The sequence below is a fragment of the Xenopus tropicalis genome, chromosome 6 (assembly GCF_000004195.4).
Source record: "Xenopus tropicalis strain Nigerian chromosome 6, UCB_Xtro_10.0, whole genome shotgun sequence".
Classification (NCBI taxonomy): Eukaryota; Metazoa; Chordata; class Amphibia; order Anura; family Pipidae; genus Xenopus; species Xenopus tropicalis.
The window spans coordinates 108,166,843-108,311,021 of NC_030682.2; the positions used below are offsets into that span (position 1 = coordinate 108,166,843).

A 144,179-nucleotide genomic window follows, 5' to 3' on the forward strand; every position below is an offset into this window, starting at 1 on the left:
AAAGCACATTCGGGAACAGCGTGTTAGGAGCACTGCTGAACACTGAGATTTCTCGTTCTATCCCCACCATGGTCAGCGAGCCCTACAGGACCTGGTTATATCCCACAGCTGGCTTTAATAAATCATGCTATGGCAATGTACAATACATGCAAAATATATTAGGCTTCTGAGAGCAAAACAGAACCAAGACACAGTGACCAAGGACCTGTAAAGCTGAATTAAAGGTGGTCTGCACGTTAAACACTATGTCAGATTGGTGCCACACAGCACGTTTGTTAAATGCTGGCCATAGTCAGAGGAATGCAACTCAGATGCATGTGGCTTAGATTACAGTTGCATCTAATAACATGCACAGCAGCATACCACAAATATGGTCTCTGTGTGTGTCCAAATCATTTGGAAGGAGGAGAGGGAATGTGCCGCTAATACCAAAGATGCTTAAGTAACACTCTTATCAGGGCCCTTGGTGTCCCTATTTTATTTAATTTTTCATACACTTTAGCCACAATATAGGTAGTTTATAACATAGGTTATTCTGCAAGATGTACCTTAGTTACCTGCATATTTCTGATTATTCATATTTGTGACTGACATGATTGCTCCTACACAGAAAAGCTTGCCTCTGTGTGCATACCACATTTCCTATTGCTCGATAATATTGATGCTGGCAACAAAGTCTTTTAAATGGGTCTACTTGCATTTGGGCCATACCTTTAGCATACTGCACCTCTAAAACAATAAGACACAGGTCAAGGGCTATCCAAATGTCACCATTGTCCTATGGAAAACCTGTAGTGGTTTACTATAGATGACACATTGGTGATCACTTCAGACCCATTTGGCACAATTGGGAAAGCTGTTTGCTCAATGCTTACAGGTGTTCATAGAACAGATCTTTGCATTTTCACCCATAAGCCAAAAGCTTGCCTTTGGAGACAAGAGAAACAGTCCCGTTTGCCATAAGCTTCAGAGGAGATTTGCCATACATTTAGCCTGCCTGGACTTCCAGCCCAATTTACACTACGTGTATAAGAATAGGGCAAAATCAGCACCAGGACCTGGTATTCAAGTTCATTCTGCTGGCACCTTGTCTTGACTGTTATGGGCATAGGCTGTTCTGATATCAGCACATATAAAGATACTAGAATGCACCCCAAGCTAAATGGTGGAGAAATCAGCCATCTGTACATTTGCTACTTTTGTAGAAAAAAGTCTAAAGCTGTGTAGCGAATGAAGCTGCCTGTAAGTAATACAGGTATGTCATATCCCTTATCCAGAAACCCATTATCCCGAAAGCACCGAATAACAGCAAGGCCATCTCTCATGGGGGCCAATTCGCTATAGTCTAAAAAAAAGAGTTATATTTATAGCATGCGTTACAAATATTATCACTTCTTATTTTTTGCGAGTTACCGATCGATTCACTAAAAGGACACTTGTCTGAATTAAGAAGCGTCGTTATTTATCTGGCGATTACATATTTTTAAGCGATATTTTAAACCATGCAATATATTTATGTGTTATTTCGTAGCACGCAATATTATCGCACACTATTACGCACGTAACCATTACTGTCTGAAAACTAGCGTTCTGAAAATTACCATTTCCCTGAAAACTCTAGGATGCATCACTCTAGGACAGGGCCGGAACTAGGGGTAGGCAGAAGAGGCAGCTGCCTAGGGCGCAACGATTGAGGGGCACCGGAGTTGGCCGACCTGGTTGCCTAGGGCGCCCGGTCGGCTTAGCCCGCCCCTGCTCTAGGGCAATCACATACTTGATCCTCTTCTTCACAAGCCAACAAAAATTCGACTGCAAACTCCATCTTGTCTTGCAAAATGCTCACAAACCGCAATGTTTTTTTAAATACCGCCTTCTCCAAGTAGGTGTTAATATTAGCACAGATTACTGCGATATTTTACTCGTTTAATGCTTCATATCTGTTTGTGAATCATGTGTTAGTGTTATTTCTATTCGATAATTACCGCAATGCGTTGGAAATAACGATTTGCGATAATACGGTTTTTGGCGCATGCGATATGAGTAGTAACTCGTGAAATGATGAATCGGTACTTAATTATCACACATTTTTTAATGCAAAAAACTATGCGATAAGCGTTAATGACCTTTAGTGATTTGGCCCCATAGACTCAATTTTAATCAAAAAGTTAAAATTTTCATAAATGAATTCCTTTCTCTCTGTAATAATAAAAGAATGCCTTGCACTCAATCCCAACTAAGATATAATTAATCCTTACTGAAGGCAAAACAATCCTATTGGGTTTTTTTTAATGTTTAAATGAGTTTTCAGTAGACGTAAGGAATGGAGATCCAAATTACTTAATCCTTATCCAAAAAACCTCAGGTCCCAAGCACAGTGTCAGACTGGCCTACCAGGATACCAGGAAAACTCTCAGTGGGCCCAGGTGTCAGTAGGACCCTCTTGCTTCTAACTATTTAGCCTATTTCATGGTTATTCCCTATATGGGAACAAGGAAGTGTGATAGATGGAAGAATAGAGTATAGTATGTAGAGAAAAGAGACTAGGATAATAAAGAGTTTGAGGTAGGAGAGGAGGAATTAAAGTTCTGAGAGCAGGCCCATTGTGCAGGGTTTTCTGGTGGGCCCCTGCCATCTTTGGATAACAGGTCCCATACCAGTAGTAAGAATTGTAATATGTATGCATGTTTGCCTCTGTGGACATGAGCACCATCTTTTATGGTCAACTAAGATATTATCAATGTGACAACTCAGACAATGTAAATGTAAAAATGCAATATAGCCTGACTGAAGAGAGCACAATTTTTCTGTAATATAGCATTTGTTCTTTGTGTAAGGTAGGACTAACTGAGAATGGTAATTCATATTTTTGCTCTTTCCATACAAGAGCCACCCAGTGTGTTAATTTCTATTAAATCTATCAACTGATTATGACAATCAGAATTTGATGAATGTGACCCTTTAAGCCCCTCACTCATTTAGGACCATTTCTAACATGCAGTTGGGGCTAACATAACAGAGTGGAGCAGCAGACTGATGTGAAACATCTGTGAAGCTTACTTTAAAGGCACAATTCCATGAAAGCGAATGTATAATAGGTTGAAATGGTAATACATTTACATGATGGAATTTTGCTGACTTTCTCTTTCTGGAATATTTTGGGGAGGGAAAAAAGAGCAAGTTTCCTTTGAAAGTAAATGGCTTTTTAATATTTATGAAAGTTTGGGAATGTTTTACCGACAGAGGAGGGTCCAGTGAATGGTATTAGAATTTATTTTTCTGCCAAGATTAGTTATGCATATCAGACGAGCATGAAAAAAATTTCTATGGAGCAGATAAAGAGAAGACATTATTATCCCAAAATTGGTAAGAACATAACAAAGTTTAATATTGGGCTGGGGGATTATTTCCCTCAATGAACTCTATAGAGTTTTGGTACAATGGGAATAAAATAACTGCTCCAAGTCCATAAGAAAAGGAAACCAGACTTTCCCTTGATTGTAAATAGGGATGCACTGAATCCCGGATTTGGTTTGGGATTCGGGCCGAATCCAGGCTTTTTTGGAAGGATTTGGTTTCAGCTGAATCCGCGGTCCTGGTTGAACCGAATCCTAATTAGCATTCAGAAAGGGTTAAATGGTCAGGGGAAAAAAAATTTCATTGCGCACTGCACTTTAGCACATGCTAATTAGGATTTGGATTCGGTATGGGATTCAGCAGAATCCGCCAGGGTGGGTTCGGGGGTTCGGCTGAACCCAAAAAAGTGGGTTCAGTGCATCCCTAATTGTAAATAAATCATCATGCTCCAATTTAGTCTTAAATCAAGACATACAACTTCCCAGACAAGAAAGGATGAGGGATGTTTCGGTGCTACTTGCACTGCAATAATGTCCTGTCCTTGTTTTCTTCTTGTCAGCCATATTGTTCTTTAAGCGTCTCTTTTGTTATTTCCTTTTCCTCCATTGTTCCACACTCTAATGGTGTATCTTAAGGCTCTCTACCTAAAGACTTTTCTGTCTTCTTAATGTAATTGCTTGTAATGTCCTCTTCGTGTATAGGAAACCCAACTCAGTTTCTTCACCCTCATTCTAAGGGGGAAAGGCCAATCTCAGCCCAACAAATAGTCTACTAAAACACCTTTCTGCCTAATGTCAGGTATGCCTTGTCCTTACCTTCACCACAGTTAAAAGCTCTCACTCTCTTTTGTCTTGACCACAGTGAGCTACCGTGCCCAGGTCTATTTACAAACCAAATACCCACTTCTTGGTATTTGGATATTCTCTCAATTGCTATAAAGAGTGTCTCGCCCCCAGTTTACATCCTTCTATAAAAAAAATTACTTTTCAGGATCCTCCCACTAAGCTCCTAATGTGCATTATATACAACTGAGGCAGCTTGCTTACCACAGGAAGTAACTTGGGATTCCCAGGTTCCCCTGTGTGGGCTAAGTGTCCCTGTTCCCCAAGTACCAATCATCCCTTTAAATGTGGACGGGGGTCAGTAACAGGGTTTCTCAGGACAAGTGTAGGGGTGTGAGGGAAGGTGAGGCCCCCTCTCTGTGCAGGCCTCCCATGGCTGCAGGGTCTGCCCCACTCCTGTCTTTTGCACAGTCCCATCCCCAGAATGCTTTTTAACCAAATTTTCATACTTTCAAAAAAGCCATACCATGTGATTAATGCTCCCTGACATGCAGCTATTTGCTGAAATGCAATTTTAATTGTACTGCCAGATATTCAGTTGATTTGTAAGCTATTTGGGACACGGGGTTTATCTTCATCTTAAAGTAGTTTAACTCCTAGTGCAAAGATGATTTATGTATTCCCTGCATTTTATACATTTTAAAACAAATTACTGGAAAATACACTGCTTCACAGGCAGACTAAAATTAAGCAAACTATTCCACAAATAAAACCTATCTAAACCAGTTTATTAGCAGATCGCTTTTAGGTCTATACATACCTCTCTTACATGTACATTAGCCTGTATAGAATGTTCACCAAAACAGGCAGCGTCAGAACTGCAAAAGACATTTCCTGCCCAATTGCTGAATACACAGATGCATATTTTCTGAGGCAGGCTCTGTTGCCTGTATAATAGTTCTATAGACTTATTTTGTACTGTATATTGTTTCAGTAACATTCAGCACATGGACAACTGGGTCCTAAAATAGAATGGGTGGTACAGTAATCTCTTACAGAATGCTGATCACTTCATAATATAGGTATTGGGTCTATTATCTAGAATGCTTGGGACCTGGGGTTTCAGGATAAGGGATCTTCATACCTTAAGGGAGCCATTTACCAATGCTCTGTAGAAGTCAATGGTAGATGTCCCTTCCCTTCCCTGGAGGATCCTTATTTGCTCTTGGGATTTTTTACGCTGTTTTTTTGTGTGGCAATACAGAAAGTAAAGGGTTTTGGTGCTACAACTTTTTTTACAAAAGGACTTTTTCAGCTTAGACTTTTTAGTAAATGTCAGACATTTGTGGAAATGAGTTTATTCAAAATTTTTTTTGAAAAAGAGTTAGTATATCTGCCCCTAAGTCTACTTAAAAATCATTTAAACATTAAGATTGTTATGCCACCAATATGGATTCATGCAGCTTAGTAAGGATCTAGTACAAGGTACTGTTTTAGAAGTGCCAGCCTTCACATAATTTGGAGCTTTCTGGATAATGGGTTTCCAGATAAGGAATACCTGTACTATAAATCAGGCGTATTGTCAGTCACTTCACTGATATTTTTTATTCACATGGCTTTGAGGGCCAGGTGAGCAATAACAATGGGTTCAAACATTCAGGCCCGGGCCTAGGGCGGCATAAATTTAGGGATCAGCATGCTGCCCAGCGGCAAGGGAATGTGTAAAAGTCTTTAGCACGTCCTCTCCCCAGTCCTCCATTCCTGACTGAGAAGGATACACAGAAGTGCTTACATTCCACAGCCTGTGATTAGGAAAAGCTATTAATACAGAATGCAGCTGAATGACTTAAGGCAATCAACTCTGTAGTGGGGGGTTCTGCATTTATTTCTATGTTACCCGCTAGTGAACTCGGCTCATTTTAGGTGACAGTGCCACAGTCCCTATTGTCTGGCTGCAAACGTACTTGTCATTGGCTGAAAATGTATGTACAGTGCAGTATAGCTATGCCAGGGCAACCCTAGTAAACCTGGTTTTATACTGGGTCCTGTACAAATGCAAAAATGTTTTGGGTATGCTGAACAACCCTAAATATTGGATCTCTGGGCTCAATTTATAATGGGACATCCTTAAAGAGATACTGACACCAGAAATGAATCCCTTTTTTGTCATAAAATTGTCTTTGTGCACATTTATAATTTTGCCACAGAAATGTTTGCCCAATGCTTTTTAATTACACATTCAATCCTGATGTTCCTCTATGAGGGGGTGCCATATTTGAGCAGCGGGAGCCCGTTAGCATTAGATGCTATGACAGGCTGAGAAGAGACAGCCAGGTCGACAAAACAGTCAGGTTCAGTAACAAAAGCAGCCCTATCAGTGAAAAATGATGATGAACATGACCTTTAGGTAAGTTTTTTTCACATTAACATTTGAAAGAGTAGTTTTTTAGTGTCAGTATCCCTTTAAAACTGTACCACCTGTAACCCCTGATAGCCATGCTGACCCTTCTATATTTAAGGAGAGTCAAAGGTGCTGACAAGACTGCCATGCTCACTTATTAAACAATCTAAAACTAACCAATTCCAGTAGCATCTTCCCATTAAAGAAACATGAAAAGTATTCATGTTGCCTCTAGGTAACTCAGACTTAACATTTATAAGAATGACATCTGCACCCGTTCAGCCACGGAGCAGTTAAACCCAATTCATTGATGCTTTTCATTTACAGGCTAATGAAAGCCAGCATCTGCTATTCCTTATTGCCTGTGAGATACAGTAACCCTATCCATTGCTTTTCCTGATGGTCCTACGTCCCCCTAGGTGCCTGCAAATTAAGGGGAATTTGAGAGGTATGTATGATATCCCCCACTCCCCTAATCTTGCTTTCTTAGCTATGTGGTGAACCTCCTGTAGTGACACCCTGGCTAGACCCCTACAAGGGAGGGGATGGGGCTGGAGGTAGGGGAGTGGCTGGGAGCTGAGACATATGTACAAAAAGCACATGGTTGCAGAATAAACTTGCAGACATCTGACTCCCTTCTCCTTGGCCTCTGATGATTTTCTTTACTGGAAATGTTCTGCTTCTAGGGGAATAGGTGACAGACCTTGCATTGCTTCAGATCTGATTGTCCATCCAAAGCTGCTGCATGAGAGAGTAGGAGGGAACTGGAGCAGAAGCTCAGCACAACTCTGCCTTTCTGTAAACTGTTTGCTAGGAGGCTGCGGGCTGGGCTTCTTTCTGACTTGGTGGCACAGATCACTAGGACGACAGCGGCACAGGGTATTGCCTCATAAGTCAGGCTGCTGGGCCCCCCTTCATCTGCTGGCAGCAACAGACATGGAAACAAAGTAACACAGGACCAGACGTCTGCCTGCACCTCACTAAACATCACTTTGACGTGCCCTGTGTCACCATCTATTGTGCCAACATGAAAGGTAAGACTTCAACACATCTGCTTAACTACAACTCCCAAAAATCTATTTCTCCCCCTTTCATAGCTGGAGATGTTCAGAGTTATAGTCCAGCAACAGCCAGAGAGCCACAGACTGGACATCCCTGTTATACAGTATCACTAATCTAAGTTAATGGGGGCATAGAGCTGGGTTGTCTCCCCAGATGTCTATTAATCTATTGATTTGCTGTTGTTGTCCCCACTTTCATGAGCACCGCTTGGAGCTGAGCTTTCTCTGATGGGCTGTTTGCTTGTGCACATCTGGAAGTGGTTAGATGCCAGGGGAGGCAGGACTGGCTTGTGAAATACATTTGGCATCCTCCTAACTCGGGATCCACTGACTGGAAAATATTTGCCTTTTGCATATGTGAGATCTGAGACTAAATGAGAGGATGCATGTTTGAGCCATGCTGGAGTAATTAAGCCTCAGAGACAGGGAGCTGAGCCCTGAGCTCAAGGAGACAGAACGTTGGGTAACTCAGGCACAAACTGCAGTACATGTAGGGACAGGGGAACTCTGCTGCTTTCTAGGTGGGGGAACACAGTTATACAATAGGAAGCAGTTCATTTTGTATGTAACTGGGTAGATAAAGAAAGGCCTGTATGCCTGAGATCCACATTTCTACATACAGATATGAACATTATGTTACTGCCAACCAGAATTAGTTTTTCTACAAGCTTCCACATATTAATAGTACTGAGTTAGCTCATGCCAATAATGTATTTATTATGTGCCCCCAATTAACATTTAGAAGAATAAAGCAATAAGATGACCTGATTCTGTTAGAGTGCAGCTCCCAGTTTCAGATTAGGGGTGCCCGTATGGAGACCAATCGTTTTTGAGCTGGGGGCCAGTAGATCACCGCAGCCCAGCTTTGTTACAGAGAACTCCTTTGGATCATCCTATGGGTGCATCTTATTATTCAGTGGAACAAACTTTTCAGCATGAACTCACTGGAGTATTCTTTAGAGCTGATATGTGCCAGTACCAGCTGGCTCACACATTTCTCATACAAGTGATGGAAGCTGGTGGGAAATATACCCGGCGTGCCATACCCCATGCAGAGGCTCTTTCTTGAAAATTAAATCCGATTTTTAAATAAATATACCAAGGTTTTATTTACAATTACATGGCCATTCTTCACTGCTACTGGATTTAGGTAGACTATTTTTAGCTGATACATTTCTCAGCAGCATTAGAGGAATGCCAGCAAATAATGTATCATTTTTAATGTATTTTTACATGTATTTATATGAGGGATCGAATCCACTATTCGGCCGAACCCCAAATCCTTCGAGAAAGATTCGGCCGAATAACAAACTGAATCCAAATCCTAAATTGCAAATGTAAAGTAAGTAAGCACGAGACAAGTTTTCAACTTTCATGTTTATGTGACGAAAAGTCACATGATTTTAAGGATTTGGATTCTGTTCGACCAGGACCCTGGATTCTGCTGAGTTTGAAAAAAGGCCAAATCAAGAAGCAAATTTGGATTCGGTGCATCCCTGATTTATATAAACACCAACATATTCTGCAATGTTGTATAATAAATGGGTGTATACATTAAACATACAAGAAAACATACAAAACGAATACAAAGGGCCCTGCCCAAAAGAGCATGCAATTTGTAATGACTATTGTGTGACTATTAATCCACAAAAACATGCACTAAGGGGTGCAAAATCATTCCCCTCATTTATTAATAAGCACATGCATCCTGGGCAACTGCTTATGAATACAGCACTGCTGAATGCAGGAAGCACTGCTTTCACATGGAAAGCACATCTCCTTGGTGGTTTGCACCTGTTTTTTGTGTCTGCTCTATGTCCCTCCAATAATTTATCAACCTTAATGTCCCCTTTAAGGTTATTTTCAAAACACAGGCATACCTTTTTTTTCAAACAACATTGAAAAATTGTCTGTTTTATTTTTCCAGCCCTTAGTAAATCGTAGCCATACTGAGAAATGTATTCAGAACAATTCCTTTATTTTATATCCATCTTCCAGCTTTTCCTGTAGCTTTTCTCTATGAGGGTCCACAGTAGTCTGTCATTCTAATGTCCTTAGAGAGTTGGGTTAGAATTCTCTGCATTACCCAGGACATCAGTTGCTAAGGATGGGATCAGAAGTTTCTAAAGCGTGACCATCCCTTTAATGGCAGGATTCAAGTTTGGCACAGTTACAATTGGAACTTGGGTGAGAGCAAACCTGTCCCAATGCTTTAGTGAGAGTGATGATTCAGCTGGTTTCCATCGTTTGGGCACTTCCTTTGTATTTGCCAATAAGTCTGAGCTGAGCTTTGGCCACCTTTCCCAGAGCTTAACACAAGGGAAATACAGGTGACTAAACAGATTTCTGTTTTGTTTACTTGCAAATCACAGGCTTGAGTCACTTTAGGCAGGGGTTTAGCCATGTGAAACTGTATGTTTTAGAAGAACAACACATTTAAGGTGAAAAGCTTAGAAATACATTTCTCTTTTTATCTGCTTTTCACTGATTGTTTTAGCAAAAGCATTTGGTAGGTCTGCAAAAGCCCTCTGCTACTTTTGTTTTCCCTTGGGGAGACTAAAAACATAGGAGTTTTAGTTTTAATTGTTCTTTAAGGGGAAGTAATTGAGCCAACATTGACTTAAAGTACTCTTAATTCACATACAAATAAAAAGAATACTTTATAAAAGCTTGCATTTCCCATTATTTATAATAAAATCGAGCTCCCCAGGTGGAGATATGCAGGCCAGGTACAGCCTTCTGGGGAATATTTATAGACCCTAGCCTGCCTAATTACACCTTAGACCTGTTTGTGTGACATCATATGTTAATGTAACTTGCCCCCCTCTGCATTTGGCAGCCCCTATATTTATGATGGGCTGAGGTAAGGATATAGGTAGCCCCCTGCTGCCACTTATTTGGCTTCCAAGTTGCGTATCATTCAAACAGGGGCAGATTTATCTATGTCACATTAGAGCTCACCACAAAAAAAATCACCCACTTTCTATTCATTTCTATAGGATTTTTAGAAGTGTATTTATCAAATGGTGAACTCTAAATGTATTCCATTGATAAATACACTTCTAAAAACCCCATAGGAATGAATATAGAGTGGGTTATTTTTTGGGTGGTTAACTCTAATCACATTTTGATTAATCTGTCCCTTAGTTTTTGGACTGTTCCACCTGGTTAAGAGCCTGATATTTTTGGGAGATATCTGTTTGCTTGTGGTACCGCATCCTACCTGTATAGGCAGTAGTGGGACAAGGCCAGTGGTGGAACAAGACAGTAGAGGGCCCCACTCACTTGGGCCACTATCACTCATTTGGGGAAAAGGTGTATTATTTCACTGCCCGTACTTATTTTGCTTGAATAGTAAAACCCTTTAGTAAAGATAAAAATATGAGTGCAGGGTATAATAAGGGTGAAGACACACCGAGCTACTAGTGGCAGCTACTTTTTCACAGCTACTGAACTCCAGAAAATATCTTGCAATAGACAACAATGAGAATTGTCTCTGCTAAAACACACATAGAGACAATTATCGGTAAATAAGCAGCATTGTCTATTTTAGTAGCCACAACAAGTAGCTGCTGCTAGTAGCTCCATGTGTCCATGACCCTAATCCAGAATTGAGACTTTATCTATTGTAAAACATTTACTAACAAATTCCTCACAAAAAGCAACACTTCTTTTTAGATTTTTAAGAAAAGAAAATGTATTACTGTATAACTGAGCCTTATTACTGCAGGGATACATATCTGGTCACATTTTGCACTTTTTCTTGTGCTAATCACCTGCTGCTCCATGCTTTGTATGGGGTCCCTTGCGCTGCCAGAATAACGGCATCCCAGATAAGAACTGGAAGCAAGTAAAATTCTTGAAATGAGTAAACAAGCACATGTGTTTCTCTTTCTCTTCCTCCCCGAGGAGTATCAAAATAGTTACATCATTTGGTTTGTGCAAAAAAACAAATAACTTTTTCCATGGTTGCATTTCCTGAGAGCTGTGTTAGCGGCAATAATGCCATTGCTTTTCTATGGTTATTACTTGGCAAAGAAAATATTCTTATTTAATATTGTTGGCATGTTAGTGGGATGTGTGTTTGCTCTCGGCACAAATCAATTGCAGCACCATTGTTCCCTTCATTTTTCATGTTAAATATTGGTCTGTTGCACACCAAAGGTGGAACCATACATACACACATGAATAAAGCCTCTGTTTAGACATGCAATTCCTGGGCTCACATCCACATTTAAGTCATTGCTGCACCCCAATAGTCTTTCTAATACATTATGTAAAGAAGCCATCTGGATTTTATTACAGGAACTAAAGTTAGTCTCTAGCATTTGTCCTTGGCCTTTTCCTACATGTCTAACTGAACTGTTGGTCCTTACTGTACCCAGACATTTTCTTACTTTGTCTCCTAACAGGCTGTCCCTTGTTACAAATTAGATGACATTATAGGGTCGGTCTGTACACAAACATCCTACACACAGTTCCAATGGTGGGGGGAGAGAACTAATTACACATTTGGGCTACTCAAAACCTATGGGACCCCTGTCAGTCAAGGAAATCAAGCAAAGGACTAGTTTGTACAAGCTGTAATGTGCATAAGTAGCCATGTCCGGTTGAGAAGACTCACTAATAAACCCGGGGTAGTTCCCATTTAAGTTAACTTTTATTATGTTATAGAATGGCTAGTTTTAAGCATCTTTTTGTTTTTTATTTTTAGTTATAGTCTGGTTTATTTTATTTTTTTTTAGTTTATTACATTCTTTTTTAATTATTTTGCCTACTTCTTCTGACTCCAACAATTCCAAATATCTATTGGGAGTCACTAACCTCCTAGCCATTCTATAACATACAAAATGTTATCTTCAATGTGAACCACCCCTTTAAATAGAGCAGAAGTTGAAATTGTTGTGAACCTAGTGGATATTAAATATGTTCCATTTTGATCTATTGTTAGTTTGTGTGAGATTAATATTCAATAGAAGAGATTTTTTGCATATAACATTACCCTAAAGCATGTGGTATGTTTTTTATTAATGGATGAGTTTGACTGCCTGGCCAGACTTCCCTTCATTTCCTCTGTACTAGGAGCTGTTGAGCACGATCCTTATCTTCTTTTGTTTCAGGGTTCTGCACTTCTATTGGTGACACTGTATGCATAGAATAAAGAAGGGGAAAGCTTGTCACAATCTAAATAATAGGAATTGTAAGAGCTGTCTCACAAGTGACATTTTTACATAACATTATTATGAAATTTTAACATGGAATTTGTTGAAAAATCTGATAGTTGTGGCTGCACCTGGAGCCACTGCGTTGGCCTGCGGGCAGCCACACTTAGTGGACTTGATACTGCTCACATATCAGTTTTATGACAGATTCCACTTAATGTGGCTGCCCCCAGGCCTACACAATGGCTCCAGGTGCAGCCACAACTATTTGCACACTGCATTTTTCCATATACAAATGGCCGCAGGTCTATTTTGGAGCGCAGAGATCTGCCACATGGCCTGTGGGTTCATTGCTCACTTCTTAGTCAGTGCAGGATCCAACAGAGGCGGATAGGGGGAGGCACATTGGCGTCCACAGCCTCCCCACTTCCTGCCCTTACATTGTGCACCATTAGCAAGGCAGAGCATGGTAGGAGATGTAGCCCATATTGGGGCCCCTTCCTTAGTGCCTTCCCTAAGGAAGGACAGGGATATCCTTCCTTATGCTGCTCTCTGTTCTGAGAGTCGGATTTGCCAAAGTTTGTGGGAGTACAGAACAAATCATGGGTAATTTAGGAACACGCCTGGCTTATATATGTGGGTAAAATCGCTAGTGTTTTCCACAGGGTTTTTACGCTACATTACAATTTTGTGATAACGTGGTGTATAAACACCATATATGACCTAATCATCGTACTTTACCGATTCTTCTCACACTCAAGCCAAATCCCCCCTGTCTTTTAAAAGGGTTTATTCAGCTTGGAATTTGTGGTGCAAATGCTTTGTGCTCCTGAGCTGAGTGCTAATGTATGGATAACAAAAATGATCTGGGCATCCATACCCTCACTCACATAGATTTTAATGCTTTTTTTGAATCCTGTTTAATTAGTTGCATTAGGGCTCTGGCACACGGGGAGATTGGTCGCCCGCGACAAAACTCCCTGTTCTGAAAATCGCGCCGCCGCGTATGCCATCCCACCGGCGATTTACATTTTCGGCGGTGGGATGGCAATCCGGGGAGATTAGTCGCCTGAGACATGGGAGATTTGTTGCAGGCGACTAATCTCCCCGTGTGCCAGAGCCCTTACTGTTACAAGTTATGAAGGTGGGTATTGGATAGCCAATACATTGGTGGACCTTCATTAAATTAAAAAATATTCCAGACCTGCAACCTAAGAAAAGCTGCCCTTAAATATACATTCCTTTTAGTAGCCAGAATGTGTAATAGAAAAAAATGTCCACTTTCTAACAGGAAAACTCAGTTTGACAATTATAACACTAAAACAAGAAACACCATTTCTTAAACTAAAATGTATTGTCCCCCTGGGCTTTGATTACTGGGAAGGTTATCTGATACCAACAGTTTGTAGAATCATTCCATGTAGATGGGACAGTACCCTTGAGCCTCTGCTCTATCTTTGCAAACCCCAGCCCCCATAGTGTTATGGTCTTTTACCTTAAATCATTTCAGACATTTTCAGTTCAAGGCACTGTTTGTGTAAATAGTAAATTAATAGTTTGCCACTTACTACTACGTTATACTTTGCACTTTTGGTGGCTTGGTGCCCGACTGGAGGGAAAGAGATTTCTGGTAATTACCATCCCATATGTTTAACACTTGTCTGCTGCCAAAACAGCCACATTAAGGGCGATTTGTAAAAAGCACATTGCTAGGCCCTTTTTTGCCTGCAGTGCAAATTTAAACCCAAAAAATGTAGGTTTCGTTGGCAGGCTGTTGATTAGGGCAGGAGGGTGACATTTTTGTGTCAGGAGGCCTAAATACTGTAAGGACACAATCTTTGCCCAGGTGCAGTAACCTATAGCTACCAATAGGATGTTTGCTTTAAAACATGTGATGATTAAATGATACATACTAAGTGGATACCATGGGTATTAGACCTATAGCAAACTTTGCACCTTTTATTACATAAAACCCCTTTAAGAGTTCATCAAAACCAAATTTTTAATGTTCTTAGTTACCTTTGTATTCTTTTCTTGAAGCACATTGTGAGCCAATTGGATGTAATTAGTGATGAGCAAATCAGTCCTGTCTCGCTTCGCTGAAAAATTCTTTTGAAAGATTCGCGAAACGGCGAAAAATTTGCAAAATGGTGAAAAAGTTGTGTGCAAAAAAAAATTTGTTGCGCGACTATTCTTTTGACGCACGCAACTATTTTTTTGACGCGTCACTATTCTTTTTCCACCCACATCTATTCTTATGACGCACGACCATGCTTTCGATGCCCGTAACAATTTTTGGACATGCAGTGAATTTTTCCATGGCAAATTTTTTCATCCATTTTGCAAAACAATCCGCCAATGGCGAAACACGGAAATTCGCCGCAAATCCATGCCTGGCGAAACATTTTGCCCATTACTAGACGTAATACATTTTATTGGTTCTACTTAGATAATGCTAATCAGCATGACCATGATCTGCAATAGATCTCTTAACATTAACATGTGTATGAATGGAAATGTGGCTTCCCATTCTTCTGGGTCACCCTGTGTGGTTTATTATCTCCAGAAAACAAGCAACAATGTGTTTATGAGCAATATATGAGCAATAAACCCCTGTTAAGCTTTCCATTTATTTCTGAATTAAAAAATACAGGATTGTTGGCAGTGTTTTGAATGCCCTTATATCTCTAAAAATGTTACCTGTTGCTAGGGTGCCAGTGACTCAAGCAGCCAGAAAGCTCATTAATTGTAAGACTCTTTTATTAAATTCTATATATCATTTCCTCTATTCAGGTTCTCTCCTTTAGCCATTCAAACTAATACTAAGGTCTGTGGGCCTATTGAGTAGCTGATAGTTGCAGTTCTATGCACATGAAACTTTATTGTGAGGTAACCTTCCCCAGAAAGTGGAATTTTTCTCTCCATGAATGATGGGGCTGGGTGCTGATCAGTAAGTTTATCCTGTGCCGAGGCAGAACAGTGTGGATGTGTGTGGGAGTGAAATCAAATCTTAAATGTGCAAATGGGCCAAGTCATGAGCAGAGGAGAATCTGAAGTTTAATTTGGAAGGAGACTGGGAGCAATTGGAAGGAGTTGTGCAGAGTGTTGGCAGCTCCCAAGACTTGGGTGAGGTCTGTTAGTTGGACACTAGTAGCATTTTACACACAGAATTTAGAAAAGCTATAATTACAGCATCAAGTATCACCCCTGATAAAAGATCTTACTCATGCTTAATATTCCTGATTTAATGCAGGCATCACTTTTTCAAATGACTTTTGGCACTGAGGGTGCAGCTCAAATTTAAGGCACGTAAAATGCCCAGAATGCAATTTGAGCTCTAGGGTGAAACATGTTAGTGTTAAAAGGACACTATACCCTATATACTGTACATTAGTGGGGTTCTGTCTTCCTATTAATGGGCCATTAGATGTGAGGATTAAGACACTGAAGGTAAGCTGGGGCCTCAGTCAGATGGAAAATACAGGTACATTTATGCAATTAAGTATAAGGGAGGTCCAACCTAAGACTCTTCAGTTGTTGAACTACAGCTCCCAGTATCCCCCCGCAGCCACAAGAGTAGAAGTTGTGTACATATATAATATTACTACTATTATTATTCAGTATTTATATGACGTATTCCTCAACACAGACATTATACATCATTCCCTGGTTTCACTTGGACACCAATGACACACACTAGGGTGACTTTTATCATGAGCCAATTAACCTGCCTATATGTATTTTGGAAATGTGCCATATTGCACCCATTTAACAGAAAAATACCCCCATCACTGATAAAAACGTGCATTTAATTATTAGGTTCTGTGTGCATATTCAGATGCAAATTTCCCACGATGCAGAAATTCATCATAGAATTCCAGCATCAGTTGCATGAAGTGCGCCAAAACACATGCTATTGCCTTTGCAAATTTTCTGTAATTCATGAGCAACTGTGGCTAGCATCCTCAGAGTCAGATTATGTCACTTCCGGTGCATGTGTTAATAATGGAATAGTAGTCTGATTCGCTGGGCAGAATCAGAGTACAATTAAGTCCTTAAGTCCTTAACACCTATCACCCAACCTACTGTGAGTACCATGCGTTCCCCAGCATCAGGAGGCTCACTTGCCCATGATTTATCAGAAGAGGCAGCACGGAGGCAATGGTGCTCAGTGCAATTACACAAGGAGTTTGTCGGACTGGGGTGCCAAGTGCCCACTAGAAAACCTTAGACCTTAGGCCCACTCTCCCCTTTTCTGTTCACTCACTTTGTTTAATCTCTTAATTACATACTATTATGTATCCTTGCCTCCATTTCTTCTGTTTCTTCTAATATAGAATTGAGTAATGGCCATGGTATAGACATACAAGGCAAGTGGTTGGGTGAGCAGGAGAGTCCACTCACACAAGGGCCCCCGGGAAGTTTTCCTGGTACCCTTTTTGGACCAGTCCAACACTGACCACAAGTACCTTAAATAAGTAGCATCAATACGTTGACAGCTTTCTATATGATGCGTCCATGCTTGCAGTTGTGACTGCGACTAATAATGGTAAATTGCACTAAGTTACACATCATTTATAACTATGAAACATTAAAACCTGAGAGGACCATTGTTTTACTAAAATAGAACGGCCATATGCAAATGTTTTCAGATCCATAACAGGTCCATATAATGTTCCCTTCAAACAGCAAATCAGCACTATTTCTAAAGAAGTCATTGCCCATCATATGACAACATCACTCAACAGTCACCTGTGCAGCAACTATGATATCATAATGTTACATTCCTGAAATGGCTGTAGCTAATTTCACCTAGTACAGATGGGAAGCTGCCCTATTGCTTGCAGCTATTTAGCAGTTACTATGGCACCACCAAATTAATTCTAAGAGAATTATAATGGATTCTGATTTTAGCATCTAATCAGAGGCACAATAATGACAAAGAATCTGCTTTAAGGCAATCATGGCAAAGAGTTACGCTTTAACTGTTAACATGACATCACTTTGGGAGGAGAGATGTGCTTTAACTGTTACTATGAGATCACCTTGGCCCACGGCAAAATGTAAATTTCTTCCACAACAGTAATTGGTTCCCAGCCTTCGCTTGTTCATAGATGATAAAATTCACTAAGCCAGTCACCCTATGCTACAATGCTGCAGCTTTGCTTACATTACTATAGTGGTGGTATGAAGGTATATATTACTGTAACTGATTATCCTGCTGTTACAGGGAAACCGTCATTACATGCTTGGCATTATGAAAGGCAAAAATGGCCCTTTAGGGCCCTGGCAAACAGCATGATAGCCCACCTGCAAAGCTGGAATTCTCACAGGCAGAAAACATGCCAAGTAGAGTATCGTAGATGTTTTTTCCATGACTTTATGCAATTGCCATATTCATATCACTGTAATTTGTTCCTTTAAAATAAATACCATTTTGAATAAATACCATTTTTATATGCTGAAATCCAGCTTCAAAACAGTTCTTCTCTTTCTGCATCATTTGTAATCCTGACAGGGGAGGAGGGACTAAAACATTGATGTTACAAATTGTAACAACTTCTTCACAGTTTACGGACAGCATGCAGGAACAACATAACCCACAATGCATTGCAGTGCAATGTTCCTTTCCTTATTGACATCACGTGTGCAGGGAATTGTGGGATTTGGAGGATGCAGGCTGAGAACAGTTGACAACTGTTACATTTTATTTGAGTCTCAAAGTAGTCAGCCAAATCAGCAGGAGAACAGGGGACCAGGCTTAGGTAACTGTTCCAAACCTTATTATTACATTTGAAGCCTCAAAAGGGGAAGGGCCTGCCTCCTAATAGCCTATGTACAATGAGTTGTATAGTGTGTTAAAAAACAACTTTTAAGGGCAGGGACCTCCATCCTCTTGTGTCTTTGACTCTTAACTTATTGCAACTGTATCTTGTATTTATTTGTGCTTATTGTAATACTTTGTATTTATCTATTTTAATACCCCTGTTTATATTAATGTTTTCTACTGTACAGCGCTGCGTACATAAGTAGCGCTTTATAAATAAAGTTATACATACATACATACATACATACATGTGTATACCAGACAACATATCCCTCTTTTCACCTGCTGGGCTCACTGGATGTAGGCATGGAGTGGTGAGGGGAGCCAGCTCATAGGCCAGAAGACCTCAGATGCACCCCTACAGGGAGGTGGGATCAACTGAAAAATGAAAATAGTTTCAGACGTACTGCTTTGTACTATTTAGTGCAATAAAGATTACTGCTATGTACTATTTAGTAAAGATTGTTCCTTAAAGCTGTGGTTGTAGCACTGATAATAATAATAATGTACCTGTTTGTTTTGTAGACGACTTTGCTGAAGAAGAGGAGGTACAGTCGTTTGGATACAAGAGGTTTGGTGAGTCTTTGGCCTATTAATGTTAAACTAAAAACTGTGAAAATCTGAAAAGTCTGAAAAAATAAGAATCATTTTGGGTTTAATTGTCTATTAAATGTCTATTAGACCAGACACATTTTATCTTTTCTTATTAAGTGTTATTACTACAGAATATTTCAAATCTCAAGTTCCTCTATTTGATGAATTCAAGATTTTCAAAATGCCTTGAGAACTAAGACAGGTTGGAATCTTATCGTTTCCAAGTTGCCATGGGTTGTGCCTAGATCAGGTGTCTTATGCCTGTCACTCATGCACCGATATTGGCATCGGCATTGGGAGTTGTAGTTCAGCACCAGCTGGAGGCCACAGGTGACAGACTACTATTGTAAACTGACAGATTTTTGGTTCCAATTTCACTTTAGTAAGCATGACTTTTATGAATTTTTCAGCACTGTTAGGCTTTTGGGTTCATTTTCACAAGAAAAACCGTTTGTTTAGTGTTTTTCTTTTTATAATGGATATTGAACAAGCCTGACATAATAGTGTATGTGGTTATTTTGGAAGACACCAGCAGATTGAGTAACCTAAAAGCCCTCATTTCTTTTTTTCCCTGCTAGTTAATAAACCCACTCAGAAAACAGTGAATAAGTCAGAATAATCTATCCGCTGACCCGACGAAAACGCTTTGGCGCATATTTAATCTGGCGCTCATTTATGAGTTACAGGCAGCTGGAAACATTTGTTGGTCACTTTCTGGCAGACGAGTCTGCGACCAAACATCCTCTTCAGGGTTCAGCAAAGGAGTTATTGTTCACTTCACTGTCTGTTTGGATTAATGCAGATTTATGGCAAAGGATCACATGTACGAATGCGAAACGTCAACAAGATACTGAGTTGTTTTCTTTCAAGTCCTGTGCATTTTGCATATATTCTGTCCTTAAGAGAACACATGGCTCCATCGTACTGTTTCATTTGGCCTAGTCCCAAGCTCTTAGGTGGGGTTCTTCATGTTTTCATTTCATTATTTATTTTTCATGAACAGCTTGGAGAGGGTGATCACAGCTGCCCCCTTTCCTACAGTCCTGAACTGAGCCGTGTTGGACATTGACATTAAGAGACCCATTTATCAACATTCTCGTGGTTTTAGAGGTTTTTAAAACCATGAAAAAAATCATTTTCTCTAAAACTATCAATGTCAAGTGTCGCACAAAGAAACCTAAAAAAAATCCCAAAACCTCTAAAACCACGAGGCAAAGACCATCCAGTTGTAAAAAAGGACACCTGCTTCTGACTTTTACATGACCTTGACTGCTTTTAGATTTCAAAAAATCCCATTTTTGTGCAAAAAATTTTTTTTTGAAACGTGAAAACAACATTTCAAACATTAGTAAATGCCCCTAACTATGCAAGCAGCACAGCAGCACCTGGGAAGGGACTGTGGATGTAGGGTTGTAGATTTAGGTTAATAGCAATCTCGCTGATCAAAATGCTAGGAGACCTTCTGTCCATGTGACTATCTATGAGAGTTAATCAAGGGCACATTCTTGGTGCAGATTATGCCTTCTGGCTAACTACACCTTTAAATTTGATATTTACTTGATATTTACCTATTATATTAAACTTAAAGGAGAAAGAAAGGTAAAAACTAAGTAAGCTTTATCAGAAAGGTCTATGTAAATACAGCCATAAGCACTTACAGTTCTCTGTTAAAAAATTTGTTGTGTCTGTAATTCCTGTGCCAGACACGCAGCTATCTCCCCTCTCCTGCTCCCCCCTCCCTCAAGAATGCTAAGAACTCACTCCCCCTTAGGAATGTGAACCTGAGCCAATCAGCAGGAAGCTGACTCTTACTAACTGAGCATGTTCACTTGGTCTGGGTGTCTGTGCAGGAGCTGGGCATTATGGGAACTTTCTTTACACAGCTCAGCGTTTTTTCTTCCTGTTTGGCTTCTGATCATCTGAACAGGAGAAATATGGGGAGACTTAAGGGCACTATTGAGACAACTGAAGGTATGCCTGCAGATTGAGATTAACTCTTTATTAGTCTTTCTTTCTCCTTTAATATTCCATCTAATTTCTAGTCTAGTTTCTAATCTAGTTTCTTCCATCTAAGAAACAAAACATTCATTTTTATGTGCTGCTTTTTTCATTATTTTATTTTATTTCTTACATTTCTATTAATTCCAATTCTATTAATTATTCTTAAGGCAACTAAACTCAAGGTGCTATAGAGTGACTGCAGGTGGCCCAGAAGTTGATGGAGATGAAAATATTGTAAACTGTATATTTTTCAGTGCCAGTACTACGATATTAGGTTAGCGCTACGGAAAATATAATTCTGCCAGTATAAACAATATTGAATACTTTTAGCTGTATAATATGATTATACACAATAAAATGGATAATGGCCTCACATTTGATCCTAGGTGATCTATTCAGTATGCCAGGAGTTAATAAATAGTTAAATACAGTTTACTATATGCTACTGCCACCTCCTAAGTACACTGCCACATGTTTCTCTTGGCTGACTCCTGATCTTGCCCATCTCTAAATTTTGTGTCTCATACCGCCTTCTTTTTTTTTTATATTGCAAGCTCTTAAGTCCTATTTGCCTCCTGTATTGGTCAGTTTTTCTTATGTTCAGTGTAATCATCCTTATGTTCTACAGTGGTGCAAAATAGTTGCTTTATGATTACATGTTAATGATAAAAATGTTGTTATGACAAGCCATGCTTGAATGGATGGTCCATACACAGACCTATACCTGCTTAGAAGTACAGAAGTCCTCCACATCATCCCTCCAAATGTTTGCGCCTCAGTTTCAAATCTTTATGTAGCCTTTTCATGATGGACCCTAGGGAGGTATCACCTGGCAACAAGCAGAGAGTATGGGTCAGTACTAGAACATTCCAAGTTAGCATTTGCAGCAACCTAAAGAACATTGAGCATAAAGGTCTACATGCTAAGATTGCCAAGTGAGCAGATCTTCTCCAGACATTGTCAGACTGTGCCACAGGGATACCAGGAAAATTCCTGGTGGGCCCAGGTGTCAGTGGGCCCTTCTGCTACTAGCCATTTGGCCTAATTCATGGTCATTTCCTATTCTCTATGGGAACAAATTGACTAAATATAAAGAAGAATAGATTATAGTATGTAAAGAAAAAAACTAGGAAAATATAGAGATTGAGTGAGAAGTGGATGAAAAATAGTTTGGAGAGTGGGCCCACGGTCTAAGGTTTTCTGGTGGTCCCTGGGGCCCCAGTCCGACACTGTCTCCCGATATCCCCACCTGCGGGTGGCCAATATCGGACTAATTCGGTCGTTTGGCCCTGGGGCCAAATGGTCAAATTAGAACAACGGGTATAGGCGTCCATTGGTTTGGGGACCGCGTCAACGAGCCGATGCAGTTCCCGATCCGACTAAAAATCAAACCTGCCTGATTTCAGGCCAGATGCCGGTCGGGCAGACCCATCGTTAATACCCATACACGGGCCGATAAGCTGCCAAATTGGTCTAAGGGACTGATATCAGCAGCTAGAATTGGCCCGTGTATGGCCACCTTAAGAACTGCTGCTGACACTAGGGATAAGGATGAACCAAAAGATCAGAAAGTTAAAGTACTAGGGGGACAAATCTGACAAATTTATTTCCACTTTTAAAGGCTGCTGTAATTCTAGGCTTGTACAACAGGTCCTTTATATCAAAATCCATAGCTGTATGCTTTTGTCAGGCTTTACTTGCATTTTAAAGTTCACCGATCAGTCACTACCATTTTACCATTTCCTGTACATTAAGCTGTAAAAGACTCCAGCTGTTGGGTGTCTCAAGCTGAGCCGAGCCACATCTTATACTGCAAATATATGCAAACTAGGAACAATCTCATTTTGCTGAACTGTACTCATATTGAGGGAGTATTTTATACCAGCCAGAAGCACCCTGGTTGCCTTATTTTATTATTAAGAGTTGTTTATTTTTAAGCTGGACATTTATTTTTACTGTACAGAAGGATTGTTTTACATTCCTCTCCCCGCTGCCATGTGGGTCCCCTGATATAAGTAGCATGTGCCATCACACATTCCATATGGACTTGCTTTCTTTAGGGAGGCTGTTGCAGCGTAAGTGGGGAACTGAGACTATTTATATAGCACATTGTTTGTTTGAGTTTTTTGTAATGGCCAAAGCAGATGTTTGGAGTAGTGCTGGTTTCCAGCCTACTTACCACATGACCACCCATTACAATGCCTTTACACATCTGCACATTGTTATAGTGAGATCCCTAGTTCAGTGGTTGAAGCTAGCAATCTGCACCATGCTGTGTAAGCACAGATAACCTCTTCCCCCAAGGAATGTTAGGTATGTCAGGGCAATACATAAATAGTAATTAAAAGACCAGTAGCATCAAAAATAATAAATATGAATTCAGTGTTATGCACTACTTATCTTGCATGCATAAAACTCTGACTTACAAATAAATTAGCTCAATTAGCTTTTTATCCACAATGCAGTGTTTGATCCCACAATTTCAGCATAATATCTGCCACTAGCAGGAGTTGCTTGTGACCCTCAAATTATCATCACCTTTAGGGTGGTTGTAGCTCCAGGGATGCTCTGCGTCAGTAGGTACATTTGCACACGATTCACTGGGACTGACTTGGCAAGTGCAGGGAGCAGGATTGGGTGCAAGTATCTTTCATGAATGGTGTCAATGTGTGCAAGACTGCCACCATTAATTTCAGCGTGTTTTTTATGCTCTGCTGGTTTCAGCCATCTGAATTCAGTACCAGGTACTGGATTTCAGTACCAAAAATCCAGTACCAGCTGCAGAGCAAAGCTGTTCCCCTAGACACAAGAGCTTGATGAATGATCACAGTACCGTTTGCTGCAGTGCAGTAAGGATGGTCAAACACAGGCAGATTTTAGCTGCCGATTCGGCCCCGTCAGTCCAAGTCAGCAGTTTATCTGCTCATGTATAGGGCACTCTGACTGCCTACCCTACTGATTTCTGGCCAAAATAAGCCAGATATCGATTATGATTAATAACATCTCTTTCCAAAGTCATTTTTTTAATAGGGGCTTCAAGAATACAAAATATTTTTTTTGAAACAGTCTTTATTTGGGATTTAAAGTTAAGTTCAAGCTTTACTAAGGAAGTAGGCTAGAAATGTTATATATTATGTTTTGTGCTTCTGTACCAGCCCAAGGCAACCACAGCCCTTTAGCAGGGAAGATCTGTGCCCCCAAAGATGCCCCAGTAGGTCCCCATCTTCTTTTCTGCTGATTCACTGCAAATGCTCTGTGCTGCTGTCACTTACTGAGCTTAGAGACTCACTCACAATATACTGTATATGCACAATATAAATGTCACATTATAAGGCTGATTAGTAAGTAATACAGATTATTAGTACATGGCAGTTGTGAAACCAGTGCAATTATCATCTTTTAATAATCAGCCCCATGGCATCGGCTTCTATGCTGATTTGCAACAACCCCTAAGCTTAGCTCCTTCTTCAGACTGCAATGAGCATGTGAGTGTCATTGACACAGAATCCAAGATGGGCAGCTACTGGGACAAATTTGAAGAAAGAGGAAAAACCTTTAGACTGGTTTAATATGTTCAGTATATAAAATATGGCATTTCTAGCCATATTGATTTTTTAGGGGTTTAGTTCTCTTTAAAGTATGTTATTGATTTTCAATCTTTTTAGCTCTAAAGTAAAATTAATCAAGGTGTAATTAAGGTGCCAAGTTTGAGGCATAAACTGGTTGATGGGGTTAGGATTGACATCACTAGGTGATTAATAGGTACAAAGGTATGTGGGGATGTTGAGCTGAGGCCTTCATTATATTTTGCACCAGTGACCATGGGTTTAAGCTACACCCGTTTTCTCATTTTTTTGCTGCCCTGTATCCACCTTTCTTCCAACCAGGGGCCTCTAAGGTCCATCAGGAACCCTGGCCCCATTAAGAGTTTAGTGGGGACTAGGGTGAAGACCAAGTTAAGAAACAGGCAGGTTATGTTCTTTGAAAACAGACACAGACAGGGTTAACAAGGCAAGACTAAAGGCACTGGTGTAGGTAGGGATAAGAGGCAGCTAAGGCAAGGCCCCCTGGTAGGCAATGCAGATTTGGCAGGAAAAGCCCAAGGCAAGTCTCAGAAGGAGTTGACAGTCAGATGGTCAGGGCAGGCAGCATACCAGCAAGGTCAGACAGACAAGGGTCAATACAGGATCAGATCAGGGTACACACTGACAAGGGCAGGATGACCAAACAAACTGATTGATCTGAACTGGTTGATCTGATAAGAATGCAGCAGAGGATCCAGAATCATATGGAGATACAAGTGAAGAGCCATAGTGAGGTGTGGATGAGTTAAACGCTATGAATGTTACTAGAAAGATCTGAATTTAACCGGTAGAAGGTTCTCACTTAGTTAAGAGCAGAAGAACTCTAAAAGCAGGTAGGCTGGAGGGAATGAGGTGGAATTTTGGGAAGCTGCCAGTTAGGAGCAGGAAGCAGTAATATAGGCAGGGTAGGATGAGGGTGTAAATGTTTTAGTAGCTGTCTGAGAGAGTAAGGAATGGATCTTGGCAATTCTGCTAGAAAAACATGATAAGTTTTGTCACTGATATGAGTATATTATAGGAGAAGGCAAGGGTGCTTCATTTGTACAGTTATCATTTATTCTCTGATGAATTATTTACCAAATTGACAGTTCCAGCACAACAGCTGTTCTTAAGATACTTCTTAATAACTGTTTAATTTGCTCCTGCTTTCACTTTATCACTGTCCTTTCTTTAGGAATGTATTATGGTATATCAGTGCAATATGCAAACAGTATATTCACAGAAGGTTATCATTGCCTAATGCCAAATGTATTTATGGACCTTGTAATGAAAACCATATGGATAAGAGTTTATTTCTGTACTTGCTTTTCATCAAGCAAATAGGCAATTAACTCATTCTGGTTGGATGCTTACAAACCTATTGCCAAAAATATCACCACTTGTACATATAAGGTTCCATCATCGTGCATGTACCCTAATTATAACTGGGAATAAATAATAACTGGGAAACCTATGAGAAAAGACACGCTGGCTATTAGACAGACAGATGGTACGCTTTATTACACAGGCCCAGATGCACTTTGATGTACAAAGACAATTCACAGGGCTTCATTTCATTGCTGGGTGACCCCTGTTATATAAGCTGCCACTTGCTGTGCAATTACCAATTAATATCAGCAAAAAGAAATCAGAAGTGGATCCAATGCGGAGCTATTAAACTGCAGCCCTTTAATTGGCTGAAGCAACATGTGCTTAATTAAAGGGGTCATATTGTGTGAAAAACAATTTTGCACCAATGAATTGTACTCACCTAAAAGTATAACGAATATGCTTTAAAAAGTAGGGTTTCAAGTTGATTTATTGAAACTCTCTCCAAAAACCTTACTAGTCCCGCCCATCTGTTCCACTTCCTGCTGCCTCCTTTGCCAGGCTGTGCAGGCTTGCAGTGGCACTCTGCACACTGCACTGTAGGATAGGAACCAATAAGCAGCTAGGCTGACCTGATAGGGAAATGAAGCCTGTCTTTGCTTGTGTGATTGGCTACTCCCTTTTTACTGTGCTTCTGGCACAAAACATGGTGTTTTTTTCACCGTAGTCATTTAATAGCACTGAATTGGATCTGGTCCTCATTTACAAAGTGTGGGCCAGGGTGCAAAAAACAAGCACAGAGCATTTGAAATGCTAAAACCTGTGCCTTTCCCATGAGTACAGAGTGAACTAGCCATACAGGGACCAAAGGCTCTTTAATAGTCTTCTCATTAACTTGCACTGAATGAATTTTCCATATTTGCAGATATACTATGAGGTCGGGCACGGCAAAGGCCTCTAATGAATGTACTTATTTCTGTCCACTAAGGACAGTATATGTTGAATTCTTAGGGGGGTGTCTTCCTCTAAGTAAGGGTATGTGCCTCTTTTTAATGCTAATACAGCAAAACCTCATAAAGGGCCATTTTGCTCTAAAATGTCACCTCATGTCGGGGGCTTGAGGATTATATTAAATAATATAACTGATTTGGGCACTGGACTGGACTTTCTTTTGTGATCTGGTCTTGCTGTACATTGCAATAGATAGAATGGTGGTTGAAATAAATAAATAGATAACAGGACATTTTGTTGGTAAGAAGAAAAATATTTGAGAAAAAAGACCTTGGCTTAGTTAGAACTCTGTCATCATCATTTGTTTTTATAGCACTAGCTATATTAATTTATAACAGACAGAGGTTTTACAACAATTTAACAAACAAGGGTTACAGTATAAAAATGGGATCAGAGGGCCCTGCACACTAGAGCTAACACTACAAGCTCGAGTGAAAGAATATGGCATAGACACAAAGCAATAATGTGATTACATTTGTTTCATGCTTGGAAATCAGTTTGGCAGATTTGTGTTCAGAGTGTAACAAGGCAGTGTGCATGGAATTATATTTCCCTTCATTCAAACTGGCTGTTTTCCAAAAATCAATTATTAAAGTATGGCTAAAGGATTTTGCATGGAGATTTGCACTTTTTATTGGCAATTTGACATATTAGGTTGGAATTTGACAAAGCGAGATTTGAGTTTTCTGGCTTTGGAGGGAATCAAGGAGATGAACTACAATTGCTGCAAAATCAGGGTCTAAGTACTTTTAATGTAAGAGCATCAAGATGGACTTGGGGACATTTGGCCAGTCCCCAGGGTGCAAGAGCACTAAGGGGTGCAAAAGTGTGTCCCTAAAAAGTGTGTCCCTAAGTGCTAACTTATTGAGCACTTGCACCCTAGGGATTTCTTGTCCTTGCACTGAGCGCTGGATCAAAGAAACTTTAATAGCTGCCTCCAGTTGCTATATTGGCTTTTGCAATGTACATACCTAGACCCTTCCATAAGTGAAAAAATCAAGCTGCATTTGTTTCACTATACACAAACACTTGTATGAACACTCCAGTCTTCTGCCTCAGGCCACTATGGATTATACTTTTTAGGGCAGTGGCAGACGGGGACATTAGTCCCCTGCAACAAATCTTCGTTGCCGCGGGGCGACTAATCTCCCCGCAATGCCATCACACCGGTGAGAATGTAAATCGCCAGTGGTATGGCATACGCGTCGCTGCGATTTGCCGAAGCCGCCCGAACTTGCCCTGAGAGGATTTACGATTTACATTCTTGACAGTGGGATGGCACTGCATGGAGATTAGTCGCCCGCAGTGATAAAGATTTGTTGCGGGGCGACTAATCTCCCGTCTGCCACTGCCCTTAGGCTATTTAGATAAGACCTCCAGATCCCAAGCATTCTGAATAACAGGTCCCATACTTGCATATTGATAGTGACATAACTTCTCTAGGGGCCTCTATGTAGCCCTCTCTTATGTGTTACCGTCATCTAACTTGAGTGGAAACATTTAGAGGCCTCAGTCTGGTCACTAAGACTGATGCTAGTCTTTAACCTAAGACCATTTGTATGTAGCTCGCCTGTCTGGACTCTTGTTTACCATAAGCCTTCAGAGGCAACTTGTCGGTTAAATTTATTTGGGGGTCAAGCCACCGCACATGTCCTTCTGACCACTTAAGAGGATCTTAAAAATAACTTTTGTGGTGAGTGTTTAGGGGCCAGACACAAGCAGCCCGTGTCTATACATTAAGAGAACAGACATGTATTTAGCCAACATAATTAAACATAATAGTTCCCATTTATTACCAATCCCTTTTGAAGCTAATTTTAGAGGATATAAAAGGGTACATGATATATTATAGGTATTGCTTTAAAGTGTTACAGAGTGCATTGAAGAACACACCCCTGAGACCCATTACTGCTCTTATTCTATTGGGTTCTTTGGTTGAAAATATTGAGCCAAGCTTATAGTGCATTGTAAAACATTTTCTTCTTACAATGTTATTCTTTCAGTGGCCTTACTATTCCATCTGTATAAATTATTAGTCAGCAAGATGTATGTTCATGACCTAAATGCTAAACCATCCAGTGATAAAGATCTTGTGGATCTGTAAACAAAACTGCCTTCTTTTGCTTCCAGAAAATGTTTCCTTTGCATCCTGCCTTTGCCCACATATGAGAGGTGCATGTAGTGTATGCAGGCATAGAAAATGCTTTAAGACATCTGTGTTCTGAAACGTAGTGGTATCCCGCGAGTGTATTAAATCTGCAGTGTGCTGATCTGTTTCCTGTCCTTGTTATGATTTCTCCTCTGTAACTGAATATCCCTCCAAAGCACCAGTGGATGGGAGTTATCTTGACTACAGCTGTGTCAGCAGGCCAATGCTTATTGGCTTCCACTTCCTTCTCTTGCCTTCACACAGCAAGACATAGAGAGCCCCACAGAGGGGTTTGTTAATTTGCCAGGTTTGATCTCTTCTGTGTTTGCCTGGGGATCATTCAGCACTCACACACATTGTTTTTTCAAAAACACTTAATTTATTGGTCTAAAACTCTGTAAGAAATAGCAAGGTTACGAAGGGCCAGACACAGCCACAAGCATGGCAACCTGCAAGCTTACTGAGTTCCAAGTAGATTGAATTACCATAATAAATCCCAGCATACTGAATAAAATAATAATGAGATATAAAGACCTAGAACCAGCATATTTTCCCATTCCAGTCAAGATTTCTTCAGAGAAAGGAGCCCCCCTGCAAAAATTTGAGTGGGAACAAATTTTCCATGCAAAATATTATTTTAGGACGTTTGTTTCAAGTATTATGTTCATGTTAAACTGCTTATTTAAAAAATATATTGGTTCATAACTTGTGTTGTTATTCGTACAAATCATTAACTATGAGTTCCAACAATGTAACTTTTAGTTAAAGCGTTAAATAAGAAAAGGAGTTAAAAGACATTGGTGGTGGCAGATGGCATTGAAAAAGCACTGTGGTTAAACTCAAGGATAATCCTGGTAACACATTAGTATGTGATGCATTCAGTGCAAGTCAGTTAGTGTCTGTTCACACTGTACTTTGCACCTTGCACCTAATACAGCAAAGAATATGCAACTGGCATTTGGGTGCAGGATAGAAATATAAAGGTTAAAGAAACAGTAACACTAAAAAATTAAAGAGTTTTAAAGTAATAAATATATAATGCACTGTTGCCCTGCACTGGTAAAACTGGTGTGTTTGCTACAGTAACACTACTATAATTTATATAATAAGCTGCTGTGTAGCCACGGGGGCAGCCATTCAAGCTGGAAAAAAGGAGAAAAGGCACAGGTTACATAGCAGATAACAGATAAGCTCTGTAGAATACAATAGTGTTTTATCTGTTATCTGCTATGTGCCTGTGCCTTTTCTCCTTTGAATGGCTGCCTCCATGGCTACACAGCAGCTTATTTATATAAATTATAGTAGACTTTCTGAAGTAAACACACAACTTTTACCAGTGCAGAGCAGCAGCACATTATATTTTAGTTACTTTTATACACTTTCATTTTTTGGTGTTACTGTTCCTTTAAAATCTAAATTACCTTTGTGAATAGTAGTTTAGCGTCCATTTTTCCACTTTGCACAGCATCATGCCATAGCAAATGTGCCCTGTTGTATTTTTACAAGGCAGTATAGCACAGATATGTAGGTACATAAAGTAAATATTCTTGTAAGTAATCAGAAGGATTGAGATTCTTCTTATAGTAAGGAATGACTCCATACCTTAACAGCTATTTGAGGTTGTGGCCAAGTAACTAAATCTTAGCCTCATAAAAGACCATTCCAAAGTTACATGGGGAAGTTTCTTTCACCATCCCTGGAGTGGATAGATAGATAGATAGATAGATGATAGATAGATAGATGATAGATAGGTAGATAGATAGATAGATAATAGATAGATAGATAGATAGATAATAGATAGATAGATAGATAGATAGATAGATAGATAGATAGATAGATAGATGATAGATAGATAGATAGATGATAGATAGATAGATAGATAGATAGATAGATAGATAGATAGATGATAGATAGATAGATAGATAGATAGATAGATGATAGATAGATAGATTGATAGATAGATGATAGATAGATAGATAGATAGATGATTGATAGATAGATAGATAGATAGATAGATGATAGATAGATAGATAGATAGATGATAGATAGATAGATAGATAGATAGATGATAGATAGATAGATTGATAGATAGATAGATAGATAGATAGATAGATAGATAGATAGATAGATAGATTTAAACTCTAGCAGACGGAGTTGAACTCATACATAACAAATTAAAAGTAAAAAAACTACAGCATATTGGTTCTGTGATAATTATGTGTTAATACAGGCATCCTTGGAATATTTTACTCTCATTTTACATTTTTAGCACAAGAGTCATTTGGCTCTTCTAGCTTTTCATTTCCTCTAATGACTGCTGATTAAGTGCTGCAAAATGCACTCAATGGAATTTAAACTAAATACACAAAAACTCTCATATTTATTTTACATTTACTAAATCTTAACAACATTTGATTACTGGAAAAAATGCTGATACAATGTTATACAACCAGGACCTCTTACATGTATCCTTTTTAAATTGGAAACATGCTTTTTTAATGTTAACACTATAAAGTCCCTTTGAAAGTTTGGTTATCTTCTTACTGGTCATAGGACTGTTGAGCCACCTACTAGGTAGCTCTTGGTGTGTTCCATACACAACAGGAATCTGTGAGTCACATACCTAGAAGGGTCACACTGTTTATTTAAAGGGATTCTGATATGCTGTACTTTTTTATTTCTAAATTACACTGTTTACATAGCAAATAATTCACTCTACCATTTAAAATGTTATTCTTGAATCACAAATGTTTTATTTTAGTTGTAATATTGGTGTGTAGGCGCCCTCTCAGTGCATTGTGCCTGAGTCTGAGTTTTCAGAAAGACCCAGCGCTACACATTAGAACTGCTGTCAGGTAACCTATTGTTTCTCCTACTCCCATGTAACTGGAGGTATATCTATCTATCTGGTGTGTAGGCGCCATCTCAATGCATTGTGCCTGAGTCTGAGTTTTCAGAAAGACCCAGCGCTACACATTAGAACTGCTGTCAGGTAACCTATTGTTTCTCCTACTCCCATGTAACTGGAGGAGTCCCAAGCCGGACTTGGATTTCTTACTATTGAGTGCTTTTCTGATATCTACTGGGAGCTGCTATCTTGCTACCTTCCCATTGTTCTGCTGATCAGCTGTTGGGTGGGAAAGGGTGGGCGGTAATATCACTCCAACTTGCAATGCAGCAGTAAAATGTGACTGAAGTTTATCAGAGCACAGGTCACATGGCTGTGGCACCCTGGGAAATGAAGAATATGGCTAGCCCCACATGAAATTTTAAAATGAATAACAATAAAAGTAAGCATATAGTGCATTATGGGGTTGGGCTTATAAATTGGTGGGAGGAAGGTATAATTCAGATATGTACATGTCTCAGTAGTGTAGTGTATTGTATAATGCACAGCCCTTTGTCCATGTTCCTTCTCAGTGTTTAGAAGCTTTAGGTAACCAGCCTCTTACTCTTCTAACAGCGCTACCTGCTCTGCATCTTTCAGGCCTACAGGCAGACTTAACTACTTCTGAACCTCTGTGGTGTTATTCTGGGTGCATCATGCTTATTAAACAATAATACCTTAATCTGTACCATCAAGTAAAGATATCCAGGCTTCCAGGATACTTTTAGGGCTGTGACAGACGGTGAGATTATTCGCTGCGCAACAAATCTCCCTTGTCGCGGGCGACTAATCTCCCCGAAATGCCATCCCACCAACGAGAATGTAAATCGCCGGTGGGATGGCATACGCGGCGCCGAAATCGGCGAAGTTTCCTCTTAAGGCAACTTAAGGCAACTTCGGCAAATCGGCCGTGTATAACATCCCACTGGCGATTTACATTCTCGCTGGTGGGATGGCATTTCAGGGAGATTAGTTGCCTGTGACAAGGGAGATTTGTTGCGCAGCGAATAATCTCACCGTCTGTCACAGCCCTTAAGGTGGAGAACCACCAAACCAACCAAACACAAAAACAAAAAATAACTTGAAACCTTTTAGCCACCAACAGGCTGGCACACAAATTATAGGGAGCATCTAATCTGTATGCCTGCCTGTTGGTGGCTAAAAGGTTTCAAGCCATTATTTGTTTTTGTGAAGGGCCGGTTCCTTGGTGTTATTATGGCACCTTTTCAGTGTGGCTATATTATAAGTGCACAGCCCAGGGAATTGTTTCTTTATGGTATCTCTTCTCCCTTTGGGATGTGGGGTAAAAGTGATCATGAAAATATGCATAAAAAAACAGCTTGAACAAAGAGGAATGTCTATAAACAAAATCTTGGCCTCTTTTTAACCTATAACTAAACTGCCAAAGGATTTCCAGTAAAGTAATACTAGGTTTAATTCACCGTGGCCCTTGAATAATATAGTTTCTGCATTGCTTTGTGTAACAGGGGGAATACATTTGTAGTTCTAGAAAATGTTGTTGTTTTATTTCCTCCTCTTCCACCGCATTTCTCATCTGGGAGCAGAATGTTGTTTACACCCACACGCAGCTTGATTCATAATGTGTTTGCCTCATTTGACGTTCCAACCTATTGTTATGTGTTCAATGCATTGTTTTTAATGCAACTCTAACACGCAAAATAAATCTGCTTCTTGACAAGAGGGGAAATCTAGAAATCCATCTGTATTTTAACTCATTGTCTTTTCACAAATGATGTTTTAATTAGAAAAGCATGTGCCTGAGGATCATGGGAGTTGTAGTTTACCCATGGGAACTGTGTACACTGCCCTGGCAGCAAGTCATCATGTGTGGTGGGATAGCCTTCACTTAGATTACATACTGTGCATAAAGTCAAAACGGCGCCAATGATTTTTCTATTGAGCATTCTCAGTTATTACAGTCAGTAGGCACAGAAAGGAGACTAAGTATGGCTCTACAGATTCTTTTCGGGGAACCTACGTTGGGCACCAATTATTTTTTTTAGCAAACAGTAGTTATAATTCCAAGCATGACCCTCATATCAGTGACAGGAAGCGTGGCTTGTGGGCTTTTACTTATTGATCTGACAGTCTCATTTGTTTTCTGTCCTATTGCATAATAGAGGCCTGGCTTCAATTAAACAAGAATATTGTGCGTTTCATATTATGCAACTTTGACCCAGAATCTAACTGTTCATTATTTAAAGCTTTTCTGTATTGTCTGACACAGTTTGTAAGCTTTGTATTTAAGTTTGCAGGGCAAAGACCTATTCCCTTCTGCATCTTGTAACATATGCCACTTATTTTTTGGTACTGTGTATATTTTTATTTTCATTTTTTTCTGATATTTTAATATCCTGCATACCAATAATACAGCTTGCCATTAATAGTGCTGGCTGATGCAGTTGCAATTTTTGACAAAGATTTCTAACTAGAGACCGATGGGTATTATTTGGACCACAAATTGTGTTTTTTTATGGCCCACCGCCTGAGAATTCCATGGACTATTGTTGTAAGCAGTTTATCCAGCTTGCTAATAACAGGAGTTAGCTAATAATTGGCCCACAAATGGGCTGTCTTAAGAAGCCATTAAATATGGTGCATTTGTTTATGAGTTCATTTTTTTTCTTAAACAAATCCTGATGAGTTCTTAATATACTGAATCAGTGGCTATTAGAGATACAGGGCCGACTATTTGTCTTTGCTACTATTTTGTATTAACTCAGTCCTAAATGTGGAATCTGTATCCACAGCTAATAGCTAGGTTTACAGCTGCACAAAATTGTGATTGGCCATTAGTTGAAGAAAATAAGCTGAATAAACAAGGTTCAGAGACATGTGTTATTAATTGCTTGGCTTCAGTTTTTGTTATTTCAGATGAGATTTTGAAGACACCGTTTTGCATTCTTCAAGTTTTTGGGAATGCTAAATTACTGAACCACATAGTTTCTTTTGTTTAAAGACATAATTACATTCTGGCTAGGTTTTAAGCATTTGTATTACAATATACCCTTAAAATTAAAAATTGAGCATGTAGGATGCTGTGTCCCCCATAATATAAATGTGAGATCAGTTCTAGAAGATAAAAGAGAAAACACTGCAGAAGCAGCATTATTTGTTATGTGAAATTCACACTACATCATTTTTATACTCTTCCCCATGCTTGGGTTTTTTAATGAGTAATATGTGAATTATTATTATTGAAGATCAAGCTATTTTATTGTTTATTTGTGCAAGTGATAAGAGATGCACAACCAATGTGCCAAAAGAAATGGTTCTAGTTATTGGGGACTTATGTAATACAGTACCAGGTGGGGACACAGGTTATCTAGCAGTAGGCGTTTACTTTGCCTGAATACAGTTATATTCCTGACTGTTAGGTCTGGTTTAGCAGGAAAGCCACCAAGGTCTGGCCCAGGGCAGCAGAAGGTGGCAGAACAGTACCCCACCTGTAAAAAATAGCATACAGTATATGTCCATATAGACTGGTTTCAAGTGTGGCTAGGCAAGTTTGTGTGTTAGTGAGTTATTCCATTTTCTTCACAATTCAGCAGCACGTATGAGCTGGGGTCTCAGATGCTTGCAGCTATGACATATACAGTGGCATATATACAGTTTATTTATACAGCAGATTTTACATTTTCCAGGGGACAGTATAAAACAGCCTAAATTCCAGGAAACAGTAAAAGCCAGGAAAAAACAGCATCAATTCTAGTACAATTTCCTGGTAATGGCATCACACTGATTTGTGCAAGCGCATAGTGATAACTGTAACCTCAACAAGTGCCACAGACTTTACTTCAAGCCATTCTAACTACCTATGCTTCGAGCTCAATACGGCACGTACAGCGCACATGACCATTATCTTGGTGTAGCCACATAAAAAAAAATGTTCTTGTGCTTATAGCTGGAATACCCTGGTCCCACAGGTGACTTTTGTCTATATTTTTGTCTCTAAATGTTGGGAGTTAAATGTACTTTCTACACTAAGCAGTGGCATGGCCAGGGATAATACAGAATGTGCAGGGTCCACCACAATATTTATACAAAATATGGTCTTTATGCTGTTTTTGAGGTACAATTCCCATCAAATCCAACACATACTGGCTGTCATTAGGTACTAAATGTTGCACTGTAATTACAGCTGTAGGGTTGCAGGGTAGACAGTAATAATATAAGGATTACTGTTGCCTTTTTGCCCTACTGTTACCATCTTGCTCTACTAGTCCTCACTCTTACTACCTACAGCTGTTGATTAAAGAGACTGGTCAGTTCTGGTTTTTGGAACCATTAAAAGAGCTCAGCCGACTCTGCCTGCGTTATATTGCTTAGTATGTGATGCTCATGGTGATAGCTCCAAACAATGAAGATCATTGTAATGTTGTTGTTCTTTTTTTTTATTTCAGTCTACCCACTGGGCTCCCTGTAAGAAATTGTAATTTTTACAATACTATACGAGTCATTGACGAACAAAATGTACAAGTGTGGTTGTGCTGAAATGGATGTAAATATTGCACTTATTGATGTCATTTAATAAATGTACATGTGTCCAAATATGCTCCTTAATCTACATAGATAAGCCTAGTGCCATTGTGTCTACCCTGCCCCTTCTGCTGACTATGTGTTTAGTGACCCTGTTGAATCATTAAGCTACTGCCAACGTGAATGTGGAGGTAATTCCAGGGTTCCCAAAGATAGTTGCATCAATGGGCACAGCAAGCACTGGAATACTGGAAGTGACGCAATCTCTGAAAATGTTAGCAAATGACATCCATTTTTCTACCACACACGTGACATTATGTTTGCTTGACCCATTGAGCTCAACTGGAGTGGGCTCAACTCCCTTCAGAGCCACATATATGCTGGAATTATGGGGGCGGGTGGAGCTGCACTAAGGTTAAAAACATGCTGATTTGCATTAAAAATTGCAATTTTGCAAGATATCATATAATTAATGATACAGTACTTTACACATTCCAGCACTGCACACTGCACTTGCATAAGTAAATCTCTAAGTGACATGTAAGTATAAGAGCAGCTTGCATTGTGTGCACATACAAAAAGCAAACTTCAGCTGTATTTTTATTCACCCAAAGACGAAGCTACGTAGTAAGATGGAACATTTCTGCTTATTCCGCCCTGGGTATGTGGAAGATGAGCCGCTGATGGCTGCTTAGTCATGGGAAAAGGAAATGGAATCCTAGCATTTAGTGGTAGGTTTACTTTATATTTATGAGGACTCAGCAGACACAGCTGGATATATGTGGCAATTCAGACCAAAAGAAAATATACATGTTTAACAGCAGCAGAACTGGGTAACAGGTTTCAAATGCTTTGCCACATTGTATAATAAGGAATGCAGCATCATTTTATCTCTCTTTGGATTGGCAAACCTTTATATACCGCATTGTTACCACTGAATAAAGAACACAAGTCCATCATCCTTTGCTCAAGTAAATCCTACCTAACTAGATGACCCAGGGGGAAGTGAAAAAACAAACTCTTCTGAAGCTGTTTCCAATTTGTGGAAACAATGAAAAAAATAGTTTCTGACTCCAAAACTGCAGTGAGACTAGTTCCTGGATCTGCATGTAAAATTTATAGTGGTCGACTATTTTTCTAATTTAAATCTAAATGTAAAAATGCGATTAGAGTGGAACATACAATTCTTATATGTGCAGTAAAACTTTTGTTTAACCTTTGAACTTGTGAGAATAGAGAGTCTGAGTGAACTTGCACTTGTCATAGTAACAAAATGAAAACAACAACATCATAGGATGATTTCAGTCTTTGAAAATACTATAATAATCCATTAAATATATTTATTCACATATCATACAGTTTGTGTGGCTTATATTGTAAAAGAAAAACTATTTTTGTATTTAAAATATCATGTCTAAACATTCAATTGCATAGTACCCAATATTATCACTAATACCTTCCCCCAGTGCAGCTCAATACAAATGTAGGGACCCATAGGGTTAAATGCCATATGGAGTGATATCCCTACCTCTTCACATAGATCCCTTGTTACTAGGCAGAAGCCTCTGTAACAGTTTATAGTTATGCCTATCCTTTATTGGCCCTTATGGTTGCCCACACCCCTTGCAGCCTCATATAGTGTCTAGCAAGGAGGTGTGGCTTCCTCTTTGGCTGCCTGTCTGCTTCCCAACAACAGCTCCATTGAGCCTGGGTGCAGACACAGGCCCCAGTAAGCCATATTCCTTTGAAGTAAAGTCGGGGACAGGGCCCCGTGAAAGAGGTAAAGTTAGTCTCAGGACTAGACTCTGTCATAGCACGCTCTAGGAGTGTGACTCAGTCAGGGCTATTTAGAAAGAGCAGCTGTCGCTCCAACAAAGGAGAATTTAGTGGGTTTAGTATACCTCAGGCTCTGTCTGCCTTGCTGTAGAGACCACAGTTCAGACACAGGTATCAGGCTAGTATTTACCCCTGAACCACCGTTGGCTGTAGGGATCCGGTCCAGTAAAGGGTATTCAACCTTGGGACTTCTGGCTAGTAGCTCACATCTATCTCCACTGTGGTGCTGCGCTGTTCTGTACTTCACAATTGCACTCAACAACTGTACCATTTTACCTCAATTACTGTGAGTATTTACTGATCCCTGTGCTAATATCATCTGTCTTGGACAATAAAAAGTTAATTAGTTCATCTGCAAGAGCTCCTGGCGTCCTATTACTTAATACCTTACACAGTACCAGTGGCAGTTGTAGTACAACTACATCTTGGGATCTGTCCTTCCACTTTGCGAAGGCCCACTCCTTTGAAAGAGAGTCCCAATGTGCCCCATGCTCTAACCATAGACTGGCATTTAAAGTGCTTTTTAGCAAAAAAGGGGTTCCACATAGTTCCATAGATTCTCCATTGTGCTTTACAGTGCAGTAAATACAAAACGTACCCAAAGGCTTCATTATAGTTTACACTGTATAATTGCAGGCATTACATAATGCAGCTGCTGCTTCAGAAGGACATTACATAATAAAGCTGTAAGCTCCATTGTTCTGTTTGCTGTAGAATGCCAGGCTGCTGTAGAATGCCAAGGCTGATGCCACACGGGGCTGATTCTGTCGGAAAACTGCTTGCCAAGAAGCAACCCCCTCTGCTGGCATCAGCACCCAGATACATTGTGTCCACCCAGGTGCACACCCAGTGGATATCAGCTCGAAATGCAAACTTTCGCCCTTTTTTTGCCAATATTTGCACGTGTTCCTGCACCCAGGCTGATACAATGCTTCCAGGTGCAGGCAAGGAAGGTTGAGGTATTCTGTGACTGGCATTTCTAGTAACAAAAATAAGTGAATAACAAAATAGTGTCAGTATAAATAAATAAATAAATATTCAAGAATTTGTTTTGCCTTTCACTTTCAAACGTTTAATCTTTTGAAAGTAAACACAGCATTCAAATGATCACAAAAAACTGGGGCTTATTAACTTTTGTTTTTTTCCTGTGTTATTGAAACACAAAGAGTCAATGACATTGGGCCAGATTCGGTTCCATGAGAAATTTCCTGGTTTATCACGTGAAAAATGATGGTTGAGATTCAGTTCGAGAAGAAAGAAAACTTCTCTTCTAATTCAGGTCCAGATGTTTCCCATAGTCTTCCATAGCGTTTTCATGTGAAGATAAGTTTTTCTCATTGAATTAAATATGGCTCAATGCTGGATCCCTTTACATATATGTATGTATATGAATTGCACATTTTAGACTAAAAAAAAAAAGAAGGAAATGGGTTATTTACAAACACTGGGCCATTTTTCACCTAGGCAGTAACTCGCAGCAATTACTCAGGCAACCAGTTAGATATTTGCTTCCATTGTTCTACCTAAAGCTGACTGAAACATGCTTATCACTGATTGGTTGCTATGGGTTATTGCCCAGGTGCAAATGTGCCCACTGTTTATAAATAAGGCCCAAAAATGACAGAATAAGCAACTATTAACTATATAGCACAGCATGCATATTTTTGTTGTAGAGTTTAATACTTATAAAGGCAAACAATTCAAAAACTATAAAGAGTAAAAAATGATGACCTATTGTAAAGTTGCTACTAACAGGATACTCTAGAGCAGTGCTGTCCAACTTCTGTTGTACCGAGGGCCGGAATTTTTCCGACCTACGTGGTGGAGGGCCGATAATGGAAGCCAGTTTTGACCACTCCCCTTTTTGAAACCGCACCCACTTGAAACCACACCCATGTTATCACATGACCATACCCATATTAATGGTTGTAGTACAGCAAACCTGCCCTACCCTGCCTTTATGTGTGCCATACTCTGCCTTCCCTAACCTGCCTGTGTGTGCCATACTCTGCCTGCCCTACCCTGCCTGCGTGCCATACTTTCACTGTGTGTGACATTCTTGGCTGGTTTGTGCCATACTTGGCCTGTGTGTGCCATACTCTGCCTGCCCTACCCTGCCTGTGTGTGCCATACTCTGCCTTCCCTACCCTGCCTGCGTGTGCCATACTCTGCCTGCCCTATGTTGCCTGTGTGTGCCATACTCTGCCTTCCCTACCCTGCCTGTGTGTGCCATACTTTCACTGTGTGTGCTATTCTTGGCTGGTTTGTGCCAAACTTGGCTGGTTTGTGCCAAACTTGGCCTGTGTGTGCCATACTCTGCCTGCCCTACTCTGCCTGTGTGTGCCATACTCTGCCTTCCCTACCCTGCCTGTGTGTGCCATACTCTGCTTGCCCTATGCTGCCTGTGTGTATGGCACACACAGGCAGCCTACAGTGACACAATGCTGGCACTGCTCCTACAGTCTGCACAATAACTATATATTAAAAAACTTTTTAATTGCAGTACCACCTCAGTATATGTTCTTTTTGTAGTGTGCAGGGATTACTTGTGGGTTTCTACTGCTCCTGAGGTGTGAACAGGGGAACAATATGGGTGATTACAGCCTGAGCCTGAGGTGTGAACACTGCAGGGGGTGAACAATGCAGAGATTAAAAGGTGTGAACAACACAGGGGATTATATATTTAAACAATACAGGGGGATTACAGCCTGAATCTGAGGTGAGAACCATGCAGGGGGGGGGGGCAGTTAATCTCAGTACTGATACCATTTAAAGCTTACACAAGAGTAAGCCATCAAAGCAGCCAGGCAGGTGGGGGGCCACACAGAGGGGGGCCGCCAGTTGGACAGCACTGCTCTAGAACATTTAATGGCACATGATTATTGCCCACAGACAAGCAGGGGCAAAAAAAAATCTGAAGCTTAGGCAAGGGGAAGGCATTTTCAAGAGATTGTTTGCCTGCAGTAGTGCAGATTTACCGCAGGTGACAAATATCCCTGAAATTTAAATTCAAGGTGAACTACCCCTTTAAAGGAACAGTAACACCAAAAAATGAAAGCGCTTTAAAGTAATAAAAATATAATGCACTGTTGCCCTGCACTGGTAAAACTGGTGTGTTTGCTACAGTAACACTACTATAATTTATATAATAAGCTGCTGTGTAGCCACGGGGGCAGCCATTCAAGCTGGAAAAAAGGAGAAAAGGCACAGGTTACATAGCAGATAACAGATACGTTCTGTAGAATACAATAGTGTTTTATCTGTTATCTGCTATGTGCCTGTGCCTTTTCTCCTTTGAATGGCTGCCTCCATGGCTACATAGCAGCTTATTTATAAAAATTATAGTAGACTTTCTGAAGCAAACACACAACTTTTACCAGTGCAGGGCAGCAGCACATTATATTTTAGTTACTTTTATACACTTTCATTTTTTGGTGTTACTGTTCCTTTAAGTACAGTCCTTGCCCCAGAGTGGGCTATGCTTGTGCCTTGGCCTTAAGCTGCCCAATCGGTCTAAGGGGCCGATATCGGCAGCTAGAATCGTCCGGTGTATGGCCACCTTTAGTAGTGACAGGGCAGATTTCAGCCTAAAATTCACACTAACTATTTTGGGTTAAATTCATGCGTGAACGTGCAGGGACAGACGGAAGCCATATCTCCCATTGCTAAGTCATACAGTGTGACATTGGGCGGTATTTGCTCTGTTGTTTTTTTCACCACCAGAGATTGGGTCTGACATTAGAAAATTTGGAGGGTGAAAACAAAATAACATATTTCAATATCACAAAACTCTCAATAAGTGGGTGAAATGTTTTTGAAGATTTTTTTGTTCTCACCATCTCAACCTTTAATAAACTGGTTCCATGTCCAGATGACATGCCATTTTCCCCCCTCTGCCAGATTCTCAACCTCCTAAACACTGCAATTTAGCAAATATTGAAACCTGCAGAATTCTTTGTGTTGTCTCATTAGGGCAGGGCCATTTAAATAAATGGGCAAAGGGGGCATTTGCCCAGGGCCCACCAGGATAGGGGTCCTACTAGCACACCATTCATTTAGGATAACTTTTGGCAAAAACATCCTGTAGAGAGGGCAGACCCCTTATTTTAATCAACTAAAGGAGCTCTATGGTTGTTTAAAATGTTTTACAACCTTTTTTTTCTTGTGGCATCACCATTTTGCCATTTTTCTGCTGCCAGGGCTGTTGGTCCAGGGTGGCACAACTGGGGTCATGTCTAGTTCAGTAAGTGCAGACATTTTCTTTACTGCCTGCCTTACTAAATGAAACTTCACATGCCTGAGGCTTATTCTATCACAAATGTCTTGGAACAGCGAGGGCCAACCAGTGAAATCTTGCCCAGGGCCTGCTGGTTCCTTAAAGTGGCCCTGATAGGGGGAATCATAGCAGCAAGGACCATGTTTGCAAGGGATAACAATAACAGACTGAAAATATCTGTGCCTATAAAGTCTAAAATAATACTGACAAGAGGATTTCACAAAAGTGCAATTTTAATAACAGTGTTTAAAGACATAAGTAACCCTTTTGACCCTCAAAAACTACAATGCAAAGACAAGCATGTTTTTTGAAGAATTAGTAACATATTATTTTCATGCTTCACCAAGACAGCATCTGTAAATAATCAGGCAGAAGACATTTCATAGAATAACACAGAGCAACCTCAAAGACTATTCATAGTCTGCTACATTTAAACAAGGCTTTAAACCCACAGGGAAGCCAACATCAACACAATGCTTCCTGAGCGTAAAGGCCAGGAATTTCATTGCAGCATGCGTAATAATGGCTCTCACATTTCTCTTTTGATTTTCCTAGGAAAATGAGGAACAGTCGGATTAGGGTAGAAAGATACATTTATATTGAGAAGCTTGAAGCAAAGGATTACTTTTAAAGTAAAATCATTATCCCTTGCAAAAATAGACCATAGGGCATGAGTTCTAGATGATGGGGACAAAGGGCAATAAGGCAAGTCTGGCTCTTTCTTCTCTCTGTAACAACCAAACAGATTTGTGATATTGCATACAAAACATTTATTGGTTGCAAAATTGAAGCAAATAAATCAAGATTGTGTATACCATAACAAACGACATGTAGGTATATCCTAGCGCTACATGATGCAGCACCTAATGGTACAAAATGTGTAAGGAGGGCGGGGTCTGGGAATCGTGTGGCACTGGGATGCGTCTGTATGGCATTTGGTATGGTATGCACAATTTTGATTTATGTAATTACATTTTACAACAATTTTACAACTTCATGCAATTGATGACTTCTCAGTTAAATTAATTGTTTTACTCTCTTTTCGTCTCTCTCTCTCTCTCTCTCGAGAAAGGTTCTGATGGGGACCAAAATGACTGTTCATGCTATTTATTACATTTTAATACATTTTTTATTTTTTTGCAATAAATTCGGTGTTGCTGGTTTTTCTTTTAATATTTAAACCATTTACCTTGCACCCAAGACAAGGATTAAAGAGGAGTGCCACCCATGGGTTTGTATATAAGGTCCCAAGAGGGACTAAAACGTTGGAACGCACGGTTAATATATATATATATAAAGATAATACACAAGAGCCATAAATATCCTGTAATTCATATCATAATACGGTGTTTAATGATGTCATCACTTATAACTGGTGCTTAGTGATGTAATTTCCATCACATGAATCTCTTAAACTTGTGTATTTTAATATATCAGAGTTCCATGAACTTTATAAAAGCAGCCTTCAGCCTTGTTCGTTTATATGATCATAAAACTCCTTTGTGACTTATAATAATCTTATATTTTATAATAGGGGGTACATTATTTACTATATTATATGCTCCTAATAACAGCCTCCACCATTTTGCTCTCCACAAGCTGATGATGTACCTTGACTACAGCACTAGCTACCAAGAGGTGTTTTCCATTCATAAGTTAGCCTTTACCTTTCTCAATGAACTTTAACTATGATGTGGGCAATAGTATTCCAAGACAATCTGCCATTGTTTTTCCTTTTTTTATTAAGTAAAAAAGAGATAATATAATTGATAGCATAACACATACACAGAATGAGAACATGACATTCAGTTATGCTGGGTTTGTCAAGCACTTGGCCATGATCACTTAGATGTTGCGAACATAGGTTATTACTGAGAGCAGATAACATTAACCAACAACCAAAACATATCCATAACTTAGGTGGTAATAGATAATCAATCTGATCACTTGATCAAAGGCCCAAAGAGTTCATGATATGTGAACTGGCCACTTAGGGGAACATTATCATTATGAAGCAAATCTCCCTTGTTGTGGGCAACTAATCTCCCCAATATGCCATCCCACCGGCGAGAATGTAAATCGCCGGTGGGATGGCATATGCGGCGCCGCGATTTCCCGAAATCGCGGAAGTTGCCTTAAGGAGATATGCAGCGCCGCATATTCCATCCCACCGGCGATTAACATACTCGCTGATGGGATGGCATTTCGGGGAGATTAGTTGCCAGCAACAAGGGAGATTTGTCGCGGGCGACTTATCTCCCCGTCTGCCACGGCCCTTAAAGGTCAGAGCTTGTTTAGATGTCTGTCCTTTTTGTGTCCTTATATTCTGATACCTCTTGTGTAAGCGCAGCTGGCAGTACGTGACAGGAGCAGGGAATTCAACTGCTAAATGTTTTCCTCAGAATGGCCAGATGTATGATGTATCATTTATGTGCATTTTTATGGGGCTGACCTGACAGGCAGGACTGCAGTTTTGGGTTATAAATTTGCATTTTGGGTTAGAATTTTGAAACACTTCCAAACTTACTAAACAGCCAGCTTCAGTGTATATTTTTTTGTTTCGGTATTTACTGGCTTACCACTTGTATTACAGTTTGGATAAACTATTAATACAGGGGTACTGAGTGCTGTTACTTATGTACTTTATGGATTATATATTTTTGCATGCTTATTTTGACTTTTTACAGTGAGCGTTTAAAGGGGCAGACCCCGTGGGGGGGTCTGCAAGGGAGGGGGGCTGCAATTTTGTGCAAGGGCATGAAAAAAACATTAAACAAAATTACACCCCTGTGTAGGGGATATGATTGTTACCAGTGTTAAGGCTGGACGCAACTAGATGACAGTATGAAACTAGTTATCAGTTATAGTAAAGGCAGCAGTGAGATAAAAGATTATTAGAATGAAAGTGGTTGACAGCAGGTCCCATGAGATAGTAATTAGTAAGGTTTCAGCAGAACTACTGGGCAGAAACCAAAAAAGCTGAACCAAGCAGTGACTTTACAGGTTGAAATTGGCTGTTTGAACAACTTGTAAAAAAGACAGGGCAGAGTTTTATTTTACGTTAAAGCCTTTTATCTATAATGATAGATAGAGAGAGTTGGAGAGATAGAGATATGCCACTGTATCAGAAACTGAGAAGCCCAAGATCTGTCTCTGTTGTGTTCTTTGTATTATTATGACATATTACACAATACAAACCACCACCAGTTATACAAAGCACTTACATACAGTATATAGAAGTTTCCAGTGATTAGTATACTTGGCCAAACCTTCAAGTCATTGCCACTTTAGTGGATCCAGGGATCAAACCCAAACTAGTCTAGTGTTTAGGTTTTTCTATGCTAAAACACTTAATACAGTATGTGGCATGGTTTGTTTCAGTGTTAACTCTTTTCCCCCTGGAGACAGTGCTAGGACATTGAAGTATGAAGAGCTTTACACAATGGATTTCTGCAACTGAACAGTTTCTACAAAGCCTGTGAGGCTGTTGGTTCTGTAGTGTAACTGGGCCAATCAAGGAAATAACTGCATGGGTCAGGAGTGTAACAAGGATTTGCTACAATTATATTTTCAGTTCTAGCCCCAGCCTTACTTGCTGTGTGGATGAGTGATATTAAGGCATGTGCAATTCATAAGCCCCAGGTGTAAATTCACAGGAAGACTTTCAGTTTGGAAGGATGTGTGTTTTGATATGATCAATTTGATTCATTTGGCTTCCTGCTTATATTCTCACATACTGGGCAGCAGTGGTTTCTGCGCTTTCCTCCTGCTTTGAGGGCTTTTTCAGCAGACTAAAGCATGAGGGAGGGTACAGATTTATATTCATTTTGACTGTTTCCATTAGTATGGATTCATGTATAAAATGTATAGTGTTTGGCAATAGCACAGCAGGACTTACAATTGTATAAAATGTTTGTTATTTGTGCATTAGCACCAGGATAAAGATACATAAGGGGGTTATTTAAAACTAGGAAGTTTCAAAAAATCTATAAGAGCACCTTCCATGCTAGAGCTACCTGCATTTGGCAGTGCTGCATTTTTAAAAAACATTTTTTAAGATTTTCTTTATTACATTTTCAACATAGAACCAAGATAAAGAAATAGAGGGAAAGGGGGGGGGGGGGCTCAGTCACAACTAAGAAGAGGATAGAGGAGAAAAAAGGGAGAGAAGACAGGTAGAGAGGGTAGGGATGGACTCCCTATAATGGCCTTATCACCTATATTGAGTCTCTCAGTCTACAGACATAATAAGTTGCAGTACTGGAGGGTCAGGAACAAAGGCTCATTTCCCAATGCAGTGTATTAGTGAGCCATTGGTCACTGTTACACGTTAGTCAATTGTGGTTCATTGGGTTCACATGCTGGGGGCATTTGGTGCTGGCAGTGTATCCTGGTTGTCCTCCAGCCATGCACCCCTTGGGGGCAGCGGCAGCCCCTTACCAAATATTTCAGTTTTTAGCTCATGGGGGGTGCAATCGCCTTCCACTTAATCAGGATGGCTCTTTTTACAAAATGGAAAAGTTGTAGACGGCAGAGTGTTCCATATGGGTTCAAGGAAAGTCCCTCTGTGTGCCCCATCAGGCAAAGCTCTGGAGAGTGAATGTTAGGGAGACCCAGCACCGCTTCGCTGTTTGTCAGGATCTCTGCCCAGAACTGTTGAATCCTTGGGCAACCCCAGAAGATATGTATATAGTTACCATGGTCCAGGTAACATTTAGGGCAGACATCAGTGTAACCAGGATATATCTGAGCCAGCCCGTGGGTTGTCAAATAAATGCGATTAAGTAACTTTGTGTGATGGTACCTATCTCTGCAAGAGATACAAATCTCACAGATATGGCTCAAAATTTTGTTCCAGGATCCATGTCTAACTAGGGAAGTCTTGATGCCACTTCTGAAAGTGTCAAAGTCATCTTGTAGGAGGAGTGTGTATGTATGTATATCTTTATTTATAAAGCGCTACTTATGTACACAGCGCTGTACAGTAGTAGAACCCGTTATCTAGAGAGGTCTGGCTGCCTCAAATATTTTTCAACGGAGGTTTCTGCGATGTTCTGCGCCCCCTCTGGAAATTGGGCAGATAGTGCATGACGTAGCTGCAAGAACCTAAACAACGTTCAGTTATCCATCCCAAAGTTTTCCTGCAAATGCATAAACTGCCTGTACTCTCCGGCCCAAACTACATCTCCCATGTACTTTACCCCCGCCACCACCCATGTGGCTGCATCAACTAATCACCTGAAGTAAGGAAGAATATCGTTGCCCCACAGTAGCTTTACTGATTTTCCCTTTGCTAGGGAGACCCACCTGCCCTTTGGCAGACCGCAATTACTGTTTTCATACAAAGTGCAAGGGGGGTATATGGAGGAGAGGCCCCTGTGTAACTGATTCACCAGGTCCTAAACCCTGACTTGAGGACCACTGCTTGATAACTTGGGTTGGGGATTTAGCCACCACCAGGCGTAAACCAATTCATTGGTGTAGAAGTACAAAGCGGATTCCAAAAAAGTTGGGACACTAAACAAATTGTGAATAAAAACTGAACGCAATGATGTGGAGGTGCCAACTTCTAATATTTTATTCAGAATAGAACATAAATCACGGAACAAAAGTTTAAACTGAGAAAATGTACAATTTTAAAGGAAAAATATGTTGATTCAGAATGTCATGGTGTCAACAAATCCCAAAAAAGTTGGGACAAGTAGCAATAAGAGGCTGTAAAAAGTAAATTTGAGCATAACGAAAAACTGGAAGACCAAATAACACTAATTAGGTCAATTGGCAACATAATTGGGTATAAAAAGAGCTTCTCAGAGTGGCAGCGTCTCTCAGAAGCCAAGATGGGTAGAGGATCACCAATTCCCACAATGTTGCGCAGAAAGATAGTGGAGCAATATCAGAAAGGTGTTACCCAGCGAAAAATTGCAAAGATTTTGCATCTATCATCATCAACTGTGCATAACATCATCCGAAGATTCAGAGAATCTGGAACAATCTCTGTGCGTAAGGGTCAAGGCCGTAAAATCATACTGGATGCCCGTGATCTCCGGGCCCTTAAAATACACTGCACAACAAACAGGAATGCTACTGTAAAGGAAATCACAGAATGGGCTCAGGAATACTTCCAGAAACCATTGTCAGTGAACACAATCCACCGTGCCATCCGCCGTTGCCAACTGAAACTCTACAGTGCAAAGAAGAAGCCATTTCCATTTTCACTGGGCCAGGGATCATTTAAAATGGAGTGTGGCAAAATGGAAGACTGTTCTGTGGTCAGACGAGTCACGATTCGAAGTTCTTTTTGGAAATCTGGGACGCCATGTCATCCGGACCAAAGAGGACAAGGACAACCCAAGTTGTTATCAACGCTCAGTTCAGAAGCCTGCATCTCTGATGGTATGGGGTTGCATGAGTGCGTGTGGCATGGGCAGCTTGCATGTCTGGAAAGGCAGCATCAATGCAGAAAAATATATTCAGGTTCTAGAACAACATATGCTCCCATCCAGACGTCATCTCTTTCAGGGAAGACCCTGCATTTTTCAACAAGATAATGCCAGACCACATTCTGCATCAATCACAACATCATGGCTGCGTAGGAGAAGGATCCAGGTACTGCCAGTCTGCAGTCCAGATCTTTCACCTATAGAGAACATTTGGCGCATCATAAAGAGGAAGGTGCGACAAAGAAGGCCCAAGACGATTGAACAGTTAGAGGCCTGTATTAGACAAGAATGGGAGAGCATTCCTATTCCTAAACTTGAGACGTCTGTTGAGTGTTGTAAGAAGAAGGGGAGATGCCACACAGTGGTGAAAATGGCCTTGTCCCAACTTTTTTGGGATTTGTTGACACCATGAAATTCTGAATCAACATATTTTCCCCTTAAAATGGTAAATTTTCTCAGTTTAAACTTTTGTTCCGTGATTTATGTTCTATTCTGAATAAAATATTAGAAGATGGCACCTCCACATCATTGCGTTCAGTTTTTATTCACAATTTGTTTAGTGCCCCAACTTTTTTGGAATCCGGGTTGTATAATAGAAAACTGGGTATGACCAGTGCACCCTCCCCCCCCCCCATTCATAGTGCTGTATTCTTGAGGGGCAGGTGGGTGTCATTCAGACTCACAAATTAGGGAGTGGTGGCAGATACAGGCTGTTTATATTCTCTGCATGCCTGGCTCCAAATCCTGAAACAATGTAGCTGAACCTTAACAGTTTAACAGTGGGCATACATGAGCAGATTTTAGCTGCCAATTCAGTCCCTTCAGACTGAGTTGGCAGTTGCTCTGATGAATTATGTGTAAGTGCAACTACTGATGCTTGGAACCCTGAAATTACCGTCACCCTGAAGGTGGCTGTTATCCCATGTTATATAAAGTTTATTACTGATTTAAAAGCAAAGTTATAGGGGATAAAAACATAAATGATCACCAAGGCCCCATAACTTATATTTTTGATTGCTTCGTGTCCATCACCAAGAACAGATTGTGACTGTATGGTATAACTTCGAGTGATATAAAACCAGTTTGTGTGTTGTTAGCTTCCATCATTCAAATAGAATGACTTTACAAGAATGTGTAGTGGCTTTCCTTGGCCTGAAATATAAAACAGAGCTGTTTCATGCAAAACATAATTGAAATACTATATAGCTGTTTGACAATTGAAACTGAAATGTATAATTTGATAGGCCGCTGACCTGGGGTCTGCAACATGGGAGGGCTGGGTTGAGAAATATCCTGGAAGGCTAGCGGATTCCCTTCTGAGCTCTGAAATAAATACAGTGTGTTACAAGTACATGACAGAACTAAGCTTATTTCATCACATTTTTATTTTCTCGGTTTCCATAAACAATGCTGCATGTAGTTCTTGGCTCCTCCTTCACAACTTGCACATGGATCGGGATGCCTGCCTATTAAACATGCAGGGTAAAACCTCAGACTCACGACTGCAGAGAATTCGGCTTACTTAATTTAGTTTCTAAAAACATATATAATATATATATATAGATATAATAAGGAAATTGTTTACTTTTAATTACATATTACTCATTACTTCAGCAGCGTTGGCTAAGAGCTTGTGGTTCATAGGGTTTTTAGATTTACAAGATTTACTTGTACATTGTTACAGCTCTGGGGCTTTTTATTAGCCAAGTTACTAAAGCCAGCACGGTGCTATGCTGCCTACCCTGCGGCACAATGTTCTTCTGCGGCTCCTTGTGTGCTTTGCAGGGGAAGCTCTTTGGCCAATTCACAAGTGGGGATAGCCACTGGGATTATAAGAGGAGCAAGTGCCAAGCATGCTGATAACATAACTGTTCCCTAGGTTACAAAAATTAAAAAGAACATTCTGTTCTCTGTGTGCTAGGCTGCCTTTCTGATCACCAAATATCCTCATCTCCATGTGTTTCACTTTATTCAGCAATGGTTTGTGGTTAAAGGGTGGATGTGGCTTATATATTTTATAGGAGATGAATTTTAAAGGGAGGATCTATCAATATTAAATTGGATTATAACTGAAACCGTAATATGAGGTGCCAGAGTCCTTACTTACACAGTAATTCTGGCATAAAGTGCAGAGGTTACATTAAACCCATTGAATCATTTCAAAAAGACTCTGATGCAGTTATTTGTTTCATGGTCTCTATTTTATTCCAGCATGTAATTATAGATTGCAAAGTGTGTGTTTGGTCACAGAGGCAAGTGTTTAAATCTTTGCAGTGACCTCCTATGTAATTGTACTGTTGATTATGTCTCCCTACAGTAACATTAAGAAGTAGTAAGACCAGGCTTAATAGTATGAACACATGCTACACGGTCTCCGCCCAAAACAGTCTTTTGTGTAATGAAAGAAAATTAATCTTTAAGCAGCTTTCCATTTCCATTTCTCATTAACAATTTAGCAGTTTATAAGTTATTTGTAAATGTAATTACTATTGAAAGCACTGTCTGGCTGTTTATATTCTCTGCACGCCTGGCTCCGAATAGTGAAACAATGTAGCAGAAACCAGCAGATTAACAATTTAACGGTGGGCATACATGGGCAGATTTTAGCTGCCAATTCAGTCCCTTCAGACTGAGTTGGCAGCTGCTCTGATAAATCATGTGTAAGTGCAACTACTGACCCTTGGAACCCTGAAATTACCGTCACCCTGAAGGTGGCTGTAATTCCATGTTATACAAACTTTATTATTGAGGTCACAGCAAAGTTATAGGGGATCAGAACCCAACTAATAATAATATTTTTTCACACTGACAAAGGGGTACACCCCTAAACACTGTATTTGCAACAATAAATGCAGGGGATCTCCTTGCTTGGAATTGCTCTTGTGTGCCATGTATCTGTTCCTCCTGTAATTCCAGGTTTCCCACTGCAGGTTGCATTAATAGTGCCAACATATTTGCACTAAAGGAATCATAACACAGAGCACCGGGATTGACATAATACCCACTTCTAAAGGTGGCCACACACGTGGCGATTTGCGATCTTTCGTGCAACCATCGGTCGCACGAAAGATCGTACAATCAGCCACAAACCATTCAGGGCTGAAACGGCAGATAAGGAGGTAGAAACAATAGGATTTCTACCTCCTTCTGCCGATTCAGCGCTGAAGGCAGATTTTGGTCAGGCGCCTTCTATGGCGCCCGATTAAAATCCTTTAACTGGCCCGATCGGTGAGTCGACCGATATCAGCAGCTTCCTGCGATATCTGTCGACTCGCCGACTTGCCATACACGCACCGAATATCGTACGAAACGAGGTTTCGTACAGTATTATCGGTGCGTGTATGGCCAGCTTTATCGCAGGAGGCTGCTGATATCGGTTGACTCGCCGATCGGCCAGGTTAAAAGATTTTAATCGGGCGCCATAGAAGGCGCCAGACCAAAATCTGCCTTCAGCGCTGAATCGGCAGAAGGAGGTAGAAATCCTATTGTTTCTACCTCCTTATCTGCCGTTTCAGCCCTGAACGGTTTGTGGCTGATAGTGCGATCTTTTGTGCGACCGATGGTCGCACGAAAGATCGCAAATCGCCACGTGTGTGGCCACCTTTAGGTTCATGACCACGGGGAGATTAGTTGACCACAGGTACCTTGGTGATTCTGAGGCTGTTGCCGCCCACTCTATGCCGCTCTGTGCTTACTTTAGCGTTGGAGCGGGTCCGGAGGGGGACACATCCCTAGTGCACAGAGTGCTACTATGCATTAAAAAATGAAAATTTAACTCTTAAGCTCTTAACTGGCCGGTTCCTGTCGCCTAAGGCAGGAGCGGCCCTGTTCGGCTACTGCGGGCGACTAATCTCCTTAAAACGCTGTTCCACTGGCAACAAAGTCAATCACCAGTGGAAAGGCATACACACTGTTTCGTTTTTCGAAGTTGCACAAAGTTGCCTGCAGAAGGAAACTTCATGAAAACGAAGAAACACATATGCTTTTCCACTGGTGAAAAAGGCAATTTAGGGACATTAGTCACTCACGGTAGCAGAGATTTAAACCACCGGCCATTAATTTCACCACTGGCCATCAGCATAAAAATCTTAACTGCAAATTTAACTCATCGTGCCCTGCATTGCTGCAATGAAGCTGAAATTCAGAGGATTCATTTCATGTAAAAAAAAAAACAAATAAAAACAAACCTGGTGATTTGGTTTAAAAAATAGCACTTTGCACACCTCAGTGCGTTTGTAGCTTACTCTTTCTGCCTTCTTACACCATGAATGAATGACAGAATGGTGTGACCTGGATACCAACAATGAATAGTATACAAAATGATACTTATACTCGTGTCTTGCTATTAATATAAATAAATTGAAGCTTTGTGTGTTTCACAAGAAGCAATCTGTAAAGTTATATGAACTCTTTTTTTAAATGCCATAAAAGAGGGACATAGGAATTTTGGCCATCACACAGGTGGGCCATGGGAATATCCTTTTCATACTCTTCAATCGCACACAATTTTATGTCCCCAGTTACCGTGCATGCTAAGGTATAATGCATGAAGGGAGCCCCTTTGCCTTATTCAGATTAGTAGATGCAATAGGTACAAGGTAAAGGGCTATTGGGGTGGGACTGGGCTGGCTGGACAACAAAAAAAAACTCACTCCCGGCCTAAAACCCTGGATGTTCCCCCCTGACCTCCATCTGATTGTAGCTGCAAAGGGGAATACAAGCTACATAGGGTAGAGGGGGTTTGCAGATCTGGTAGACCTTACAACTCTGCGGGGGGTGTGGGGGGCCCCAGAGGTAGGGGCCAAATTGGGCCCTGGACCCCAGTTGCAGCTCATTTGTATATGCCATTTTTACACATAACATGTTGAATACATTTTTACGACTTATGGTTGTGTTTGCAATAGTAAATAAAGCTGTATTTGATTTGCATCCATGGTTTTATATAATGGGGTTCTTGTATCTCTTTAATGAAATAAATAAAGCAATCAATGCTAGAAAACATAAGTGAGTTAAAGAAGTGGTGTCTTTTCACACTGTATCACCCAAACCCAGACCTCAAGGCATAATGAATCATCCCCTAAGCATAGATGTGTAACTTGGAGGAAAATATTTTCTCATCCCCCTACATTTGCTCAGAACCTTAGAAGGCAGAGATATAACTAAACTGTAAAAATAAATTCTTCATTTACACTTAGGGGGAGATTTACTAATCCACGAACGGTCCGAAGGCGTTTTTTCCGTAATGATCGGTATTTTTGCGACGTTTTCGTCGCCGGCGTGACTTTTTCGTCGACGTCGCAACTTTTTCATATATTTTCCGCGACTTTTTCGTCGCTGGCGCGAAAAAATCCGATTGGTTTTTCTGCCGTTTACAATTGCTCAATAAGAAAAAAATCGCGGCGCCGAAGAAATAGTCGCGCAAAATATGATAAAGTCACGGCGGCGACGAAAAAGTTGCGACAAATACGAACAAAACGCGACGGCGACGAAAAAGTCACAAAATTTTCGTTTCTAATCCAATTTTTTCCCTTACGGGATTCAGATTCGTGGATTAGTAAATCTGCCCCTTAGGGTTGCCACCTCTCCCCTATAATACCAGCCACATTTTGAATTCACATCTGGCATGGCTAATCAGCAATGAATTTAGATGCATGAGGCATAGCTACACATACTGTAAATCAGTCCAGCCTGCAGCATGACATCTAAATTGCTAATTAACCATGCAGGATGTGGATTCAATATGTGGCCAGAATTAATGGGGTGAGGTGGCAACTCTATTTGCACTAACCGCAACAAATAACAGTTTTTATTTTATTAGAATACAGGTATGGGATCCATGAAAACCCATTATCCAGAAAGCTCCAAATTATGGGAAGTTCATCTACCATAGAACCCATTTAAAGAAAATATTTCAACATTTTTAAACATATTTCTGTTTTCTCTATATGAAGAGACAGTATAAACTATAAACACTATAAAACAGAGTCTTGTATCTGACCCCAACTAAGACATAATTAATCCTTATTGGCAGAACAATCTTATTGGATTTGTTTAATGTTTAAAGGAGAAGGAAAGGCTAATTCACTTGGGCTGGTGCCCCTGTACGGAGAGAACAGCACCAGCCCGGGGTAGCAGCGATCGCTTCCTTCTTCCTTGTTTGCCGCGCGCGCATGCGCAGTAGAGTGGAAAGCCAAACTTTGAACAGAGAAGTCGGCGTTTCACTCTACTGCGCATGCGCCGGCCCACGGATTTCGCCGGCAGAAGAAAAAGGAAGGAGGAAGCGCTTCCTACAGCTACCCCGGGCTGGTGCTGTTTTCTCCTAACAGGGGCACCAGCCCAGGGTACAAGGTAAGCGATCTAAGTCACTTGGGGTGCCTAACATTTCCGCACCCCCAAGTGACTTAGCTTTTCCTTCTGCTTTAAATGTTTTTTTTAGATTTTGTGGGTCAGATGCTTCATGCAACAGCACAAGATTTTGTAGAATCATACAAAATCTGATCTCCATAGGCTGTAATGTAAAGTCAGAGCAGATAAAGTTGGATGGTGGGTTTTGTCCCTGCATCTCCATCCTACACTCAGTGTATTTCAATGAGAAAAAGTATTTCAGACACCATCAGGTTTCATCTCGTCAGATGAAGACACAGAATGCAGCGGTCCCTTCCAGCAGGTGTGTTGTGTCGGATGGCAATCCTTTCATGTAGTTCCATTATATTTTAACCCCTGCAACTACATCCAGCTTGTGGGATGAGTTTTGTCTGCCCAACACCATTCTACAACTCCCATGAGGTTAGCCTTTATGGCATGAAGATCCAAGTTACCAAAAGACTCCTTATCCAGATCACCCCAGGGCCCGAGCATTTTGGATAACAGGTCCCATACCTGTAATGACCAAAACACACTTCCAACTCAAACCATATTTATTAGTTTTATATTAAACAAACATTATAAGAAATAGCCACAACCCCATTGTTTTTATTTTCATGTTACATTATAGAAATTAATTTATAATTACAAACTCCTCATTATGTCTTATCTAAATTCTATAATATTGTTAGTGGATCACCTTGAATCTGAAACCTTAAAAATCATGTGAACAACAGAAAGAATTATTTTTTTCCCACATACTGCATGTGCTTCCCCCCTGCTACTTTGCACATGCACACTAGGATTAGGTGCCCCTTAGTTATAATTCCCTTACATGGAGCCAACATGAGGAGCAGCCCAGTAGACAAGGGAGAAGATAGACTTTATCAGGTTAAAGGAACAGTAACACTAAAAAATGAAAGATCTTTAAAGTAATACAAATATAATGCACTGTTGCCCTGCACTGGTAAAACTGGTGTATTTGCTACAATAACCCTACTATAATGTATATAATAAGCTGCTGTGTAGCCATGGGGGCAGCCATTCAAGCTGGAAAAAAGGAGAAAAGGCACAGGTTACACAGCAGATAACAGATAAGTTCTGTATTATACAATAGTGTTTTATCTGTTATCTGCTATGTGCCTGTGCCTTTTCTCCTTTGAATGGCTGCCTCCATGGCTACACAGCAGGTTATTTATATAAATTATAGTAGACTTTCTGAAGTAAACACACAACTTTTACCATTGCAGGGCAGCAGCACATTATATTTTAGTTACTTTTATTCACTTTCATTTTTTGGTGTTACTGTTCCTTTAAGCAAAGGAACATTACCATTAAGTTTTGCTTGTGTCCTGTAAGGAGAGATACCACAAACTGTGCTATTATAGATATTCCCCAGTACTAATTATAGCTGAGCAGGAAAATGTAAAGTTAAATTATGAGGGTTTTTTTTTACTGTATAAGAGAAGTATTTCTGGCCAGTATGTTTGCGTGTTGCTTGCCTTTTTAAGTGACCTGGCGCACAGCCCAACAGCCATACACCCCATCATTTATCATACGCTCTGTTTCTCCAGAACATGCAAGCAGACTTACTTCTGTGTTTGTGCAAATGTGAATTCTATGAAGGACAGTATTTGGGTTGCACAACAGTGTAGTTAAAGTAAGCGCATAGTGGCTTTTTTAAGAGTAAATCGTGAGCTTTTGTAACTGTGAGGAGTTGATTTCCTCACCACATTTTGGCATTATGGCTCTTTAAAGAGATAGTAAATTCTGAGGTTTTGTAACTGTATGAAAAAATGATTTCTTCACCAAATGGGATATAAACATATTAATGGGAGAAGCAAATGGCTTGATTCAGCACGAGACCTGGCACTCAGGCCAGCACTTACCACACACGCTACAAATGAATATGTGCTGCACCTCTCTAGAACATGCAAGAAGTGTGAAGTGCAACATTTCATGTGTATGTAAGATTAAATGCAACGGGTCAGGTAAACCCAGAGGGAACTGTGTCATTAGGAGAAGCAATGTAAGTGTCATAGCTGTGTCCCCAAGTGTACTGCCTGTTACGCATGTTTACAATGTTAGTACTTGCTGAATAATTCCATATGAAAGCCAGCATAATTCCTGAGATCAGATTCTTGGCAGGTTTGGGAAACATGTAGTGTGCCGAAGGTCACCCTAGTCCTGTAAATTGCGTAGCTATGGATTCCACAGCAGGATATAAACATGTGCTTTGAGTTGCCTTAATGAGTCAGAGGCTGCTATGAAACCCATGATGAAAAGCAGATGTTATGGTTATTTTTTTGTGAAACAAAAGCAGGGCAGGTTTCTCATTCCTTTAATACACTTGATAAAAGATATTTGATACCTAGAACTTAACCTGTCCTTTAGAAATATGTATAGAAGAGATGGAGAGATGTGTACACCAGTCGCAATCTTTAACCTAGTCAATGGGAAGAAATACTTTATGTAGGCTTTATATTTATTTTAAGGGTCATTTATCAAGTGCAGGACTATGTGCAAAGTACAAAAAATGGGCACCATCCACCATATTTGTCTGCGCCTTGCACACTGCCCTGACTGTATGGCAAATAAGCCTACATTCTTTCAGGCACATGTTTAGGAGTGAGGGCACAGGCCCTAACAGAGCCCTATGGCAGGCAGCAAGGACAGGGGTCCCTATGCCCTCTGGCACTGCACTCTGTACCTTGTGCTGGATTATTATCTGTGCAAGGTGCAGGGCACAGCCAGACCCTGGATGCAAGCCTTCTTTCAAGTGATACTGACACTAAAAATATGAATGTACATTAAAAGTTACCTATAGGTCATGTTGGTTGTTTTTCGCTTATAAGTCTGCTTTTGCAAGTAAGTAAGTGTTTTTGGTCAGGATCCTCTTCACCTCTTGTATCGGTGATCAGATAGGTAATGTAAATGCATAGAGCAAATACTTTTATGGCAAAATAAATAGCATGCAACCGAATATTATTTTAGAGGAAAAAAGGTTTAATTTCTGGTGTCAGTATCTCTTTAAAGGGAACACTAAGGGGAATACTTTAGTGTTGTTTCACTATTGTCTGGGGTCTCTGTATTTCATGGTCTCGAATGACCCTCTTTGTTTTTCTATAAATATACAGTAAAACATGCTCCTTAGCTCCCCTAGAACAGGCAGCAGTCGTAATCTGTGTGCAGTAAAACCTCAGTTTCCCTTAATTTATACTGTTTTTGTATGGTTCCACCAATATATAATACATATAATTTTACACGTTCCTGGTCCCCTGAAAAACATAAAATGGGGGTTCCATTGTATTTCTGTTTACCCACTTGGGATCTGATACTTTGACAAGGAAACTTTATCCATCTAAAAGATTTAGCGAAGCCATAACCTCTAAGGTCAATGAAGAGTGAAAGTCAGCCATCCATTCTACAACTTTCCAACATAGCATCTCTATGACTAGAGTGTACCCCTTGTTTTACTAAGTAAGAGTAAGCTGTAAAACACTGTTATTCCCTAAATCCATCATTTGTCACTATAATGGCCCTTTAAGTACTTTCTTTAGAAGTGGTTGACCGCTGGCGCTTTTCTCTCCCAAGGTGAGGAGAGATGCAGAGCACATAAGAACCCATACGGGGAGTGCAGATGGAAAGAAAGGTATACGGTGCAGTCTCAGCCACTGCTGGGAAAACTGCTGGGTTTTTTTTTTAAATGTGCAGATTGAGGTCAGATTTAAAATTTTTATTTTTGTAAGCTGCAGCTAACTGTGAAAGGAAATCATTGCCAGCAAAAAGATTCATCCTTTGTAAGATATATAAATAATTGCACCAAAACTGAGGTGTCGATACCACACTTTGCCCAAAATATGTAAGCTCATGTTCTTAGGCCCCTGAATGTGAATCATGCATTGCCCATTGCTGTAATAAGTAGTTCATTTAAAGTTATTAGCCCTCCAGTATGACTAAGTACCAAAACCATGTTGCACTTGCCCTTTACTCAGGAGCTCTAATGAGAAAAGCAGAAAAGCTTTTCAGCCCCTGGGAAGTTTTTCAATATAAACTGGTGAATAGATCCTTTTTCTAAAGGATGAATTTTAACTATAAGCAATATTACGTTACATTTGTACACATAAGAATGAAAGAAATCAACAGCTCTTGGTTTAATCCATGTGGGTTGATCTTAGGTTAAAGAACTCATATAAAGTATATTAAATAAATAGATGAAATAATTAAATATAGAAACAAGTATAAAAATACAATGAAAACTGTGAAGTGCAACAGACTCATTAAACTATCCAGAAGACCCTTGATATTTATATTTAGGATGCTTTCTGAAACATCACAAATATATCCTGTATTTCAGCTGTCACATGTACACCTAAAAACTCTGATAGGAATTCTTATAATTTCCATTTTTTCTAATATGATTTTCATTCTTGTTCTCTTTGTGGCTCTGTGGGTTCTGGCAAATGCCAGAGGGGCTGCTGTAAGGTCCCATAGACAGTCACTATTGGGCTGCTGGGGCAATGCTTGAGCCTCTGTGTACTTGAAATGCCAGGCTCTAATTTGAATCCCAATCTGTGGGCCTGCAATCTTTTGTCCTTTTCATGTTATTTGCTTTTTTCAAGCTCTAGTTAGGGATAATAATATATATTACATAAACTGTAAAAGCATGAGTTACAGATCAAATGGATCAAAATAAAGTGATGTTTGGTGACTCTGAAGTAACAGAGTTTTTTTCCTCTTTACCTGCTGCAATCTATTCATTCATTTATTTATTCAGCTGGATCAGTGCAGTCTTACAATTGACTAAGGGCCAAATTCTAAAGGAGTTGTCCTTTTTCCCCATGTGCCTGTTGGTTGGATAACCTGAAAATCAGCCAACTAATGGGCACCTTAAACATCAGAGGTGCCAGGATCCCTTTGAGAGCTCTCAAAAAGTCAGAAAGCTGTCTGCTGAAGTTGTCCATTTTGCCAGTAAAATAAATTATTTTTAAACCACGTAAGCATTGCAAATGTTTGCAGCACAAACAATGCAATGCAACCACTGATGTGTGTGTTTGTAATGGGTGTAGCAGGGAAAGGGCAGGCCATCTATCTTCCCAGCCAGCAGTGTATTTCTGTGTAACTATTTTGTTTTAAGTGCCTTTCTGGAGCCATAATGCAAAAGTATTGCCTTTTCTATAAATATAGTGAACCACTGCAAGGTTAAACAAGGTGCTTTGATAAGTGCCTTTATAGCAGTCACTGCTGGTTGACAAGGTTCCTGTATTTTATGTAATGCAGACAATTTCTAAATTTTGGAATTTGTGGTTTCTAAATTTTGGAATGGTTTAAATGATCACTACTAGTGGAACAGTTCACATGGTGCTTTCTATTAATACAGTTATAAATAAGTATGTGTGGGACAATGCCCATAATAACATACAATTAAAACCACCTACTGTGGACTGATGTTGGTGGTAGCAAACAGCGAGTCCCTTCAAATCATTTGGGTTATCACTTCACCACCAGCTACCTTCACACTCCCAACCATCATTTTCTACCTGTCTATGCTGGGACCAAAGGGGGCTAGTCTCCTCTTTCAGTCCACCTATGAGGCCCAGCCATAAGCATTTCACTGATCATGCGGCTTCCTCAGGGGCAAAATGCATATCTTCTGCAATACCAACGTGAGCCAAGAGATGGCAGGGTATACCTGTTCCATTTTGTTACACCTGCCTGGTAATTTCTCTATATATTCTGTGTGTAAAAAGAGTGGGCATGTACTGTTTGTGTGTAGAAATTAATCATTATAAACTATCATAAACTATGCTTAAACATGGCATTTTATTTTTGTTTTGTCATTGGGTTAAATCTTGTCTTAGCATTCAGGTGGATTTAAACACTTAACTATATTAGGAAAACCTAAGACTGTAACAAACATAGGGCCACCAAATCAGCAGTACAAACAAGGTACAAGTTTAGACAATAAAATAGACTAGAAAAAAGAACAAAGACTTATGTAGACAAGTCAGAGTCTGTACGCAGATTTAGACACAAAACTGTATGAAGTATAGATACAGTGGGAAATCAGCACCACAAATACACAGCTGTCAGAGCAAACAAGTATATGGGCTGTTGTGGTTAGTGTGATATCACAGCCATGGCTACATATAACAATTGCCTGGCTCACCTTGAATGCTCTTATACACAATATAAAAACCAGAGATGACATAATGCCTGGGCTTCAGTTTTACATTTCACAATATTTAAAACGTATGTCTCTTACAAGATGCAGTCAGTGATGATTTTAAACATGTTTTCTTTCTAAATTCATTGTTGTAGTTTTCTCAAACTGTGATGCCAGCTTACCTTGTCATTCTGAGGCCAGAGTAGACTCTTTGCTGCCTTTATGTGGTCCCTGACTTTTATATTAGATGGATTATATACAGTATTAGATATGGCAGGTCTGGAGATTTTGTTTGTGTTTGTTGCAAGGATGAAACACTGAATTCCATTTGTGGAGATTGATTCTTGCTATTGAGACAATGTGAAAATGTATAGGAATAATGTTTGAAAAGGGCTATAAGCCTCAGTGTCATCTTGGCAGTACCATAGGGTAAGGCCTGGGTGGTGGAGTAATTTGGGGATATAATGTAACCCAGAGGAGTAAAAGAATAACATATTTGTATTTTGTATTTCAGGTATACAAGAAGGAACACAATGTACAAAGTGTAAAAATAACTGGGCACTGAAGTTTTCTATCATACTGCTGTATGTTCTGTGTGCGCTGCTAACCATCACAGTGTCTATACTGGGATACAAAGGTAAGTGCCCTTATTCTTCGTCTGTGTTTCTACTTACACCCAATGACTTGGTTAGCCAGTGTGCTGTTTATTGGAATCCTCTTTTTTACCACTGTGTTTGAAACACTTTAAAATATGAGAGAGGTGTATAAATAATACTTGTAAGAATTAGTTTTCAGAACTGTCCCAGGAAACCAATCACATATATGTGAGCAAGGAACACCCTATTTTTGAACTTCATGCCTAATTCAGTTATTCCTTGTTGATTTAAATGGAGTTTTCATGTTTTTTTATAACCATGTTTTGCCTCGTCCATAGTACACTTTAAATAGCAAGTAGGTATTTTTGAGTACTGTACCACATGCTTTTACCATGCAATATCTGACATGATGGAAACTGAATGTCCTCACTCATGACAGGTGATTTTCAGCCTGAAAATGTGCTTTTAGATGATGAGCCTAAGAGTTTTGGACTGTATACTACTAATGCTTACTGATTCCCATCCAATTTCGGGGTGCCCAAAGAAAATAAATTCCCTTCAGCAACATATTTATATATATTTACTATTTTTATATTGTTTATATTTCTTGCCCTTGATTTTCTCCAGAACCTTTAAATCTTTCTGTCATGCACTGTTACTGTCACTAGCAGCTGCGTAAATGTTCCCTAACCCTGAGACCCTTTCCGCTTCAGCTTTTCTCTTACTTCCATCTACACATGGAATCTGACTCTTACTACCTGTCAGCCAATAATTCAAGTCCAGTTTAAATGTACCATTTGCAATGATTGCTGATGTGTAATAACTTTACCTCTATTCATCAACCTTCTCTAGTTTCCTTACATTGAAGCCCTTGCTCACACAGGCTCCCAGACATTGCCTACTCTATGTGCCAAACATATAGCAGGGGGTGGGGGGGGGTTGTGTTACCTGCCCAGATCTGGAAACACAGTATTGTGATGTCCATCTCTGCATTATTTAATATTTTGACCCTGTACTCATATGTGTTTTCTATTAAAAAAAGAAATCCTTCTCATTTTTCTATTTCTGTGACTAGGATAGTTCCGGGCAGGTTTGGAGTGTACATTTTTTATTTGAATTGGTGCTTTAGTGTGTAAAAAAAGTCTAACCATACTGTAAAATATTTTTCAATGCGTGGTATTTGTTTATATGCTAGTTAGAGGCCTTTGAGCCATTTGTGGGCTATTATGGGGACATTTTGATTGAATATCAACACCAGGGAGGGGGTTTAGACCATAAGTGACAAGGTCAGCACTTCTTGCCTGATTCCCAAACATATGCAATTGTACAGTTTGGCTTTTTCCTGTGAAGCAACATTAAATCATCCAACAGGTCAGATTCCATATAAACTGGCATACACCCAGCTAACTTGATGCTGTTATTAAGTGTTAATTATGTGCTGGCACTTGCATGTTATTCCCCTTGCCAGACATTATTATGCAGTAGTTTTAGGAATAATATGTCAGGTAATATGCTTGAAAATCAATATGGCCAGTATCGTATTGTGTTTCTTCCACGGAATTAATAGAAGGTCCTGATACAAATAACATTTGGACCATTTCCCATTCTATATATACTTTACCATTATCTAATTTTCATATCCTACTAAAAGCAGGAGAGAAATGGTCATCCTGTCACGGTCGGCACCCAATACCAGAACAAGTGCAAAGCACCCTGGTCTCGGCTCGTGCTTCACCAGTAGCGTGACCGCCTTTGGCTTCGGGAGGAGCCCTCAGCTACTCGGATGCCACCTGGACTTATACGAGAGGTGCAGAGCAGGAGTTCTGGCTAGCAATGGGGCACGACTGTATATAAGTCAGTTAGGCCGAAGATCACGGTACAAATAGGGTTAAACAAGTTCGTAGTCAGGCAGGCTGGGTCGAGGCAGGCTGAAACCAGGGATCGTCAGACAGGCAAGGGTCAACCAGATAATCAAGCAGCGGGGTTAGGCAAAATCGGAGTCAAAAGGTACAAGCCGAGTTCAGGTTACGGATTTCAGAATAGTCAGGAACAGGCCAGGTCAAAACAGGAAAAATACAAACAGGAACAAAGGCACAAAGCACAGGAAGGCACCAGAATCAAATTCTATCACGGGCAATGAATGTAAACAAAAGTCCCTTTAAATAGTTTGAATTTCGCGCCATTGCGCGTGTGCCTTTAAACTGCGGAAATGCGCGCGCGCGCACACTTAGGAAGGAGCCGGCACAGAGGGAGAACGGCGCGGCGGGCGTCCCCGCCGATGGCAGCGCGGTGGGCGTCCCCGCCGCGCTGGTAAGTGTTTCATTACACATCCTTTTGGAAATGAACATTATCCATAAAATACTTTTATCTTCCATTAAAAGTTTTAATAAATGTATTGCTTAAAGAATAAGAAAACTAAAATTACTCTGCACAATCCCAAGAACAATATGACCTTCTCTGTGCATGCAGATTTATTTTGTTTCTCTATTACAGGTAGCTGAACTACAGCTCTTTTACTGACTTCCTTGTCTAGAGTGAAGCTCCTCCTTTTGCTTTCTGAGCACTCCTCTCTACTATGATGACCTCTAAGAGGTGCCTACTGCACATACCTGATTTTACTTGAAGCAGGGGCAGTGAACGTGCCCAGTAGGCACCTCTTTAAGGTCTTCATAGTTAGAGAGAGGAGTGCTCAGAATGCAAAAGGAGGTGTAGCTTCAGCTGCTTATAAAAGAGAAACAAAATAAACCTGCATGCAGGGAGAAAAGTATGATATTCTGGGGCTGCTAGAGTAATTTTAGGGGTTTTTAAAATAAAAGGCTTACTTATTCTTTCAGAGAACTTGAGGGATTAACAATCCAGGTTTATTTATTTGGGATATCATAATTTATATTCAATATATAAGAATTCAAGCTGAAATAGGGCTAAATGGCACATGTTACACAGCAGATTACACATACAATGATGTTCTACAGAGCGTATCTGTCATCTGATGTGTTTTATTCTTTTTCAAATTAAATTGCCTCCTCTGTGGCTACAGTGCAGATTGTTTATATAAACTATAGTTAGTTTTATTTATTTTAAATCACTTTCATTTTTTATGTTACTATACCTTTAATAAAGAACAGATCTTGATTGGAGTCATAAGAAAATCTGATTGATGACTATTTCACAACCTAAATGAATGATCGCTCTGCCTGGGGCACTATGATCTATTTGTCTGACAATAATTGTAGTTCAGTAATTGGGCTGAATGTGAACTAATAAAGAACTGGTGAATTTACAAAGTATTTATAAAAAAAGTTTAGTTTTGTAATCGTGATGGACGAAATTTTTGGTCAGGTTCCATAGCCAAAAAATACCCGTAGACTCCAATGTATTGGAAAAAAGGTTTTTTAAATAATATCTATCCAACTTGATCCCATTAAATAAACTTCTCTTGCTAAGTTGAATGCGTACAGAATTCTAATATAGGTATGGGATCCCTTGTCCAGAAACCTGATATCCAGAAAGCTTCAAATAAGGAAAGCCTGTCTGCCATAGACCTCATTTTAATCAAATAATTCAGATTTTTAAAATTGATTTCCTTTTTCTTTGTAAAAATAAAACAGTGCTTTGTATTTGATCCCTACTAAGATATAATTAATCCTTACTGGATGCAAAATAATCCTATTGGATTTAATTGAGGTTTTATTGATTTCTTAGTAGACTTAAGGTAGGAAGAAAGACCCCTTATCCGGAATACCCTGGGTCCCGAGCATTCTGGATAACGGGTCCTATACCTGTAGTTGGAAAAAGTTTTATACTCAGCATTTTAAATCAGCCTCTGCCATAAAATTACTTTTGAATATATAAAAAAAGTATGTAAATGGCCAAGTGGTTAAAATTACTATGATTAGTATTATTGGTATTTACTGTAAGTAAAACCTCTTGGTAGATAGAGCACAAAGATTTCAACCTTCACAAAATGTACTTATAATGGCACTAACAGAAAGCATACTAAAGGAAAGGCCTTTAAGGAAACAGTGCATTGGTCAAAACGGGAACCAACAAATGGTTTGAAGTGGGAAAATAAATGTATTGCTCTATTTGTATATAAATGTTCCCTGTGCTCCTAGTCACAGTGCTGTTCAGTTTGCTTCACTGCAAATGTCAATCTCTGGTTATTCTTAGTTTTGATGTCCTTATTCTACCCAGCTATTTGGAATGTGGCACACACCTAGCCAAGATCACTGGGAAAGCATTTAAATTACAGCACTGAGCAGCTTATAATGAGTCAGGACTTCTCTTGCTAATATGTATGATGTCTTCTAGGTTTATCCAGGCTAATGCCTTACTACAAAGAAGCCAAACCATAACCTACAGTTACCTAGAAAGGAAAGTGGTTTCTATGTTAGTCCATTGTCCATTGGAATAGGCCCATGTTAGGTGTGAGGGTTGGAGAGCTTGGCAACTATATATTTGTCTGGATTGGTTGTAGCGTGCTACTCAGTGGGAAAAGACTCTTTGCAGCCCCAGATGCATGCTGTAGCATTGTCTAGAGTGCAATAATAAGAATAAACAGTGAAAACAGTGGCCCTCAGGTTACTTCGTGAACTTCGTAACCTTTACCTAAGTAAAGTTTTTACTTTTCACAAAGTACCCGGAATGCCGCTGTTTGAATTGAATTATATACTTGTCTGATTTGATTTCTAACACACCCTGGTAACAGTTTTAAACTGTTTCTGTAGGTTGTTCCAGAGCATACATGTTGAATATATTTTTATTCATGTTGTAGCATTCCTTTTATTTGCAGAAGTACATGAGTAAAATTCCAACTATGAGAATACTTCCATTGTCAGTAATGCATCTTCCCTTTTTATGTTCAATAAATCATGTTTTATTGTTTGTAAACGTGCTTACCATTGCTTATATCTAGATGTTAATGGGAAGCACAATGTATAACCAGGCATCTGCCATGAATGTTCCCCCAATGAAATTTCTCCCTAGAGTACTAGGCACCTGCATGACACTGTTAAACTCTTACCTGGATACTCACATGACTTCTTCTAAACCTGCTGTGCAGGCATAGTCTGACTGTCAGCATCTGGAGCCCTAAGGCTTTAGAATAATACATCAGGTTCACAATGTAGCATTTTCTAGGTATGAAGATGATTAAGTGCCCTGTCCCCCCATGTATAGTAATAGGATATCCTTCCCTGTAGGTTTTTAAAAGCTTAATTCTTCCAAATAGCAATGGAATTGCAAAACATTCTACATTATGCTATATCATAGAAGGTAAGTTCAAAACTTAGAATAATATGTGCTTGTTCTTGATTTTTCAGTTGTAGAAAGAATGGATGGGGTTACTGATGACATGGAACTGTCACACAGGGGCTACTCAAAGCAACTTTCAGATGTGGAAGTGAATTTGAAGAAATTAGGTAAATATGAAGCAAGCAAGATAACAAGTACATATTTGTGCCTTTCTTCATCCCACTATTTATCCCACCAATCTGTACAAGTGAATGGTAATAATAATAGTTACCCTTTCCACTTGGGTTCCTCAGTATTTACCCACTGAATCCCACAACTAGTTTTTTGTTATGATTATTTTGTGTCCTGCTTTATCTAGCACACAGCTGCCCAACAGAAGGCCTGCAGACCAGATGTGGCCCTCCATGGGATCTATATAGTGCTCATACTGCACAAAAGCACAACTGACCTCTTTGTTCAGAACATGTAGAATAATTTGCTTCTATCCTGATACACAATTGTGTACATGCCACTATTACATCTGATCCAGCACATTTACTTTGTGCTCTCCACTTTATTTGGTGCATCTTATTCCCACATCTAATGCCTTCCAGTTATCTATCATGAACATGAATTCACTCCACATTGTGCATTTACCTTACTCATATGAATGAATTAGTATTATACACCACCTTACATTACAATAAAATATTTTTGCCATAAAAGAAACAACATTTTACTCCAAAACTGATAATTATTTTGAAGAGACTACTGTATAGAAAAGGTTGCTGACTTTTCAGGTGAATTTAATTTGTTTAGTATACTTATTTTAAACCACACATAGTAATCTCAGTTATGTCCTTTGTCTAACCAGGTATAGAATAACAATGTAAAACTAGTCCTCTCTAAAAACTGCTAAAATTCTAGCATTAATGTCCCACTTAACCAGTATCTATGTACATACTCTGCAGGGCTGTAAACTATGTATAAACCAAAACATACAAATAACATACAAACAAACTGATTACAGCATACGCATATATGACCCCGCTAACTACAGCATACGCATATAAAGCTAAATATAAATGTAACTATGCTGTTATGCAAGTGAAGAAGGAACAGGTTTTGATTGTGTCATAGAGGTCAGTATAGTGCAAAGATTTAAGAAGGAACACCATTCATTAACGGAAAAACACAGAATGTGTAATGGTGCAAAGTCAAAGGCAAATCATAACAACCTAAGTGGTGGTAGGGCCCACCTTTGGAAATGCCTTGAGATTGAATTCTTCCTACACAGGGTTTACAGTATCAATCAGACCTGTAAATATGTGTACACAATGCAACTCTCTCTCTCTCTTTCTCTCTATCTATCTATGTATATGTGTATATATACACATAAGGGCTGTGGCAAACGGGGAGATTAGTCGCCCCCTTGTCACAGGCAACTAATCTCCCCGAAATTCCATCCCACCGGAGAAAATGTAAATAGCCGGTGGGATGGCATACGTGGAAGTTTCCTCTCAAGGCAACTTCAGTGATTTCGGGAAATTTCGCCGGTGGGATGGCATTTCGGGGAGATTAGTCGCCCGCGAAAAGGGAGATTTGTTGTGGGCGACTAATCTCCCCGTGTGCCGCAGCCCTAAGACAGTGGAAAACATACGTATACAAAAAAAAGCCTGGGTGTTGGTTAAAAATTATGAAGAAAATAACAAGTCTTAGAATAAAAAACAGATGTATTTTTACTGAGAATTTATCATTTTTGGTCCCATAAAATGACCTTTGCCAGCAGAAAAAAAAACAAACGCCAATTTGTATCAATGTCAATGCTTTTCTTTATTAAATTATGACAGTGTGCATCCACAAATTGATATGATTTAATAAAGGAGAACACTGACATTCTATAAATGTATATCTAGAACTGTAGAGCTGAAATCTATTGAAAACTATTGACAATGGAAATCAAAAGAATTATTTTAAATAATAATATAATAATAATATTTTGTTGTTTTCCAAAATTACATTCAGTACTGTGTTTACAGATGATCAAGCGGGATTAAAATCCATCTCTACCAGTAGTGAGCTTTCAAGCGTCAGGTCAGACATTGCCACCATACGCCAGCAACTGCGAGAAATCAGCGAGAAAACAACTCGAAATAAAGACACCTTAGAAAAGTTGCAGGAAGCTGGAGATTTACTAGATGCCAAGCAAAGCCAAATGAAAACTGTGCTGGACAACAACTCTTTAATGATCAATGGTCTCAATCACACTTTACTGGCTTATAATACCTATGTCTCCAGCTTACAGCAGGATACAAACAGCCTACAGACAAGCCTGCAAAACCAAATGCAGTTGAGTAGTGTAATCATCATGAATATCAGTAACCTAAATGTCACCCAGATTCAACAGAGGACTGCCATAAGTGCACTGCAGAGATCTGTTGATGACACGAGTCAAGCTATTCAAAGAATCAAGAATGATTTTCAAAGTTTGCAGCAAGCTGTCCTCCAGACTCGGAAAGACACCGAATGGCTCAAAGACAGAGTACAAAACCTGCAGAATATCGCTGCAAATAATACAGCTTTGGTGAAAGCCAACAACGACACTCTGGAAGACATGAGCAGCCAATTAAATAATCTTGGAACACAAATTGACAACATCACAGTGATTGCACAAAGTAACGAACAAAATCTCAAGGACCTTCAGGATTACCATAAACAGTATGAAAACAGAACCAATTCCAAGATTAGTCTTTTAGAAGAGCGTTTTCAGAAATTTGAAGTAGATATAGTAAGCATTATTAGCAACATTAGTTACACTGCTCTTCATCTAAGGACGCTGACTAGCAACCTCAATGATGTGAGGACAAGCTGTACTGAAATACTTAGTAAGCATACAGATGATCTAGTGAATTTGAACAACTCTCTAAGCAACATGCAGATAGACACAACTTCTCTTAGGATGCAGCAAGATTTAATGAGAATGAGATTAGATAACGAAGTTGCCAATTTATCGATTATTATGGAAGAAATGAAAGTGGTGGATTCAAAGCACGGACAGCTTATCAGGAACTTCACTATTTTACAAGGTGAGTAGTAGTGATGAGCGAATCTGTCCTGGCAAAAAATAAGCGAAATGGCAAAAGCGTCTCACGCCCAAAAACAAATTTTTTTGACTGCTGTAAGAAGCCATATACAGTTTATTTTGGCCTCTGTGTTGTTGAGTTGCCAGGGCCTATTTGGATCCCAGTCCAGGTCTTCTGCAAACACTTTAGTTAGGAATATTGTATTGAGGTGTAATAAATACAGAGCCAATACTCTTGCCACATCAAAAAACTGGTGTTTTTTATTCACTATAATGCATTAAATACTGGGAATAAACATTAACTTGTAAGGGTTTATTTGAATCAGTACAGTGGCAGGTGGGAAGGTTCAGACTATTCCTTCTTGCCAGAGCTGTACCCATGGCTTTGGGAATACAGTACACATTGCCTAGACTGCACTTGATTGGTGATTGGGTGATTGGTACAAAGGTATAAAGTTTGAATTACAAGTTTGCTTGTATCTAACAATATTTCATTAAGCATTAATACATTTGTGTATATCTGGAGAGTGACCTTTCACATTTTTGTCTCCCACACTACTAATGAACAGATTTATCAATTATTCATTAAAACGCCTAATTATTGTTGAGATGTTATAAGGTTGAACATTTGAACATGTTCTAAAGTTTGATTTTATTGAAGTGAATCAGTAATATGTGCTTGGCTCACTAGATTACTAAAAATAGGGATGATACAGCCGCAGTAGAGAACCAAATGTTGCTACAGACCAGTTAGCATCAATTACATCCTACTAGGGGATAGTATACTGACAAATAAAAAGTATTTGTTGGCTTCTCAATAATTTATTAATGATCCTAAAAATAAGTGGCTGGCCAGCTTACTAATCACAGAATTTTGTTAAAACACTATATATTCATATAAAACATCAGTTACATCAAAGAATACTTAGTTCTGATTAAAGAGACCAAAAGAGTCTGTAATGCGCAGAATTATGTTGGTAAAAACCCAAGTCCTTTTTAGGTTGGTAAGCAACAAAATTAATATCAGTTCATATATCTGATAAAATCCATAAAGTTAGGAAGTGGATATACTATGAAGTAATTACTAGTGAGTGTGGCATCCCTTATATAGCATGGTATATATCCACAGGTGACTTTCTTTTATTCCAACACAGCACAGGAGTAAACACAGGTAAAAAGGATCTCTGTGTATTAATTCCAAGCACCAGGCCTCCCTCCCCCGTGTGCCCCAATTTAAGGAAAAGTCTCTTTTCACTCCGCCCCTTGTTGCTCTCACTACTCTGGTTTTATCCACACACCTCACTTGCTTGCTTCTCACTATTGCAAGATGGCCGTATGTTCCACCTCCTTCACTTTGAGCTCATATGACCCAGGATAGTTAATCACTGACTGTTATTTATAAGCTGATTCAGTTCAGGGACATTGATATTTTAAAACAATTTTAAAGTGCAAGTTCGCTGATTTGAGTTTTGCCAATACATTGAAAAGTAGTGGTCTGTGTTTAGCACTTCCTGGGTTGGTGAAGGAGGTAGAACACGCAGCCATCTTGGAATAGAGAGAAGCAAGCATGGGCATCTTGGGGCTGTGAGAGATAAGCAAGTGAGGATACTGGAGCAATCTTTTGCCTCACTTTTATGTAATTTGGAATTTGTGTCATAAAATATATAGAGAGCACAGCAACCAATACTTTCCCATAGTCTCTGTTCCTTGTTCCTTTACTTACCAGGTCCATTTTCTGTCTAATCTGACCCACCCATCACCTCCCACTGTCACTCACTCACTGTACCTTATAATGGCAAATGGCAAAGACTATTCATTATCTGTCTTAACTAAATAGATTTTTTTTTATGAGTTCATATAAAATAACTAATTGCATTACTGCTCTTCTATTTCCCATGCTCTTTTCCTTTCTGCACACTATATTCCCTTTTAATTGATACACTACAGCTGATTATTGTATTTGCAGATTTCAATAATTGTTAGGAGCAGTCATTTTGAAGAAAACATCTCCTAGAAATGGCAGACCCTTCCTTGTAATCATCAGATAAGACCTACGTATAAGAAATTGTTTTGATATGGGCCTTTATGGTGCAACATTTGTTTAAACACAAAATATATGCCCCTTTCACACAGAAGATCATTCATCTTATGCAGTGGTATAACTAGACATTACTTGAACCCCATAAAAAATATTTTATGTTCCCCCTAAATTTGGTGAATATGAACTGTTTTGCATAAATAATGAAGTCTTGCACATGTCCCTTTGAAATGAATGGAATGTCAGGTACGTCAGATGTATTTTAATCTGCTTCTTCTGTTTATGGCCCCTTCTAGGCTCTCTGTATTCTTGGGCACTTTGGCCTGCTGCATCTATATTTGTGTCCCTAGGCCTGCCTGTGTCTTGTGCTGTTTTATAAAAAGAACTAGAATATCAAACTTATGCATGACTGGGCTGCTGTTTCCTGCCAGAAAGAGAGCTTGCATACCTATAAGGAAGTAATTATCTCTGTAATGAGTAGAGAAGGTCCTTAAAATAAGTTAGTAACTTGGCCTATGTATAGACTAAAAACTTAATAAGCTGATAAGGGGCCCTAATAGTTGAGATACAAAAGCAAAACAAACCAAATATATATGTGTATGCATTGCTATATAAATATACATTTATATACATATATATATACATATATATACATTTTTTTTTAATTTTTTAGTGGCTTTCAGTAAAAACTCATAGAGATAAAATAGCAAAAATTGAGGCTGAGAACATTATGCTTAAGAACACTTGGCCTACAGTCTACACTTAGGATAAGATAAGAATCAGTTGAAGGAAACCCGTATGGGTACTCACATAGGTAAACAAATTAAATACTTTATGATAATACTGTTTTCACTGCTGTATCTGTTACAGGACCTCCTGGTCCCAGAGGACCTAAAGGTGAAAGAGGGTCTCAAGGATTTTCTGGGCCTATTGGACCAAAGGGACAGATGGGAGAAAAGGGAGAACCAGGGCCACCTGGTCCTGCAGGTGAAAAAGGGCCACCTGGACCCATTGGCCCTCCAGGAGAAAAGGGTTCAAAAGGCTCAAGAGGTTCACAAGGCAACAAGGGACAGAGAGGGTCTCCAGGAAAACCTGGCGAAGTTGGGCCAAAAGGAGATCCAGGGCCTCAAGGACCGCCTGGAAATAATGGAATACTTGGGCCTTCTGGTCCACCAGGACCACAGGGGGAGAAAGGAGTCAATGGGGAACCTGGAGCCGCAGGAATTAGAGGGGCACCTGGACCTCCAGGATTACCTGGATTACCTGGTATACCTGGACCTAGAGGTCCTCCAGGACCTCCTGGAGATTTGGGAAGTTCTTTAGCATTACACCAGGCTCCTTCAGCGGAAGTTATGCTTGAACCAGTGGTGACTGGTAAGTGAAAAAATAAAATTGTATTTTTTATTCATGTTTATCATGCCACAAGGTAAAGTAAACATTTATGTAAAGAGATATTGGAGGAATGACTTTCTTCTCACTGCAGTAGTTTTTTTCTTTCTATAGTAGGACAATTGGTTATTTTAAAAGGAAATTAAAAAGTACTTAATTTAAGTGATGACTAGGAGATTTTTTTGCTGTCCACTTTTTGGTAGAAGAACCCCGCATTGACCTCTGAAACAGTTCTTTCATTGCCAGCCTGGCCAGTCTATTGGTCTTATATTAGTAACAGAACTAAGCTGAAAAGCATCAAGAGACTTTGTATACAGATGGGCTCCATCGGCTCATTACTTTGTAACCAACCGATCTGCTGTCAGTTTACCTGCATTGCTAAATGCTATTTTTGATGTATTAAGCATCAATAAAAAAATGGGATCTGTTGCCTATCCCTTCACATTGGACACCAAAACTATCATTTGTATCTAAACACACAAGCAAGCACAGATGTAAAGCATTAAGGCATGTGGTGGATCCTCTGGTTTATCATTGGCAATCTGTAAATCTGTGGAATGTAACATGAAAAATACATTTTTTGGGTTAAAACAATCAATGGTATTAGATCATGATGGAGGCAGCTCAGGGCCTGGAATCTGTCTTTTGGGTTCATTTACTAATGTGTAGAAAGGCACAAATTGCAACAAAATGGTTCAAAGCCCCTTGCTGCCCTTTACCTGCATGTCATTCACAAGACATAACTGAAGTCATTTGATTTCCATGATACTGATAAAGTGTAAGCACTTTCCATTTTAATATGCTGTTGGTAGGTTGCCCTCTGGAGTGGAAGAACTTTTCTGATAAATGCTACTACTTCTCAACTGGAAAGGATATATTTGATGATGCCAAACTTATCTGTGAAGAAAAGGGAGCTATGTTAGTTGTGATTGAAACCCAAGCAGAGCAAGTAAGTTAATTCTGCAAATCATATGTATATGATATACATTTAATATACATTCTTGTAATTTAACACTATTAAAATGCTTAGATACAGTCGATACACAACAATGTAAAGCCACAGCCTGTTAGACCACAGCTGTCTTCTACCTTCTCCTCATTCCACATCAAGGCAAGATACTGCCATAGTAGATACAAGGAAAGAGATCAGGACCAGGCAGAAATTCTATGCTTGTGCCATTTATTTAGCACAGGAAATAAATGTCATGCATTTTCTCTCTCAAGCAGGGGGTCTGCAAACTGCACTCTGCCCATTTACAAAGGCTAGATGTGAGATGTGATCAGCAAGAAAAATATACACAAAAGCACTCACCGGTAGACTTGCTGGTGTGCTACACATGCACCACCCCGGGATAGGCCGTCACCTCTCACAATACTAGTCCCAAGCATGGAGCAACAGCCAGTCAATTTAAAAATACAAAAGTCTTTATTATTATTATAGTAAAAGCATCAAAGAAACATAATGGGCTCAACCCCACAACATACCCTGCTTGGCTTGACGCGTTTCGTGGCCCTTAGCCACTTCCTCAGAACCTGTAGATATGAGCTTGTTTTCAGTAATACCCTGATACTGTATCTTGGATCTAAAACAGAAGCAGACCTGTCATCCCTTCTTTATTGTTTAGGAGTCACTTATATTTATACTTTAGGGAAGGGGTAAGAAAAGGGTGCAGTTGGAGTTTGGCTGGGCCTTATTTGTCATGGTCAGTAAATAATGGTGCATGCTGAGTGTGAGTGGGTGGCCAAAAGGTACCTTGATTTGGTTCGGAGATTGATTTATGTGATAGTCTTAAAAAACATTAATCTGCAGAATTGCCTCAATATTTATGCACTTGAGGAAGCCCCTGCACAGAATGAGTGCATGTTTTGCTTAGCATTTGTTCATCTTTTTGTACCCATAGATTTTAATTTAAAACACTTTCATTGAATTTCCAGTGCTGCAGGGGTGTAACTACAGAGGAAGCAGATCCTGCAGTTGCAGGGGGGCCCCGGAGTGTAGGGGGCCCTGTAAGGTCCTAATTAATGAGCAAGTACAATAAATCTTGGTAGAATGTATCAACTTACCAATGTTTTGGTGCCCTAAATTGAATTAGCTATGGGTAGAGATGTAGCGAACCTCACAAAAAAAGTTCGCGAACTTCTGCCAAAAAGTGCGAACTTTGCGAACCCCATAGACTTCAATGAGAAGGCGAACTTTAAAACCTAGAAAAGCCATTTCTGGCCAGAAAACTGATTGTAAAGTTGTTTAAAGGGTGCCACGACCTGGACAGTGACATGCCGGAGGGGGATCAAGGGCAAAAATTTCTCTGAAAATATGTTGTTGACACAGCGTTGCGTTTTGTGCTGTAAAGGGCAGAAATCACACTACATTTCTAAACTTGTGTAATAAACTGCTTTAAAACGTCCAGCGTCTACATGCCAATCAAGTCGTGTAAAGGTTACGGCCGGTTCACACGCAAAGACAAAACGCCGCAGTAGTGGATACGGAATATATTATTGCTGGTGGAAAAACGTCGCTCAGGTGATTTTATTGCAATGCAATGTCACTAATATGTAAGTGTTTGGTGCACTACTATGAACAACAGCAAACAGCATTGAACATGTTAAACAACAGTAAGTTAAATAAAAAAAAAAAATTTAATAATGAAAAAAAAAAGTGATCTCTGGTTGGTGCTGAGGGTGAACTACTAGGAGCAGCACACCAGTCCCCAACACAGCTAGACTAATAGCACTCGGCTCTATAAATTACAGTAGCAAAGTAAAAAAACACAAATAAAAAAAAATTATGTGAATGTGTGGTTGGTGCTGGTGCACTACTATGAACAGCACACCTGTCTCCAACACACACAGACGGAGCTGCAGTACACAATGAAAAGAAGAGTAACAGTAATCAGAAAATAAAAGCAGTCCTTACAAGGACTATTGGGTTACAGCAGATGAGATCAGCAGGACAGCTGCCCACAGCAGCTACATACAGAGCAGTAGAAAGTAGATTACTAGTCAGCAAAGCTACCTAAACTGTCCCTCAAACCCCTGCACAGCTCTCTCCCTATGCTAACTCATCAAGCACACACAGGCAGAATGTAAAATGGCTGCTGGGCTTCGGTTTATATATGGAAGGGAGTGGTCCGGGGGTGGTCCAGGAGGGAGAGCTGCCTGATTGGCTGCCATGTATCTGCTGGCTCTGGGGTGAGAGGTCAAAATTTGGCTCCAGCTAAGGCGAACCCAAAATTGCGAACATCGCTAAAAGTTCGCGAACTTGCGAACACCCGATGTTCGCGGGAATTAGTTCGCCGGCAAACAGTTCGCTACACTTCTAGCTATGGGGCCCAGTAACATCTAGTTACGCCACTGTGTGCTAGTGTGCCTGCATGGCCTTAGCCTAAGAGGAAGAGATCCTCCAAATGCAGCAGGTGAACTGACATTTTCAGTACATTGAGGTCCTGTTATTAATTGATATGCTCAAACATTCTGATCCATAAACTTACAAAGCATTTTCTTTTTTTTTCTCTTGCAAACAATCACTAGAATATAGACAGCAGTCAGTTATTGTGTTATCACAGATTTGTTCCCATATAAGTGTGTAATTTCTAATTATAGTGCTTTACAGGCTACTTCTGTTTTATTTATTCTCTAGGATATATGTTTGTATGCAACAGAAATTTTGGCTAACTAATACATATTTGTCGCTCTTCATACAGCAATTTTTGAAAAAACAAACAAGTGGAAAAGGAAACTTCTGGATAGGCCTCACAGATGCGGAGGAAGAGAGTGTATGGAAATGGCTGGATGGTACCATTCCAAACTACAAGTAAGTTGCACGGGACAGGAGGGACATGAACTAATGATACTGAGTGCAGCTCATGTAGGCTGATATAGTCTTCGTTATTATACAGGTATTTGGTTTAATAACAGTTATGTAGCGAATGTATTCTAAATTGTTTATTGCCTACATAACGTCAATATGAGTGTTTTGCATTAGTTGAGTGTTGATGGTATGCAAATAGAGAAAATAATCTTATAAAGGATTGTAACCTTGCCAGACCAGTATCAGTATAAATTGCTGTTTAATACAAGTATGGGACCTGTTATCCTAAATTCGCGGGACTTGGGATTTTCCGGAAAAGGGGTCTTTTTGTAACTTGGATTTCCATACTTAAGTCTACTAAAAAAAAAAATAAACCCAATTGTTTTGCCTTTAATAAGGATTATCTATATCTTCATTGGGATCAAGTACAAGGTATTGTTTTGTTATTACAGGAAAAAAATAAACATTTTTATTATTTTATTAAAATGGAGTCTATGGGAGAGGACATCCCATATTTCGGAGCTTTCTAGATAACAGGTTTCTGGATAATGGATCCCATACCTGTAATACATTACTGTATATAGTAACATACACTCATTTCTCACAAAGAGCAATTTTAAAACATTTATTATATTAATATATTCATGACTATTTCTTGGCAATGAGTTTACATTACAGTTTGGCTTTCAATTCAAGGAGAAAAAAACACAATGGGCTTATTTGTGCCATTGTTGAAATATTTTCCACACATCCTTAAGGCATGTCTGAACCTATCATTACAGATGACTTCCCCTCTCACATCTAAGATTATACAAGTCACACTTACGTTGATATCATCTTATATCTTCCCCATAATGTGTAGGTTGTTTTCCAAAAAAGGTGAATTGGGAGTTACTGTTTTATTATTGAAGAGAAAAAGGAAATCTTTTTTTTACAAATGTAAATTATTTTATTAAAAAAATGGAGTCTATTGGAGATGAATTTCCTGTAATTTGGACTGGATAATGGATTCTGGACAGATCCCATACCTGTACTGTACCTATAGAACTTTCAATTTTTCATAAATAATTTTCCCACTGGATTTGGGAAATCATCCTTATTAAGATTTACAGTATGTAAACATGTAAATAATCTTGTATTTAATAATATCAGTGGGGCCCTAGCATTCCTTTTTAATTCTGTAACCTTTGTTTGTTAAATAAAGTCTCCTGTTTGTTGTTGTGTTAATGCAAAGTGATGCGTAACTTGCTGGTGCTATTTAAAGAAATGATAATGATGATCTAGTCCACAAAGCAAGATACTTTGTGCATTGCATACACAGCATGCAAGTTGGTTGTCAGGTTGGCTAATTTATACTTTAATAGGTACACCCATAAAATATGAAATATGTAATTTTTTTTGTCTCATTCATCCAAATATGCCTGCTCCCTTAGGGATAATAATCCCTTATCAAAATCTGATTATGGGCCAAAAAAATTATGGCAGTTTTCCAGTCACTTGGTGTAGTGTGGTAACCTTGGAATAAGTGTACTAAGAAAAATCCCTAATAAATCGTTCCCCTGACAGTCATTTGAAAATTTCCACATCCAAAATGTGTAGATATTGCAGTTTGTATTGTTGTTACACACTTTAATATCATTTCCAGAAACTGGAAGGAAGGACAACCTGACAATTGGTCCCATCAAACTGGACCAGGAGAAGATTGCGCTGGGTTAATATATTCGGGCTTGTGGAATGACTTTCACTGTCAAGACTACAATAACTTTATTTGTGAGAAACCTATTGATTTAAGTAAGTAATCTGAACCTCTCTCTGCACTACATTCAGAGACCTAAAGAACTGTATTGTGTGTTACACAGCAATCACAACATAGTATGTTCTATACATAACAGTGGGAGTGTATAGAAACAATATTATTTGACACAGAAGCTTGCACTTAGGCTCAGGTTTTTATTTTTCATTTTGTGAACAAAACAGAAATAAAGACCGAACAGTAAAAAGCAAAAGTTTAAACAAATGAATAAGTCACAAATTAAATTAGCACTCATGTAGCATTTGAGTGTATTTGCCTACTTGTAGTATGTGGCAGTTAAAATACTTAAACAGCAGTGCATCTTGGCAATGTGTATGTAGAGAATTGTGTGGTAGATTAAGCAGTCTGGTAAGGATAATTAAGGGTTGGCGTCTAACCATGGTGGCTATATTTCCTTGAGAGTTATATGTTAGTTTAATCAGGGGCAGCATATTGTTTACTAGCTTCATCCATCCTTTTTTAAAGAGGTTATTATAATTGAAATAGGCAACTCATTTACTCTGGATCCATCCTAGGGGGGAGATTTACTAATCCACGAATGGACCAAAAGCGTCCGAATGCGTTTTTTCGTAATGATCTGTATTTTTTGCGACTTTTCTGTAGCCGTCGTGATTTTTCGTATGTCCTGCGATTTTTTCGCTGCCATTGCGACTTTTTCGTATATTTTCCGCAACTTTTTCGTCGCCATTGCGGAAAAATCGGATTGGTTTTTCCGCTGTTTACTATCGCACGATACGAAAAAATCGAGACGGCGGCGAAAACGTTGCGCAAAATACGATAAAGTCGCAATGGCAAGGAAAAAGTCGCAACAAATACGAAAAATCGCGGCGGCGACGAAAACGTCGCAAAATTTTCGTTTCCAATACGATTTTTTCCCTTTCGGGATTCGTGGATTAGTAAATCTGCCCCTAACTCTCATTTTTCACTGCCTCTCATATGGTGTGCCTGGAGTGTGAGTACCCATTATATATTATTATATATTAAAAAAGCACTATCCCACTGCATTTTTGTGTGGTTCCCATTAAAGTCAGTGGGAAGTAGATGGAGGTGGTCAATTTTACAGAAGCAAAGAATCTACATGTGACATTAGCTTTAAGTCGGCTGGTGCATGGCCACATGTTATTAATAATATTATTATTTACAGCTCAGGTACCTGAAGTCTCATAGCTTCTGAGAGGCCTACGGTGCACAGAATGCCAAGATTAATTGGAAGAACAACCTGTACACCACATAATATTCTGGACAATGGATGATAACATTGCAACAATTTAATGGACCAAAGAGTGATTTGAGGACTACTAGAAATTCAGTGCCAGGATTTCTTTTTTACGCTGCCAAGAACTTTGGAGCAGACTGTGGGTTCAGAGCACTGAGAGAAAGCTACCGATATCTTTGGAAATGTTTCATTCCCTACCTGAAATATATTGACTGCATTTGTTCTATTCCATATGTATGCAGTACTAGCCTTTGGAATTATGAAATATTTCAAGATATTTTTATTCAAATAAGTTTCTCTTGGTAAATTTCAAAATGCCTTATAGAGAATTAAACAATACAGGTATATAATGCAATTGTTTTTATCAGAATATAGTTTTTAAAGCTTTTTAAAACATTGTATTTTTGTACAAAATACTACCATGTTATATTTTTTTTACTCGTATATTGGAATACCGCCACCACAGAAAACAACAATGGTACATACATTATTCATACAGTAATCAACTAGTCAAGGAAGAATGTTAGCAAAAATATGTATTTCTCATAAGCTGACCTTTTTATATTTTCATATTTTCCTCTTTGTCATTGTATGTTATGTTAATATGGTCACTTCCACACAGGTTAAAGCTGTTAGGCCAAGAGCAGAACTTCCATGCTTTAAATGGTGTGTTGTCAAACTGGTTTTCTCTGAAGATCCTGACAGAACCAGAGAACAACATTAGATGCAAGATTCCCATCAGCTTTGTCTCTATGCTGACCAATCATTTAGGTGAGGAACAGAACTTGGACTGACTTCCCATCTTGCTCTTGGTCCTCACTGAACAAGTGGAGATAATGCCAAAGTTACACTTTTAAGATACAGTTTCACCTGTGGAACACTCACTTCCTGCACTTTGCCATTGTCAGCCATTTTTTAATCCTTTGACCCTTTGGAATGAATGTTGAATAGTGTAGTGCTGGAGTTTTCTTTTTACAAAGATGTCAGTAAAAACTACATTCAAACTATAGAAATATTTCTGGATTTGTTTTTGTTTGCTTCAAAATTTGTGTTGTTTTTATTTTACACTGTCTAATGTACAAACTGTACTGATACAGTAACAGATCCATTTTACAGAAACTTCCAAATTACAGGACGGTAATCTCCCAAAGACTCCATTTTAATAAAAGAATTAAAATTTTAATAATAAAACAGTACCTTGTACTTGATCCCAACTGAGATATTATTAATCCTTATTAGAGGCAAAACAATCCTATTGTGCTTATTTAATGCTTAAATTATTTTTAACTAGACTTAACGTATAGAAAGCCAAATTACAGAAAGATTCCTTATCCGGAAAACCCCAGGTTCCAAGCATTCTGGATCCTATGCCTGTATTCACTAAGTGGGGCTGGTTTAATAAGAAAATATAGGTGCTAAATGCCCCAAGATCAGCAGTAACTAATCTGGTCTTGGCTTTTATTTTCTAACATTTGTTAAAAACTAATTACTGATTGGTTTCTATAATCCAGTCTGTTTCTGCAAACATTGCAACTGAAAATTAAATATTTGGCATATAATTTCAATGATACTGTGGTTTAAATATATTGCATTAAATGATGCATAGTGATGAATGGAATTTTTCGCCAGGTTTCACAGTGAAAAAAGGCTCATAGATTCCAATGGCAGCAAAAGAAAGTATGATGAGGTTGCGCAGTATGAAAAAGGCCCTGCAAAGATACACCCTCAATTTATTTTGGGACAGAAACAGACATCACTAGTGATGAATTGAATGCTAACAAACAGAAATGCCCATTTATTTTAAAATGGGGCTGATTATTTTCAGTAAACAGTTATCACTTTTGGGTAAACGAAACAGATCTTTGTAAAGTATTTTGAAATTGACTTATGGTACCTTCCACTCCGCAAGCAGTATGATAGAATAGGCTGAAACTTGTGGCATTTTCATAACTGCATGGCTGCTTGACCCTTCTGTTTACCAGAAGTTAAGTATGATGTGAAACTCCCACTATCTTCCCAGAGACCTAGGTTAGATCATGTAAGTGTCACACACTGTTACACTGGGCCCTGTGACTGCTTAAAAGACAAGAAGTAATACTGTGATCCCAATTAATGACTAGAATGGCAGCAAGTAAAATAACAACCAGATAGCTGCCCAGGTGTCAGGTCAGATGCAAAGCAAGGCAAAGTTCAAGTAACAGGGACGTGACAGGCAAGGTAAAATCCAGATTACAGGTCAGTGGTCAGACCACGGAATGAAGAGGTACAGAGCAGGAACAATATCAGTAAGATCCAAGATCCAGATAGACATGAAGCAAGATAATTAGGCTCTCCAAGGGGGTGGTTATAAAGGCCCTTTAGGGCTCTGGCACACGGGGAGATTAGTCACCCGCGACAAAACTCCCTGTTCGCGGGCGACTAATCTCTTACATGTTCGCCGGTGGGATGGCGGGTCATGGCAACTCGGGGAGATTAGTCGCCCGCGAACAGGGAGTTTTGTCGCAGGCGACTAATCTCCCCGTGTGCCAGAGCCCTTATTAGAGAATTATAACCAGCTGATGTAAACAAGGTCACAAGCAATGCAAGTAAAGGTGTTAGTAGATAGATGCTATCAGGGTTAATGCTAAACTCAGCACTCGTCAGTTACCATAAGGACTATGCTTAGTCATGTGCTTCTGAGCTTGATTCTTTAACCACGCAGTAATGAATACATGTATCATAAGGAAACATTATGATAAAGCATGTTGTTTCTATGCCCCATCATTTCTTTATTTCAAAGGTTAGTAATAGTATTATTATTCACAAACTCATACATGACAATACCAACTTTAAACAAGTTTTGTATTTTTTATCTATAGGTGTATGCTGGCCCACTGATCCTTACTATGGATCTTTATACTGTGGATTTGCAGTCCATGTAGGGATCAGGCAGGTTTTAAAATGACATCTACTGATTCACCACGTTGACCAGTGCATGGTACATCAGCAGATGTATGTGTCTCTATGTGTAAAAGAGATATAGGAACTGTATAACACACTGCTTCTCTCTGTGTCTTACATGAAGCACAAATGTCTTGCTGCTTGCATGCTGTGGGCTATGGCATCTTGTACATGGAAAATGAATGGGAAACAGTAACTCGACCTGTGATTCTGTTTTCTCTGCTGTAAAAGAGAATAGCACAGCACTATTTATGTTTGTACATAAAATTGCAACTATAAGAAGGCTAATGAGGTCAGGACATGTAATCAATCAGTGCATACTGCACATAACTGTTCCTCAGTTCTCAAATACCTCTCTGACTTCAATGGGTATGAGCTCTGCAACTGTACAACAGCTGGATTGCAGCTGGACAGTTTTGACAAGACTGGAACTGCTTTCTGTGCTGCAGAGCAACTTTACCAAGGAAACCTAAAGGCATCGGAATGTATATTTTCCTTGGCACAGGCACAATTTGCCTACACAATCATACTGACTAAAATGGATATAAAAATGGAAAAGGGCAGCAATATAAGGTTGGTCCAGTCTGTCTTTCAGACAGTATTCAGTTTTCAGAACTAGATAACTTTTTCATGTACTTGTGACACATGATAAGTTGTGTCAAATGGAAGGAGAAGCAGTTAAACAACAGCCATAGTGAACAAAAACAGTTTTTATTAAGGTGAAGACACACGGAGCTACTAGTAGCAGCTACTTGTCATGGCTACTAAATACCAGAAAATCCCTTGCCTTAGACAATACTGAGATTTGCCTCTTCTAAAAAACATGTAGAGATCAGTAAATGATCAGCATTAACTATTTTTGTAGCTGTGACAAATGGCTGCTACTAGTAGCTCTGTGTGTCTTCACCTTAATAAAAACTGTTTTTGTTCACTATGGCTGTTGTCTAACAGCTTCTCCTTTGCAAAGTTCCATCTGACACAGCTTCTACCTTTTGCTATACAATGTGCTGAAAGTCACTCTGATTGTTATGCTACATATTTCATGAGCAGCTTTATAACATGTATTCTATACCTAATACTAAAAAGTGAGTAGTTCAAAAATAAGAATGAATAATACAATTATCAGTGAGGACATTATACAATTCAATGAAGCATATGGATGTGTGAGTACATGGGGCAGCTGGGAGTTCTAGCTCTAATCTTAGGTAGGGATTCATTAACATTTGGATTTTTGTGGTTTTATAGTTTTTTTGACTTTTAGTTTTTTTTAAACCATGACTAAACTCACTTCCACGAATGTCAGTCATTTATATTTATCAACAGATCCGATTTGAAACAGCACAAAGGAAAAAAAAGTTACAGAAAGAATGCAAGAAACTTGACTTTTTCGATTTGTCACACAAAAACTTTTTTGTATTTGTGTAAAAAAAAAAAACCCTCTAAAAACACAAAGCAAAAAAAGATCTTCCAATTGTAAAAGTGACATCTGCCATTGACTTCTACACAATCCCGACAGGTTTTGGAGTATTTTGTATTTGCATTTCTCACGGTTTTGTCATATAATAAATCTCAGCATGATAACGTTTTTTTTCTGAAAAAAAAATAGATTTGGTGTCAAAAACCCAAATCGAAAAAATTCAGATTTCAGGTCCTTGAGATTTTATGGGCTACAGATGGGGAAAGCTAACTGCAGAATACACTCCCAATCTATCAGGCTTCTGTGATAGCTCTGTTGTGTTCTGCCCATAACAAAAGAGAATATTGAGAATTTTTGTGGTTGGATGTTCTGTTCTGTGGTATTGGCCATTGCTGTATTCCCAGAATAACTTCACACACATCTGAAAAACAAATAAACAGTTGGAATTTAATGGTCTGTAATGTTCACATGGCACATGTATCATCAGCCTTCTGTTTCTTTGCTCCTTATTCTCTTACAGAATTCACAGCATCACAAGTCAGAAGTTTTTGGCTGATATGCTCAATTTCTTTGTTTGAGGCTATAGGCAAGAGGCGAGCCTGAGGGATTATTCTACATTTCTTTCAAATGGACTATTTTAAGGTACATTTACTGAGTAGATCAAACAATTTTATTGTAAAAAAAAAAAAAAAAGCAGTTGGGAAGAGAAAAACCTTGCCCCGGTCTGGTTTACAGGTCATTTTGCCTCCAATAAGAAATAATTATATCTTAGTTGAAAAAAACTTGAGTACAAGGCACTATTTTATTATCATAAAAAAGGAAATTGTTTTTAAAAATGGAGTCTGTGGCCCTTTCTGTGATTTGAAACTTTCCAGATAAGGGATTCTTTTATTATAAAAGATTTTATACAAACTTTACCTCCTTATTTAATTTCACAGTTTTCCGTAGGATACTATTAAGTTTTCATATTATAAACCTTGAGATGTGTTTAATAAATCAAACTGAATCTGGCTCTAAACATAAAGACTATATGCAAATTATTGTAGAATATTGCTGCCTGCAGTCTAAGGGTAACGCCCAGTGTCGGACGGAGATGACAGGGGCCCGCCAGAAAACCCTGGACCATGGGCCCACTCTCAGAACTTTAATTCCTCTACTCATCCCTTAAACTCTTTATTATTCTAGTCTCTTTTCTCTACAAACTATACTCTATTCTTCCATCTATCACGCTTTCTTGTGCCCATACAGAAATAGGGAATGACCATCAAATTGGCTAAATAGAAGCAAAAGGGCCCATTGATGCCTAGGCCCACCGTGAGTTTCCCTGGTATCCTGGTGGGCTAGTCTAACACTGGTAACGCCACATGGGGCTGATCCTCACCAAGTGGAAAAATGAGTATCAGCCCCTCCACTCTAAAAAATCTTTAAGTTGCACAGTGCCCCGTGTGGCATTACCCTAATTGTTTCTCCTTTACAGTTTAATTTAGTCCATTAAATGGGATCTCCACCAAGGGGTCTTCACTTTCCAAACAGACCCAGATGTATAACAAATGCAAAAACAAAAGATTATATGAATTATTTACCAGTGTAGACCTGAAAAAAGCAGACATTGCTTTTCTATTCTGCAAATATACAGTATCAGTGGTAAACAAGAACTAGAGCAGCATTTATTTAATGTCTTTTGTTTATACATTTCAAGGGTCATTTACCTAACTGAGACACTTTTTCACTTTAAACATTTGCAGCTCTTTATAAACTGCCGCAGATTTCTGTACCCCGTTTCAGAGAGCTAAGAGTTGCCATTTTCTCCGCTAGTAAAGCACTGAGTGCATTAGTTAGATCTGTACTGGTTAGGGGTGGGAGGTGGGGAGACACATTTGTCTGCCACCCCTTAGAGCGTTAGAACTTTGAATAAAAAGCAACTGAAATCACAACTTGAGATTACCAGAAAGCAAGTGGAATACCCCGATATCAAAGTTTTATTGGCTTCAACACATGGTGCTATACTTGGTGCAATGATCAGGTGCAGATAGGGGGCCTGACTTGTGGTGGATAAAAACTGAACAATGAATGCCCTATGGAGGGATTATTTGCGGCATACAGAAAAAAATGCAATTGTTACCAAGAAATCGCAATATATTTTTCCTCTAGAACTCCAGAGTCAACTAGCCATGCACTAAGCTGTGTCTGTCGCAGTTGCATGGATGCACTAATACAAGTGCTAATTAGCGCACACATTTTTTCTAGATGGTCCCGCTGTCCTGAGCATGTGTTGATTGCAAAAGAGACCGGTACCCCCCACTCCTCTGTGGATTTAGTATGTTGCAGTTGGTTATGGAGCACCAAGGGGCATGATTTTGTACCATTTAGTGCTCTAGTACTTGAATACAGGAGCACTTTTCATTATGACCCAAAAATGCTTAGTTGGGGCAAAGTAATTGGTCAACTTTAAACTAACACAACACTTCAATCTTAAGCGAAATATAAAAAGGTATTAAAAGGGTTTTATACTGTGATGAGAGTTTCCCTTTAAGACAATATTCTGATAAAAAAAGTACCATTTCCTGCAATACCACAGCAAGCAAGTTCACATACCTCACACCAGTGGAACTGGGGATGGATAAACTCCAGCACAGCAGGCAAAGCTTGGTGATCTATGAATTCATTTTTTAAGAACAGTTACTAAGATGCTTATAGAGCCGCCTCCATATCTCTCTTGATACCAAACACACTATAACTGATTTATACAATTCTAGGTATTATATACAACACACAAGATTCTAGAGAAAACACATTGCCATTTTCTTTATACAGCACACTGTTATTTACTTATTCTCCTCCAAATTCCAAGAACTGTAACATCACACAGAATCATTGCTGGCAACAGCACCTAAAATAATATTACATGTGCCATGGGAAATAATGACATCATACAGCATAAAACACCTAGAATGATTAACTGCTGGTGTCATATCTCTAAGCACCATGGGAAGCATATGTCTTCAGGATTGTGATTAATATAAAAAATGTTTACTATAATTCTGAACAGCTAAGGCAAAAATCATAATTTTTAGATTTAGTTGGTTTATTTAACTTTTTCTTCCAGCAATATTTAGAGATTTAAAGTGATACTGACACATTCCAGATTTTTACAGGAGCGTATCAATATCACATTAAAAAATGTCCTGGCTATGGTCAAGTTTGGGGGTGGCACAAAACCTAACAAGGTTTGGGCAGTGTGGTAACTGTACTTTCCTGGACCCCCTTCAACTTATGTTACCACAACCCCATACCTTTCATGCTCACAAGGTATGATTATGCCAGAATGGTTGCCGGGGGGGGGATAAAAAGGTATTTTCTGGGCCCCCTGTGTCACACCACTAAGCTGAGGCACTGTTACATCTGTTCTGCAATGGGTCCATGCCACACCCCAAGCCCAATCACACCACTGCCATCAGCAGTAGCTGAAGAGTTCTGGATTTTCACACAGGCTAAATAAAAGGCAAGATAAGACATAAAATGTTGCTTCGTCTTTGACTTCAATAAAACAATAAGGCGCAATATTTTACCTAGTGTGCAATGTGCAATTTCCAGCACAATTAATGTTTTTTTCTCATAATGCACCATTTTCTCCCACAATTCTGGCATCATTGTGGACACAAATGGGCAATTCTATTGACACAATTGCACTGCACTTACCATAGTTGTGTCTGATTCACCAAAATAGACACAATTGTTTGTTTGCTTTATTGCTAACCTGGTACAGTTGAACCTGGCATCATATCCAGTGTTCAGCATTCTAGTGATATGTGTTCCATATTCTTTTGGCCTGCGCAGGAGTTGGTGGTAGCTCCAGGGTTCCACTGTTTCAACAGCAGCTGATTTGGAATGGAAGGCAGGAAAGACTGAGCAACACAGAGTGCTACTATATGGAAGTGCAAAGAGTGCATTTGATTCACTGTGCTTACAAGTTACTGCTGCTGTAGGTAGGAGACAGGCAGTGGGCAGTTGTCTTTAGAAGGTGCAAGAGATGTCCTGGCAAGCTTCCAAGGGCTGATTCCTCAGTAAGTTATGGCCTCGTAGTTACATTAAGATGGATGAATATTTTCAGGGATATGCAAGTGTCTGTAATGACCATTTAGGGCAGTGATGAACAGCAGACAGCACATTTATACTCTGCACTATTTGTTAAATCAGCTCTTCTACTCACCGGAGTTTCTTGCTTTCTTTACTGGCCTAAAAGGCACAAAAAGAGGTTGTGGGAGCACTCCAAGGCTAAATAAAGTAGACAAATACAATGGAAGTGCAACTGATCTGGCCAAATTAACTACAAACATACAGAAAGACAAAAGGGATTGATCAATGCACATTCCCTGGTCCCCTGTTTCATAAGTAAATTGTCTATTTGTTTCATGCTAGTGCATACAGTATATTGACAAGAAACAGGGGTTTTTAGTTACAAAATTATGATCATAAGATTGGTAAGCCACCATACCACGTCAAGGTAAACCCCGTATGGTGGTCCTATCTATTTACCTCTGGTCATATTTTTCAAAGGCTGGCACTCCCGTGCACTATTGCCATTCTTGACCTGGGGGCTGGTTTGAATCAGAGGGCTTAGTCACTCCCAAGCCTTTTGCCTTTATAGAGAGAGATTGCCTGGTTCCCCAGACCAAATCCTCCCCCGCTTGCGGCTTGTAGAGGAGAAGACTGCCCATTAACCAACACCCATTCTTTTTAAAGGCATAAGACCACCATTAAAGGGACGGGTGTGGGGGTGCTGAACCCACATGGAAGTTTGGCCATTCTTCCTGCAGAATTAAATCTGCTAAAATACATAAATACACAAAAAGAGGTTGTGGGAGCACTCCAAGGCTAAATAAAGTATACAAATACAATGGAAGTGCAACTGATCTGGCCAAATTAACTACAAACATACAGAAAGACAAAAGGGATTGATCAATGCACATTCCCTGGTCCCCTGTTTCATAAGTAAATTGTCTATTAGTTTCATGCTAGTGCATACAGTATATTGACAAGAAACAGGGGTTTTTAGTTACAAAATTATGATCATAAGATTGGTAAGCCACCATACCACGTCAAGGTAAACCCCGTATGGTGGTCCTATCTATTTACCTCTGGTCATATTTTTCAAAGGCTGGCACTCCCATGCACTATTGCCATTCTTGACCTGGGGGCTGGTTTGAATCAGAGGGCTTTGATCAATCCCTTTTGTCTTTCTTTACTGGCCAACAGAGAATCTTGCACTCCCTTAATGTTATTTTCTACAAGCTGTGCCTTTCTTGCTCCAGTCCACGCACCATGCACATCTTCCCTGTTTCCTTGCCTTTCTGGACAGTGCATTGCACTTGGGACCTGAGTCACGCTGTACCATAGTTTTACTCTGTGAGCACTGAGGCACGAGAGAAATGGTACATATAGTATTTAGTTGTCAAAATAAGATTTAAAGCAATAATAATACATCATTTTTACATGCACCCAAAAAGAACAGTGATCATGATCCTTACCTTGGTTTTATGTTCTCTTCTTACCAAGTACATTTTCTTTACAAATTATTAATGTACGGTATGCGGGAGGATAAATGTACAGGGAATTAATTTGCCCAAGCCAGTTTTGTAAAGCCCAAATAATGGGGGTACAGAATTAGGTGCCTGTGTATTTTGGCACCTTCTTCTGTAGCCTCCTCACTTATTCACTTTTACTAACTCAGTCTTGGGTAAAAGAAAAAATACCCCCTTTTTGACATGAGCTGATCTGAAAATCAGCCGATTTATAAAAATTTGAGTTTAAGTTTCTTTTACAATTCAATTAGTTTGTATTTATTAAAGAAAAAATCTGAAAAAAGTCGCCAAAAAAAACTAGACAAGTAAAAGCTGGTGACAATCAATAGAAGTCAATGAGAATTCTCATCAGTGCACAACATTTTATCTGCAACAAAACACGCTCAGGAATATTCTGTAACGCTTTTTTCTTAAATAAGCTAGTGTTCAAGAAGAAAAGTCACGCAAGTTTTGTTGGCATTTTTTTTCGCAAACTCGAATTTTGGAAATATTGCCCAACCCCCCTTATAGTTACAATACTTACAGTGCAGTTAAACACCTCTCGTTTTTATTGTGAAGTGATGGATTCTGGGACTTTGAGTTCCTCTGTTTTCTATAGAATTAGTGCACCACCCACTATAAAAAGAAGAGGAACCTCAAGTCCAGGCTCCGTCAATTTACAATAAAACTAGGTGGGGGGGGGGGGGGGGCTATGACATGACGATGGTAACTGGTCCCAGTGAGCACAGAGACAGAGTAACATGGTTTGCTTTCTGTGGAATCAGGTACGAAAAACAAATACAGTTGTATTTATTGTTGGCAGTTGAGATAGTGTTCTACATAAGACCAAATGAATAAGCAAGTGTCAGAAAGACCAAACATTTTTGACTTATAGAAAAAGTATGTATTATTATCACATTATGGTGTGTTTGTGGGCTACATTGAAGAAAAAAATGTGTTTGTGTGCTCAGATAGTTCACAGTATTTATAGCAACTTGCACGCAAGGAGTTTACAAGGAATCCATTAAAGCCCCCCCCATACCCAGTTGCACAACATCTATTTGTATGTAGATTATAACACATGAGTAATTTGATTACATTGGACATTGATGTTCCCCTAATGGAGAAGAGCAAGTGCAAAAGCTTCTGGGGGATTTCTGTTACAGGAAAGGACACTTATTTGCTAAACAATTTAATATGATTGGATGGACTGGAAAAACATGGCTTTTTCCCAAGAGCTCTTTTGTAATCACATATGGAAAACATCTGGGTATAGTGAAAGCTGAAACTACATTTTTCATGGTTGAGGTTTATATCAAAGAAAGTAATTTTAAGTATATAGTTTGAGTATATAGTTATTATTTATAGGTATCATTTGGACAAGTTAAAGGGGATGTAAACCCTACTGCACTACTCAGCCAAACATTACTCAGTTGTTGTTGGACTACAAATCCCAGAATAATGTAACATATAATGAAGGTAAAAGAATGCTGGAAGCTGTAGTCCAATGATAATCCCAGGTGATCTGTGTAAATCTGGCTCCCTGTACTTTGTTCCTGCACTTGGGGTTGGAAGCTTAAAGCAGTTTTCCAGCACTGAACAACTCTGTCCTTTAGCCCCATGTCTGATTCCAGTGTCATATAAGGAAAGGAAACAAATGATATAATTATCTCTATATGTACGATAACAGCAAGATGCCTGACATAGTACTGGGAATCAGCATTCTCACTGGTCAATTCTTTTGTATTTATAATGAGGTTTTTATCAGTAGAACTCTTATTGGTGAAATTTCTTTCATCTACAGTTAGGATTTTTGGCAACTCCTATAGCAAAACTATGGGACACATCATGGCTTAGTTTACAATACCTTTAAGTGACTGACTAATGCCTAGGAGATATTCTAGATATACACAGCAGAGTAATCATAAAGACTGTAATATTTATGTCATTAGCAATTTATGTGTGCAATGCATTAAATGCATTTCTTAAAATTTGTAACGCTGATAAAATTTTAAATAGTTCAGCTATCTCAGTAGGAGTTACATTAGATACTGTGCCACACTGGGCACTATGGCAATAAAATAATTTTATTATTGAATTTAAATAATGCACTGTTCCAACTATATATATGTAACAGTAGGTTTCTCTCTGAGAACAACCGCAGTACCGGCGGAGACACCTTGAGGTATTTATGCTGGAACATATTCTGGTGAGTGTGGATCACTATATATACAGTTAGGTGATCATCCACCACTGTTGTTTTCCGTGAATGTCCAGGTCTTTTTGCGTTGCCGAGTTCACCAGTGCTTGCTCTCTTTCTCAATATGTACCAAACTGTAGATTTTGCCACTCCTATTATTGTAGCAATTTCTCAGATGGGTTTTTTCTGTTTCCGCAGCTTAAGGATGGTTTCTTTCACCTGCATGGAGAGCTCCTTTGACCGCATGTTGTCTGTTCACAGCAAAATCTTCCACATGTAACCACCACACCTCAAATCAACTCCAGGCCTTTTATTTGCTTAATTGATAATGACATAACAATGGACTTGCCAACACCTGCCCATTAAATAGCCTTTGAGTCAACTGTCCAATTACTTTTGAGCCCTTGAAATGAAGGGATTGTGTTAAAAAAATGCTTTAGTGGCCTCACATTTTTATGCAATCATTTTGTTCACCCCACTGCAACTGCATCTGAGTTGTTTCATTTAAAATTCATTGTGGTAATGTACAGAACAAAAATTAGGAAAAAGTTGTCTCTGTCTAAATATCCATGGACCTGTCTATATATATATCTAATCTAATTCATTAACACTGTGCACCAGATTACGGAATTATAAATGGCATGTGATATTTGAAAAAAAGTTCTTTATGTGTTGAGACGCAGTATGCACAGTAATGCAGCAAAACTTCTAAGGGACCATCCTCTCAACCCCCAGGATGTCAACAAAAACTTTTGGTTAAAAAACCACAGGGAACTCACAGGGACCAGGCTCCTGTTATCAAAAATCATTAATTGGAAACAGAATACAACAAACCTTTTCATGGACCTTCCTCGCATCCAGGACAAAAGCAATGTCTACTTTTTAATAGCAAAACCTTAGGCCCCAGCCTGCCAATTTATCTGACCAATCAGATTTCAGAATTCCATAGGGTGTAAACGAATGCAACAGAAATATTTACCTAGGAAATTTCAAAGGTCAATCTGCTATCTGCTTACCCCCAAAATCATACACTTGTCCATCTGACCAATTAGAGTGCTTGCATTGTGGCAAAGGACAAAACATTCAATTTTGCTAGAAAATGTCACATTAGAGTTTTCTTTTCAGTTTTACTGTAGGCAAACACTTTAGACTTGGGTATAGACAGGATTGATGTGTGCCTTTTTTCAGCATTAATTATGTAACATATTTAACAATACTTCCAAAAAAACTCCCTTAGCAATACAAATGGGAAAATTAGCACCAACAAAGAGTAACAGACATTAATAGTTCTTTTTTTATAGTCCTTGGGACAGGAATATAATGAAAAGTAGATCTTTTCCCTATCCTTTCAGTGTGTATTACGCCAGAAATCCCACAACCCAAGCAAAGGGCAAGAAAAGTAGATACCATAGGAGAGCTGCAATTTGTTAGTTATCCTTTATAGTCACTGATAGAATATATGTAAGTCATAAGAGATGTTAGTAATTGTATTGCTTGTATAGATTTAATTCACAGATGCATTCCATAGCTACAATTAGGTATCAAATCAAACAGCCATCTGCTGTTTATAACCATTATGTACCTTGTGTTGATTCATTAGTTAAGCATTTGAAATACAAAGTTTGCCTGTCAGTTTTTCTCTCCTTACAGCACATGTTAATTCTGGACACTTTTACATTATATGGGGGGGGGGGGGGGCAATGATATTGTGCTTTTCAGAATCCAAAAACCTCCCCTACTCACTATAAGAATGACCTTGCATCTAAAGCTTTGTCAGATTAGTGTATTTGGGTTCATTGAAGGTCACAATATCAGACACATCTCTGTCTGCCTTTGACTTTTATATTAATGTTGAGTTTGTAATACCTTAAAAACAGCAGGGGCTATTACATTAAAGGAGAACTAAAACTTATCCAAAGTAGAAATGTTCTACATTATGTTTTGGGCTTCTGTACCAGCCCAAGGCAACCACAGCCCTTTAGCAGGGAAGATCTGTGCCTCTGAAGATTCCCCAGTAGCTCCACGTCTTCTTTTCTGCAGATTCACCGCACATGCTCTGTGCTGCTGTCACTCACTGAGCTTAGGAATCCACTCACAATATACTGTATATACAGAATATAAATGTCCCAATAAAAGGCTGATTAGTAAATAATACAGACTATTAGCGCATTGCAGTTATGAGACCAGTGCAATTTGAATCTAAAAATGAATAATCAGCACTGTAGCATCACCCATTATCACAGACAAACCTTATGTTCTGATTGACAATTTGACAACCCCCAAAGTTTAGCTTCTCAACAGCTGCCAGAACATACTGAGCATGTGAGTGTCACTGGCACTTCTAAAAGACTCCTGTATTGTGACTCCCTGTAACTTTGAACTACTGGATCATTACTACTATAGAGATGCTGAACCTTTTGGTTGTTCAATAAGCTCAGTATATACTTTTTGCCTTTTGTTTTAATTACAAACAAATCTAGTGGTTTGTGTTATTTCTTAAGTTAAAAGAAAATAAAGACTGAAACTACTCCATGTACTCCAATCAGCCACAAACCATTCAGGGCTGAAACAGCAGATAAGGAGGTAGAAACAATAGGATTTCTACCTCCTTCTGCCGATTCAGCGCTGAAGGCAGATTTTGGTCAGGTGCCTTCTATGGCGCCCAATCAAAATCTTTTAACTTGCTCGATCGGCGAGTCGACCGTTATCAGCAGCCTCCTGCGATATCAGTCGACTCGACGACTTGCCATACACGCACCAAATATAGTTCGAAATGAGGTTTCGTAGGATATTATTGGTGCGTGTATGGCCAGCTTAAGGTGCCCATACACGTTAAGATCCGCTCGCTTGGCGAGATCGCCAAGCGAGTGGATCTTCCCCCGATATCCTCACCTACGGGTGGGCGATATCGGGGAGTTTGAAGTTTAAAAAAAAATCTGATCGTTTGGCCCTGGGGCCAAATGACTGGATTATGTAGGCGGCAATGCATCAGTCGGTCTGGGGACCGCATCAACAAGCCGACGCAGCCCCCGATCCGACTGAATCTTTTAACCTGGCCGATCGATATCTGGCCAATTTTAGGCCAGATATCAGTCGGCCAGTCCGCTCGTTTCTGCCCCAACATGGGCAGATAAGCTGCCGAGTCGGTCCAAGGGACCAATATCGGCCCGTGTATGGGGGCCTTTAAGCGTGTGAGAGGAATGTATAGCCACATTGGTGTAACTGGGGGACTTCGGCTCTTGTTTGTTTTTAGACCTATACTTGTAGATTGGAAGCTCTTACGGGGAGGACTCATTCTAACCCGTTTTGATCAGTATTTGTAGGCTTCACGGATACGCCTAACATCGCAGGAGCAGCAACTATTAAACAATCAGACCCTGAATGCCCAGGCGATATAGTGCCACTTTCAATGTATTTTTAATTAAAAACGTGTTCCCAAAGTTTGGGGGGAGTGCAAACAGAGTTTCTGTGGGATTCGGTAACTTTTAGTTATGCCACTAGTTCAACGTTAGAAAGAAGATCAACATCCCGCTCTTTCTTTTCTCCCTACAACACCCCCTTCAGAAGGGTCCCCAATATAAGTCTCTGCGCCATGAGCGAGTTTCCGTTCTAAACGCCACTTATTATAAATGTATCCACTCCGCCACAACCATAGAGTCGGAATTCCAAGCTGATAGGAGCGCTCCGAACGCGGACCGGAAGCTCCTGGACGCTATGGCGTCATCATACAGCGACGGCGGTGTTCCGAACGGGAGCAATATGTCGCCGTTGTCATTTTGTTTGACTGAAGCAAAAGATAAATTCACGGTGAGCTATAATATACATCCGTTTCTGTCGCTGTGTATATTTCTGTAAGTCTGAGCGTATATTCATGTTTATGTTTGTAATACCGGCGCTCTGCAGCTTTTTACCTGATGTAGAACAGTGTAAATCTGTAAGTTGGCCGCAGCACTCCTTATAATGATGCTAGTTATAATAGTATCATGATATTCACCATAATAGTTATTAGGCACTTGCTCATGTGCATTAAGCCATTTATTTCTACATCTCACAGGTATCTCCCTCTGTATCTTTCCATTATCCCTGTTATCTGTTGCTTATGCACCATGCCATATTACAATTCCATTCTTCTGCCCCCATAGCATTACTTAGTAATCTAGTCACTGTGGAATACTCATTATCTCACACAGAACTGGGGGAAGTGAATTATTGATTGCAAGGGTAGGATATGTGCTCATGTAGCTCTTCGCTCCCCCCCCCTAGTGTATTTATATGGGATAAAAGCAACAGGCACAAAGCAGACCATTGCCTATAATGTTTTAACTGTATTAATGTGGTGTTTCATGTGTTCGGTAAACATGAAACACAGACAGTGTACAAAGCATTATTGTGAGGCCATGAAGTGGCATCATGTTCAGCATCACTATCTGTTAAAGAGGAATTGTCACGAAAATGTAATATAAGTTTTTAGTTGACAGATATAATAGCCTTTAAGAGGGGCTTCTTTTTCCCAGAAGATGTATAGGAGCTCACTTTTTTTTTTAAAAATCACAAGAGATTGTCTCTCCACTTGCAGGATTTGTGCCAAAGCCAGTTATTTTGTTTTTGCCCGAATCAGTTTTTTGAGTCAGCTCTATTGCATCTCTTAGAAAAAGGAGTCTGCTCGAAAAAATATAGTGGATCTAACTGTCAGTCAAAATCTGACTCCCACCTCCTGCATGAAATAAATATATATATATTTATTTCATGCAGGAGGTGGGAGTCGGATTTTACCTTAGATTCGATTATTTAAGCGCATGCAATGCCTGTTCATTCAAAGCTTTTTTATTATTTATTATATAATCCTATAGTTTGTGAACATTTCTGTGTTAGAGGTGCTGAATGGATACAGTAATTTAAGGTTTATTTTTAAAAGTATCCTTTTTCCTTAGGTTGCCACCAGAGAAGCAGTGGGATGCAAGAACATCAAACCCTTGCTGAACATATTTACCCAGCTGCCTGGAAGGTACATTATAAGCCAAAGAATAGTCTATGATTTACTCTGATGTATTTCCTTTACCTGATTAGGTTTCATATTTATTTTTCAGTGAAAATGAAAAGAAACCGACGCTTGATCAAGTATTCAGAGTTGTTCTTGAGGAGGAAATTGTAAGTAAAAAATATATTGGAAAAGTAGTATTTATTTGCATTTAAATGGCCAGTAACCTGTCCTTAGATTTCCTTCCTGTGAAGTTACTAGGCCTCTTCACCTATACTATATGCTGTTCCAGAAAAAAGGGTCTTAAATAAAGCATTTGCCTTTTGTTTTTATGCACCCTAAGCATCTATTCTGATATTATGCAGCTGTAACTAAAATAGCACACTTTTTCAGACGCCATGTCCCCGAAAATAATGTTGGCAAGAGAAGCAGACAAACTTTCACTTCACAACCTTAGCTTGTGTTACAGAAGACTAGCCTCACCCTGCTCTAAACCAGCGGTTTAGTTTTCTTGAAAACGTTTCACCACTCACCAGAGTTTCTTCTTAAGTTTAACTGAGTAGTAGGGAATTCCCTGGCATTTAAACCCTTGAGACTGAAAAAGATCAATGGAACCATTGTAATTGGATGTCTGTGACTGTACTACCATCAAGGGTTTAAATTCTGAGGAATTCCCTACCACTCATTTGAACCGAAGAAGCCACTCGGATGAGTGGTATAATGTTTCAAGAAAACTCAGAAAAGTCCAGTTGTTTTAGACTAAACTCTACTAGATACTGTATATCATGACCTGGATGATGACCTATTTTACAAGTGTATATACTGGTTGACAAATCAAAGTAGAGAAGTGTCAGTAGGTCAGACTACTTATTAGTAGGACATGGAAATTAAATCTCTATTAAAAAAAATTATAGTGATACTGTTCCTTTATATCCACTGCAAATGCATAAAATTGTAAATATACTAGACAGGAAATTGTTACATGTGTCTTCTGTAACATAACCATGCATGTGATTAATGGATAGTGCAATATTTTGTCTGCTGTTTTCTTTTTTGCCTTTATTTCCCTGAGCATAAACATCACAACAACAAAAAAATCAGGACTTTTTACTGTTATAGATAAAAAAAAAAAAATGGAGTGCTCATTGGAGTAGAGTGCTTATTGCACATGTGAATTTATAGGCAGAACATGAGTTCCTTTCTCTTGTTCATGTATGCCATATTTAGAGCAGTTCAAGTATGTAGAAAATCGTAATTGACTTTTGCTATGATTCATTGTCACAAGAGAAGACACTGCTGTTGCTTTTAAGCTGGACTGACAAGTAGTAATCTGAGAGAGTCAGTTATTTAAAATATGATTCCGAAAAATCAAGCAACACAAAAGTCAAGCAACACAAAAAAACCAAGTACTTGTACTTATTTATAGATCATATCTGTCCTAGAAGGTGCAAATAAAATACTGTCAGCAACTACTGTACTACAGTTTCTGAAGAAATTACAGTTTTTATACATGTACGATGACAGTACACCATATGTATATGATGCACTTTCATTTTTTTGAATGTTACTGACCCCCTTTACACTCTAGTGTTATACAGCTGTACAGCCCATTACCCAGAATGCTCTGGACCAAGGGACTCTCTGTACCTTAAGTCTACTAAAAAAATCAAAACATTAAACCCAATAGGATTGTTTTGTATCCAATAAGGATAAATTATTTCTTAGTTGGGATCAAATACAAGTTACTGGTTTATTTTTACAGAGAAAAAGGAAATTTAATTTGAAAAATCTGAATTAATTAATTAAAATGGAGTCTAAGAGAGACAGGCTTTCCGTAATTCAGAGCTTTTTGGATAATGCGTTTCTGAATAACAGATCCCATACCTGTATTTAAATTTCATTGTGTTAACAAACTTTGCTTCCCCTTATATTTGTCTCTGCAGATAAACCAAGTATCATGTGAAAACTGTCTAGCTATTATATCACTGGCCATAAATGGGGTTACAGATGGTAAGTATTAAATCAATGACAAATATATCATATTAAGAAGGTATAATTCATAGTGTCCAACCTCCTGTTTAGATTTTGGAATGTCTTACATTTCTGTGTAAAATGTGCCTATGGCAGACTGAGAATGAACAAAAGGAATTGTCCCTGAGAGAATTCAGCGATAGTCTTGCCTTGTTGATAGCTCAGAGCAAATTATTTCTATCTCTTAAATGCACTGAAGAGCCTGCATGTATGGGATTTGCATTATAAGGCAGCTTCTTCCTCAGTAAAATGAACCCAAGTAGAGTAAAAGCATTTGTACCAGGGTGCCAAAGCGGATTTGACTCTCCAGAAATACTACCTGAAATTCTATCTTTTATGTAAGCCTTTTGAAAAAACAAGAAATCAATTTGAAATCAAATTAAATTATCTCCTCCGTTGCCCCTTCCTGGTGCCAGCTTCTCCATACTAAACATTTTAATTCAACCTCATGTTCTATTTATTTATTTCTCTTCACATATCAGTTTTTTACTGTAATAATTTTTATTGCATCACATATATCCACTTTGCCCCTTCCACACTTGTGTTCAGTGGGACCAAAGGAAGTCTGAGTGTACATTTGACCCTCTTGGTTGGTGCTCCTGTTAGGAGAAAACAGTACCAGCCCGGTAGCTGCGAACGAGTGATCTTCTTCCTCCTGTCTTCTTTTTTTTTTTTGCGATCCCGGGGCTGACGTATGAACCGTAGAGTGAAAAATCCAGCTTTTTTGTTTAAGTTCATCTTCGCAGTCTACTGCGCATGCGCAAGCGACATAAAGACAGAAGAGGCTCGCTCTATCCCAGTTACCCTGGACTGGTGTGGGAGATTACAATCATTGGGGGGGGTGCCAAACATTTTGGCACCCCCAGTGACTGTACCTTTCCTCCTTTAAACACCCTCTTCTCTTTACTGCTCACCATCCTCTTTTTATCACATGTCATTTGAATAAAGGGACGATATTTAGTAAGACCAAGCAAGCTGCACTAAACACAATGGTTTACTTACTTGCTGTTATTTATTTTTTTTAAAAAGCGTGAGCTGCCCCTCGTGCTTGCTTTGGGTTTTTCCCATTAAGAATTCTGCAATTGGCTGCAAAATTGATGCCGTTTCTATGGAGACTGCCCAAGTTACTGTTCAAGTTACTGTTTTATTATTACAGAGAAAAGAGAAAAATAATGTTTAAAAATTAGAATTATTTGCTTTGTTATACAGGCAGGGTTGAACTGAGGGGTGAAGGGCCCTGCAGGTGTCCCTTAACCCCCCTCACAGGGTCCCCCACCTGACGTCCTACTCCGAGCACGTAAATTTAACATGGCAGGGAAGGAGCGGTCAGGCAGGGGGAGCACTGCAAGAGTCGGGTCTGGGCCGCCGGGGCCTACCGGGATTTTTCCTGGTGTCCCAACGGCCCAGTCTGACCCTGTATACAGGTGCTTTCTTTTGTTTTGGGGATGTTGCACAGTATTCTAACAATATATGTTTTCAGGTATTTGCACTGCAACGACACCATTTGTGCTCTTGGGAGATGTGCTTGACTGTCTGCCTCTAGCGTACTGCGACAAGATCTTCACTTTTGTTGAGAAAAATGTTGGTACCTGGAAATCTGTAAGTAAAGTTGTGTGTGCCCTTTTGAATGTATAGAGGCACTCCTATGCAAAAGAAGAATGATTCTACCATATTATCATTCTGTTCAACCCTCTCTATTTTTAGTATGTGTTTTACTAATTTACACACATCTGTACGTTCATGTAGTTAGCTACATTGATACCTGGTTACTGGTGCACGTATACTTCTTCTTGGACATAAATCACAGTGTGCAAAAGATTGTGTCAGGGAAAGTGACAGCGTGCATTATGCAATATATTACGTCTGCATCTCTAAAAACAAAAATGCTCATCAAGTAATTTTATTTTTAAGGCTACTACCAACTAATAGGGATTTGTACATTATTATTGTCATAGCCCTTAAAAACCTTTTACATGATGGAGCTGTGACGGGAGGGCACTCTTTGTATGTTTCTTTTTAATTGTTTCTTGTCAATTTAAAGACACAGTGCACCTTTCCAAAACTTATCATTTTCAAATGGTATATTGCAAATATTTTTATAAATCTTGTTTTCTGTTTTTTTACAGTTATTTTTTAATCTAGGTTAAATGCTAGGTTGTGACCTGCCAAATTTGATTTTGTGAGAATAAACTGCCCCGATAACCTTAAAATGATATGCCAATTCTAATTCTGTAAATTGTAAAGATACTTTAATGCTAAAACATTAACCACTATGCCTTTTCCAGGCCTTGTGTTAACTAAAGCCACTAAACAAAAAAACTGCTTATATATTTAACCTGTATCAGCCATATGAAACTTTGTCATGACTATGCTTTTGAATTCTGCACCTATTTTAGTCCTGGTCCCCATGTCATGATCACAGCCCTACTCCAGTTTCACCATTTTGTTACTGTGAATGCATAAATGTCACACTGAACTTGTCTCTACATGTGCAAGTAGAAATGGCCTAGGGAAGAGGGAACACCTATATCTGTCTGCACACAAAGAGTTTTTGTTCTGTGACTTGCTGCATGAAAACTGACCATTAATTCCACCCCCATGTTCTGAATCAAAATTCCAGTATATTTCTTATCACTAAATATCAGACAAAATCATAATTTTTCTTCTAGAATACATTTTACTCAGCGGGGAAAAACTACCTGCTACGGATGTGTAATGGTGAGTGCCCTATTTTCTTGTTTTTTTTTTTTAATAAAAATATTTGATTATTTTTAAGAATGCACCAAATCTAGGATTCAATTTGAGATTTGGCTAAATTCTTGCAATAATATAATTTCTATTTATTAGTTACAGGAGAACTTACAAGTTGCAAATAGAACACTTCTTTAGTAAGCAAACAGCAGGTCAATGCATTTCAATAAAGTTACAGCTTGTACAATAAGCAAAGGTATTACAAGCGTGCATACTAGTGGGATTTATTCCCCTCAATACAAATGGTCAAATTGTATCTCAGTGAGCTCCTTAGTAAATCCTTTCCTGCGTCTTGTAGGATAGCCAATATTGTATTGTACTTAGTGGCATGAGATTTTAATATAGCAGTACAAACACATTTATTCCTGGGCAGTAAGTAAGCAAGTAACACTTAAGCCTTTCTTACTGATGAGCTAGGATACACCCATGTTGTTAAACCAGTTAATTGTGATTGTCAGCTGCCACACCTATGTAGAAAACAAAAATGTACAGATACTTAAGGTATTATTGTAAATACTACTTATAAATAGGGCATAATTTATCTTAAAGAAGAAATAGTCTAAAATAAATATAGCTACAAATGTAGGCAGGTATACAGCTATCTTATAGACTGAACTTACTGTACCAACTCAGCAGCCTACCTGTGCATTCAGAGTTAACTATAGTTCCCCAAATCTTTAGTCCATCTTTTTAACATCAGTGACAACACACTTGCTTAGTGTTCAATGGGCTGTTGTTAAGCAGATCAAGTTATATTTGCTATAGTAACTAATTCTACAGGGCTTATTATTATTTTACTCGACTTTTACACGACTTTATCATTATTTTCATTATTTAAAGGGAGTGTCACATTTTAGTATGGTAGTTCCCAGACTGTGGCACTATCCTAGGGGTGTCAAGAGAAGGCAATTTAGGGCAAGGTTTGAGGAGAATGCCTTTTACTACATGCCCAAGGAAAACAAGATTTAGGGTCAGTTTGGGTGCATGGATTTGTTGCAATGAACTCCTGGCTTGAGAATTATAATGCACAACCAACGCATTTTCTCTGCACCTGTAGACTGTGAGCTGTGAAAATTCCTGGTGTTTTGTTGCTGTAACTTTATCTATAAAACGATCAGAGACCAGTGTGAGTGAATACACTGTTATAGATCACAACCATAAAGAATATCGGGACAGTAATTGTTAATGGTATTGTATGAGGTTTTGGAAATTATATTTTTTATACATTTAGATCTCTTAAGAAGACTATCAAAATCTCAGAACACAGTTTTCTGTGGAAGGATTCAACTATTTCTTGCACGACTCTTCCCTCTCTCTGAAAAATCTGGTAAGCATAATGTCACTGAAGTGGAATTATTGTTTCTACTGACCAGTTAGCTGTATAGCACTGATTTTCCACTGTGATCTGTTTGTGCTTTATTAAAGGCTTGAACTTGCAGTCACAGTTTAATTTGGAGAATGTCACTGTATTTAATGCCAATGAGCAGGAAAGCACATTGGGACAGAAGGCAAGTGTTTTTTTTGTTTGTTCATTCTCATGTTATCCTAATGCTTGGGATAGCATCCATCCATTGTTCCTAGCACCCGTTGAAAGCCTCTGGCTATTGGCTGGGAGCTTGGCATTATAAATCATGTATATTGGATATTCCTGGAAGTTAAAGTGCTGGCTTTCACACTTGCACGCAACCTTTGCTGCCATGAATTTTGTGTTTATTAGGTGGAAGAAAAAGATGACGGGATGGAGATTGAAGAAGGGGAAATGGGAGATGATGATGCACCTAATAGTTCGTAAGTTTACTTGAAGGAAAACTATACCCCCCATTTTGATGAGCACATTCAGTCTGCACTCTGGCCAAGGGCTAAGCACAGGTGACAAATAGCCAGAGAAGCTTAGTCTGCTTCTAAGAGTATTCACATTAGGATGGGTGACCTCTCTGTGGTCTTTACTTTATGTAAAGAAAGTTAAGAAAAATTGTTTAGGAGCCTGAATAATGGGGCAGCTTTGGGTTGATCAGTCGCTGCATCTGGCAGAATTGGCCAGGTCCCCCCAGCATTGTGGTAGCAAATGCCAGTGTATTGATTCCTTGTGTGTTTGTTACACTTTGTGGACATCATCCTTACAGCACTCAAATGTATTTTACAGATCTATCCCCATAGACTACAACCTGTATAGGAAGTTCTGGACACTTCAAGACTTCTTCAGGAATCCTGTGCAGTGTTACGACAAGAACTCCTGGAAAACCTTTCTCAAAGTACATAAATCTCATCTGCCTATTCTACTGACAATACAACATCTTGCAGAATTTTGGCTTTTCTTCTTTACTTTATTTATTTTCTTTTTCCTTCCTTCCAAGTCTGTGAATATTGTTTCTTGTAGTCCTCCTTTTCCTTCAGCTTTTCCAAACATAATTATCTAAACCATTGTTGCTGACAACTGAACAGTTGGGTACTTTTTAAATCTTAATGTGGTGCGTTTCTGTTGTGTTAGTTTTCAGATGAAGTTCTTACTGTATTTAAAAGTTATAAGCTGGATGATACTCAGGCATCAAGGAAAAAGATCGAAGAGCTAAAATCTGGAGGAGAACATGTGTATTTTGCCAAATTTTTGACCAGTGAAAAGGTAATTTCTTGGTATTCCTTGAAAGAAATGTATGATTCCAGTTAACCTCATTATTATCATTGTATCATTTATACAGCTAAAGGGGTGGATCATGTTCAGGTTAACTTTTAGCCTTTCTCCTCTGCCTCTTCTCTGGCTTTTAAATGGGGGTCACTCACCCCAGCAGCCACAAACTATTGCTTTGTGATAATATTGTTGTTATTTTTTTATTACATATTCTATGTAGGTCCTCTCCTTTTCACATTCCTGTCTCTTTCACACCACTGCCTGGTTACTAGGGTAAATAAGACCCTAACAACAAGCTGCTGAAAAAAAACTAAATAACTAAAAAAAAAAAAAACATTCAAAATAGAAAATGAAGACCAAATGCAAATTCTTAAAATATCAGTGTCCACATCACACTAAAAGTTAATGTAAAGGTGAACTACCTATTTAACCTTTTGCCTACCACTGTCTATGTTTACAAAATATTTTCTACTCAACATTAAAGCTATAAATTCTATTTGCTTATAAACTACACTTTCCAGTGTGGTTTCAGAAGTCATTTATTGCATTTACTGTTCATTTTTTGACTAGAACACGTGTTATGAGTGACAGAGACTGCAAAGAGATTTCTGTGTTTGATGTTTTATAAACTATGCATTTTTTTGGTTTGGCTTTTCTTTACATTCAATTTGTCAGTTACAGATCTTTAGAGGCAGCATATATTATGTTCTCAGACTTTAAGAACCTGTGCTATGCTTTGTTGGTTTCAGTTAATGGATCTGCAGCTGAGTGACAGCAACTTCCGTCGCCATATATTGGTTCAGTACCTTATTCTGTTTCAGTATCTAAAGGGACAAGTCAAATTTAAAAGGTAACTAGTGGAAATGAAATACCTCTTATGAATCTATTGGGCAGATGGCACACACTTGCATTACTTTATAAATGGCATAATCTTGTGACCTGTGCGGACATTTAAACAAAATGAATGCGTTTTGAGAGAGTTATAATTTACGTATGTGTGAAAAGTCCTTTGTAACAAACATTTGGTGTACACTGGTTTCCAGCCGTTTCCAAGAGATTAAAGAATTTGGCCCATTTATAGAACAATGCTTAGAAAATAATTCTATTTTATCTTTTCAGTACATAGTAATGCAAAAGAGCATAATCTTATGCCAAAAAGTGCTGTTCAAGGTCTGTTGCGTTGCACATACTGTACCTCATCTGCCTAAAGACCCTCTTACGTGACATTTTCAGATTGTGTGTTGCGTGGCCATTTCTAAATTGTATATAAGAATACCCACAGTGAATGCATTATCCCTCTTTAAATTTATAAAGTATCTCGCTGCCAAATGCAACTCTAAATCACATTGCTGTGTAGGATGGTCTGTGTTGCCAAAAGGCTCAACTTTGGCTTGGGAGTGGTCTTCACACAATGGCAGGTGCACTTTAATCTTAGTGGCTCTTATTCTAAACCTGAATCAAACATGGAACAGTAACAATGTATTTGTATCTAAGGTTTATAATAAGTAGGGAAAGTATTAAGGGCTCGCTGAGAATAGGCTTGATAGTGTATAGATTTAAGGTATAGAGCTTTTCTTACATTGTCTATTTTGTATTTCAGTTCCAATTATATTCTTCTAGATGAACAGTCTCTTTGGATTGAGGACACCACCAAGCTTGTCCATCAGGTGTGTGTAACTATAGAGTATTACTGTTTTTATGAGTCATTTCCTACCTGAAAACCAGATGTGATTCATTTCTCTCCCATCATACAGCTGCTTTCTGAAACACCTCCAGTTGGGGAAAAGTTTTCTAAAACAGTGGAGGTAAGATTATAATTTCAGCCTTCTGATCTGGTGAATAGCTATACAGTATTATAACTGATCTAACGGAATCAGAAATGTTGTTTCAGCATATACTGAATACTGAAGAAAACTGGAACGCATGGAAAAACGAAGGCTGTCCAAGTTTTGTAAAGGAAAGGTAAGGCATTTTTTTTATTTTCCAACTTTTTATAAGTTTTTACAATACATGTAAACCATAATACTTACACGGCTTACTTTATCAGTATCTGCAAAGAGAAAAGTAAAACATTGTAACTTAACAAATAGAAATGTCACACACATAACTATAGTTATAGTATTGACACCAGAAATATTCTTCCATATTTTTTTGAGCTTCCTGTATGAATGTTCTTTCCTAAATATTTATTGGAATTGCCATTTCATATACTACATTACTGCTAATTTCTCTCATCAGCTGGGAAATGTTTGGAACCTCCTGTTTTTTCCAATTTCTAGCAATTAAAAGTCTGACTGTATTTGATAATTGAAAAATTACTATTTCCAGAGCTTTGTTAGGAATTTTGTCATAAATGTTAAATAGCACCACTTCCGGAGATAAAACAAAATCTTGTGAGATGAAATTCGATATTAGAGAAAATGCTGAAGTCCAGAGGGATTGGATAGTAGAACAGGACCACCATAATGCGCAACATTTCTCCTATTTCATTGTTACACCTCCGACAAGTTAATACTCTTTTAAAAAATCTTTACTCCAACCTTTTAAGACCCGTTTTCAGAATGGGTTCCAAAATAGAAATTGGTGCCAATGGAGAAGGAAAAGGAGAGTATAATGGATCAATTATGCTTTTTCTCAAATTTTGACTGCAACTTTCAATGTAGGAGGCAAATCTATGTAATTATTCTTAACACCTTTACCATCTGACCATAGTAGTTTATCCCATGAAAATAGTTTCAGAAGAGTAGTTTCAATTTCTACCCATTTTTTTTGTGACTGTATGGATAAATAAGTCTATAGTTTGTATATTGGCTTTGAAGTATTTCTTTAGATCTGGAGCTCCAAGACCTGCTTTATTTCTTTGAAGAATAGATTTGGATACGCTAGGATACTCTTTCTTATTCCAGATAAATTGGTAAAACACATTAGTAATCTTACAAAAAAAAACAAACTGGAGGGGATTGAAATAAGGATAGTACAAAACAAATATAGTAGTTTAGGTAACAACAGCATTTTTATAGCAGCAATTCTTCCCATCCAAGAAATAAATAAGGGCTTCTATGTAATTATTTAATCTTTAAAAGCTTGAATCAATGGCCCAATTTTTCTGGATGTTTTGTTAATTTTATACCCAGGTAAAATGTATAATCTTTCCGCCAGTGAAATTTAAACTGACGTTTTAATGGAGATTGATCTTTAAGTGGTATGTTAAACATCATAGCTTGAGATTTATTCTCATTTATTTTATAGTAAGAAATGTCTCCAAATTCTTGTAATATTTGTTTAAATTTGGATAATCTCTCTTTAGGATTAGATAGTACTATAATAATGTCATAGACATAGTGTATAAACCTATATGATGATTTTTAGAGCCGATTCGTATTGTATGTATTAAATCTATAAATGATTATCTTTAGAGACTTGTGAATTGTATGTATTAAATCTATAAATCTAGTATTATCAGTGGATTGCCTGCCTTTAATAAAACCCACTTGGTCACTATTCAAGACCTCAGTTAGAATATCTTGGAACCCATTTGAAAAAAATTTTGAATAAAATTTTAAATCACAGTTTAGTAAAGAAATTGGTCTCTTTGGTATCTTTGTTGGGTCTTTCCCCTCTTTTGGTCTATCCGTTATTGTAGCCTGTAGTATTTCATCCGGAAAATGGCCTCCTGATAGTATAGTATTAAACAATTCTGTTCATTTTAGGACTAGTAATTTTGCAAATAACTTGTAATATAATACTGGTAAACCATCTGGTCCAGGCTTTTTTTTTAAAGGAGAAGTTTTTATGGCATCTTCTACTTCTTGTTGAGAAATCGTGAATTCAAGATATTTATTTGATCTGCAGTTCAAATATCAGAAATTAATCTATGCTTTGAGGATTGGGTTGAATCATTGTATTATCCTCTTTTAAATTATAGGTAGGTAATATTGAGCAAACGCTTCTGCAATATCTAAGGGGTTAGATATAATTTTACCATTATCCCTCTTATTTTAGATTTAACTTTAGCTTTTGTGGGCACACCATTGAGTATTCATAGAAGTATCATTAGATGAATTAAGTTCAAAATATTCTTGTAGACATTTAGAATAAAACTCTCTTTTAAATTACTCAATAAAGCCTCATTTAGTCTTCATATACTTGTTGGAATATTTTTTGTGGGTTCATTAATATTTCTGAGCGTGATCTGACCACGTTATAGTACCTATGGCAGCTTTCTTTAAGCCTTGGAGCAGTATTTTATCTACGTAAAAAAAAATCATTTTTGAATACATATCGTGAGGATGAAAGTAAAATGTATAATCCCTAGTTTTAGGATTAAAAATCCTCCAAACATATAAATTATGATGGAGTTTAATCTTAGTGAAACCGGTAACTTTTTCTTTTATTCTACCCTTTGTAGATTTTTGAGGTTGGAATTTATTAGAAGTAGAGGTAGTATCTAAATTAAGATCTAATATTAAATTAAAATCTCCACCTATTACAGTAAACACACTTTTGTTTGGTAATTTTATTAAAAAGAGGGGTTAAGAAATTAATTTGGGATGAGATAGGGGCATAAAGATTGCATTATTCAGCTTACAAATCAAATACCTTCCCCCAGGGTCAGACTCTATGGGGCAGATTTATCAAAGTTTGATTTTCGTACCTTTAAAAAGCACGATACAAAAAAATTGTATTAAATACGATTTTTTCGTATTGTGCTTTTTAAAGTGCGAAAAAATCGTATATGCTTCATTGCACTATTAAGTGCTGTTAACTTCAGTGGAGTGCAAACTTTCTTTGACCTGCCCATTGCTGACAGGCTGAGGACACCCTCTAGATCAGTGCTGTCCAACTGGCGGCCCGCGACCCCCCTCTGTGTGGCCCCCCACCTGTCTGGCTGCTTTGATGGCTTACTCTTGTGTAAGCTTTAAATGGTATCAGTACTGAGATTAACTGCCCCCCCTGCATGGTTCCCACCTCAGATTCAGCCTGTAATCGGGCTGTATTGTTTAAATATGTAATCCCCTGTGTTGTTCACACCTGTTAAACCCCTGCAGTGTTCACACCTTATGCTCAGGCTGTAATCACCCCCATTGTTCCCCTGTTCACACCTCAGGAGCAGTAGAAACCCACAAATAATCCCTGCATACTACAAAAAGAACATATACTGAGGTGGTACTGCAATTAAAAAGTTTTTTAATATATAGTTATTGTGCAGACTGTAGGAGCAGTGCCGGCATTGTGTCACTGTAGGCTGCCTGTGTGTGCCATATACACAGGCAGCATAGGGCAAGCAGAGTATGGCACACGCAGGCAGGGTAGGGAAGGCAGAGTATGGCACACACAGGCAGGGTAGGGCAGGCAGAGTATGGAACACACAGGCCAAGTATGGCACAAACCAGCCAAGAATGGCACACACAGTGAAAGTATGGCACGCAGGCAGGGTAGGGCAGGCAGAGCATGGCACACACAGGCAGGGTAGGGAAGGCAGAGTATGGCACACACACACAAAGGCAGGGTAGGGCAGGCAGAGTATGGCACACACACAGGCAGGATAGGGCAGGCAGAGTATGGCAGGTTTTTGCTGTACTACAACCATTAATATGGGTATGGTCAGGTGAAAACGTGGGTGCGGTTTCAAAAAGGGGAGTGGTCAAAACTGGCTTCCATTATCGGCCCTCCACCACGTAGGTCGGAAAAATTCCGGCCCTCGGTACAACAGAAGTTGGACAGCACTGCTCTAGATGTTCTGCTGTGTAATTGTAGTGTGCGGACCGGCAGTACCTCAGCTAAAGTGAGTCTGACGTGGGACACACTCCCTTATGCAGCCATCTTCCTTGGCAGTTAGCCACGCCCCAAGGTGAGGCATTTGAAAGGGACATGTTCGTTACAGCATGAGCTGAAAGCATAACTGAATATGGCAGCACTTTGAAACTGTGTACCTTATAGTGACGTATTGGCACAGTGCTTTTGTCAGTCTGTAATTATTAAATTGGTGGCTGAATTGTGCCAACATCAGAGTAGAGTTTTTTTATGCTGAATAAGACACTTAACACAAGGTATGGACTGAATGGCCAGGTACTCAGATTCTACAATCTACATGGAATTGCACTGATATGCTTATTTGGCTAGTCGCCCAAATGAACAATTCTAGATGGAAATGTCTGGCAGCTGCTGCCCTTGTCACCTTGATCTGCCTCTAAAATGCACTTTTTTTTCAGACCAACAGAAACAAAGCCACAGAAAATGGCAAAAAAACGGCCATTACCGGAGGAGTTTCTAGGAAAAGGTTCAAATAAGAAAATGTCCATGGGAAAGTGAGTACTTGTGCTCTTAATTAGCAGCTTCCTTTTGCATTGCATTCATCCACTTAACTGCACTTAAAGGGGCAGTGTATCCCCTTGTTCAGCAAGAGCACAGTGAATAGGGCTTGTGCTGAACATACTTGATGCCTTTTTGTTTTGGAAATATCTGTTTATTGGTATTTCTTGCACTTAGTGCAAAATCTGAAATTGACAGTGGACTGCTTATTTGTATTGATCTACTGTGTGTGGGGTAGAAATAAAGGCTGAGCAGTACAGTGTATATAAAGGCAAAAGATCCATTTTTACAAGAGGATTTTCACTTTGGGCTAGTTTATGGTTATCCATATTGGGAAGAAACACATAGTTTGAACCCTTGCTTCTTTGTATGCAAGCTGTCAGGAAATGTTTGTGGTAACTGGCTAAGCAAGAAAACAGATGCTGTCACCTCATTTATACATAATGTCATAAACTCTGAGGGTCTCTGGAAAGATTAATCCATGCAGAGATCACTGGAGTTATGCCAGCTATATACATTAGGATCCATGTGTTTGGCAACGTTGGAGCAAATGGATCTGATTGTTGGACTCTGAGCCAATCATCAGTTCACATAGGGACCTGTGCAGACCTGCTGCATTTTGTCAATTTTATTCTGTTTTATCATTGCAGTCATTTGTCTTTTAATTGGTTACAGTAGTGTGTTTATATATTGATGGTTATGTTATAAATACATGGGAAATTACATAAATTGAATGTGTTATTCTATCTTCCAGTGATGAGTTAACTCGGCTTTGGAATCTGTGCCCTGACAACATGGAAGCATGCAGATCTGAAAGCAGGTACAGAGAAACTGTTGTCCTGGGATATTTGCCCTACTATATTGCATTATTGCTAGATTTCTGGTTTTATTGCTTACATTTTATTCATTCCTCCTCTTTCTCACTAATAACTCAGCACGTATAAAGCCTATGTAGAATGCTAAATGTTATTATAACAAAAGGGGGTAACTATATTCTAGTTCTTGCTTTTTGTGGCCCCCCTTTCCCAGCATTATATAAATATGTTCTTTGTATTTTGGAATCAGGGAGTTTATGCCATCTTTGGAACAGTTCTTTGAAGAGGCCATTGAACAAGCTGATCCTGAAAATATGGTGGACAATGAGTATAAGTAAGTTTTTTTTTTTCTAGTGTTAAAGTGAGATTTTAGTCTAAAGCTGTTTTATTTCCCCTATTTGCTTTAAGTGTAATGGCAAGTTAGCTTACACCGTGTGTAACATACACTAACCATTGGTGAACATAGGTACAGAACCTCAGCAGTTTGTATAAAGCATCTGTATAATTATGAGTGTAAGAACTAGAGCTGAACTCACAGTACCCAGTATTGATATATATCCCAGCTTATTGTAACAATATCTGTAGGTGTGGCTCCAGTCCATTATGTACAGAGCTGCCTAAACTGCTTATTAACAAGTAAAGAGCTTTCCACAGACATATATAAAATAAATCATAATATACTCTATGCCCAGAATCCTGCCATCTTGAGGTAGTTTTAGTTCCACTTTTAATTAATTAGCACCATATAATTTGCTTGGAAAACTAACTGTTTTACAACACAAGATACACCCTGTGTTGCCAACATGGTTTTCTTATTCCAGGACTTTAACGCATGAATTCCATAATATGAAGCCCGCCCCACCCTCCGGGCCCCTAACAGAACTAAATATCTTAAAGTAAAGCCCTACAACAAACTTCTACTTGCAAGTGTAGAAGATTTGTATGAGCATATTCCAGGAGGTACTATTTTAAATCAAAACCTTCTGAACAAACAGATCATTTATATCATTATTTTTTAAAGTTTTTGAAGTTTTTGCATTCCAGCTTTCAAGTGGGGGGGGGGGGGGTGTCTAATTTTTGTTACTTTTTATTCAGGCTCACTGATTCATATTCCTGTCTCTCATTCAAACCACTGCCTAGCAACCAGATAGCTGCTGAAATTCCAAATTGAAGAGCTGCTGAACAAAAATCTAACTGAAAAACAACAAAAAATAAAACATGAAAACCAATTGCAAACTGTTTCAGAATACAAATGTCTATGTCATACTAAAAGTTAATTTAATTTTAAAAACCCTTTAAGGCTAATGTCCCACAGAGCGGGTGGCTAATAGGAGTTGCCGGTGGCAAGGCCTTTATACAAAGTTGGCTGCGGGGGGAAACTTGATGAATGATAAAGATGATAGTGGTGTATAAGGAGAGGGATAGGACTGTGTATTATTCTTGCTAATGATGGCATAACATAGTTGTTATATTTAAAACCATGTGTTGTTTTACAGGGTGGTGAATAATGCCAATTATGGCTGGAGGGCACTTAGACTGTTGGCACGCCGAAGCCCCCATTTCTTTCAACCTACCAACCAGCAGTTTAAAAGCTTACCAGAATACCTGGAGAATATGGTGATCAAGCTAGCTAAAGAATTGCCTGTAAGTTAGCTGCTGTTACTGATAAGTTTCTGTGTCTGCTAAAATAAACCTGCTCAGCTGTACAGAGTAAGGATCCTTGCACCTCTCAAATGTATTTTCCATGTTTTGTGCTTTTAAATCAGACCTGGACTGGCAATCTGTAGATTCTGGCAAATGCCAGAGGGGCTGTAAGATGTAGTAGAAAGCCTGGTGTTTTGGGGGCTGCATGTGGCATTTTTGGGGGCTGCATGTGGCATTCAGAAATCCACATAACAGCAATAACAAAATTTGTAGGCAAGCAAATTCGTACATAAGAGCACATAACAGATTAACTGGGCCTCCATAGCGCTCGCGGGCTGGTTCCTGTAGCAGCTCCATCAACACTTAGGGCCCCATTTACTAATGTACTCATTTTGTTTGTTTTCATGAATCGAAAAAAATCATAAGATTATACTAGTTACTAAATTAATTACATTTTTTTGTATTTAAGGGTAAAAACCATGAGAAATCACTAATACAAAACTTTGCCATCTAACAGCTGTTGAGGTCATGTAGAAGTAACTGGCAGCTCTCCTAAGCAAATTGTAACAATCTTTATTTAATTTGTGGTTTGAGGTTTTCATGATTCTCTTTCATTTGTAAGAACACGAAAATGAGAATTGCAAGGTTTTTTTTCTAATTATTTTTGTTCTTTTTTGTGCTCTTTATATTAGGCTGTTTTAATGATTTACTCGGCATTTGTGGTTTTAGTTTTTTTGTGGTTTCAAAAACCACTAAAATCCGAATGCCGATAAATGGGCCTCTAAGTCTGCTACATCTTATATTAAAGTTGGTGGTTATCCTCTGTAAGCCCAAGCATTGCATTGCATTGCACTCTCTATTTGGATTGGTTTGCTCGGTTACTTTAGATCTGGAGTTACAGGCAGGGATCAGAACAAACCTAACATTTGTACAAGAAATGGAAGAAATAGCCGCACTTTGATATTTTCCTTCATGTCTTTTAGTTGCACATGTGTATAGCAGAATTCACACAGGTTGTGCATTAAAGGACATGGAAAGGCAAAGTCACTTGGGGGTGCCAAAATGTAAGGCACCCCCAAGTGACTTAAATCGCCTTTTACCCCCGGCTGGTGCCCCTGTTGGGAGAGAGCAGCACGGGGGTACCTGTAGCTCTTCCTGCTTCCGTGTGCGCACATGCGCAGTAGAGTGAAAAAGTCAGCTTTTCACTCTACTGCGCATGCGCCTTGTCGTATAGTCGCAGCTAAATAAAGCAGGAAGGAGGAAGCGCTCCGCTGGTGCCGGGCTGGTGCTGTTCTCTCCTAACAGGGGCACCAGCCCGGGGAACAAGGTAATCGATTAAAGTCACTTGGGCCTAACATTTTGGCACCCCCAAGTGACTTCCCGTGTCCTTTTAAGAAGAACATCATGGAAACTGCATATTTGTATGCTGGCCTTTTTTTCTCTTAGTGCTCCCACTGCTACAGTGTGGGGACTTTTCATAACCAAGGCCAGTGGGATAGATGTTATACTTACATGGGGGCTGGGAGAAGGCCAGTCAGTTTGGAGCAGAAGTTAAATGTGTGTATCAGAAATAGAACTGGAAATGCCAGGCATCTCAGCTGCCACTGGCAGAGTCTGACTGCCATCTTGCTGCTAAAATCTATTCATACAATTTTACTGGAGATATAGGCTAAATATCTCTATGCACACCACTTCAAATCCATAAAGAGATGCCTGCTGCTACTGCCATGGCTCTGCGTCCTGTGCTGCTGGGTACTACATCACTCCCTAGAAAGCCTGTCTGGCATATTGTAATGACCCTTAAACACTTGGGAGGGTTTTGTGTGTTTGAACGCACCTCAGTGCATGAGTCCATTCATTCCATGTCACTGCCCATGGGTATTTCTGTAGGGCAGTGATCCCCAACCAGTGGCCCGTGAGCAACATGTTGCTCCCAGTGGCCTCAAAGTAGGTGCCTATTTTTATATTTCTGGCAAGTTTTGGATGCATAGAAACAGTTTTACTCCAAGCAGAGCCTCCACCATTAGCCATCACAGTCCTTATTAAGCATCCTCAAGAAACTTTTTATGCTTGTGTGGCTTGCCAACACATTTTACATCTGAGTGTAGCTCATGAGTAAAAAAAAAAAAAAAGTTGGGGATCCCTGCTGTTGGGTCATGTTCTCTTGAAGTATTATGCTGTGTTTTAATATGGGTGGTGCATGTACAAAGTATGTATTGGTAGGTAGATGCATGTTGCTTTACTGCAGTAAAAAAAAAAAGTTGAATCATTCATTTAATGCATTCAGGTGATGCACATTCATATATATATATGGGCCCTAATAATAAGCTGTGTAAAACATGGCTATAAAAGAGGGCTTGTAATCAGCCCTTAGAGTACAAATGCTGCATCAATGAAGTGGCCTTTGCCTGTGGGTAAATATAAGTGCAAGTCACAACTGCCTGCCCTACCCACACAGGGTGAATTGTATCTGTTGTGTATTCCCACTATATTTTATATATATCTCACACACAAAGTACAGTGGGGCATCACTTAATAATTATGGTGAGCTGGGGGCAAGGAACCACTGCTTGTGCAACTGTTTCTGGTAAAAAGCAGCAATTGCTGAGATGCAGATTGGACATTTGCTTGTTGCTATTGAAGCAGCGTGTATGCATGAGTGACACACGTGTGCATGTTGTTGGTGCAGAATGGCAGATATGATATATACATACTGCCATCCCAGCTAATCTTATGCATACCCCAATATATTAACTTGCTTTTGCTATTTCTCTCAGCCACCATCAGAAGAAATAAAAACTGTTGATGAAGACGAAGATGAGGACAATGAATCTTTGTTAAAGGAGAACAATGAAAGTATGTATTTTCTATAGATGATTGTTGATGGATAGGAGAGTACACCTTTACTGCAGGGTCTCAAACATCTGCCCTCCAGCTGTTGTACATCTGCATGTTGGGAGGTGAAATGATAGTATTACCCCTCCTCCTAAAGCCTTGTGCCATATGTAACAAGATCCCTTGGGCACAGAGTGCAAGGGAGGCCTGTACTTACAGCCTGGTCCAGGCAGGCGATAGGTGAAGGGTTTCCTTACACAGCACAGGGAAATTGTACATTTTAGGAATTAGACCTACAGGAGCTCCTTTAATTGGTCATTTACAGAGGCTCTTGCAGCTTGCACATGTTAATAGGTATCATTTATATGATGCACCAGTGAAGCCTCAAATACAGTTCCGAGATTCACTTATCTACTTGCCCTGGCCCCAGGGGCTGTTGGCCAACATCCTTCCTTAAATTATATTTTGTAATGAATAGTTGAAGATTATGTAGTACTTTGTATTTAAAAGCCTTTATCTAATGCATAGGTCCAGCCGAAGTACAACAACAAAAACTGAGCATGAGTGAGCAGATTGAGTCATTCGCTAACAAACTGGGCGAGCACTGGAAGACACTCGCCCCCCATCTGGATATGAAGGAGATGGACATTAAAGTGATAGAATCTGACACTGAGGATGCAAAAATGAGAGCGAAGCTCCTGCTTCTCGCTTGGCAAGAGCGAGAGGGAGGCCATGCAAACTTGGAGAATCTAATAAGTGCACTGAATAGCGCCGGCTTAAATGAACTGGCAGAAAGCATAACCAATGACTCTGAAAATGGTTCCTGATTATTACCTGGATTGTTTGTTTTTTGCAAGGAGGACTTCCTTACCCACTGCTGCTTACATGCCCTCATAGTTAGCTGGGTAACTTTCATAGAGATTTTTTTTTTTTTTTTTTAAATGTAATAATTGTGGGGTGGGAGGGGCTGAATGTTTATTAAAGCATTTTCTATTTCCATTGCCTTGTAATTGATATTGTATATTTCCTGGCCCCTATTTATTGCTGAAATCACCTACAGCTACTGGTTCCACAGGCCATAGAAAAACACGTCATATATATGGCAGGTTTTATCGTATGTTATGTATAGATAGCAAGGTAACAACCTACACAGCACAGGGCTTACTGAACAATCAACACCACACTGCTGTGGGATACTATTCAATGAGATTTGCAAAAGAAAAAAAAAAAGGCAAAATCTGTACAAGTAGAAGAACTGAACTTTGCCACGAACAGTGCATCAAAATGAATGGATAGATTAGTGCAGATAAGTAATATATTAACAAATCCATGTGTAGAGACCAAGCAGGCTCGAACCCTGCTAAATATCATTGTGCTACCCCTAAAATGAGGCGAGCAGGGGAGGGAAATGGGAAAGACAAATTAAGGTTACACAATCTTATATAGGCATAACTAGAAAGGGCACTTCCTGCCTAATGCCAGTCTTAGAAATCTGATGCAGTCTAAAGGTTAAGATCTTGGAAAGAATGTCACCATTTCTCCCACGTCTAGGGGGACACAGGGACCGTGGGGTAAAGGGCCCCTCCCATCAGGAGGCAGGACACTGAAGACAGAGATGTGGACCCTCCTCCTCTCCCCTTTATCCCCTGCCATACCGGAAGGGATTCAGTTTTTTCAGTGTCCTGCCTCAGGAGGTTAGGAAATGGCCTCTAGGTAGGCCCATCAAAGGATTCTACAGTTAGCGATTAGCGCTAACACCCGGGGTGAGGCTGTGTCAGCTTAGTCTGTTCACGGAAGGCTAGCCCCCCCCGCGGGATTACCGGTGCGTGCCCATCTAGGGCACAAGTAAGGGAGACAAATGCCTGCCATCAGCGCTCCCCGCCATGAGGTAAGGTGAGCGCTACGCCCCAGAGAGATCCCCCTGTCTGCCTGTGCCCGCGCTCTCCCTGCACTACCTGATGGCCCAGTCGCACGTCGCCTCTGCTCCACTTCACCGCCGGCGGGCGCCCCCTTCCTGCGCTCCAGCCGGCGGCGCTTCACCGCCAGCAGGCGCGCTGTGAGTGACGTCACTCACTCGCGCCACTAACTTCGCGCCACTTTCTGCGCTCCTCTTCCTCTCGGCAACGAGACAGCAGCCATCACCCCTGCAGGGCGCAGCAGCGAGACACGAGTGCGGGCACCTCTCCTCTTCTCCCAGAGGATCTTTTCAGGCACACTCAGCATGACTGACGGTAGGGGGGATCTATTCTCCAGGGGGGGCAGACACGCTCACCATGCAGTGTCTTTCTTTGCCTGCTCAAAATGCCTTACTAAATTTAAGGAGGGCCAAGCTGAACCGCTCTGTCCAACTTGCAGCCCAGTACAGCCCCCACCATCAGACACCACTACCTCACGCACTGATGCTACTTCAGATGGTACTCCCAGGGCTCCTTCCCCCGCAAGGGCCACGGATTCCCAGGGCACCTCTGATGCACCAGGTTGGGCTGTCACATTGTCACAATCCCTGGCCAGTTTACAATGCATACCGCAACTGACATCATCCATTGACAGAATGCTAGCCAGACTAACTTCTTCTCCTACCACTAGCAAAAAGCGAAAAAGGATGCCCAGCCATCCAACACTATCCACCAGGGATCCACTATCCTTTCCGTCATCCGACGAGGAAGAGGCAAGCGAAGGAGAAATATTTTCTTCCCCCTCCACGTCCAATTCAGACGAAGAGGACACTACTACCAGCGCATCCTCCAACAAGGGGAAGTCCCCCTGGCAACCCCGCAAGCCTCAATCCAAGTCACCAAGTGACAAGACCTCACACTCCTGACTACACTCGGGAGACTCCAGAGGGCGGTCGCATAGGGGGACGCCTCCGACTTTTCGCAGAGGTCTGGAAACTACACGTGGAAGACCCCTGGGTAGTCCAAACCGTCACAACTGGTTACCGGCTAGAATTTCACCAGGTCCCTCCAGGACATTTTTTCATGTCCAGAGTCCCACATCAGGCTCCCAAGCAACAGGCCTTCCTTTCCATAGTAGAGAGGCTACGCAGGACCGGAGTAATTGTCCCGGTACCCCAAAACCAAAGATTCCGGGGATTTTATTCGAATCTCTTTATAGTTCCAAAGAAAGATGGCTCATTCCGTCCCATCCTGGATCTAAAGCTTCTGAACAGATGGATAGTTTACCACAAGTTCAAGATGGAGTCAGTCCGTACTATCATCCGGGCCCTGGAACCAGGAGATTTTCTAGCTTCCTTGGACATTCGGGACGCATACCTACACGTTCCAATTTTCCAACCACACCAACAATACCTCAGGTTTGCCTTTCGGAATCAACATTTTCAATTTGTTGCACTACCCTTCGGTCTCTCTTCGGCTCCCCGAATATTCACAAAGATCATGGCATCCATGGCAGCCCTTCTCCGTGTCCAAGGTGTATTTATAATGCCATACTTAGACGACCTCCTTATCAAAGCGAGATCCCAGGCACTGGCCGAACACAATGTACAACTGACAGTACAGAACCTACAGATGTTCGGATGGGTCATCAACAGGGAAAAGTCATCTCTGTCTCCCAGCCAGAACATGATATTCTTGGGACTCCAGTTTCAGACGGAGCTTCAGAAAGTGTTTCTCCCACGGGAGAAGCAGCTCAAAATCCAGAATTCGGTCAGACTACTCAGATCAACAGCGCACCCAACAATTCAAATGTGCATGAGAGTATTGGGACTAATGGTTTCCACCATGGAGGCAGTCCCATTCGCCCAGTTTCACCTTCGGTCCCTTCAGACGGCAGTGTTAAAGCTCTGGAACAGAATTTCTCTTCACCAAAGAATAAAGATACCAGAGAACACCCTAAGATCGCTAAACCAGAACGATTAACACAGGGAAAGACCTTCCTGGAACCAGTGTGGTTAATAGTAACCACAGACGCCAGCCTCACCGGATGGGGGCAACCTTTCAGGGAAGAGCCGCACAGGGACTTTGGACACAGGAGGAAACGTGTCTGCCAATAAACATATTAGAACTACGAGCCATACTCTTAGCACTCCGCTCATGGGAACATCATCTGAGAAACCAAGCAGTGCGAATTCAGTCGGACAATGCCACGGCAGTGGCATATACAGTATAAACCGACAGGGCGGCACAAGAAGCAACAGGGCAAACCAGGAGGTGACCTTCATCCTAGAGTGGGCAGAAAGAACCAACACTCAACTGTCGGCAATCCACATCCCCGGAGTGAGCAACATAGAGGCCGATTTTCTCAGCAGACACCATCTGGACCCGGGAGAGTGGCAATTACACCAGGATGCATTTCTGTGCTTGACACGAAAATGGGGAGTGCCGGAAATCGATCTGATGGCCTCCAGGCACAACCGGAGAGTACCAAGATTCTATGCAAGGTACCGCGACCCCCTGGCGGAGGGAGTGGACGCCATGACTCTTCCATGGCGATTTCGACTGGCATACATATTTCCCCCTCTTCCAATGTTACCGCGTGTCTTGCGGAAGATAACCAGAGAACCGGTCACAGTAATCCTCGTTGCGCCGCAGTGGCCCAGGAGATCCTGGTACTCAAGTCTTCTAGAACTATCATTAGAACCTCCAATACTGCTCCCAGTATTCCCACAGCTTCTGTCCCAGGGCCCAGTATTCCACCACAAACCTCATCTCTTCACCTTAACGGGATGGCTCTTGAGGCGTCAGTTCTGAGACAAAAAGGCTTTTCAGAAGAGGTAATCATGACCATGATTAGAGCCCGGAAACCGGTGACGTCAAAGATCTACCACAGGGTGTGGGAGTGCTATCGACGATGGTGCGAGGATAGAGAATTTTCGTTCATAGAATTCAGACTGCCTCGGATATTACAGTTCCTCCAAGCAGGCCTTCAAAAAGGCCTCAGGCTGGGTTCACTAAAGACTCAGATTTCAGCCCTATCAATTCTATTCCAGGAACGCATAGCTCTTTCAGATGACGTTCGCACGTTTCTTCAGGGCGTGGCTCGCATTTCTCCTCCGTTCAGACACCCTATACCACCATGGGATCTGAATCTGGTCTTGAACGCTCTTCTCGACAGCCCGTTTGAGCCTCTGTCGGAGGTGGGGGTGGAAATGATCACATGGAAAACTGTGTTCTTAGTCGCCATAGCATCAGCCAGAAGAGTGTCAGAATTGGGGGCTCTATCCTGCTCGGAACCGTTCCTAGTATTTCACGAGGATAGGGCGGTACTCAGGACCACTCCTGGTTTCCTGCCCAAAGTGGTTTCCAACTTCCACATAAACACAGAGATTGTGCTACCTTCGTTCTGCAACAGACCCAAGAATGACAAGGAGACCAGACTCCATCGACTGGATGTGGTCAGAGCGCTTAAGACATACATTGCTCGCACTCGGTCGTTTAGGAGGACAGACTCCCTGTTCGTGATTCCGTCAGGAGCAAAGAAGGGTCTCCCAGCTACTAAGACCACCATTGCACGCTGGATAAGAGAGACAGTCAGAAGAGCCTATCTGGCGCAGAAGAAGGTGCCACCAATCAAGCTCAGAGCACACTCTACCAGAGCCCTGGGGACTTCATGGGCACACAGGAATCTCGCATCGGCTGAACAAGTTTGCAGAGCGGCCACTTGGTCATCTCCTCATACTTTTACTAAGTTCTATCAATTCAATACCTATCTGTCAGCGGAGGCAGCCTTCGGAAGGAAGGTGCTCCAGGCAGTAGTTTCTTAAATGGTCAGAGTTCTTCCCTCCCTACTGTGGGGTGGCTTTGGTACGTCCCCACGGTCCCTGTGTCCCCCTAGACGTGGGAGAAAAGGAGATTTATGTACTTACGGTTAAATCCTTTTCTCTCCAGTCGTAAGGGGGACACAGGGCTTCCCTCCCTGAACTCTTGTTCAAAATATCTTCAGTCTTGTTGAGAGTTATAGTTTTATCTGTTTCGAGTTAATGCTTTGTTACAAACTGAATCCCTTCCGGTATGGCAGGGGATAAAGGGGAGAGGAGGAGGGTCCACATCTCTGTCTTCAGTGTCCTGCCTCCTGATGGGAGGGGCCCTTTACCCCACGGTCCCTGTGTCCCCCTTACGACTGGAGAGAAAAGGATTTAACCGTAAGTACATAAATCTCCTTTTTACACAATGAACTTCCCAGCAGTTTCATCATTTCTACAGGATTGGGCACATACCATCATAGAGACAAATCACCCTTAATATTTAGGAAACTTCTTAAAGGAAAAGGCAATTCTGTACCCTTAACCCAACCCTTCCTGAATGCCTGACGTTGACCTGCTCAGTTTTGCTTCTTTGCCCTGCATTGATTGATAACAGCAGAGACCACAGTTGCCATCTTGGAATTTACAGGCAGCACTGCCCATTGTGCCAAAAGCCTTTTCCTCTGATCTGGAGATTTCCCAGTGCAAAGAGGAGACTAAAACAGTCCAACATTTTGAGCACTGACTGTGCTCTTCCTCAGGGACAAACCACATATATGTCAGTCTTACAATAGGGGCCTCTTATTAGCCCAATGCTCTTCTGATTTTGGACTGAGGGTTTGGCTTCTGCTAAGCTCAACATATGGCTGAATTCTGGGGTTGGTGTGTGAATCAGGCTAGTGGCAGAGCCTGGAAATATTAGATAGGGAGTGTATATAACAATACAAAGGCAAATACAGCTGCAGTATGTTGTACCATACCTGCCAACCCCAGGCCCACTTACCTCTCTCCAGGCTGCAGTCTATTGGACAGTGAAGCAGGCACATGTGCAGTCCACAGCAGGGCTCCCAACTCCACTAACAGCTGAACCTCAAGAATAAAACAGGAAGCTGAGTTTATAAAGTCCATGGGCTCAGTGGGAGAAACCTTGATGGATGGAATGGGCACATCATTTCAAGTGGCTAATGCTCGGCTTTGGGCCAGGAGAAATAACATAGGATACTAGGTCTAATAGAGCAATTGTGTATTTTAGGCAGAGACCAGGGTTTAAAACAGTGTTGGACAAGCCCACAGGGATACCAGGAAAACTTCCGGTGGGCCCAGGTGTCAGTGGGCGCTCCTGAACAATTGGCCTACTTCATGGTCAGTCTCTATTTCTGAAAGGGGAACAAAGAGGAGAAATAGATGGAAGAATAGATGCTAGAATGTAAATAAAAAGAAACTAGGAGAATAAAGAGGTTGGGCAAGGAAAGAAGAAAAAGTAGTTTAGGTCTAAGGTTTTCTGGTGGGCCCCTGAAGTCCCATTCCGACACTGGTTTAAAACAACAGAGATGGCAGACATACCATTCCATGTAGCGTCTAAGGAATCCAGTGACATGGCATTCACTCCTGTGTGTGATATTATTTATACAGTATATAGGACAGAAAAACCTTAGAAACCATCACACACACTAAGGACAGCAGGATAGAAAGGGACTGGAATGTTTTTATAATGCCATTCATTACATACATGATCTCACAATTCAAGTACTTTGTCTGTTACCTACTGTTCCACATAATGGAGAAGCCCCTCTGTCCCGATAAGCATCCCTTATCAAGCAAATGTCTTGCTGCTACAACCCTAGTAATGGTGTCAAGTGTCAAACTTAGCAGCCACACAGCTATGAGAAAACATGAAAAAACCCAACAGAAATGCCAAGAGATCTGTGGCTTTGAGCCTATCAATATCCAGGCCTCACCTAATATTTTTGGCCAAATAGCAATAGAATTAATTGCAGTAAGCTTCTTTGCTAACAGCTCACCCAAAGCAATGCCTTGGCATTTAATACACAGGAGCTGAAGCAGCAATGACATGTTTGGGATGCCATCTGTATGCACCATAGCATGTATCTAACATAGGCAGGCCACCTTTGCTACTCCATGTCTACACAATATTCTCATCATCATGTATTTCTAAAGCACCAACATATCCTGCAGTGCTGTACAATAACAGGGTGTATACACCACAAATGAATATGTAGATTACATACAAAATATAACATACAAGAGGTAATGAGGGGCCTGCTAAACAAAGCTTGCAATTTAAAAATAAGAGATATTCAACTAATGTAGGGATAGTAGAAGTGGTTATTTGCTGGAAGCTGCAGTTTTACAATAATGGGAGGGCCTTGTGTAAAACTGCAGCCAATCAGCTACCACCCCTATCTCACAAACAGTGAATTCTGAGCAGCCTCTGGTGACACAGTGCAGTAGTAATGGCTGCTGCCAAGCATATGAGGTTCCCCTTAGCCCAGAGATCACAGTATATTTCTAGTTAAAGCTGAAACCTATGTCACACTTAGCATCATTAAAGCACCATTTTTGCACACACAGGTTGGATTTCACCACAAAAACACTGGTTTGTGCATTTCTGGGCTGAAATCACGTGTGCAGAGAAAGGCGGACATTGGGGTCACTGCTAAGCGCAGCACTAGGGTTTGTTACACAAGGGAGACATGAGCTTGGCCTGGGCACAGCAACTGAATGCAGTGATACCTTCTAACCAACACTGCCAGGGCCACACAGCCACCCAGTGGGGCAAATAGATTTCAAGGCAAAAGACCACACCCAGGCCAGGCAAACAGATTTCAAGAAGTCTGACATTTTTATGAACAGTGCTTCTTCCACTACCCTTAAATGGGGCTAAATTACACAGGTGGTTCACCTTTAAGTTAACTATTAATATGCTATAGAATGACCAGATCTTACCAACTTTCAATGGGTCTTCATTATTTATTTCTTAAAGGAGGAGGAAAAGCTAAGTCACTTGGGGGTGCCAAAATGTTATGCCCCCCCAAGTGACTTTAATCGATTACCTTTTACCCCGGGCTGGTGCCCCTGTTAGGAGAAAACCGCACCAGCCCGGGATAGCAGCGAGCGCTTCCTCCTTCGCCGCGCGCATGCGCAGTAGAGTGAAAAGCTGAACTTTAACAGAGAAGTCGACTTTCACTCTACTGCGCATGCGCCGGACTCTCAGTCAAGGCTTAATGAAGGCGGAAGCGCATCGTTACAGGTACCCCGGCTGGTGCTGTTTTCTCCTAACAGGGGCACCAGCCCGGGGTACAAGGTAAGCGATTCAAGTCACTTGGGGGTGCCTAACATTTTGGCACCCCCAAGTGACTTAGCCTTTCCTTCTCCTTTAAAGTTTTCTGTATTTTCTTTTGCCTCTTTCCAGCATTCAAATTCAGATGAAATTCCAAACTGCAGCTGCTGATCAAAATAGCAAAATAATTTTAAAAAAATAAAGAAAAATTAAGACCCACTGCAAATCTCAGAATATTACTCTGTCACTCTATACATTATACTAAAAGTTAACTTTTAAATTTGAACAACCCCTTTTAGTATGCTGTAGAGATTAATCATCTGAGACAACTTGCAATTGGTCTTCATTTTTTTTTTTATTTTGTGTGTGAATAGGCAAAGGACTGAATAATAAAAGTAATAAAAGTAAAAACAATAATACAAATGAAGCCTCATAAAGCAATAGTTTTTTTGCCTTTGGCATCAGTGACCCCCATTTAAATGTTTGGAGGAGGCAGAAATGGAAGGCAGATAATTAATAAAAAAACCTATAAAAAATAATGAAGACTAACTGCAAAGTTGCCAGGAATAGAACATACTATAACTTAAAACTTAACTTGCCCTTTAAGGCACAGGTGGATTGATTTTTTTTTAGTCTGCCTAAAAGCAGTGGCAACAAAAGGGCTGAAGCAGCAATTACTTGCACTCACTATGGAAAATGAATACAAGTTAACACTGTCGTTGCATAAAGCACATTGCTCTGTTCATATGGCCAAGCCTATGTAAGTCCCTACTCAGCCACTTAAGGGAAACTAAACTCTCAAAAGAAATGCATGTGATTGGCACAGAAAAAGTCATGTGACATTTTTCTAGTGCAGCACAGTATTGGCAGGGTTTTCTGACTGTACAGATTTGCTAATATCTTGAAATCTAGTAAAAAAAAAACAAAAAAAAACAATGAATAAGAAATGCTGTGAGCAAGTTTACATCAATTGTATTTGAGGGTTCACTTTTCCTTTAATCCAGTGTCAGGAATCTCCATATCTAAGAGAGAAAAAGCACAGAATATGGCTGCTCTGCAAGCATGAAAAGTCACAGGAAGGCTCGCAGACATATGCTGAAACCCCCAGGTATCATTGTACAGGCGGGTGCCCCTCTTATATAACTCTACCTTAAACTAAATATTTATATGCAATGGACATTTCTAGGTGAATATTCCAAAAAAGGAGCTACCAAACAGCTTGCCTCTTCTGACACATGCAGTAAAGAAAGCAAGTCTAGTAGTGAGAAACAGATTTCTTTTATTTTGTTTGTAGGGTTTTTTTTTGCAATTGCTGCCCATAGAGTGCGGCTCAGAGTAAGAAAATGCCGGCAGCGAATCAGCATGTATAAATACAAACAGTGAGTGCACTGAGCAAAGCATCGCTCTAACTTATAGCCTCATAAGCAGCTGCCACATAAAACAAAGCACATGACAGCTCAGCCCTCCATATAAACAGGACATTTGTCCACTGATTAAATGAACTTTCTGAGAGATATAAAAATAAACCCCCACAGGTAAATTAAATGCTTTCAATTTGCTCAGAAGCAGAAACTCATAGCAACCAATAAGACTTTTAAATAGGTGACCACTAAATGCAACCTGCCGATTGGATGCTATGGGTTCCTTCACTTAGGCAAACTAAGTGTCTTTATGTCTTTAATCACATAACCCCAAAAGTCGATTAGCACAGTAACACAAAACTGCATTATACATTTTATTTGGGTTTTCTCCAAAAATGTGAAATCAATGTACATTGAAAACTGCTTAGATTTATATTTCAATGGGTACAATTGTATTTTTGGGTTTACATCTCCTTTAAGCTCTACAATTATTTTCCCTTTGATTTGTGTCCTTTAGCTATTATGTAGGCGTTACTAAATTTGCAGTTTTAGGGAGGACAGTAGTAGATTATCCACGGTTACAGAGGGAGCATATGTTATGGAACCAATTTGCCCACCTGACTGCTATGGTTGCTCTATCCAATAGCCCCCTGTCTTCAGGATTCTCTGCAGCATCAGCAGTGGCAGCAATTCCTCTGCAGATAGCAGAGTGCATAACAATACGTTGTAAAACCACCAGAAAAGGGGACTTTCTGCCTTATTCAAAGGGCGTCTGGCATATAGTGGAAAATGCTGCAAAGCTCTGTTGGAAGGCAGCCATGATGCTTTTCCTGCTTGTGACATTACTATATGCCTTGCCCCTTAGTGTTTCCTAAGATCAATTTTACGAGAAGCCTGCAAGGCATAGGTCTAGTGAATAAGGTAGGGGAAGTAGAACATCACTGGTGAAGACTAAAGTTCCTTTTAGTATATCTTTACAAGTATGAAACGCAAATGAAAGTGCATAGCAACCCTTCATAATCTGACAAGGCCTGTATTGTCAGTCAATTAATGGGCACTGAAGATACAATTTTTTGCACTGGCAGAAACAGCATAGAAAGCTATAGAGCAAGATGTAAAACCAGCAGAGTGAATAAAACCAGTTACAGTATCACACAATACACTGAATGAAATAAGAATCCCCTTCTTTTAGCAAATCCTGGGCGCCAGAAACATTCCTTGGAAGGGGCTCCCCAACCTCTGGGCCTCCAGTTGGGCAGCATCTTACTAAAACATAAATGCCAGGGAGCACCAGGCTTTTTTCATCGCAGAGAAACTATGCACCAATAAAAACACAGCAAACAAGTCGCAATAAATACCCTGCTGGGCTTATGGCACTTAGGCTCTTTTAGTGACTTTATCCACGTCATATGCCGACATCTGGGCAATAACTGTGACCCAGAGTCAGTTGTCAGTGTTATTACCCACATGACTGGTTCAGGAAAAAGACACAAAACTGGAAAGTGTGGCACTCTCTGAATATTATTAGTGAACATAGAACTCCATTAAACCTGTATATATAGAAGGAAAGACATTTATACAGAAAATCCACTGCAACCGAGAATGACTCCTACGTTCAAGTATCTCAGCATATAATATAACAGCTGGAATCTGCCCCATTTCACTAGACGGGCTTCAGCTACGCTCTTTGGGAATTCTGTGTAATAATCACACAATAACCATGAATTAACCAGAGCACAAGACTGATCACAATTTTATTTTAAAGCCCCATGATGCCAGCAACGTCACAGACTGAATTCTTAGGTTAGGCTGGGCACATATGTGATCCATGTGGCCATGTCTCGAGTTATGGGCAGCAGCACTGTTACAATGAGGCAACATATAGCCCTCCCTCCTGGCACAAGAGCCAGATAAGGCAAAGGATGGCAAGAACGGTGGTATAAACCATGCAATAGTAACAATGAATGATGTAGGTGTGCAATAAATATTTTCAGCTTTTCGTCCCTTTTCAAAACATTAATAGGTTAAAAAATAAGTTTTAGCACCAGAAGGTCTTGTTAGATTACCAATCTAGAATTAAAATCTGAATTATATTAAGACTTTGCAAGAAATATATCACACAAAAGGGTGTGGGATATTGGTCGTTTGATCTCTAAAGTGGTAAGTGGGCCGAGCCATTCAAACCTCATTCCCTAAAACATCATGTAGTGAAGAAAACAGTTCTGGACTAAGAAATTCTAATCTGGGAACATTTATTTCACACCTAGGAAAATGATTAAAATGGCAAATGTCATCATTGTTCAGTCTCTTCGTCGCTAGCTTCGATTCGTCGAGGTCCGTACAGAAGGACATAAGCTATATGCCAGTCTCCTCCCCCAGATAATCTCAGAATATCTTCAGGAGACACAATGCTTACTTTGTCGTCATCAAATTTAATCCATTCATCTAAGGAATAAAATATAAAATAGTGAGCCATCACCTGAAAGGCAGAAGATCTTATTCTCCATATCCATAGAGCCATCCAGCTTCATAAGAGCTGGAGGTGAATAGGTTTGTTTATAAATGCACTTGAATTAACAATGCCTAACACTGTTCAGTTTATCCCAGAATAGTAGCCCATAGCCACTGCTCATCAGTTACTAGCCGTATCTATGTACTACAGCTAGAATAATGAAAACATCTGATCAACTGCTTTAGCATTTGTGATTGTGCACTCCTCACCAAGAAAAAATTGTGACACAGAATCCATTATGTCAACATTGGAGGTAAGGCAGGAGTTAAATGGCTGTGCCAGCTGGGGGGGAAGGGGGTTAAAAGCCCATATGTGTCAGCCTCACACAACACAGAAACCCCTAATATACTTATAATTGTAATCTGTTCATTCAAAAACTATGAATAAATAGCATTTTTATATGCTGATCCAGCTGCAAAACAGTTCTTTGCTTTCTGCATCGTTTGCAATCCTGGCAGGGGAGGGGGGACTAGAACACTGATGTTACAAATTGGTATCTTCCCCACAGCTAACAGACAGCATGCAGGAACTACATAACCCACAATGCATTGCACTGTGATGTTCCTTTCCTTATGGACATGAAGTGCACAGAGAATTGTAAGATTGGGAGGATGCAGACTGAAGGCAGGCTTAAGGTGCCCATACACGTGAAGATCTGCCCGCTTGGCAAGGTCGCCAAGCGAGCGGATCTTCTCCCGATATCCCCACCTACAGCGATATCGGCCCTGTGGCCAAACAGTCAAATTATAATGGTGGCAATGGGGCAAACGGTCCGACTAAATCTTTTAACCTGCAAGATTAATACCTGGCCAATTTCAGGTCAGATATTGGTCGGGCATGCCCCTCGTTCCTGCCCCTACACGGGCTGATAAGCTGTTGAATGGGTCCAAGGGACCGATATCAGCAGCTACAATCGGCCCGCATGTATGGCCACCTTAAGGACAGTCGACTACTGTTCCACTTTCTTTTTTTTTTTTTGAGTCTCAAAGTATTCAGCCAGATCAGCAGGAGAACAGGGGGCCAGGCTTAGGTAACTGTTCCAAACCATATTATTACATTAAAAAATGAAGAAAGGCTGCATATTTTTTAATTGATGTATATTGGAAAGTTGCTTATAATTATTTTTACTTCTCAAAAAGCTTAAGTTGTGTTTGGGTGGAGTCCCCCTTTAATTTCCACAACTGTTAGGTAAATACCTTTATGCTGAATATGATTTTGGAGTTCTCTTCTCTCCATAGAGGGTATCCTAGAATAATTTTTATGCAGTGTATTGCCATATGACAGTACTGTTGTACCTACTAATAGTGTCCTATGCTTCAGAGCAAACATGGCAATTTATACTATGTACTAAGCATGGGGAAACTGTCTGTGATTTAGAATTACATTTGAAAGTTCAGAAATACAACAATAAAGCTTACCGTGTTTTCTCTTTACCCAGGATACATAGTGCCCAGAAGAACTTGATCTTCCTTGATGAGTTAGAACTGCCTGCAGCTCATAGTAACCAGAATTAATTGAGCCAACATCTGGAAAACAGGAAAAGAGGAGCAGCACAGATGAGCAAATGTGGGCCGATGTGCTGCAACAAATCCCTGAAATTACTGTCCATCAGACATGGATTTATTCAAACTCTGAATGACCTAGCCATGCCTATTTAATGCCCTATACGATCGCAAAATTGTTCGCTTAGACTTGACATTTTGACTTCGTTGTAATTTAAAAGTAGGTTTATTTTCAGGGCTGGATTTAACTTTGCGGCGCCCCCCGAGGCAGCCCCCCCCCGCCCCGAGTGCGCATGCGCAATCGCAATCTCGCTGCGCCCTCTCCCCCTGAGTGCGTATGCGCGATCAATGCGCATGCGCAATCGCACATTTAAACTCCCATACGGAGCAGTGTATGGGACTGCTCCGTATGGGAGCCAAATTTAAAAATTCTGTTGCGGCGGGGCGGCATGCCGCCCCTAAACTTGTGCTGCCCTAGGCCCGGGCCTTTGTGGCCTTTCCACAAATCCGGGCCTGTTTATTTTTCTGTGTTTTCTGGGAGTGCCCTGTCCGTCAGTTCTGTGTGACTATCCAAAAATGAACGAAGTTTGTCATTTCCCAATATTTGTTGCCTTAGCCCAATGATCCCCAACCAGTGGCTTGTCAGTGCCCCCCAAACCAGGTAGTTATTTTTGAATTCCTGACTTGGTGGCAAGTTTTGGTTGAATAAAAACAAGATTTCCTACCAAATAAAGCCCCCTGTAAGCGGATAGCGTGCATAGAGTCTTCCTAATAGCCAATCTTAGCTCTTATTTGGCTCCTCCGTGAACTTTTATGATGCTTGTGTTGCTCTCCAAGTCTTTTTACATTTGACTGTTGCTCATGAGTAAGAAAGGTTTGGCCTAACATCATATACAAAATTGTGTTAGATACAGTTATTATTCTATTTTTAAAAACACCTTTTTTAATGCAGTTAAAATCTCTCAGGTACTGGAAGAAACTGAAGTGAAGTGATTCTCAAAGAGAAACTGGTTTACATGGCAAAAACTTGTCCTGCTACATTTGTTGCTATTTTGGGGCCCCGTGGTTGTCTGCACATTTATTATAAGTAGTCTTTCACCTTCTCTGTTCTCTCATCTTTCATTTTCACTTCTTACCACTACTAAATTGTAAAACCTAAATAAATTCAATAAAATCTTATAGGAGCACCACACTAAAGCTTAAAAGGGACAGTACACACCCCTTCTCAAAATGAGTTCAATGAACAGGGCTTGTGCTGTACATACTTCTTACCTGCTGATTTAATTAAGAAATATCTATGCTTTCAGTTATTTCTGGCACTAAATATGAAAATGAAAACAGTTTCACTTTGGCAAATTTTGTCACTTCCTGGTTTTGGAGTGATAAAACTAATTTCCAGTGGACAGAGAAGCCCCCGATAATGAGCTGCTCAAAGACTACAGTTAGGGAAGGAAGGGATTTGTTTGTTAAAAAGGCAGACAAGGAGCACTGAACAAATTAGAATAGGAGAGCGGGGAGGAAGCTCACTAAAAAAAAATAAAAAAAATTAGTAGCACAGTATAAAAATAGTAAAATATGGATTTTTTTTTTTTAAATAGGCAGAAGGCATTTCAACACAAATTCTATTAATTGTGGTCTTTTTTTTTTTTGCAAAGGTGTTTCTATGTGTATACTGTCCCTTTAAGGGGAAACATTAATAATGTGAGGGGTTTTCTTTGTTTATTTAAAACAACAGAAGACAAAATGTATAAATATTTTACATTTTTGCAAGATTAGCAAAAGTGAACAGTATGGTGCTCGTAATAGTATCAGGTTAAAATACTGACTCAATTGGGACAAGCTGACTAGATTACAGAGATTTAATGCTAGTAATAAAATGTCATATAGAAAAGCTAGCATGCTTTAATATTTAATATAAATTAATATTTAGCCCTATTTTTTTTTGCCAATCACACACTCTCTGTAAACACAAACTCAATGTCAAAATATATTATACCGACTGTGTTTTGCAAACAAAATGCATATTGCCCTTAATAAAATGACATTTTTCTATTCTTCTCCTCAGAAATGTATATCCAGACAGGGAAAAAATTCTTAACTTACCACCTGGAAAGGCATATGGTTCGTATCGAACTTCTCTCTGGGACATTTGGTTTGCCTACAACAAAACATATTAAAACAGCATCTAAACAGGTCCAATTACTATACATTTAGTGTAAAAAAAAAAATTCTATCAGTACCGGCACATCCTATATTTTACAGATATTTTTATAGGGTGTGCCGGTCTGATAGTAGGGCGCATATGTATTTGGCAGAAAGTAGCCATAGACATTAATGTGTTTCAATGTATATAAAAAAAAATGCTATAACTGCTGTTTGGGCTAGGTCTACTAAATCTATGAGAAGCAAATGTGTTTACAAAAAGTCATTTAAAGTAATTTCACCAGAAAACAGAGAGGCAGCACTAATATTATAGGACATTATAGAGGGCATTTCTGCCAGTAAAGTTACAAGTGATATAAAATAAAAGATACAAATGAGAAAACACGTGACTCCATCAGATTCTTACTTTGGGTGCTTGTTCTGAACCTTTCTTATCTTCTAATTGCTTGAACTTTGAACGATATGACACCATCTTTTCTTGAAGCTCTGGTGTACATAATTCATATATGTCCAACATGAGAGGAAATTTCACATCCTGGGGTAAATAATCAAATATTTGCCTTAGATAGTTCTGTGTGCCACTGTAAAATTCCATTTAAATAGCAAATTATCACAATTTTCTCCACTGTATTGAATGCATTGCAAAGCTTGATGCTATAGATGCTTTTCACTCTACTGCGCTAACACTTCCTGAGCAAAAAAAAGGAGCAGGAAGATGTTTGCTTGCTCACATGTACCCTTGGCCAGTGCAGTTTTTTTGCTAACAGCAGCACCAGCCCAGGGGTTCAGGTAAGTGATTACAATCACTGGGGGGTGCCTAACATTTGGTAACCCCCAGTGATAGAACTCTTTCCTTCCCCTTTAAATAGTATTTAGGAAGAGATTAGTAGCCCACAGTGGATTTATTGCGGGCAACTAATCTCCTTGTGTGTGGGGCTGCTGGAGCATCTTGGGGGCAGAGGACCAGCAGAAATACACAATGGGGGGAATTCACAAAAGTGAAGAAAGCAGTAGTAAACTGGTGTAAAACACTTTCTCCATATTTAAAAACAGAAATCCACCTAAATTACAACTCAACCGCCACTTTACAGTTTTTGTTGAAAGAAAGACAGTTTATAGGCACTTTTGTGAATTTGTCTTTTAAATGACATTTTCTCCCCAACATTTTCAAAATGGAGTACAGCTCAGTGTAACTCTGTCAGATCAATTCTAAGCTCTTCTGTTTTGCTTTGGTTCACCCAGTCTTTACACCTCTTGTATGGGCACCAATGGGGACCATTAGCATATTAACGGGAATTAGCAGCCTATTGTTGGGGGACACGTTTTTGTCTGACCCAAGAATGATAGGTGTATAAAGCTTATAAAACATTTTATAAACAAGTAAAATATTGATTAAACAAAAATATTATATACAAGTTTGTGTAAATTACAGAAGTTTTTACCTCACATTTCCATTATTATTCTAGTTTTAGATTAACAAATAAGGCAATATTAATGTTTTGTGCCTTCCAGGTACATTTTCAGTTTTAGTTTAATCACTTCACTGACACGTTCCCCAACTTAATTGTGCCCCCATAGTATGTCCAGAACTACAGAGTTACTTTACAGCATTGACCACCACCTTTAGCTTTGTAACTTCCGTTTCCAGCAGCCATCTTGGTGATGTTGATCAGCAAGCAGGATATGCACACTGGCACCCACACTGGGATACTGTGAATTCAAGGCTGAACTGGCCCAACAGGGCACTGGGAAAAAAAACCTAGTGGGCCTATCGGGGCCCCTTTTCACCAGGCACATTGGTGGGCTGCATTGCTTTTGACCAGTAATCAGGGGTGGTAAAGATGCAATGCAGTGGCAGAATAGTGCAGGGATGGGCCCTTGATTCAGTTCATCCCATGAGCCCCCAAATACACCAGTCTGACACTGTGTGCATGTTCCTAGCTGAAATCTATGCTGGAAATTAGAGACTCCAAATAAAGGAACACTTTGTGATTTGGTAGTTTGAAGTAGAAAGCCATTACCCATTTTGGATTCCTCATATGTGCTTTCCAAAAATATATGGCTTACTGGGGTGACCCTACTGAGGATTTTTGGTAGTGTACTAAGTTTTTGACACCTACGAGTCAGAAATCTCTGCAAAAATATACAGATTTGGTACTGGCACATTTATGAAATATGCAGATTTCCAAGTAAAAAAAAAACCAAAACATTTTTGTGATATAAATCGCTATATTATGCAAAATAGCAATGTCACTTTTTTTGGTATTTAGACCCTTACATTTTGTTAGATAAGTGAAATTACACAAAATTTTGAAAAAAAAAAACCCAAAACATATTGTCCTAAAAAAAAGTGATGTATAGTTTTCCTAGGCAAACTAAATGACTAGCAAATGAAATACAAAATCCTGCTGACAAAATCATTATTACAAGGCTCATGTTAATGTGGGACATGGCTTGATGGCAGACCAACAGATTACTAAGAGCTAAAGACAATTTTAAAAGATAACTTCACAAAAGTGGAAATAGAGGTCTATGAATAAGGTGGAAAATCCAACAAATCTATCTCTAGTTTTATTTTGTCTCAATGTCACCACAAATTTCCCCAGATAATGGCAATGATAAGTAAAAGAAGTCAAACCTTGAGAACTTTGGCATTCACAGATTCCTTCTCTTTGTAAAAGAATCGGACCATCTGGATAGTCAGGTAGGCAGGTAAACGACTGATCCTGGACTAAAATATGTAAACAGTTAGATATTTCTAAGGTGTAACTAAACATATAAGCAGCTGATATGGGAGAATTATTTACAGTCAGATTTAGCTACAATGTATGCTTTTTAGTTAGCAATTCTTTTTTCATTTGTCCTTTGAAGGAAGAGGTGAGAGAAATAAAATAAAGGGACTGCCCTGGTGCCCATCAAGTGACAGCAGCTGTTTTGCCCACTCAGTATCAAGCAGAGGGGAAAAGGCAGGCTGTGGGACAGGTAAAACATGGAAATTCTGTTGAAAAAGGTTCAGCTGCATATATGAAATCAGTAAAATTCTTTACTCATTAAATAAAATCAAACATTTTCAAAAGATAAGAAAGTAAACTTACAGTTTTGATATACAGAGCATTTCTCTGCAATGATGGAGAAAATTTTGTGATTTCTTCTTGAAGGCGCTGAAAGATATATATAATAAAGAAAACAGATAAAGACACCCAAGAACACAAATGAGCTGAATTACAGGCAATAAATGCAGGGCTGTGGAGTCGGTAGATAAATTCTCCGACTCCTCAGTTTCTGATACTTCCGACTCCGACTCCTCTGTTTTTAATATGCTAACGTATTTTATACATCCAGGAAGGGGAAGGGGCACTTAAAACACAACTGAACTGATAATAAACTGATAAACAATTTTATCTATACTCCTACTCCTAATGATTTCCCTAGAATCCCATAGTCATGTTTAAAGTTTAAGCTAACATTACAGCTGGATTACAGCAGTTTTTCAAATGTTTTAAAGCTTCAGTCTTAAAGGAACAGTAACACCAAAAAATAAAAGAGCTTTAAAGTAATAGAAATATAATGCACTCTCGCCCTGCACTGGTAAAACTGGTGTGTTTGCTACAGTAACACTACTATAATTTATATAATAAGCTGCTGTGTAGCCACGGGGGCAGCCATTCAAGCTGGAAAAAAGGAGAAAAGGCACAGGTTACATAGCAGATAACAGATAAGTTCTGTTGAATACAATAGTGTTTTATCTGTTATCTGCTATGTGCCTGTGCCTTTTCTCCTTTGAATGGCTGCCCCCATGGCTGCATAGCAGCTTACTTATATAAACTATAGTAGGGTTTCTGTAGCAAACACCCCGGCTGTACCAGTGCAGGAATGACTGCCCCCGGGGCTACACAGCGGGGTATTTATATAAACTATATTAGGGTTTCTGTAGCAAACACCCCAGCTGTACCAGTGCAGGAATGGCTGCCCCTGGGGCTACACAGCGGGGTATTTATATAAACTATAGTAGGGTTTCTGTAGCAAACACCCCAGCTGTACCAGTGCAGGAATGGCTGCCCCCATACTACACAGCAGCTTATTTATATAAATTATAGTAGATTTTCTGAAGTAAACACACAGTGCAGAGCAGCAGCACATTATATTTTAGTTACTTTTATACACTTTCATTTTTTGGTGTTACTGTTCCTTTAAACTATTGACTATCCATTCCCTTCACGTAAACAAGTATTTCTAGCCCTGCAAATTTTTTTTCCTTAATTAGTTATCAGTGAGAGTTAGGCTGGGTTCCCAGTGGGCATTGGGTTCCCTGTAACAGAGGAACACGACGCAGTGGAGCTGCCGCACCTTAACTGTGCGTTACGTCCCATTTAGTGAAGCATACAGTCAATGAAAAGCATGCTTCATGGTCACTCAACGTGTTCGTTTATGCACTGCGTGCATTGGGCTTTTTCTTATAGCAGAGAAGTAATTAATTATGACTGTTTGTGAATTGGGACATTTAAACTCTTTATCTTTTTTTTATTCCCATTTAAATTTAGTAGGAGTCGGAGTCGGTTCATTTTTTACCGACTCCGACTCCAGGTACCCAAAATTGCCTCCGACTCCGAGACTCCGACTCCACAGCCCTGAATAAATGCATACTTAATAACATACTTCTTGTACTTCTATAGCCCTTGTGTACATAAACTTTTATTTTAACTTTCATAAATAAAACAGCAGGAATAAAACAGCTGCCATAAAACAGACGCAAGACTACTCACCAGTTTGAGGCCAGTGAACAGATATTTCACTTCCTGGTTAATAAAACAGCTAAGCTGCAACTGTGTCTCTTTACTTTTAGTAACTTCCTCGTCTTCAGATTCAGTACATTTCATGCTTTTCGTACCATTAAGGAAATCCAATCCAAGGAAGTAGTAAAGTGCCAGATATACGTACTTGTACTGCATCACTATGTGAAATACCAATTTCAAATATCCATGTCCTGTGCTATGGAATAGAACCCTTACACAGAACATTACACTTAAGCTTGGTATATATTATTTACTTACACAAACACACTATCCCGACCACTCTGGCACATATCCTGTTGGTGATCAAACCAGCTCATAGTACACCTAGCAGGCAGGGATTTAACCATACAACAAAAGCAGACTAAGATCAATTCAGCCTGCCTTTAATGGTTTAGGAGGGATTCAATGTAAATTCAAATTGAAGTTCAAACTATATTTTTTTCACTAGATTTAATAATAAATTTGCCCACCAAAGCACCATATTGAATTTGTTATAGGTAAGTCACACCCATGGTGTTTATAACACAAATGATTGCACAAAACACTGCAGTTTGACAATGTGAGGGCTACCTGTAGTCCATTCCTTATGTATGGGTTCCTAAAAGGTAGTAGACTGTGAAGATATATTTCCAGTGCTAGGATTTTCTGCATGGTGTCCGTTCATTATCTGATAGGAACAAGTTGCTCATAAAGATCTTGCCCCCCTATACACACCATATTAATGGCTTCAGTTCAGCTACCATAAACACACAAATGTATATTGGAAACTAGTGGTACCCAATCTTTTATAAACCCTGCTTTTACACACTGAATAAAAGAATCTTGTCTGCAGAACAGCGTAAAGGATACGTTGACTCAAACTCAATGCCAAAAAACTGGTCGATGAAGCTATTTTTCTTCGAGGCTGTTGCAGCTGCTCCCGAATCTGTCTAGATATGACAAAAAGTAGCATTAAACAAAATGTCAGCAGCCAGTCAGGAAACACTAAAGTCACTGAATTCTGAGCAATTAGCACACAAAGCTTAAAAAACAAAACAGTTTCTATGGGGGCTGTTAAATAAAAGCTAGAACTGGCTATTCGCTAGCCCTATGTGGACTGCAGGAGGCTCTATTGTTATGCCTCCAAAATGCCTGAAATTCAAATGACACCTGTATTGAGGCCACTGATAACTGCAAAATAGGCAAGCAAAAAACACATTGTCGGCAAGCGACTGGTCGGAGATTGTCGATGTAGACAATGGTATTATCTGACAATTTGTAACTGGTATAGTTTAGTATATTTTAATGATATAAATGTTGGAATTTTATACTAACATGCAATAGCAGCATGTCAGAATGAATGCTTAATACTAGAGGTCCTGGAGAAAAAAAAAGGCAAAAATAGTGATACAATTAAAGTCAGTCATGAATTTGTTTTTCCTGTTCCAGTGCCCCCATCAGTTAGCATTGTAAACTGCAGGCCAGAAAGAGGAAGATTAGAAATTTTAAACATTCAAGAACTATTTTTAAAAAAAATTTACATTTGAACTTTAACCTTATGCCACTGGTAGTGATACATACTATCCAGAAGGATGATGTTACAATACGACAATGCAATGTGCTCAGCTGGTCTCCTAGATACCAAGGCAGGCATTTTGTGATTTTGTGTGGCACATTAGTAAGTAATATATGCCATTAACAACATAATTACCTCCATATCAGAATCTCCTTCTATTGCTTCTAACTTCTGCTGCAGGACTCTCATTACTTGCACCCAGCACTCATTAGCATCCTTCAAAAGAAGATTTTAGCATAGATAAATATTTGCCCTAATAATCAAACATGAGGGTCTAACAAATTTTAAGTATGTATAGAACTATAATAACCCATCTGAAAAGCTTACATTTTAATATATCTCGTCACAGAAGGAGCAGCTAAGGAAGCTAGGAGTTACAGTTCATACCAAATAGGAGAGATAAGGGGCACAGTCCCACAATCATGCATCAAAGCATGTTATTTACATAAACAGCAGAGCATTTACCTGTTGAAGATACTGCCCCTGATCCCCCTTCTCTGCAAACTGTGGAAAAGCCATGTGTAGAAACTGGAGGAGGATGATTGGTGGGATACTGGAGGATGTTTTATCCATAGAGTCAAACAAATCTCTTAGAGCTGGAATGTAAGAAGAAAAGCAAACATATTACGCTAAAAGCAGACACACATTTGGAAAGTTCCAAAACTATCGAAAATTGAGTTTTATACATATATTATGGAAAATAAATATACTGTTGACCTACCTGCAGTAATATACTGGGCAGAGGCCATTTCGCCTGAAGCTCTCAAGGCACCTGCATACCTAAAAACATAAAAATTATAAAAACTGCATGATAAAACAGAAAAACAAAAAGAAGCATATATGCAAAGGAGTCATAAATGACCAAGTTAAAATGTGTTCTTTAAACTACTGATTTCTCTTTACTGGTTCACTTTTAATGTAACTTTCAGTTAATTTAGACATTCATATTGTAAGGCAATTTGCAATTGGTTTTCACCTTTTTGAGTTTTTAGAGTGGAATTTCAGCAGCTATCTGGTTGCTAGGGACCAGTTTATCCTAGCAATCAGGCAGTAATTTGAATATGAAAGATGAATAGGGAGGGAGAGGGTCTGAATAGATAAATAATAAAAAGTAGCATTAACTACAAAATGGTATTCTTATAGAGCAATAGTTTTTTGACTGCTGTGGTCACTGAACCCCATCAGACAGGCCATAATGAAGGCAATTGTATGCTTCCACTCAACATCAGATGTAATTTGAACAAGAATGTATGTTCATACTTTATTCAAATCCATTTTATTTCCCTATTGCCGTATGTAATATGTACAGATTTGTACACAAAGCTCCCTTATATCAAACATGCAGTAACCCAGGATAAGTAGTGTATGCTCAAAATATTATGCATAAGTATATACATGTATTTTATACGATACCCATAGGCAGCAATGGGGTGCAACGGAAGAAGAAACATGGTGATCAACTTATGGGCTTAAAAACTATGATATGCACAAACTTGAGTTTGAAAAATTAAGCGTGACCTGGTATAATTTCCCTATGGTGGCATCTTAACCAAGTGAAAGCATAATCTTATCCTGCAGGGTGCCAGAGAATCCAAGGCAGAAGGTGCATAGCATTATTTATTTGGGAAAAATGAACTTACATATACATGCTGTATAACAAGTCAACTGGTGGAAACAGAGTTAAAATGACATTTTATTGTTTTTATAGTTACAGAATTATAAAAAACAATAAATGTGCAGCAGACTTGTTCTTTACCAGTAAAACAATAGTACTGCCAAGCCTGAGAGATGTTTTGTTCAAATGCAACAAGAATTGAGTTAATGAGTTCAAACTAACAGAAATGAGCACCTACAAAACTAAAAGAAATTAAGTATTTAAGAAACCTTTTAAGTGCTTCTTTCAGCTCTGGAACAGATCGGATACACTGAACAGTAGCATTCATATAACATGTGTTCCCAAGGTTTGTTAGGCCACAAGGTAACTCCATCTGTAGAAGAGAGGATACAACAGATAAATCTTCGTGCTTCTATTTACACTCACACATTATATTATACCCTATATGGGTGAAACTATTCACACAAGCCGTTCAAATATTGGAACTGGCTATTTAAGCCACACTGATCATTGCCGACATCAACTGCATTCTTGGCAATTCTGTACTTCTCACTTTGTGGCAACAATTTGGGGAAGGTTCTTTATCATCGCAAAAGCAAGCTCTGTACAGAATGGGAGTGCTGAGAAGGAAAGGGAGGATAAATGTGATAAATTGGAATGCCAACTGTGTACCACTCCTGATACCAAACATCAGTGGCCTAACGTCTTGAGAAAACCACTTTCATATAAGTTATGAAAGTGTAGTAATGTATGCTGAACAGGGGATGACACTTACAAACAATATTGCCTTAATAGTATAACTTCTTTGTTTTAATATATTTATCAAATATAAGTGGACTTTATTACAGTGTCTATAGAATATATTTGGCAGCAAAAATAGAACAAGTCTGCTTCTGACACATGATTATTGTAACTGATGCAATCGTCTTATTAAAGTGTTGAGTATGATTTATGCATTCATACATTACTGTATCTATGTAAAAATAAAAGAATACTTACAGCAGACGCCAGCTGCTCTTCTGTCATGTCTTCTACAAAGACTGGTCTCACTGCAGGTTCCTCTGGCAGAGCTTCAGCAGATCCCATCATTAACAAAGTCATGCCCTGGCAACAGACTGTCATTCAGTATGTGTGTATATAGATACAGATATGATATATCATAATGCCCCAAGCATGGCTCTCTTTTACAAACAACATCTACCTCTGTGTGCAAACAGACAGGGAAGTGGATGGAGGAATTAAGAAAACAGCAATACTTACAGACTTTATTTTTAAGGTTCCCCAGTCATCATCCTATTGTGAAGATAAAGAAAACATTTACAGTTGTCAGTATGATATTTTCCGGAATAGCTGCTTATTAATGTAAGAGTCTTCATAACATGAAATGTTTGAAAATGCAACATGAATTTTTGCATTAGAAAAAAAAAAAACACAACATAACTAAATTCTGATTTTAGAATAGCAAAAGTCAGCAGATGTGGCCCAAGGTCAAAAAGGAATTTTATGGCCCCCAGTCTGCACAGGGGATTCACAGACTATGTTGTATGACGTTGTCATTTTAATTTAATCCGAACCTGGAATATGCTGTATGAGAAATGATCAGCCCAATACATGTAATAAGATGGACAGCACTGATCTAATGCATAAAGCTACACTTGTAGTCACCAATCGCATGCAGTAGTTGGCACCACAGCCATTTAAGACAAAAAATGTTTTCCAATTCTGGCACTTAGTTTAACTATGTAATAAATCAGTGTGTGTAACATTATCATTGATCTCCAAAGCTGCATGCCAATTACTAATTTTTCTTACAACTTAAATTTTCAAAATGGTTGGGACACTGTGCAAAATGTAAATAAAAAGAGAATGGGATGATTTGCAAATCACTGAAACCCTATGGTCAATTGAAAATAGTACAAACACAACATATCAGATGTTAAAACTGAAAATTATTATTGTTTTCTTAAAAATATATGCACATTTTGTATCTGATTCTGGCAATTTGTTTTATAAAAACACATTTGTACAGTGTAACAGAATGACAATGCCCCCAAACAAAGGATAATAATTAATACAATTTATACCTTTAATGTTCCTCCTTTTACCATAACCTTTTGTCTATCTGGCTGCACCCCAGTCAGTGCAAACAGCTGTGCTTTGAAAACCATGGGGGGCTCATCTGTGTTCAGTTCCACATTATCAAACTTCTCCTTTCCCCATTTGACATTCACTGTCAATGAAAAACCCAACAATTAATTGTGCAAATATGTACAGTAATCTTATGAAATAAAATTACAATAATCTAGCAGTTTAATTGAAAGAAAATAACTAAACAGACTGCTGCTTTGATGCACATGTATCTTTCCTTCTCCTATTAATCCCATGTGATCTTTGTAAATGTAGTCCCATGTTCCAGATAACAGACAGACATGATGCTAGCAGGCAGCAATTTTGTTGCTAAATATTATTGCCTCTGTAATTAAAGGAAGAAATTCACCTTATTCACATTAACCTTTAGTTTGGTATACAGGGACGTATTCTAAGCAACTTTTCAGTTGTCTTTGTATTCACACTTACCAGCATGCATGATGTTGGGTTGCCAAGGGGTCACTGACCCCAGCAACCAAAAAAACTGAACCGATTGTCATGCTTGAGATTTATTGATATTCACATATTTTATTGCTTAG

At 39.5% G+C, this 144,179-nt stretch overlaps 3 protein-coding genes across 4 annotated transcripts in view; 2 read left to right on the forward strand and 1 right to left on the reverse strand.

Annotated features, from left to right (window-relative positions):
- The first annotated feature begins 7,135 nt into the window (after positions 1-7,135).
- Positions 7,136-81,892, forward strand: colec12 (collectin subfamily member 12). Its single transcript, XM_002934123.5, has 10 exons — positions 7,136-7,571; positions 19,113-19,163; positions 62,220-62,342; positions 67,623-67,721; positions 69,573-70,619; positions 73,524-74,027; positions 74,855-74,991; positions 77,744-77,853; positions 79,496-79,641; positions 80,808-81,892. The coding sequence occupies exons 1-10, from the start codon at positions 7,565-7,567 to the stop codon at positions 80,828-80,830; spliced, it is 2,247 nt and encodes a 748-aa protein (XP_002934169.1). The 5' UTR covers positions 7,136-7,564; the 3' UTR covers positions 80,831-81,892.
- A 14,745-nt stretch (positions 81,893-96,637) lies between these two features.
- thoc1 (THO complex 1 protein) lies at positions 96,638-117,988 on the forward strand. Its single transcript, XM_002934124.5, has 21 exons — positions 96,638-96,804; positions 97,929-98,002; positions 98,085-98,145; positions 99,919-99,985; positions 101,487-101,605; positions 102,676-102,724; positions 103,989-104,084; positions 104,183-104,265; positions 104,475-104,545; positions 104,901-105,009; positions 105,246-105,377; positions 106,133-106,233; positions 106,984-107,050; positions 107,138-107,188; positions 107,275-107,345; positions 111,596-111,691; positions 112,450-112,515; positions 112,761-112,844; positions 114,007-114,154; positions 116,932-117,010; positions 117,518-117,988. The coding sequence occupies exons 1-21, from the start codon at positions 96,712-96,714 to the stop codon at positions 117,814-117,816; spliced, it is 2,016 nt and encodes a 671-aa protein (XP_002934170.1). The 5' UTR covers positions 96,638-96,711; the 3' UTR covers positions 117,817-117,988.
- A 9,265-nt stretch (positions 117,989-127,253) lies between these two features.
- usp14 (ubiquitin specific peptidase 14) overlaps positions 127,254-144,179 on the reverse strand; it is an 18,181-nt gene continuing 1,255 nt past the window's right edge. The window contains exons 2-16 of one of the 2 annotated variants that reach the window (XM_018094614.2): positions 143,577-143,722; positions 142,753-142,785; positions 142,492-142,596; positions 141,762-141,865; positions 140,599-140,657; positions 140,343-140,473; positions 140,013-140,093; positions 139,172-139,251; positions 138,293-138,407; positions 136,625-136,690; positions 136,168-136,260; positions 133,936-134,064; positions 133,470-133,524; positions 131,283-131,390; positions 127,254-129,797 (exon numbers count right to left, since the gene is read on the reverse strand). In XM_018094614.2, coding sequence (XP_017950103.1) covers positions 129,646-129,797; positions 131,283-131,390; positions 133,470-133,524; positions 133,936-134,064; positions 136,168-136,260; positions 136,625-136,690; positions 138,293-138,407; positions 139,172-139,251; positions 140,013-140,093; positions 140,343-140,473; positions 140,599-140,657; positions 141,762-141,865; positions 142,492-142,596; positions 142,753-142,785; positions 143,577-143,722 — 1,457 coding nt within the window. In that variant the 3' untranslated portion in view covers positions 127,254-129,645. 2 annotated transcript variants of the gene reach the window in all.

Excerpts from the sequence above, each read along its gene's own strand:
- colec12 (XM_002934123.5), top strand. Across the intron at positions 62,343-67,622 it reads GTCTATACTGGGATACAAAG|TTGTAGAAAGAATGGATGGG; the intron begins GTAAGTGCCCTT and ends TTGATTTTTCAG. Across the intron at positions 70,620-73,523 it reads GAACTTCACTATTTTACAAG|GACCTCCTGGTCCCAGAGGA; the intron begins GTGAGTAGTAGT and ends TATCTGTTACAG.
- thoc1 (XM_002934124.5), top strand. The coding sequence starts at position 96,712 with ATGGCGTCATCATACAGCGACGGCGGTGTTCCGAACGGGAGCAATATG. Across the intron at positions 98,003-98,084 it reads TTTACCCAGCTGCCTGGAAG|TGAAAATGAAAAGAAACCGA; the intron begins GTACATTATAAG and ends TTTATTTTTCAG. Across the intron at positions 112,516-112,760 it reads GCATGCAGATCTGAAAGCAG|GGAGTTTATGCCATCTTTGG; the intron begins GTACAGAGAAAC and ends TTTTGGAATCAG.